Raw genomic sequence first — 144,179 nt, forward strand, 5'->3', positions numbered from 1 at the left:
CAGATTCTTCTTCGTTTTTAGACAAGCTACGAGGTGGCTTGGTGAAAATTCAATTAAATAAATAAATAATACTTTACAAGGCAGCGCTATTGTGCCATCAGGACCGTAGAAAATCATGTCGTAAGTCTGACCAGAATGTCATTCCCTACATCCCTCTTTACCTCTTTTACCCGATATGTGGTAAAGATGCAGATTAGGAACCAACAAGAAATAAATCTGAGAGAATGGTCTTTAAAGGATATAACTTTTATCTGAAATTTAGGTCACATTAAAGGCCTTTCAGGGCTACCGAAACTTTTGGGAAGATATTTAAATTATCAAAGAGAACCATTGGAACCATTTGACGGATCATAAATTTTCTTTCCTCAAAGCTGGTGGCTTAAGCCAACTTTTGGCAAGCGATACCACATTGTTTTTTTAGTTGTTTTTTTTTTTTTGTCAAATTCTGTAGATGGATTTTGGTGAACAATGGAAGTCAGACACATTAGAATATGGATAAAATTAGCCTTTTTATATGCCAGACGCCTTCAAACGGCTTTCAATGGCTCCTCCAAGGAAAAATATGTTCCTTGGTGGCTTCGTATATGCCAGGCGCTTCACAAAACGATCTTTGGATAGTTGTTTTGCTCAAGATGACTGAAAGGCCTGAGAAATATACATCCTGAGTCAGTGTAACCCTTTCTCTATTTTAGGGGACCTAAAATTCACTAATTACCGAGTATAGAGAGACATATTTTGTTAAAACAGAGGGGTATGTTTAATCCCAGGTCTCCAATTGGGTTGGAACTACTAGGGGTTAGCCAGCGGGTTTCATTGAATATATAATAACGAAATGACATGCGGCCCTGAGAACAGACCTAATGTCCACACAAATTTTCAAAACAATCCACTTGGACAATCGCAGAAATAGCTTAAAGGGTGGATAAAGATAAAACTTTTCATTAAGTGTGAGGGGACTTAAAATATCGTATTGGTGGGAAGAAGTGAGGGGGAGTCTAGAAATATTGATTTTGATATTCCCCTAAAGTCTTTCTGCTATTAGCCCTGTTTTACAGTTTATTATCAAGGCGAATTAAAAGGTTTTAATTTAGTTTATTTATAACACATAAATGAACATTAGAAATGACACTGCGGAGTAAATACAAAAGAAAAAATTAACAACATCAATACGAAAATAAACAAAAAACAACAAAGATACAATTTAACCGATAGCATGATGAATAAAGCAAGCTAGGGGGTCGGTGACAGAAACAACAATACAAGTATTCGTAATCGTATTAGAAGCCACAGTGACCAGTCTCGCGCAAGCATCAATAACACCATAACGGGATACAATATTTCTGTTTCTGAAACGGCCGGGTAAATACATTAGATATTTACAGTATCTAAAGTAACCCCTTCTAAGTCTCCGTAAATCTTTTTTCCCCAGCAGGTGATGGAATCCCAGATTGGAAATTTACTCCTGAAGAGTCAAACTATTATAAAACCAAACTAGACCCTTACGGTTATAACGCCCCCTATTTGGAGATATCTTACCATACGACACACGAATATTTTTAATGGATTAGTAACCAACTCGGAGCAAGTTTCAGAAATAGACGGGCAAAACGATACACGAAGCCACTTATTATTTTCCAAACAAGGTCATGAAATCGAACTATCTTTTAGTGGAGATACAGAAGTTCTACTATTAAAGCACATAAACTCACACTTTCCCATATTAACAGATAGGCCAATATCACTAAGTAGAGAAGACAGCTTACGGAAATTCAGAGCCAACCCTCGACGAGAAAAACTATCTAAAAGGACATCGTCGGCATATGTAACATAAATTAAACCGATATCACGAAAAAGCATAATAGGAGATAGATGTTTTAAACAAGTAGCGAGGACACATTTAAATATATAAGGAGATAAAACACCACCCTGTCTAACGCCTTTCCTAACAGCTACCGAATTAGAAATATGAGACATCCAGTTAATACACACATAAAAATCATCATACCAATATCGCAATATAGAAATAACTGAATAATTAACTCCAGAACAGAGGGAATACAATGTCTGGGCGTGAACAACACTGTCAAAGGCCCCGGAAATGTCTACTGTGCAGCAATACAATGAATGCTTTTGAGCCAAAGCTTCTTTTAACAACCGGCAGAGCACATGATGTGCTTGGGGGCAGCCAACTCCTCTCCTAAATCCTAATTGAAAAGACAAAAATCGCACTTAGAAATTATTTCAGGCAAAAGAATGTACTCAAAAATCTTAATCATAAAACAAGATAAAATAATCGGTCTGTAATTCGAGCGTGAATCTGGATCTTTACATTGTTTAAGTATAGGAGTGACACTACCGGAAAGAAAACTATCAGAGAACCAGAGATTGAGCTATACAAATCTGAAATAATAACTGCGGGTGTTTCAACAATAATGGGCAATCACAAACAAAATTTCTAAAACATAGGCCATCACAATCAGTAGAATCTGATCTTTTTACTTCCTTCAGCGTGCGATACAAATTACTCATACTTATCGCGAGAACTCAATGTTGACAGAGACACTGACAGGACAATACTAAGTAGATTAGAAAAACGTTTCTGAACATACTGGTTGAATCCAGAAAATATGTCAATATAATTGTGCACAAAATTCATAAAGTTTAATTTAGACTGAGCTGGGGGAGTACACTTACTGCTATGATAACTATTCTACTCGTCATTTTACTATTTGGAGCGTCCCACACGTTGAGCCTTGCATTACGTAAACAGGATTTGTATTCTCTCGTCGTTTTTGACTGTAAACACAACCCGGGACGAAGGTCGATCGCACGCGTTCCACAGTCACAAACAAAACTTCGCGCGGTTCTTCACTCTTTTTCACTTTCAGATGTATATTCCACAGGGGCTTGCAAGACCCAGAACGCACGTGCTCAAACGGAACTGCAGCTTTTGGGCCAACTTTAAACATCCTACAATCTGATAAGAATACGAATTTAGGCCTTCCTTAGAATCTGGGCTATTAATCGAAGTCTGGAGCAAGTGAAACGGGACTTTAATAGTTGAGAGTGGAGTGCATATAGTAGTAACATACATCTCAACGTTTATCTGATTCCAATTGGGCTTTTGATACCATTTTGAATGGGGACCCTTAAAGTGGGCTTGAACATCAGGAGGCTCAATTAGGCACGAAATAGGGAGATGTTCATCATTGATTTTATCTTCATCAACAGACACCTCGGATTTAATTAGATCGTACGAGCCTCAATTATGAATGTAAGTATAAGCCAGGTTCTTAGCAGCGACATGATAGACACTTGGCAGAGACTCTAGCAGGAGTTCAGAGCGATCAGATGAGGTCAATATGTTAGTATTCATATTCCCGGCTAGGATCCAATCAACATTTTTATCTGCAGATTTTGTGAATGAGATTTTAGTTTATGGGAAGCTTTAGCAAAAGCAGTAAATGACTGAGTATTTCGAAGATTGCATGGGAGATACACATTTACAAAAGCCATGTTGTTACACTGGATTGCTAGAATATTAGCATCAAAATAAATTTGCATAGGCTGATATCTCGATCGAATGAAGATGGCGGTACCACCGGAAGGGAGACCGCGGGTCTTTTTTGCTTCTCGAATAAATATATAAAGGGCAGCAGACCGTCTTACACTGGTCGTATTAACTTTAGAAAAATGATGCTCCTGTACGAATACAACATCAAAATTTAGCAGCTCGTCAATTAGCAGATCCTTATCTTTAGTACCATTAATGTTCAGAGGAACAAAACTTAAGGCTGAAGGAGAAGTCATCACAATGTCTCGGCAAGCGCATTTCTCAATACCGGGCATTTAAACTAAAAGAAACATGCTTTCCTCCGCAATTGGAGCACTTAGGAGCTGAGCAAGGGTTCTCTGTGGGGTTTTCGTGAGCCCCAGAACAGCGGGAACATTTTCGTAAATCAGGAGAACGTGGTTATCTAGCAGTCGGGTGATCTACCCCTTGGCACCGGAAACAGTGACGCGGTAATTCTTGATAGGCTTCAACACGAAAAAGAGCATATCCAAGTCAGAGACCATGGTTAATTGCATTTTCAGTGCTAGCTGATCCAAAAACTCCATACGAAAACAATTTGAGTGTCCTATTTTTAAAGCATGAGCTAATCCCAGTACACTGTCCATTTGAGATGATTCTGTTACATTTTCAGGGATACCCCAAACAATACCAAGTGTTTTTTTGTCAAGGACCTTGGTTTGAACATTAGGTAGGCTCTTAGAGGCTGAGGCGGCAAGGGATACGGCTGACTGCCTATCTCGAATAACTACGATCCATTTTTTATTCTGAACGTCAGGTTTTAGACTAAGAATCCCTTCACGACCTTCAAGCGTATCCAATTTATTTTTTCACAAACCAGGATCACTTAAATCGGTAGGAACGTTTTTCACAATTACTGCATACATAGGTTTATTTTTAACTAAAGGAGGAGTGGTGGAGGGGAGAGGCGGCTGGGTTTGAAGCTTTTCTGACAAAGTGCATAATTCATTAAAACAGGTGTTTGCCTTACTACTAAGCACGGAATATGCTGAAGCAGGAATTATCGGGATTTCAATCGCGTTCCTTATTACAAAATCTGGCACATCTATATCTTCAGAGTTGCATCTTTCAAACGCTGCAATAATATCGGCAATACCATTTGGCTGGGCATTGATGCCAACTCGCTAGGGCGGAACTTCCCTCGGAAACACTTTCTGGAGGAAAAGCTTTCTCGCATCCAATACATCAGTAGCCGAAAAAGGATCTAAAGCATTTCCTTTGATCGAATCGTGGGAAATCCGTTGTTCGATATTTTCTTTATGAAATTCAACACTGGATTATAAAAAAGTAATCCGTTGTTCGATATTTTCTGAATGAAATTCAACACTGGATTATAAAGAAGTTTATCTTTCGCCCAAATTCCAAGATCAGTCATTTTCACTTACAATAGTGTTTTTGAATAGGGCCTTCCCAATCCAAAGAATGGTAAACGCTTTGGAAATTAAGCAAAAGTGCCAGTAACCACTTTAATTCATTCAATAATTTTTCTGGTGGTTTCCATGCGAGAGAAGTAAGGGAAGCGTTGAAGGCTGTCTACCTTGTCCCCGCACTTTAAGGGGCAAGCCCAGCGGGTACCACGGCTCTTGCTAACAACTCTCCACCCCTCTTCTGCTTACTTTTCTTGCCCCGCCTCAATTGCAGCGTAAATTGACTCTAATATCGGATGTCCTATTTATTTATAGTAGCACTGCGTGATGGCTATTCTCCAATATTATCACTGGAATAATTTGAGTTCAAACCACTTTTACAAAATATAAATAAATGTCCAGGAACTAGTTCAGTAGGTTTTGAAAGACTTGTCACGCAATTATCCCCGGTGACTGAATTAATTTAACATCCTACCAAGTTTCAAGTTCATAAAATCCAGAAAAGGTGTTATCACTTTAAAGACTAAATCAAGACTCTCATCTATGTGTTCATATTTGTAAAATAATTTATCTACAAAATCTCAGGAACCAATATGATGATCAAAATGTAATTGTCAGAGCGTTCAGACGTTTTGAGAGGGTCTAATTTCAATTCTAAGGGGGGGGGGGAATTATAAATTATATACTAATAAAAAAATTAGAAAAATATTTGATTCCATGCTAAAACTCGATTCCTTTGGATGGACATACTCTAATAAGTACATTAAGATAAGTGTAAAAGAGTCAACAAACAGAGTACCCCCCCCCCCCCCCAGAAAGTTCTTACACTTTAAACAAATTTAAATTACACTCGGTACACTAGTTCTTAACAACTACAGTATTAAAATAAACATGAAATTTTCTCCACCAGATATGATAAAGTAGCATTAATAAAAATGCAAGCAAAAATTAATTTCAAAGATTAAACAAGTCTTTTTAACCGACAAGTAGAGGGTAGCTCCAAGGCTAAAACTAATAAAAACCAAGTCAAATAGCGATTATAGCGTAACCAAAAATAAATTACAGTGAAAAAATAAATGAAACCGAAAACAAACGCAACTTAATAAACACTTTGGCAAAACACATTTTCAAGTGAAAGGAAAATAAATTATTATTAAACCTAAAAGAGAAATAATTAAAATTTATATTCGCAAGAACATTCTAAAAAACGGTTGATGAGGCTGCTTTCTTTAAGTCCCTCAATGCTAGATTGACAATTTCGGTATACTGAAAGCTAAACATTACCGATCACAACATGGATTCCTTCAAAAATGACCGATTAGTGCTCTGAAAACTTGTTTAAAGTGTTAAGTTATTGCTTATTATCGTCCTATTAGTAATAATAACTCAGATTTTCAGATACTTTCCTTAAATTGTAATTGAAAGATTAAAAAGTGAGAAAGTGAGTATACCATAAAAAACGTAAGTAAAAAGCTATTTCTGTTTCCGGGGGGGGGGGGTGATTGTAAAACAGAAATGGTTGATAATTTGAGTAAATGATGGCCAGAAATTCAAAACAGTTCTGGGTTTAAGGGTGGCTCATGCTCGGGATAATTACGAAAGCTCCCTTTACGTTTGTCCCTAAACAAATTCTAGATTATTCGTCCCTAGTACAAAAAAATGTACTAGCCTAGTTTGTGTCTCCTTCTGAACTAAATACTATCATAGGCAGCACAGTAGCGCTGCCTAAGTAGAAATTGATGTTGACACAATGTATTATTTATTATGTGTTATTTTTCCTTTAGACCAGGGTATTTGGTATCAAAGGAGTTGTCGTAGATACTTCGAAAAGGACTCATTCGATTGGAAATTGGAATAGCTTTTTAATAGTCGAAAGTGATTGAAAGGCACCTAACACCCCTTCCACGCCAACCATTTCACCAAACACATCCAATCAAAATTTTAAGATAGCTATTTTGTTCAGCGTAGTTGATTTCCAGATAGAAATTATGTTTTTGAGGAGGACACTCCCCTATAGCCCTCAGGGCAAGGGTTGTAGGCTATACCCTGGGTGCATATAAGATTTTAAAGCATTGTCGTAGGAACTTCAAAAAAGGTTCGTTTGATTGGAAATTCAAAAGGCTAGTGCCCTTTTTAAGAGTCGAAAGTGTTTAGAGGGCAACTAAACCTTCTATCACATCCACCTTTTCCACAAACACATCCAATCAAAATTTTGAGATAGCCATTTTGTTCGAGTAGTTAAAAGTTCTGGAAATTAGGTATTTTAGGATGAAAGCCCCCCTCCCACAAAGCCCTCGGGGCATGGGTTGTAAGTCACGCCCACCATTTCCCCAAACACATCTAGTCAAAATTTTGAGATAGGTATTTTTTCAAAGTAGTTAAAAGGTCCGGAAATTATATCTTTGAGCTAGACACTTCTCCCCAAAGTCTTCAGGGCAAGGGATGAGTTACGCCCTGGGGGCATAATAAAGGTTTTATTGAATACTTTGTCGGAAAAACTTGAAAAAGGGCTCATTCGATTGGAAATTCAAAGAGCTAGTGCTCTTTTCAATATTTGAAAGTAATTGGAAAGCAACTAGCCCCCCCCCCCCTCACGCTGGCCATTCCCCCAAACATTTTTGGGGGCTTCATGTCAAATTTGTTTTTCATACCAGGGCACTTGGTATCGAAATAGTTGTCGTAGAAACTTCGAAAAGGACTCATTCGATTGGTAATTGGAATGGCTAGTGCCCTTTTTAATAGTCGAAAGTGATTAGAAGGCAATTAACACCCCTTCCACGCCCACCATGTCCCAAAACACATCCAATCAAAATGTTGAGATAGCCATTTTATTCTGCGTAGTTGATTTCAAAATAGAAACTATGTTTTTAAGGAAGACATTCCCCCCGCAGCCCTCATGGCAAGGATTGTAAGTTATGCCCTGGGGGCTTATGAAGTTTTTATAGAAAGCTTTGTCGTAGAAACTTCAAAAACGGCTCTTTCGATTGGAAATTCAAAGGGCAAGTTCCCTTTTTAATAGTCGAAAATGATTGGAGGGCAACTAGCCCCAACTAACACCCCTTCTACGCCCATCTTTTCCCCAAACATATTCAATCAAAATTTTGAGATAGCCATTTTGTTGAACGTAGTTGAAAGTTCTAGATTTTAGGTCTTTGAGGACGACAGCCCCCTCACAGCCCTCAGGACAAGGGCTGTAAGTTATGACCTGGGGGCATATAATGTTTTTATACAGAGCGCTGTCGTAGAAACTTCAAAAAGGGATCATTTGATTGGAATTTGAATTGGCTAGTGCCCTTTTTAATAGTCAAAAGTGATCGAAAGGCAACTAACACCCCTACCACGGACACTATTTATCCAGACACATCCAATCAAGATTTAGAGATAGCCATTTTTTTCAAAGTAGTTGAAAGTTCCGGAAATTATATCTTTGAGGATGACACTCCCCCCCCCCCACAGCCCTCAGGGCAAGGGTTGGAAGTTGTGCCCTGGGGGCATATAAGGTTTTTATTGAAAGCTTTGTTGTAGAAACTTGAAAAAGGGCTCATTCAATTGGAAATTCAAAGGGCTATTGCCCTTTATAATATTCATAAGTAATTGGAGGGCAATTAGCCCCCCTCTCCCGCCGACCTTTTCCCAAAACCCATCCCATCAAAATTTTTAGATAGCCATTTTGTTCAACGTAGTTAAAAGTTTTAGAAGTTAGGTCTTTGAGGATGGTAACCTCCTCAGAGCCCTCAGGGTAAGGGTTGGAATTTATGCCCTGGAGCATATAAGGTTTTTTTTTATAGAAAGCGTTGTCGTAGAAACTTCCAAAGGAGTTGCTTCGATTGGAAATTGAAAGGGTCAGTGCCCTTTTTAATAGTCGAAAGTAATTGGAGGGCCAGTAACCCCCCTCTCACGCCCACCCACCATATCCCCAAACATCTCCAATCAAAATTTTGAGATAGCCATTTTGTTCAACTAGTTGAAAGGTCCAGAAATTATGGTTTTCAGGATGACACTCCACCCACAGCCCTCAGGGCAAGGGTTGTAACTGTCGTAGAAACTTCAAAAAGGGCTCATTCAGTTGGAAATTGAAAGGGCTAGTGCCCTTTTTAATAGTCGAAAGTGATTCAGGGCAACTGAACTTGCTCTCATACCCACCATTTCCCCAAACACATCCAGTCAAAATTTTGAGATAACCATTTTGTTCAACATAGTTGAAAGGTCTGGAAATTATGTCTTTGAGGATGACAACCCCCCAAAGCCCTCAGGGCAAGGGTTGTAAGTTATGTCCTGAGGGCATATAAGGTTTTTATAGAAATCGTTGTCGTAGAAACTTCAAAAAGGGCTCATTTGATTGTAAATTGAAAGGGCTAATGCCCTTTTTAATAGTCGGAAGTGACTGGAGGGCAACTAACCCCCATCTCCGGCCCACCATTTCGCCAAGCGCATCCACTCAAAATTTTGAAATAACAGTTTTGTTCAACCTAGTTGAAAAGTCTAGAAATTAGGTCTTTGAGGATGACAGCCCACTCACAGCCCTCAGGGCAAGGGTTGCAATTTATGCCCTGGGGGCATTAAAGGTGTTTATGGAAAGCATTGACGTAGAAACTCATTTGATTGGAAATTGAAAGGGCTAGCGCCCTTTTTAATAGTCGAAAGGGATTGGAAGGCTTGACATTTTTATAATAAAGAGCGATGTGGATACAATGTATTATTTTTTTTTTGTTTAGATCACGGCACTTCGTATCGAAGTAGTTGTCGCAGAAACTTCGAAAATGGCTCTTTCGATTGAAAATAGAAAGGGCTAGTGCCCTTTTTAATAGTTGAAAGTGATTGGAGGGCAACTGCTTCCCCTCCCATGCCCATCCTCCCCTTTGTCCATTATGTTTAAAAACTAAATGTTGCCTTAAGATTATACAAAAATGCACTGTATTAATGCTAATTCCCAATAAGGCATCTCAGCAGTATCCCCCCCCCCTTTTTTTGACATTCAGTAAAATTTTTGCCGGAGGTGATAATTTCGGCAGAAATTTTGCAAAATCGGCCGAAATTTAGCAAAATTCTAGATTTCTGCAGAAAATTCGGCATAAATCAGGTAGCCATTCGGTAAAATTTACGAAGATCCCCCCCCAATAAAACGAGCGTCAGGGTGCCCCTGCTTAGGGGTTCTGGAAATTAGGTCTTTGAGGATAATAACTCCCTCAGAGCCCTCAGGGCAAGGGTTCTAAGTTATGCCCTGGGGGCATATAAGGTTTTTATAGATAGTGATGTTTTAGAAACTTCAAAAAGGGCTTATTAGATTGGAAATTAGAAGGGCTTGTACCATTTTTAATAGTCAAAAGTGATTAGAGGATAACTAATACCTCTCACACCCACCATTTCCCCAAACTCATCCAATCAAAATTTTCAGATAGCCAGTTTGTTCCAAGTAGTTAGAAAGTCCGGAAATTATGTTTTTGAGGATGACATTCCCCCATCAGCCCTCAGGGCAAAGGTTGGAAGTTATACCCTGGGGGCATATAAGGTCTTTTTTATAGAAATTGTTGTCGTAGAAACTTCAAAAAGAGCTAATGCGATTGAAAATTGAAAGGGCTAGTGCCCTTTTTAATAGTTGGAAGTGATTGGAGGGCAACTAACCCCCTTCTCACGCCCACCACTTCCCCAAACACATCCAGTTGAGACGTTCAACGTAGTTGAGAGTTCTGCAAATTAGGTCTTTGAGGATGACAACACTCAAGGCAAGGGTTGTAAGCTATGCCCTGCGAGCATTTAAGGTTCTTATAGAAAGTGTTGTCGTAGAAACTTCAAAAGGGCTCATTCAATTGGAAATTGAAAGGGCTAGTGCCTATTTTAATGGTTGAAAGTGATTGGTGAGCAACTAAAGTCCCTCTCCGCCCACCATTTCCCCAAATACATAAAATCAAAATTCTGGGATAGCCATTTTGTTCAACATTGTTGAAAGTTCTGGGAATTAGGTCTTTGAGGATGATAACCCTCTCGCAGCCCTCAGGGTGAGGGTTGTAATTTATGCCCGTGGGGCATACAGGGTGTTTATAGAAAGCGTTGACGTAGAAACTCAAAAAGGGCTCATTCGATTGGAAATTGAAAGGGCTAGTGCCCTTTTTAATTGTCGAAAGCGATTGGAATGCTTGACATTTTTATAGTAAAGAGCGATGTGGGTACAATGTATTTATTTTATTTTTTAGACCAGTTCATGTCGTATCGAAGGAGTTGTCGTAGAAACTTCGAAAATGACCTATATTCGATTGAAAATAGAAAGGGCTAGTGCCCTTTTTAATGGTTGAAAGTTATTAAAGGGCTACTAATTCCCCTCCCACATCCACCGTCCCATGTGCCCATTATGTTTAAAAACTAAGTGTTGCCTTAAGATTAAATCAAAATGTACTGTGTTAATGATAATTCCCAATAAGGCATCTCAGCAGTATCCCAGGAACGACTGAGGGTATTATGGTCAAACTTTCGGGCCTACTTCTGCTCTTAAAATTTAATCAAATCAAATAGCGTAAGTATATCCAAGCTATCAAAGAAAGTCAACAGATTTTTTTGCAAATGGTATCAAGTTTTCTCTTTCAGGTCAACTAGAGGAGGTATGAAACTAAATTAAACAAACTATTTGTATCAGGTTTTTAAAAGGGTGTATGCTGTTAAAAATTGCTGAAAAACTTTCTCCGGCATACTAATAGCAGGCCAAACTATGTAGTCTTAAAAAAATTAAAAAGATTTAAACTATTATTTTCTTTTTCTCTGAAAAGACATGTCAATATAAAACGAACAGAAATTTATTAGAAAAAACTTTTTCCACAAAATAATTTTTTCAAAGAAAAGTAAAGAACTCCATTAAACCAAAAACGAGCAAAAGTAAAATCAAACAATCTACCAATCGTGAAACTACAACAAATCAGCATTGATAAATAAATGAAACCCAAAACGAACAGAAATTACAATGAATAACCGAGTCAAACTCAAAACGAGCAGAAATTAATATGAGTAGGGCTCAAAACCCCTATGCCTTCCCAAGGCCAGAACATAATTTGCACTTTTCTGCAAAAATTATAAATGAATGTGCATATTAGGTTTAATATACATATACTGATATTTACTACTACTACTACTACTACTACTACTACTACTACTACTACTACTAACAGCAACAACTCACCGCAGTACCAAGCCGCCTGAGGCCAACACAGCTACGCACGCTCCTCCTCCATCCCAATCTATTTAAAGCCTCCCTTTTTACACCCGCCCACGAAGTTCCCATTTCCTTTAAATCTTTTTTTATAACGTCCTCCAACCCCAGACGGGGACAACCTGCTCTCCGTTTAGCCCTAGACGGTTGGCCGAAAAGAATAATCTTCGGCAGTCTGTCATCCTTCATCCGCACAACGTGCCCTAGCCACCTCAACCTTTCATTATAGCCCTAGAGAGCGGTATTGAACCACATTTTTCGTATAGCCATTTGTTTGAAATACGGTCAGTCAGCCGGGTACCCAGAACAATCCTTAAGCAATTTCTCTGGAAAACATCTAGCAAAACTTCATCCGCTTTTTGGAGCGTCCATGCTTCAGAGCCATATTGATCACTGTCATCACTGTATCTTCCAGTATTCTAATATTGTTTTTCAGACATATCTTCCTATTCGTTCAAACATTTTTCAACTCTAAAAAAAAATTCTTACCTTTGGCTAGTCGACTTTTAAAATATTCACTGTTTCCACTATTTTTACTAATAATACTACCAAGGTAAGTGAAGCTGCCTACCTGATTAATCTTTTCATTATCCAACGTCACCTTTTCATCTTCACTTATTCCTAGCCTTAGTGACTTAGTCTTCCTAACATTAATTTTCAAACCAATTCTAGCACCCTGAACTCGCAAAATCTCTAAAACTTCATTCATTTTGCTCACACTTTCATCTAGGATGCTTAAATCATCAGCATAATCCAAGTCCAGGAGACTTTTTCCTCCCCATTTGATTCCGTGGTCCTTTCCTATGCTCCTTAAAACAAAGTCCGTCAAAATAATCCATATAAAGGGAGAGAACACAACCCTGCTTAACTCCTGATTTAATACAAAACCAGCTGCTAACCTCATTTCCTACCTTAACCGCAGCGGTGTTATTCTCGTAAATAGCACTAATCACTTTAATGTATTTTTCTGGTATACCATACAAGGATAAAACCTTTAACAAAGCTCTTCTATCAACATAATCGAACGCTTGCTCATAATCTATGAAACTGAGGACCAAAGGTGTTTGAAAACTCAGACAATAAAAGAAGAATACTGATATTTATTAATCAAAATGTTAATATTATTTGATTTATTTAAGTTTTATAAGTAAAAACATTCATATTTTTTTCAGTAAAGTGCAAATTATGTTCTGGCCTTGGGAAGGCATAAGGGTTTTGAGCCCTATTCATGTTAATTTCTGCTCGTTTTGAGTTTGACTCGGTTAATTTTGTTCGTTTCGGGTTTCGTTCATTTATGGATGCTGCTTTGTGGTAGTTTCAAGCTTGATAGACTATTTTATTTTAATAAGAGGGGTAAAGGGGTAAAGGCTTAGACCCGTTCCATTGCACATACCCTCTGAATTATCTAAATTACACGTTAGAATAATCGTCGTTACTATTTACTCTTAGTCACATGGTGGGAAACAAGAATTTCCGATCGAATTAAGAAATTGTGACAAGAATTCAATTCTTCCTTCCTGTTTTTATTCCAAACAGATATATAACTCTTAGAGTATTTGCATTTTCATTCTGCTATTATTTGTATTCTCTTTACATACCCTCTTGCTGCGCTAAAATAACATACTCTCTTTTGACAAACCTTGAAGCCCATGGTATGTTTTGATCACAGTTTATATAATTAGCAGTATGATCTTTCCCTATCTCACCCATTATAAAAACCCGGACCGAGGTGCGAGTGCTCCAGAGAACGTATAAACATGAGCGGTATTAGATCTTTTCACGGGTAGACAAAGAATAATCACCTACGGAACAAGTACTGACAAAACCACTTGGCCGGCTCACCAATAAGTGGACAATAAGTGCACAAATAAGTGGGAGGAGCTTTTTGTTCGCACCGAGAATGAAGAGCCAGAAATCATCTGCGGTAAACTTACTGGATAATTATATAAACTGTGGCTTTGATTTACCTGAGCGCATCCTGAAAACTTTTAATCAATATACTTAGCACATTCTTGAGATATTGCAGGTACGCCTTTAGACAGCATGGATTTCAACTAAAAACTCTTCGCCATCATGCCTTCATGAAATAATTTTTCCTAGTAAATTGGTTTTTACTGGGTTCGGAATTATGCCAGCAAGTCAAGTCTGTAGCGCCATTACTTAAAAACGAATGCACTAGAGAAGAAAAAATGCACTGGATATGGTGTTTACTACATCTAGTTCACCATATTTAGTGACTTCTGGCAACAATCGTTGCTAGTAAGCAACTCGAACTCTGATCTTCCTGTTCAGGAGGAGGGTCCCATTGGCATTGTAGTGTAGTAATTACTAGTAAAAGATGTATTATTATGTTTGATTTTCTTATGCTCACTCAAAAAGGACACCAGTTGTGGTAATTTCCTTACAACAGATTTTTAGACTTTACCTAAGCTCTCACATTGTTGACTGTGGCTGAAGGGAAAGTAACCGTTATTGTGTTGGCCCTGTGCAAGAATTGTACGCAGGTGAGAAGTTTAAAATCTGATTAAAAATTCAGGCCATGAAAACATTTCAGTCAAAGTTTAGAACCAAGGGAACCTTAACTGAAAACAAATCTGCTTGCATTGATTCTTAATGCCCTAATTTTTTTTCTGCCGTTCAGGAATTAAACTCTCACTCTGCTGAAAAAAAAACGAAAAAAGGGTCAGGGAAAAGAAAAATTAAACAAAAAATTGATTAACTTTTTTCTAGAAAATTACTTCAGGAAAAATTGACATTTAGGACAAATCTTTTGACTAATTACATTTTGATTTGACTGTTTGACAGGGAAAAGTGAAGATTGTATTGCATATTCTGTATTTCTCTTTACGAGGCTGCAGCTTGAACAGAACGAACTAATGGATTTTCTTTTTTGTAAAAATTAAATATACTCCTGTTTTTTTCCAAGGGTTAAAAAAAACTATGGTTATTACTTTTACAATTACATACAATTTGTACAATTACTTGTACACGATGAAACTACTGCTGTAACCCTTGGGTTACAAGTGGAGTGCTATTTCCTGTGTCACACACAGGAAATAGCCTTCCAATTTTTGTTAGCTGGACATGGCAAAGAACGAACCCCATTTATAACCGACATCCTCACATAGTTTTACTTTTAATATCATTTACGGTTGTAAGCTACGATCATGACGTCATTCGTAATCTTGTATATGAACTTTCAGTTTTTTTGTAAAAAATATCGTTTGTATTTTAAATATTGCGTTTTGTTAATTAGAAAAGCGACTAGATGTAGCAACTTGATTTAAAATGAGTGCTTAAACAGCAGAAAAAAGCAAGAAAAAGGACACATTGGTGTTACCCATGCAAAAATTAATTAAATATACTCCTGTTTTTTTCCAAGGGTTAAAAAAAACTAGGGTTATTACTTGTACAATTACATACAATTTGTACAATTACTTGTACACGATGAAACTACTGCTGTAACCCTTGGGTTACAAGTGGAGTGCTATTTCCTGTGTCACACACAGGAAACAGCCTTCCAATTTTTGTTAGCTGGACATGGCAAAGAACGAACCCCATTTATAACCGACATCCTCACATAGTTTTACTTTTAATATCATTTACGGTTGTAAGCTACGATCATGACGTCATTCGTCATCTTGTATATGAACTTTCAGTTTTTTTGTAAAAAATATCGTTTGTATTTTAAATATTGCGTTTTGTTAATTAGAAAAGCGACTAGATGTAGCAACTTGATTTAAAATGAGTGCTTAAACAGCAGAAAAAAGCAAGAAAAAGGACACATTGGTGTTACCCATGCAAAAAAATAAGTTTCCAGGAGACTGTAAGCTTCCCATGTAAGGTTTTTGGACTTGGCGATTCCAATGGTGTATTTTTTTATATTGATCTCACGCTTTATTTTAGTTTCAGGCTATTTTTAAAAATGCTCATAAATTTGTTCTAAAAAAATTATCATTAACACTAATTGATATAATGGTTACCATTTCCGCAAAAGCAATATATTTCTTCTCACTTGCCGGATTTTTTTTTTTATGCGTCTTAAGCGGTTCTTTCCTAACTAGGTTGCAGCTACAGCTGCATTCTTACCTTTTGTAGAAAGAAGAAAAGGCCTGATTAAACTAGCACCCGAAAGCCTGAATATCGAAGAAGAAACAGAAGAATAGGTCAACTTTTGGGAATATAAAGTGACATATGAGTTTCTATGTTAAAACTGTTAATTTTAGCAGCAGGAATTATCCAGTATGTGCTTTCTTTTTGTTGTAAAGGTTTTGAACATTCCTGAAATAATCGTTTTATTTTGTTTTGTATGGGCCATAACCATTGCTTTTTGTGGAGTCACCTTTCAGTTTTACAACTGGTAACAGTGTCTCCAAACTATTTCTTTTCAGCCAAAAATTATGACACCGGGCAAGAACCTGTCTAAACATCTGGTGAAAAGGGGAAAAATAAATTAAAAACTAGCTTCATATGACTTTTATCTCTCATCAGTCACTCAAATTAGAATTGGGCAGGATACTTCTACACTGTTATAATGTGCCCTAAAAAATCAGTGATACTGCTAAAAAATCAAAATTTATATAGACAGCGCAATAATAGTAAAGAGTGAATTAGGCAAATTTCAAAAAAAGAATAAAACTGGAGCCGTTGTCAAGAAAAAATACTTACATACACACATCTCTTTACATCTCTTTAAACACAGTTACTCGTTTAAAGGGAGTAGAGAGTAGATGTATTATTTATTTAATCTTTTCTTCAAAGTTACATCTTATGGTAACAATTGTCCTAGTAGCTTCGGAAGCACATTCAATTGAAAATTAAAAGTCATATTGCCATTTTTAAGAGTCAAAAGCAATTACCGGGGAAGTAGCCCCAATCATGCTGCTTATAACTCCAAGTGCATCCAATAAAAACTTAAAGATAACTACTTTGTTCAATATATTTTAAAGGTTCAATAACTGTGTCTCTATGGATGGCAAGCCACCTCCCCCACTGCCGTTGGGGCAAGAACTGTAAGTTACGTTATTCGCCCCTTTTTTACGCATCGAATTTTTTGCTCGGAAAGGAGGGTATGTTTGACCCCCTAGTGTCTAAAACGGCTAAAGGTATTAAGGAGAAATTTTCAGAGCATTTCGAGGGGAGTGTGGTTATTCAAAATCACTGCAAATCAGGAAGAGCGTATCTGAGGAACGGCTTAAGTGGGCGAAACTGCAATATGTAATAGGGTGGATGGTCAACTGTCCAAAAATGCAATGTGTGTAAGCAACGACTATTACTACTTCTACTACTACTACTAGTAGTATTACTACTACTAACTCTATTGGTACTACTACAACTACTTCTTATGAAAAGGGCTAACTGCGACTACTAAAAGGGTTAAGGGTATTAAGGTAAAAATTTTAGAGAATTTTGAGAGGGAAGTTGAACCAAATCAAAACAAAATATGGGCATAGAGGTTGTCAAAAAAAGTGTAAGAGCCATATTTTAAGAACGGCTTAGAATGATAAACTGAAGTCTTGCCTTAGGAGCAGTTTAGAGTGAAATTGAAGCTGCTAGGACATGATTAGGGGAGTTTCAACTAACCAAAATCCAATAGTAAGTAAGTAAGTGAGTTTATTTGTAACCCGCAATATAGAATAAATGTGGAGTAAAAAAAAAAAGAAAAAAAATATAATTCACAAGGAAATAAGAAGAAAACACACAACATAAATAACATAACAATATCCACTGAATCACTGATCTGTAAAAAAAATAAGTGGGAGGATCACTGGCACATATCTTCTTTGAATTATTGGTCCGCAGATTCTTAGCGATTTTGTCGAGCAGCACTAGAGGGTCGATAAGTAAAAATGAGAAATAATCTTGTGATTTCTGTACCATCTTGTTAAATATAGCAAGAATCTACAATATTTAAAATAGCCTCTCCTTAGCTGAAGACGGTCTTTTTTCGGCAATTAATTAAAAAAACTCTTTCCACAAAATCAGTTTTTCAAAAAAAAGTAAAGAACTCCATTAAACCAAAAATGAACAAAAATTGAATCAAATTATCTACCAAGCATATAGCTACCGCAAATCAATATCAATAAATAAATGAAACCCAAAACAAACAGAAATTAAAACAAATAACAAAGTCAAACTCAAAACGAGCAGAAATTAATATGAGCAGGGTTCTAAACCCCATGCTTTCTAAAAGCCAGAATATAACTTGTACTTTACTGAAAAAAATTCAACTGAATCTACTAAAACAAAATGCGCATTGTCAGTTTAATATACATATGCTGATTTTTATTCCTTAAAATATTAATTATTTTTTGATTTCCTAAAGTTATACAAGTGAAAACATTTAAAAGAATTTTTTTAGTAAAGTACAAATGATATTCTGGCTTTTAGAAAGAATGGAGTTTAGAACCCTACTCATATTAATTTCTTCTCGTTTTGAGTATCCTGAAACGTTGGCAAGCACCTGGGAAAGAAGATAGGGAAGAAATGTTCTTACGGTTACATGGCATATAGACATTGATGAAGACCATATTACCTTACTCTATTGCCAGTAAATTATGGTCAGAAGAAATAAGCTCAGGCTTCTGAGTGAGGTAAACTGAAGGTGCATGGTTCCTAGAGGGTCGACCACGGGTTTTTTTAGCTTCACGTACAAACTAGTTATGGGTGGGTGACCGTTTAAGAGTATCTGTATTGGCTTTAGTTAGAAAATGTTCCTGTAGGAAAACTATATTATAATTAAGAAGCTCATCTATAAGAAGATCTTTGTCTTTGGTTCAGTTAATATTAAGAGCTTTTTTTTAACACTGGTCACTGGGCATCTGAGACTATAGGAGACAGGATTTCCCCCGCAGTTGGTGCAATTCAGGCTTTCAGCGCAAGGATTATCACGTGTGCTACAGTGTCCAGCGGCTCACCCTGAACACTTTTGATTAGTCGATGGGAGTGGGCATTTGACGACAATATGGTTCGGTGACTGACAACGGTAACATCTAGGAGGCAATTTCTGGAAAAGTATAATTTTAAAAAACTTGTATCCCAAACACAACCCATCATTTGTAGCTTTATTTAAGAGAGTATCATCAAGAAATTCAAAGTAGGAGGATCTGGAACTTTCCAATTTTAGTTGCATCAACAAGACCGGAAATCTTACTAACAAGCTCTGGTTTTTGCACAAGCAGGGATGTTACCTACAATACCAAACACTTTTTGATTAAATACATGAGTAGACACATTAAGCTGACTAGTTGCAGCAACGGCGGGAGAGACAGCTGAGGTATTATCTTGGGTATGAACTGCCCATCTTTTCTTGACAGGATCAGATCTCACACTTACGATACCATCATAACCATCCAGGGTATCAAGGGTCTCTTTGCGCTCAATAGAATCTCTTAGGTCAGTAGGTGGGTTTTTTAGAACAACTGCATAGGACAGTTTCGAAGAGACAGAACACTAGCATTAACGACGGAGGACGTCCAACTTTTCCAGGCTGAAGAGTTCTCGCAAACTCTGACAAAGAACGTAACTCCGACAAACAGGAGTTTACACGGCAACTCAAAGCACAAAAATCATCGACAGAAATTAGTGGTACTTCAATAGGGTGGCGGATAACAATATCTGTATAATACTTCTACAGCTACTACTACTGCTAGTACTACTATTACGAATTTTACTACTACTAGTACTGCTTCTAAGGCTAAAAATATTAATGTGAAAACGTAAGGGAATATTAAGAGAAAGATTGAAATGAATAAAAGTACACTATGTGTATAAAGGCTTCAACATAAGCTGCTTAAATCTCGACAACAACATTTCAAGCGAAATGTAAAAGAAGGTCTTCCAAAAGGCGCAAGCGTTTCTCGAAGATACTAACCCCTAACTGCTAGAGCTAGAGCTAGAAGAAAGCGAAGGAAAATTTATAAAATATCTAGAAAAATTCGCTATATTTATGGGATCTGAACCTACCCCAAACAAATATTCAGTTTGCAGATGCTATAGTCCTATGGTCTACCTGAAACAATTTTGAACTGGCCCAATCCAAGTTAGAAAAAAGTCGCCTTACGCCTGGAAATGTTTCTCCAACAATTCATGCCTACCCACTGCCCCATCAAAATCAGCTATAGTACAGTTTCATAATAAAAGAAATCCTCAATCTGCCCTACTAACCCTAAATGGTGTTGTCATCATAGGGAGCGCGCTAACACTGCCTAAGTAAAGAACGATGTGGGCACAATGTGTTTTTTTTCTCCACTCGGGCACTTCGTATCGAAGGAGTTGTCGTAGTAGAAACTTTGAAAAGGGCTCATTCGATTAGAAATTGGAGTAGCTAGTGCCCTTTTTAATAGTCAAAAGTCATTAGAGGCCAACTAACCGCCTCCCCCCCACGCCCATTATTCCCCCAAACACATCCAATCAAAATTTGGAGATATCAATTTGGTTCAGCGTTCTTGATTTTCAGATAGAAAATATGTTTTTGAGGAGGACACTCCCCCACAACTCTCGGGGCAAGGGTTTTAAGTTATGCCCTGGGGGCATGTAAGGTTTTTATAGAAGGTGTTTTCGTAGAAACTTCAAAAAAGGCTCATTCGATTGGAAATTCAAAGGGCTAGTGCCTCTTTTAATAGTCGAAAATGATTGGAGGGCAACTAGCCCCCCTCCCACGCCCATAATTCCCCCAATCACATCCAATCAAAATTTTGAGATAGCCATTTTGTTCAGCATAGTTGATTTCCAGATAGAAAATATGTTTTTGGGGAGGACACTCAATACCCGGGCACTTTGAATCGAAGAAGTCGTCGTAGAAACTTCGAAAACGGCTCATTCAATTGGAAATTGGAGTGGCTAGTGCCCTTTTTAATTGTTGAATGTGATTGGAGGACAACTAGCCCCCCCCCCCACGCCCATCAATCCCCCCACTACATCCCATCAAAATTTTAAGATAGCCATTTTGTTCAGCGTAGTTAATTTCCAGATAGATAATATCTTTTTGAGAAGGACACTCCCCCACAACCCTCGGGGCAAGGGTTTTATGTTAGGCCCTGGGGGAATATAAGGTTTTTATAGACGGCGTTGTCGTATAAACTTAAAAAGTGGCTCATTCGATTGTAAATTCAAAAGGCTAGTGACCGTTTTAATAGTCGAAAGTGATAGGAGGGCAACTATCTCCCCCCCCCGCGCCCATCATTCCCCCAAACACATCCAATCAAAATTTTGAGATAGCCAGTTTGTTCAGCATAGTTGTTTTCCAGATAGAAAATGTGTTTTTGAGGAGGACGCTCCCCCACAACCCTCCGGGCAAGGGTTTTAAGTTATGCCCTGGGGGCATATAAGGTTTTATAGAAGGCGTTGTCGTAGAAACTTAAAAACAGGCTCATTCGATTGGAAATTCAAAGGGCTTGTGCCCTTTTTAATAGTCGAAAGTGATTGGAGGGCAACTCGCCCCCCCCCTCCCACGCCCCTCAATACTCAGAATAAATCCCATCGCAAGTTTGAGGTATCCATTTTGTTCAGCGTAGCTGATTTCCATATAGAAAATATGTTTTTGAGGAGGACACTCCCCCATACCCCTCAGGGCAAGGGTTTTAAGTTATGCCCAGGGGGCATTTAATGTTTTTATGGAAGGCGTTGTCGTAAAAACTTCAAAAAAGCTCATTCGATTGGAAATTCAACGGGCTAGTGCCCTTTTTAATAGTCGAAAGCAATTGGAGGGCAACTAGCCCACGCCCATTATTCCTCCAAACACATCCAATCAAAATTTTGAGATAGCCACTTTGTTTAGCCTAATCGATTTTCAAACAGAAAATATATTTTTGAGAACAACACTCCCCCACAGCCCTAATTGTAAAGTTTTTACGTTATGCCCTGTGAGCATAAAAGGTTTTTATAGAAGGCCTTGCCGTAGAAACTTCAAAACAGGCTAACTCGATTGGAAATTCAAAGGGCCAGTTCCCTTTTTAATAGTCGAAAGTGATTGGAGGGCAACTAGTCCCCCCAACGCCCAACATTCCCCCAAATACATCCAATCAAAATTTTGAGATAGCCATTTTGTTCAGCGTAGTTGATTTCCAGATAGAAAATAAGTTTTTCAGGAGGATGCTCCCCCACCACCCTCAGGGCAAGGGTTTTAAGTTACGCCCTGGGGGCATCTAAGGTTTTTATAGAAGGCGTTGTCGTAGAAACTTCAAAACAGGCTCATTCGATTGGAAATTCAAAGGGCTAGTGCCCTTCTTAATAGTCTAAAGTAATTCTAGGGGAACTAGCCCCTCCCCCAAGCCCATCATTCTCCCAAACACATCCAATTAAAATTTTGAGATAGCCATTTTGTTCAGCGTAGTTGATTTCCAAATAGAAAATACGTTTTTGAGGAGGACACTCCCCAACAACCCTCAGGGCAAGGGTTTTGGGTTATATCCTGGGGTATTCAAGGTTTCTATACAAGGCGTTGTCATAGAAACTTCAAAAGGGGCTCATTTGATTGGAAATTCAAAGGGATAGTGCCCTTTTTAATAGTTGAAAGTGATTGTAGGGCACCTGGCCCCCCCCCCCCCCCAAGTCCATCATTCACCTAAACACATCCAATCAAAATTTAGAGATAGCCATTTTGTTCAGCGTGGTTGATTTCCAGAAAGAAAATATGTTTTTGAGGAGGAAACTCCCCCACAACCCTCAGGGCAAGGGTTTTAAGTTATGCCCAGGGGGCATATAATGTTTTTGTAGAAGGTTTTGTCGTAGAAACTTCAAAAAAAGCTCATTCGATCGGAAATTCAACGGGCGAGTGCGCTTTTTAATAGTCGAAAGTAATTGGAGGGCAACTAGCCCCCCCCACGCCCATCATTCCCCCAAACACATCCAATAAAATTTTTTAGATAGCCATTTTGTTCAGCGTAGTTGATTTACAGATAGAAAATATGTTTCTGAGGAGGATACTCCGCCACAGCCCTCAGGGCAAGGGTTTTAAGTTATGCCCTGGGGGCATATAAGTTTTTTATAGAAGATGTTGTTGTAGAAACTTCAGAAAAGGGCTCATTAGATTTGAAATTCAAAGGGCTAGTGCCCTTTTTAATAGTCGAAAAAGATTAGTAATATTTTTTGTTGTTGTTGTTGTTTAGACCTGGGCACTTCGTATCGAAGGAGTTGTCGTGGGAACTTTGAAAGGGACTCATTCAATTGAAAATAGAAAGGGCTGATGCCCTTTTTAATAGTCGAAAGTGACTGGAGGGCTACTAATCCCCTTTCCACTCCCACCCTCCCGTTTGCCCATTATGTTTAAAAACTAAATGTTGCCTCAAGATTAAATCAAAATGCACTGCTATAATGCTAATTCCCAATACGGCATCTCAGCAGTATCCCAAAAACGGCTGAGGGTATTATGTTCAAACTTTCAAGGATACTTCTGCTCTTAAAATTTAACCAAATCCATATGGTGGAAGTGTATCCAAGCTATTAGAGAAAGTAAACAGATTTCGTAGCGAATAGTACCAAGCTTTCCCTTTCAGGTCAACTAGAGGAGTTATGAAACTAAGTTAAACAGAACTATTTGTGCCGAGATTTCTGAAATGGTATATTTTGCTAAAATTGCTGAAAATTTTTCTCCAGCATACAAATAGCAGGCCAAACTATAAAGTATTAAAAAACGAAAAGATTTGAAGTGTTATTTTCTTTTTCCATGAAAAGACTATGTCAATATAAAACGAACAGAAATTAATTTAAAAAATTTTTTCCACAAAATAAGTTTTTCAAAGAAAAGTAAAGAACTCCATTAAACAAAATATGAGCAAAAATAAAATATAATAATCTGCCAAGCTCAAAACTACCACAAATCAGCATCGATAAATAAATGAAACCCAAAACGAACAGAAATTAAAATAAATAACCGAGTCAAACTCAAAACGAGCAGAAATTAACATAAGTTGGGTGCAAAACCCTTATGCCTTCCCAAGGCCAGAACAAAATTTGCACTTTACTACCCAGACAATGATACCTCCACTACTCTTGTACTATTGAACCAACTACTTAAACAAGGTATTTCCACAAAATTCCAATACATCCCAAGTTATATGGGTATTAAAGGAAACCACAAGGCAGATGAAATAGCTAAATCTGCCCTTCAGTTTGAAACAATATCCGGAAGACCTATCCCAATAAGAGATATAAACCATTGGCGCCTAAAAATTTATCTAGCAAACTTGCACTTTAGACTACCCAGACAGTGATAACTCCACCATTCTTGTACTATTAAACCAACTACTTAAACAAGGTATATCCACAAATACCAATACATCCCAATTCATATGGGTATTAAAGGAAACCTCAAGGCAGATGAAATAGCTAAATCTGCCCTTCAGTTTGAAACAATATCCGGAAGACCTATCCCAATAAGAGATATAAACCATTGGCGCCTAAAAATTTATCTAGCAAACCAACGCCCACCAAACCTTTCTCCATTTACTTCCCGGAAAGACTCAAAAATGTACCACAGAGTACGATCAAATTCTACTGGCCTTAACTGCCAAACTTATCACTATCGAAACACAACCACTTCAACAGTAATGAGCCCTCTTTGCCGCAAATGCCAAACCCATCAACCACGTTCTTTTTGGTTGCCCTGTGGCAACTCTTAACCATAAAAAACAATGGCTAACTTTATCTGCTATATTCAAGCGCCTTAAGCTAACCCCTAATATTGACCAACTAACACAAAGGAGACACTCTTCAATCGATGATGCCGAATTGTTCAAAGCTGTCTTTAACTGCCTAAATATAGGTGGTTTCATCAATGATGTATAAATTCTATTATCCAATAATAATAGTCTAATTTTTATATTTGAAATCCCAGGATACCCCTGGCATAATCAGACAATACGAAAAAGGTTAAACTTATTTATCCGAAGCCTATAACTGAAGAAGAAGGAGAAATTTGGAAAATTTTGTTAGGCCATTTACCAAAACTTCAGATTATAGGTAAAAAATGAGGCCGATATAATAAAATTTCCCACTCAATTCTCTTTTTAAAATAAAAATCACTTAAATTCTGGTTGCAACCCAGTCATCACCTTCTAATACCTGGATATGCCTCTAAAAGTTTGCTGATTTTATTGTTGTTGTTTTGGTTTTCAAGGTATGAACCAAATTTAGGTAATGTTTATATTAACAGATTATTCAGATAGCCAAGAAAAAAAACTTACCTGTTTTATCTGAATTGCATCCTGAATCCAAATTTAGCATTCATTTGTATTGGAAATGAACTTTATCCCCATAGGCTATAGGCCTAGCCTACATAAATTCAGGGAATATATTTGCACATTAGGGGGGGGGGTAAATTTCAAACTTACCTCTATAGTCCAAATTGCATCCTGAAGCCAAATTTAACATTTTTTTGTGTTGGAAATGAACTTTACCCCCTAACCCTAATGTGCAAATATGGGATAGCTTACTCTGAATTGGTAGCCTATACATAGAGGTGTGGGTAACCTTCATTTCCAATGCAAATGAATGTTAAATTTGGATTCAGGATGCAATTCTGAAGGTAAAATTCTTGATGAGCTACTTTTTGATATCTTTGAAAGGGGTTATGTTAGGAAAATGAGATGTTCAGGGATAGATCTACAGAATAAAGCATGTCTCAGGAGGGTATTTTGAAGTATATAACTCCACTCCTTCTCTCTTTAGAGGACCCTGACCTTTGATAACATTTAAAAACCTTTGTGTTATAAAAGTGGAACCTTGCAAAATAGGCTAGATCTTCTGCTTAAATGAAGGATACTTGCATGTTATAGTGACCACACCAGAGAAGTGAAGTTAGGTTGATCCTAATGAAACTAGGTTGCCAGCTATTGCTGCAACCCAGATCATATATGGTTACAACCTACAATTATGATGTCATTCATCAATTTTGTACTTGAGAATGCAGTTTTTTGCACAAATATTGGTTTTATTTAAATTTTTTTGGTTAATTACAAAGGCACTAGATGTGGCAATTTCCTTTAAAGTGAGCCATTTAACAACTCTACAATGTTCCATTGACCAGCTATCTTGGGAGAAAAAGAAAGAAAGAAAAAAAGTTGCCATTGATGCAAAATATTATCATAATGAGCCATTTCCTTATTTTTCAATTCAATACATTTTCGTTGTTGTTCAAGCCAAAAGACTGTAAGTTTCCTTTATAGGGGGTTTTAGACAAGGCAGTTCTAAAGGTGTACTTTGTAGCTCAATCTGACTCTGTTTTTAGAAGTTATTGGCTGTTTTATTTCTTATCGTCTCTTACTAGGTTGTTAGCTAATGCTGCAATCCAGATATACCAAAATATTATGAAAATATAATATTTTAATAACTAAGTTATTGAAAACCTTACAGGGAATTATGGAAAGCCACCCAGAACACATTAAATTAAATACTTAACTTATCCACCTCTATATATTAAATATTTAATTCAAATATACCTGCAAAGTAGTTTATTTTGTGCTGCCTAAGCTGATTATCTCCAAGTGGACACAGAAAACCAGTTTCATCATATATCCAGAACAAAGTGTGGTCACTATAACACACAAGTACCAAATGAAGTACAAGATTTTCTATTTTCAGTTTCACAACTTTGCTGAATCTATGAGGTTTCAAAGATCTGCAATTACATTTCCTAAATATGAAAAAAAAACCCATTAATGTGGCTTAAAATTTTACTCAAATAAGAAGAATTGTTTTTTCAATGCTAAAACCAGAGAAAAAGAATTTGAAAACTGAAAAGTAAGGCATAATGTTGTTTTGTCAAAATTCCAAAAGGTTGTTTTAGTCCCTGGATTCCTAAAAGTTTCATTCACCAAACTTGACTACTATCCACAATAGCAAGAAGCCCTTAAACTAGAATGTCACCCTATATTTTTCAGTAATACATCTCCATTCTTTAAGATTATTTTAGAGAAATACTAATCAAATTTTTAGGGAATAAATTGTTGTTCTGGCTAATTAAAAAACAAAAACTTTGCAAAGTGTTGTAAATTGACTTGTCCATCAGGGATGAGGAGGTTAAATGAAACTACACTTTTATTATTAATAAAGTTAGTATGGTTATTTCAATGAGGGGAGAGAAGTGTACCTTAAACCTATGCTGCTTGCAGCAGCATCTGTGAAGAGAGAGAAACAACAGAGTTTGTTTTTCATAGTTTTCTCCCAAGACATTCACCTGAGATGGAATATGTTGCAGAAGCTGCACTTATTGTTTGTTAAGAATTAATAGAAGTTTTTCACAGCCTGAAAGCAATTATTTTTGCATTTGCTATTTATATATAGTTTCATAATTATTAGTGTCCTAAATTGAAAAGTTAACTCCATTTTAATGCTGCATGTGTTCAAACAAGACCTAAAGTTAGTCTCAAATAGCCCAACTTGAAATATTAATTAAACAGAGGATTTTTATACTGGTTTTTAGGTATATATATGCAGTCTGGGTTCACTCATGCTTGCTAAATCTGCACAGTCTGCCAGTTTGCATCTTTCTATTTAACCTCTCTTTATTTGTTTTCTCTTTATTTGTTATGTGTTTTGTATTTATATTTGCTTTGTTATATTTTCATTGTTTGATTATTGGTCTAAGTTATTTGATTTATTTGGAACATTAAAGTGTCCATTAAAAAACCATGAAAAGACCACCAAGTCTGCCTGTTGGTCCTGAGTTGGAAGATCTAGCTAGTTACTGGCAAATCCTGTTTTTGCAAGTAATTAGCTTTTAATTTGAAAACATAGTTTGATACCATGATTCCTCCAAAAAATAGGGCCCAAAAAGGGAAAAAGTTTACTTTCTGATAAGCTCAAAAGTTGTATCCTTAGTTCTTGGTCCAGGAGGATCCCAATACACACAAGGAAATAAAAAAAGATGTTGATTCTTGTCAAAAGGGCCAAGAAACTTCTTTTCATTGCTCATTGTTCACAGATAGGTTTTATTATTATTATTATTTATTGAAAACCTGTCTTCATACAAAAAGAAGATGACAGAGCAATATAAAAAAAAAAGAACTATGCAACTATGACAATTTAACTAGTGTAGAAAAAGTTGGTTCCAAGCATGTTTTGAAATCTTTTGGTTGTGTTTTGCTCTAAGCTTAGCAACAGCTTTAATAGGATCTGGTATATGAAGACTATTGGTGAGCTTTGAACTGTGTGTCCAAATTGGATATCTCAGTAGCTATTTTACCAAATGGAAGAAATTAGAGAAGACTTTTAATCTATCTGTGTGTATAGAATCTTCCAGAATAGTAGAATGTAAAGGATGTGGGGGAGAGCAACAGTGTTGTACAGCATTGCAAGGTGGTGGCAATTGAAACAAAGCTTAGCAGAGACTGTGGAAGCATATGAAGCTGATTTGCAGTATCTGATGTGTTGTATTTCTAATGGGAATGCCATGAGGAACAATTTGGGCAGACAGGTGGACCTTTGAATTTCTAAATACAGTTTCATCAGGAAGATGGCCTTTCTAGTTAAAAAGGACTTCATTGGACTTTTCAGCATTGAATTCAAGACCAGATTTTAAGTATTCTATTTGCAGTTTTTCTGAGGTTTCAGAAATTTTGTCCAAAGGTCTGCTGAGATTAAAAATTTCATGAGCATAAGTGATTAAGGGGACATGGAAGCTGGAAAGAATGCAAGATACCTGCCACTAGTCTTGAGCTTCAAGGACATAATTAATGAAATAACAAGGTGAGGCAAGAAAGCATAGTTTATAGAAAAGGTCTAGACAAAATCTGGGGTGCTTAGTTTCAAAGATATTCATGTGCTTATGGGTCAAAATTAAGTAAATTACCCATTGTTCACAGGTAGGTCTTTTATTAGAAACAATGCCAGGCATGCTTATAAAGAAGAACTTAAGAATTAGAGCAGTAAATTTCAATTACTGTTTACAAACCCAAATTTTTGCAGTAGAAATATTACTTATGACAAAAAAAAATAAATAAAAGGTTTAGTATCAAAATGAAATAAAGTGCATAAAGATATAGAAACCTTTTCTAAAGAAATATCCCTTGTAAAGAAAACCTCAATTTATCTGATTCACCTAAACAGTTTTTGAACTTCAAACCCCTATGGGATTCAAATCTATTCACATCTAAGTAGGAAGGTAAATCAAAAGACACTATCTGTTTCCAGGGTATCAAAATAGCATATATGTAGCATCTTTGGAATTGCAGGGATCGAGTTGAAACTTTCAGAGAGTTTGAAGGGGGAGGGGGCATTTCAATTTTATAAGTACATTTCAATTTTGACTTGAGGGAGGGGGAAGAGAGGAGATGTTTTGGTTCTGAAAAAAACTAAGCTTATTTGCTCTATAAGCCTATTTTAGACTTTGAATTGGTTTATGATGAAGCAGCAATGTGAACCAAAGAAAATGTGTAATACAAGGCTATGAAAATAGCATATTTGCAATATCTTGAAAACAGCTCAGGGGATGAGTTTTTAAACTTTTTGGGAGTTCTGGGGAGGGGGGGAATCAAAACTTAAATTTGGATTTTGGGAAGGAGCTCAAGGGTGATGCAAAGTTTTTATCTTCAACCATCTTAGTTATGTTCTACTCTAGGTTTTAAAAAATAATTCCGGCTATTTATGTGGGATTTTGAGCCATTGAAGAATTCAAAACATGTTTATGCATCCTTTAGACCTAATACATCAGGATTCAGCAAAGGTTTGAGGTTCCAAAAACTTTCCTTGGGCCTCATTATTGCTGTTACTCTATTTTTAAAAGTTTCACCATTGTAAAACAAAATTAGCTAATGTTCATATTGCCAGTGCTCTTTGTTGGAGGAAGAGGTGGAGATAGATACATTAAAATACTTTCCTGGGACATGCTTTGTGATCTTGCTCAATTTTTCAAAGTTTTGCTCTCCTAACTCAACTGCTCCCCAAGATATCAGAGAGCCATTATATGGTTGATCTATATTTGTTTTATTGGTGGTTTTGTAGTCATTGCACTTATGGTTGTTTAGGTTTCATTGCTTCATCTGTAGCATTCTCTTCTTGTTTGCCATCTTAGCAAAAGTAGTTTGTGCTTGTTTTAACTTTTCAATCCTGTCTTAGTGTTTGTTATTTTTTATATCTGGGGGGGGGGTATTCCCTAGAAATCCTACATTAAGGCTAGATGTACTAGATGTAGCAACTTGATTTAAAATGAGTGCTTAAACAGCAAAAAAAAGCAAGAAAAAGGGCACATTGGTGTTACCCATGCAAAAATTAATTAAATATACTCCTGTTTTTTTCCAAGGGTTAAAAAAAACTAGGGTTATTACTTGTACAATTACATACAATTTGTACAATTACTTGTACACGATGAAACTACTGCTGTAACCCTTGGGTTACAAGTGGAGTGCTATTTCCTGTGTCACACACAGGAAACAGCCTTCCAATTTTTGTTAGCTGGACATGGCAAAGAACGAACCCCATTTATAACCGACATCCTCACATAGTTTTACTTTTAATATCATTTACGGTTGTAAGCTACGATCATGACGTCATTCGTCATATTGTATATTAACTTTCAGTTTTTTTGTAAAAAATATCGTTTGTATTTTAAATATTGCGTTTTGTTAATTAGAAAAGCGACTAGATGTAGCAACTTGATTTAAAATGAGTGCTTAAACAGCAGAAAAAAGCAAGAAAAAGGACACATTGGTGTTACCCATGCAAAAAAATAAGTTTCCAGGAGACTGTAAGCTTCCCATGTAAGGTTTTTGGACTTGGCGATTCCAATGGTGTATTTTTTTATATTGATCTCACGCTTTATTTTAGTTTCAGGCTATTTTTAAAAATGCTCATAAATTTGTTCTAAAAAAATTATCATTAACACTAATTGATATAATGGTTACCATTTCCGCAAAAGCAATATATTTCTTCTCACTTGCCGGATTTTTTTTTTTTATGCGTCTTAAGCGGTTCTTTCCTAACTAGGTTGCAGCTACAGCTGCATTCTTACCTTTTGTAGAAAGAAGAAAAGGCCTGATTAAACTAGCACCCGAAAGCCTGAATATCGAAGAAGAAACAGAAGAATAGGTCAACTTTTGGGAATATAAAGTGACATATGAGTTTCTATGTTAAAACTGTGAATTTTAGCAGCAGGAATTATCCAGTATGTGCTTTCTTTTTGTTGTAAAGGTTTTGAACATTCCTGAAATAATCGTTTTATTTTGTTTTGTATGGGCCATAACCATTGCTTTTTGTGGAGTCACCTTTCAGTTTTACAACTGGTAACAGTGTCTCCAAACTATTTCTTTTCAGCCAAAAATTATGACACCGGGCAAGAACCTGTCTAAACATCTGGTGAAAAGGGGAAAAATAAATTAAAAACTAGCTTCATATGACTTTTATCTCTCATCAGTCACTCAAATTAGAATTGGGCAGGATACTTCTACACTGTTATAATGTGCCCTAAAAAATCAGTGATACTGCTAAAAAATCAAAATTTATATAGACAGCGCAATAATACGCTAAGTAAAGAGTGAATTAGGCAAATTTCAAAAAAAGAATAAAACTGGAGCCGTTGTCAAGAAAAAATACTTACATACACACATCTCTTTACATCTCTTTAAACACAGTTACTCGTTTAAAGAGAGTAGAGAGTAGATGTATTATTTATTTAATCTTTTCTTCAAAGTTACATCTTATGGTAACAATTGTCCTAGTAGCTTCGGAAGCACATTCAATTGAAAATTAAAAGTCATATTGCCATTTTTAAGAGTCAAAAGCAATTACCGGGGAAGTAGCCCCAATCATGCTGCTTATAACTCCAAGTGCATCCAATAAAAACTTAAAGATAACTACTTTGTTCAATATATTTTAAAGGTTCAATAACTGTGTCTCTATGGATGGCAAGCCACCTCCCCCACTGCCGTTGGGGCAAGAACTGTAAGTTACGTTATTCGCCCCTTTTTACGCATCGAATTTTTTGCTCGGAAAGGAGGGTATGTTTGACCCCCTAGTGTCTAAAACGGCTAAAGGTATTAAGGAGAAATTTTCAGAGCATTTCGAGGGGAGTGTGGTTATTCAAAATCACTGCAAATCAGGAAGAGCGTATCTGAGGAATGGCTTAAGTGGGCGAAACTGCAATATGTAATAGGGTGGATGGTCAACTGTCCAAAAATGCAATGTGTGTAAGCAACGACTATTACTACTTCTACTACTACTACTAGTAGTATTACTACTACTAACTCTATTGGTACTACTACAACTACTTCTTATGAAAAGGGCTAACTGCGACTACTAAAAGGGTTAAGGGTATTAAGGTAAAAATTTTAGAGAATTTTGAGAGGGAAGTTGAACCAAATCAAAACAAAATATGGGCATAGAGGTTGTCAAAAAAAGTGTAAGAGCCATATCTTAAGAACGGCTTAGAATGATAAACTGAAGTCTTGCCTTAGGAGCAGTTTAGAGTGAAATTGAAGCTGCTAGGACATGATTAGGGGAGTTTCAACTAACCAAAAGCCAATAGTAAGTAAGTAAGTGAGTTTATTTGTAACCCGCAATATAGAATAAATGTGGAGTAAAAAAAAAAAGAAAAAAAATATAATTCACAAGGAAATAAGAAGAAAACACACAACATAAATAACATAACAATATCCACTGAATCACTGATCTGTAAAAAAATAAGTGGGAGGATCACTGGCACATATCTTCTTTGAATTATTGGTCCGCAGATTCTTAGCGATTTTGTCGAGCAGCACTAGAGGGTCGATAAGTAAAAATGAGAAATAATCTTGTGATTTCTGTACCATCTTGTTAAATATAGCAAGAATCTACAATATTTAAAATAGCCTCTCCTTAGCTGAAGACGGTCTTTTTTCGGCAATTAATTAAAAAAACTCTTTCCACAAAATCAGTTTTTCAAAAAAAAGTAAAGAACTCCATTAAACCAAAAATGAACAAAAATTGAATCAAATTATCTACCAAGCATATAGCTACCGCAAATCAATATCAATAAATAAATGAAACCCAAAACAAACAGAAATTAAAATAAATAACAGAGTCAAACTCAAAACGAGCAGAAATTAATATGAGTAGGGTTCTAAACACCATGCTTTCTAAAAGCCAGAATATAACTTGTACTTTACTGAAAAAAATTCAACTGAATCTACTAAAACAAAATGCGCATTGTCAGTTTAATATACATATGCTGATTTTTATTCCTTAAAATATTAATTATTTTTTGATTTCCTAAAGTTATACAAGTGAAAACATTTAAAAGAATTTTTTTAGTAAAGTACAAATGATATTCTGGCTTTTAGAAAGAATGGAGTTTAGAACCCTACTCATATTAATTTCTTCTCGTTTTGAGTATCCTGAAACGTTGGCAAGCACCTGGGAAAGAAGATAGGGAAGAAATGTTCTTACGGTTACATGGCATATAGACATTGATGAAGACCATATTACCTTACTCTATTGCCAGTAAATTATGGTCAGAAGAAATAAGCTCAGGCTTCTGAGTGAGGCAAACTGAAGTTGCATGGTTCCTAGAGGGTCGACCACGGTTTTTTTTAGCTTCACGTACAAACTAGTTATGGGTGGGTGACCGTTTAAGAGTATCTGTATTGGCTTTAGTTAGAAAATGTTCCTGTAGGAAAACTATATTATAATTAAGAAGCTCATCTATAAGAAGATCTTTGTCTTTGGTTCCGTTAATATTAAGAGCTTTTTTTAACACTGGTCACTGGGCATCTGAGACTATAGGAGACAGGATTTCCCCCGCAGTTGGTGCAATTCAGGCTTTCAGCGCAAGGATTATCACGTGTGCTACAGTGTCCAGCGGCTCACCCTGAACACTTTTGATTAGTCGATGGGAGTGGGCATTTGACGACAATATTGTTCGGTGACTGACAACGGTAACATCTAGGAGGTAATTTCTGGAAAAGTATAATTTTAAAAAACTTGTATCCCAAACACAACCCATCATTTGTAGCTTTATTTAAGAGAGTATCATCAAGAAATTCAAAGTAGGAGGATCTGGAACTTTCCAATTTTAGTTGCATCAACAAGACCGGAAATCTTACTAACAAGCTCTGGTTTTTGCACAAGCAGGGATGTCACCTACAATACCAAACACTTTTTGATTAAATACATGAGTAGACACATTAAGCTGACTAGTTGCAGCAACGGCGGGAGAGACAGCTGAGGTATTATCTTGGGTATGAACTGCCCATCTTTTCTTGACAGGATCAGATCTCACACTTACGATACCATCATAACCATCCAGGGTATCAAGGGTCTCTTTGCGCTCAATAGAATCTCTTAGGTCAGTAGGTGGGTTTTTTAGAACAACTGCATAGGACAGTTTCGAAGAGACAGAACACTAGCATTAACGACGGAGGACGTCCAACTTTTCCAGGCTGAAGAGTTCTCGCAAACTCTGACAAAGAACGTAACTCCGACAAACAGGAGTTTACACGGCAACTCAAAGCACAAAAATCATCGACAGAAATTAGTGGTACTTCAATAGGGTGGCGGATAACAATATCTGTATAATACTTCTACAGCTACTACTACTGCTAGTACTACTATTACGAATTTTACTACTACTAGTACTGCTTCTAAGGCTAAAAATATTAATGTGAAAACGTAAGGGAATATTAAGAGAAAGATTGAAATGAATAAAAGTACACTATGTGTATAAAGGCTTCAACATAAGCTGCTTAAATCTCGACAACAACATTTCAAGCGAAATGTAAAAGAAGGTCTTCCAAAAGGCGCAAGCGTTTCTCGAAGATACTAACCCCTAACTGCTAGAGCTAGAGCTAGAAGAAAGCGAAGGAAAATTTATAAAATATCTAGAAAAATTCGCTATATTTATGGGATCTGAACCTACCCCAAACAAATATTCAGTTTGCAGATGCTATAGTCCTATGGTCTACCTGAAACAATTTTGAACTGGCCCAATCCAAGTTAGAAAAAAGTCGCCTTACGCCTGGAAATGTTTCTCCAACAATTCATGCCTACCCACTGCCCCATCAAAATCAGCTATAGTACAGTTTCATAATAAAAGAAATCCTCAATCTGCCCTACTAACCCTAAATGGTGTTGTCATCATAGGCAGCGCGCTAACACTGCCTAAGTAAAGAACGATGTGGGCACAATGTGTTTTTTTTTCTCCACCCCGGCACTTCGTATCGAAGGAGTTGTCGTAGTAGAAACTTTGAAAAGGGCTCATTCGATTAGAAATTGAAGTGGCTAGTGTCCTTTTTAATAGTCGAAAGTGATTGGAGGGCAACTAGCCCCCCCCCCTCACGCCCATCATTCTCCCAAACACATCCAATCAAAATTTTGAGATAGCCATTTTGTTCAGCGTAGTTGATTTCCAGATATAAAATATCCTTTTGAGGAGAACACTCCCCCACAACTCTCGGGGCAAGGGTTTTAAGTTATGCCCTGGGGGCATGTAAGGTTTTTATAGAAGGTGTTTTCGTAGAAACTTCAAAAAAGGCTCATTCGATTGGAAATTCAAAGGGCTAGTGCCTCTTTTAATAGTCGAAAATGATTGGAGGGCAACTAGCCCCCCTCCCACGCCCATAATTCCCCCAATCACATCCAATCAAAATTTTGAGATAGCCATTTTGTTCAGCATAGTTGATTTCCAGATAGAAAATATGTTTTTGGGGAGGACACTCAATACCCGGGCACTTCGTATCAAACGAGTTGTCGTAGAAACTTCAAAAAGAACTTGCCCGTTTGGATATTGGAGTAGCTTGCGCCAGTCTTAATAAACGGAAGGGACGGGGGGTCTACTAGCCCCCCCCCACGCCCATCATTCCCCCAAACACATCCCATAACAATTTGTTTATAGCCATGTCGATCATCGTAGTCGTCTTTCAGATAGAAAATATGTTTTTGAGGAGGACACTCCCCCACAACCCTCGGGGCAAGGGTTTTAATTGCTACCCGGGGGTCACATAAGGTTTTTATAGACGGTGTTGTAGTAGAAACTTCAAAAATGGCTCATTCGAATGGAAATTCAAACGGCTAGTGCCCGTTTTAATAGTCGAAAGTGATTGGAGGGCAATTATCCCCCCCCCCGCGCCCATCATTCCCCCAAACACATCCAATCAAAATTTTGAGATAGCCAGTTTGTTCAGCATAGTTGTTTTCCAGATAGAAAATGTGTTTTTGAGGAGGACACTCCCCCACAATTCTCGGGACAAGGGTTTTAAGTTTATGCCTGGGGACATATAAGGTTTTTATAGAAGACGTTGTCGTATAAACTTCCAAACGAAGCTTATTTGATTGGAAATACGAAGGGCTAGAATTCTTTTTACTAATTGAAAGTGATTGAAGGGCAACTCGCCCCCCCTCCCACGCCACTCATTCCTCAAAATAAATCCCATCGCAAGTTTGAGATAGCCCTTTTGTTCAGCGTAGTTGATTTCCAGAAAGAAAATATGTTTTTGAGGAGGACACTCCCCCATAGCCCTCAGGGCAAGGGTTTTAAGTTATGCCCAGGGGGCATTTAATGTTTTTATGGAAGGCGTTGTCGTAAAAACTTCAAAAAAGCTCATTCGATTGGAAATTCAGCGGGCTAGTGCCCTTTTTAATAGTCGAAAGCGATTGGAGGGCAACTAGCCCACGCCCATTATTCCTCCAAACACATCCAATCAAAATTTTGAGATAGCCATTTTGTTCAGCGTAATTGATTTCCAAATAGAAAATATGTTTTTGAGGAGGAAACTCCCCCACTACCGTCAGTGCTAGGGTTATAAGTTTTGACCTGGTTGCAAATAAGGTTTTTATAGAAGGCGTTGTCGTAGAAACTTCAAAACAGGCTAACTCGATTGGAAATTCAAGGGGCCAGTACCCTTTTTAATAGTCGAAAGTGATTGGAGGGCAACTAGTCCCCCCAACGCCCAACGTTCCCCCAAATACATCCAATCAAAATTGTGAGATAGCCATTTTGTTCAGCGTAGTTGATTTCCAGATAGAAAATAAGTTTTTCAGGAGGATGCTCCCCCACCACCCTCAGGGCAAGGGTTTTAAGTTACGCCCTGGGGGCATGTTAGGTTTTTATAGAAGGCGTTGTCGTAGAAATTTCAAAAAAGGCACATTCGATTGGAAATTCAAAGGGCTAGTTTCATTCTTAATAGTCAAAAGTGATTGGAGGGGAACTAGCCCCTCCCCCCACGCCCACCATTCTCCCAAACACATCCAATCAAAATTTTGAGATAGCCATTTTGTTCAGCGTAGTTGATTTTCAGATAGAAAATACGTTTTTGAGGAGGACATTCCCCAACAACCCTCAGGGCAAGGGTTTTGGGTTATATCCTGGGGTATTCAAGGTTTCTATACAAGGCGTTGTCATAGAAACTTCAAAAGGGGCTCATTTGATTGGAAATTCAAAGGGCTAGTGCCCTTTTTAATAGTTGAAAGTGATTGGAGGGCAACTAGCCCCCCCCAAGTCCATCATTCACCCAAACACATCCAATCAAAATTTTGAGATAGCCATTTTGTTCAGCGTGGTTGATTTCCAGAAAGAAAATATGTTTTTGAGGAGGAAACTCCCCCACAACCCTCAGGGCAAGTGTTTTAAGTTATGCCCAGGGGGCATATAATGTTTTTGTAGAAGGTTTTGTCGTAGAAACTTCAAAAAAAGCTCATTCGATCGGAAATTCAACGGGCGAGTGCGCTTTTTAATAGTCGAAAGTAATTGGAGGGCAACTAGCCCCCCCACGCCCATCATTCCCCCAAACACATCCAATAAAAACTTTTGAGATAGCCATTTTGTTCAGCGTAGTTGATTTACATACAGAAAATATGTTTTTGAGGAGGATAATCTGCCACAGCCCTCACGGCAAGAGTTTTAAGTTATGCCCTGGGGGAATATAAGTTTTTTATAGAAGACGTTGTTGTAGAAACTTCAGAAAAGGGCTCATTAGATTTGAAATTCAAAGGGCTAGTGCCCTTTTTAATAGTCGAAAAAGATTAGTAATATTTTTTGTTGTTGTTGTTGTTTAGACCTGGGCACTTCGTATCGAAGGAGTTGTCGTGGGAACTTTGAAAGGGACTCATTCAATTGAAAATAGAAAGGGCTGATGCCCTTTTTAATAGTCGAAAGTGACTGGAGGGCAACTAATCCCATTTCCACTCCCACCCACCCGTTTGCCCATTGTGTTTAAAAACTAAATGTTGTCTTAAGATAAAATCAAAATGCACTGCGATAATGCTAATTCCCAATAAGGCATCTCAGCAGTATCCCAAAAACGACTGAGGGTATTATGTTCAAACTTTTAAGGATACTTCTGCTCTTAAAATTTAACCAAATCAATATGGTGTAAGTGTATCAAAGCTATCAAAGAAAGTAAACAGATTTTTTTGCGAATGGTATCAAGTTTTCCATTTCAGGTCAACTAGAGGAGGTATGAAACTAAGTTAAACAGAACTATTTGTGCCGAGATTTCTGAAATGATGTATTTTGCTAAAATTGCTGAAAAAGTTTCTCCAGCATACAAATAGCAGGCCAAACTATAAAGTCTTAAAAAACGAAAAGATTTAAGGTGTTATTTTCTTTTTCCCTGAAAAGACAATGTCAATATAAAACGAACAGATATTAATTAAAAAAACTTTTTCTACAAAATAAGTTTTTCAAAGAAAAGTAAAGAACTCCATTAAACATAAAATGAGCAAAAATAAAATATAATAATCTGCCAAGCTCAAAACTACCACAAATCAGCATCGATAAATAAATGAAACCCAAAACGAACAGAAATTAAAATAAATAACCGAGTCAAACTCAAAACGAGCAGAAATTAACATAAGTTGGGTGCAAAACCCTTATGCCTTCCCAAGGCCAGAACAAAATTTGCACTTTACTGAAAAAAATATAAATGTTTTAACTTTTATAACTTTAATAAATCAAATAATTTTAACATTTTAATTACTAAATATCAGTATATGTATATTAAACTGACAATGCACATTCATTTGTATTTTTTCAGTAAAGTGCAAATTTTGTTCTTGCCTTGGGAAGGCATAAGGGTTTTGCGCCCAACTTACGTTAATTTCTGCTCGTTTTGAGTTTAACTCGGTTATTTATTTTAATTTCTGTTCTTTTTGGGTTTCATTTATTTATTGATACTGATTTGTGGTAGTTTCGAGCTTGGTAGATTATTATATTTTATTTTTTCTCATTTTTTGTTTAATGGAGTTCTTTACTTTTCTTTGAAAAACTTATTTTGTTGAAAAAGTTTTTTTAATTAATCTAAGAGCAACAATACATCAAATATCTTAGTCTCACTCTAGACCAAAAACTAACTTTCAGGCTCCACATTGAAAATGTGAGAATAAAATACCTCAGAAAAATACGCATCTTTTAAAGGCTACTCATTACACCTTGGGGTTGCCATGAAAAAACTGTAATAAATTTTTTTAAGACTTATATCAGATCTCACATTGATTATGGACTAATTTTCTATGGCTCTTGCTCAAAAACCCTACTATGCAGTCTGGAGACTGTCCAGAATACCATGATCCGTGCTATACTTGGCCTCAGGAATCACACCAAAACCAACTTCCTCCTCAGCGAATGTGGTCTCACCTCTATTGCTTTGCGCAGAGGCAGCCTACTTGCCCGCTACTTTACAAAAATTGAAGGTAACAGTTCCCATAGATTACATGACTGGCTAAGAAACCCTGGTGCTTTTAGGAGCCTTGCACGGGAACTTGCAAACACCCAAATGACCTTTTCCATACCTTCATCTTCTTTATTTCAAATATACCCCCGGATACCATCCTGGGCTAACCACTACCCAGAAGTGAACCTTTTGTTTGCGCCAGCTATTAAGGCAAATCTTTCCCTTGCCTATCTAAAATCATTATTCCACGAATTTGAGTCTCAGATATATAACCACCACCTCCCAATTTTTGTGGATGGCTCAAAAACCCAATTTTTGTGGATGCCTCAATATCACCATAGCATTTAGACTACCCAGACAATGATACCTCCACTACTCTTGTACTATTGAACCAACTACTTAAACAAGGTATTTCCACAAAATTCCAATACATCCCAAGTTATATGGGTATTAAAGGAAACCACAAGGCAGATGAAATAGCTAAATCTGCCCTTCAGTTTGAAACAATATCCGGAAGACCTATCCCAATAAGAGATATAAACCATTGGCGCCTAAAAATTTATCTAGCAAACCAACACCCACCAAACCTTTCTCCATTTACTTCCCGGAAAGACTCAAAAATGTACCACAGAGTACGATCAAATTCTACTGGCCTTAACTGCCAAACTTATCACTATCGAAACACAACCACTTCAACAGTAATGAGCCCTCTTTGCCGCAAATGCCAAACCCATCAACCACGTTCTTTTTGGTTGCCCTGTGGCAACTCTTAACCATAAAAAACAATGGCTAACTTTATCTGCTATATTCAAGCGCCTTAAGCTAACCCCTAATATTGACCAATTAACACAAAGGAGACACTCTCCAATCGATGATGCCGAACTGTTCAAAGCTGTCTTTAACTGCCTAAATATAGGTGGTTTCATCAATGATGTATAAATTCTATTATCCAATAATAATAGTCTAATTTTTATATTTGAAATCCCAGGATACCCCTGGCATAATCAGACAATACGAAAAAGGTTAAACTTATTTATCCGAAGCCTATAACTGAAGAAGAAGGAGAAATTTGGAAAATTTTGTTAGGCATTTACCAAAACTTCAGATTATAGGTAAAAAATGAGGCCGATATAATAAAATTTCCCACTCAATTCTCTTTTTAAAATAAAAATCACTTAAATTCTGGTTGCAACCCAGTCATCACCTTCTAATACCTGGATATGCCTCTAAAAGTTTGCTGATTTTATTGTTGTTGTTTTGGTTTTCAAGGTATGAACCAAATTTAGGTAATGTTTATATTAACAGATTATTCAGATAGCCAAGAAAAAAAACTTACCTGTTTTATCTGAATTGCATCCTGAATCCAAATTTAGCATTCATTTGTATTGGAAATGAACTTTATCCCCATAGGCTATAGGCCTAGCCTACATAAATTCAGGGAATATATTTGCACATTAGGGGGGAGGGGGGGTAAATTTCAAAATTACCTCTATAGTCCAAATTGCATCCTGAATCCAAATTTAACATTTTTTTGTGTTGGAAATGAACTTTACCCCCTAACCCTAATGTGCAAATATGGGATAGCTTACTCTGAATTGGTAGCATATACATAGAGGTGTGGGTAACCTTCATTTCCAATGCAAATGAATGTTAAATTTGGATTCAGGATGCAATTCTGAAGGTAAAATTCTTGATGAGCTACTTTTTGATATCTTTGAAAGGGGTTATGTTAGGAAAATGAGATGTTCAGGGATAGATCTACAGAATAAAGCATGTCTCAGGAGGGTATTTTGAAGTATATAACTCCACTCCTTCTCTCTTTAGAGGACCCTGACCTTTGATAGGCCTAACATTTAAAAACCTTTGTGTTATAAAAGTGGAACCTTGCAAAATAGGCTAGATCTTCTGCTTAAATGAAGGATACTTGCATGTTATAGTGACCACACCAGAGAAGTGAAGTTAGGTTGATCCTAATGAAACTAGGTTGCCAGCTATTGCTGCAACCCAGATCATATATGGTTACAACCTACAATTATGATGTCATTCATCAATTTTGTACTTGAGAATGCAGTTTTTTGCACAAATATTGGTTTTATTAAAATTTTTTTGGTTAATTACAAAGGCACTAGATGTGGCAATTTCCTTTAAAGTGAGCCATTTAACAACTCTACAATGTTCCATTGACCAGCTATCTTGGGAGAAAAAGAAAGAAAGAAAAAAAGTTGCCATTGATGCAAAATATTATCATAATGAGCCATTTCCTTATTTTTCAATTCAATACATTTTCGTTGTTGTTCAAGCCAAAAGACTGTAAGTTTCCTTTATAGGGGGTTTTAGACAAGGCAGTTCTAAAGGTGTACTTTGTAGCTCAATCTGACTCTGTTTTTAGAAGTTATTGGCTGTTTTATTTCTTATCGTCTCTTACTAGGTTGTTAGCTAATGCTGCAATCCAGATATACCAAAATATTATGAAAATATAATATTTTAATAACTAAGTTATTGAAAACCTTACAGGGAATTATGGAAAGCCACCCAGAACACATTAAATTAAATACTTAACTTATCCACCTCTATATATTAAATATTTAATTAAAATATACCTGCAAAGTAGTTTATTTTGTGCTGCCTAAGCTGATTATCTCCAAGTGGACACAGAAAACCAGTTTCATCATATATCCAGAACAAAGTGTGGTCACTATAACACACAAGTACCAAATGAAGTACAAGATTTTCTATTTTCAGTTTCACAACTTTGCTGAATCTATGAGGTTTCAAAGATCTGCAATTACATTTCCTAAATATGAAAAAAAATCCATTAATGTGGCTTAAAATTTTACTCAAATAAGAAGAATTGTTTTTTCAATGCTAAAACCAGAGAAAAAGAATTTGAAAACTGAAAAGTAAGGCATAATGTTGTTTTGTCAAAATTCCAAAAGGTTGTTTTAGTCCCTGGATTCCTAAAAGTTTCATTCACCAAACTTGACTACTATCCACAATAGCAAGAAGCCCTTAAACTAGAATGTCACCCTATATTTTTCAGTAATACATCTCCATTCTTTAAGATTATTTTAGAGAAATACTAATCAAATTTTTAGGGAATAAATTGTTGTTCTGGCTAATTAAAAAACAAAACATCGCAAAGTGTTGTAAATTGACTTGTCCATCAGGGATGAGGAGGTTAAATGAAACTACACTTTTATTATTAATAAAGTTAGTATGGTTATTTCAATGAGGGGAGAGAAGTGTACCTTAAACCTATGCTGCTTGCAGCAGCATCTGTGAAGAGAGAGAAACAACAGAGTTTGTTTTTCATAGTTTTCTCCCAAGACATTCACCTGAGATGGAATATGTTGCAGAAGCTGCACTTATTGTTTGTTAAGAATTAATAGAAGTTTTTCACAGCCTGAAAGCAATTATTTTTGCATTTGCTATTTATATATAGTTTCATAATTATTAGTGTCCTAAATTGAAAAGTTAACTCCATTTTAATGCTGCATGTGTTCAAACAAGACCTAAAGTTAGTCTCAAATAGCCCAACTTGAAATAATAATTAAACAGAGGATTTTTATACTGGTTTTTAGGTATATATATGCAGTCTGGGTTCACTCATGCTTGCTAAATCTGCACAGTCTGCCAGTTTGCATCTTTCTATTTAACCTCTCTTTATTTGTTTTCTCTTTATTTGTTATGTGTTTTGTATTTATATTTGCTTTGTTATATATTCATTGTTTGATTATTGGTCTAAGTTATTTGATTTATTTGGAACATTAAAGTGTCCATTAAAAAACCATGAAAAGACCACCAAGTCTGCCTGTTGGTCCTGAGTTGGAAGATCTAGCTAGTTACTGGCAAATCCTGTTTTTGCAAGTAATTAGCTTTTAATTTGAAAACATAGTTTGATTCCATGATTCCTCCAAAAAATAGGGCCCAAAAAGGGAAAAAGTTTACTTTCTGATAAGCTCAAAAGTTGTATCCTTAGTTCTTGGTCCAGGAGGATCCCAATACACACAAGGAAATAAAAAAAGATGTTGATTCTTGTCAAAAGGGCCAAGAAACTTCTTTTCATTGCTCATTGTTCACAGATAGGTTTTATTATTATTATTATTTATTGAAAACCTGTCTTCATACAAAAAGAAGATGACAGAGCAATATAAAAAAAAAAGAACTATGCAACTATGACAGTTTAACTAGTGTAGAAAAAGTTGGTTCCAAGCATGTTTTGAAATCTTTTGGTTGTGTTTTGTTCTAAGCTTAGCAACAGCTTTAATAGGATCTGGTATATGAAGACAAAATCTGGGGTGCTTAGTTTCAAAGATATTCATGTGCTTATGGGTCAAAATTAAGTAAATTACCCATTGTTCACAGGTAGGTCTTTTATTAGAAACAATGCCAGGCATGCTTATAAAGAAGAACTTAAGAATTAGAGCAGTAAATTTCAATTACTGTTTACAAACCCAAATTTTTGCAGTAGAAATATTACTTATGACAAAAAAAAATAAATAAAAGGTTTAGTATCAAAATGAAATAAAGTGCATAAAGATATAGAAACCTTTTCTAAAGAAATATCCCTTGTAAAGAAAACCTCAATTTATCTGATTCACCTAAACAGTTTTTGAACTTCAAACCCCTATGGGATTCAAATCTATTCACATCTAAGTAGGAAGGTAAATCAAAAGACACTATCTGTTTCCAGGGTATCAAAATAGCATATATGTAGCATCTTTGGAATTGCAGGGATCGAGTTGAAACTTTCAGAGAGTTTGAAGGGGGAGGGGGCATTTCAATTTTATAAGTACATTTCAATTTTGACTTGAGGGAGGGGAAGAGAGGAGATGTTTTGGTTCTGAAAAAAACTAAGCTTATTTGCTCTATAAGCCTATTTTAGACTTTGAATTGGTTTATGATGAAGCAGCAATGTGAACCAAAGAAAATGTGTAATACAAGGCTATGAAAATAGCATATTTGCAATATCTTGAAAACAGCTCAGGGGATGAGTTTTTAAACTTTTTGGGAGTTCTGGGGAGGGGGGGGAATCAAAACTTAAATTTGGATTTTGGGAAGGAGCTCAAGGGTGATGCAAAGTTTTTATCTTCAACCATCTTAGTTATTTTCTACTCTAGGTTTTAAAAAATAATTCCGGCTATTTATGTGGGATTTTGAGCCATTGAAGAATTCAAAACATGTTTATGCATCCTTTAGACCTAATACATCAGGATTCAGCAAAGGTTTGAGGTTCCAAAAACTTTCCTTGGGCCTCATTATTGCTGTTACTCTATTTTTAAAAGTTTCACCATTGTAAAACAAAATTAGCTAATGTTCATATTGCCAGTGCTCTTTGTTGGAGGAAGAGGTGGAGATAGATACATTAAAATACTTTCCTGGGACATGCTTTGTGATCTTGCTCAATTTTTCAAAGTTTTGCTCTCCTAACTCAACTGCTCCCCAAGATATCAGAGAGCCATTATATGGTTGATCTATATTTGTTTTATTGGTGGTTTTGTAGTCATTGCACTTATGGTTGTTTAGGTTTCATTGCTTCATCTGTAGCATTCTCTTCTTGTTTGCCATCTTAGCAAAAGTAGTTTGTGCTTGTTTTAACTTTTCAATCCTGTCTTAGTGTTTGTTATTTTTTATATCTGGGGGGGGTATTCCCTAGAAATCCTACATTAAGGCTTCTGCTCTTCCAGATATGTTTGACTTAGTTCTTTGTTAATGAGTATGCTTGAAAATATATAGGTATTCCCTGGAAATTCAACTTCAAGGCTTCTGCTTTACTAGAGAAATGGGCATTTTACCCTGCAGTATATAAACTAGCTTATTTCTCTGGTTATGTAACACATTCATCAGCTACTCAATTACAGCTTGGTCGATTTTAGTAGCAAATAACTTGCACTTTAGCTGAGCATCATATTCCTTGTAAAAGTCATAAAAGTATATTAATCGAAATTCTGGAGCATATTTGTTACAAGAATTGCAATGATGGCAATAAATGCAGGCACTGTGGCATGTCATTGATATTTGGAGAGATACCATTTTCAGCCCACATAGTAATGGTGATTATATGGTAGGTAATTACAGAATTTAGCTTATACACAATTTTCTTATTATTTTGTAATGGACAGAGAACCGTTCTCTACTTAGTGATTTCAACTGTTCTCACCATCAGCATGGAGGACTTGCCCTGTATATTAGAACTGATTTGAATGTGAAGGTTAGGGATGATTTGTCTGTTAATAAAGAGATGGTTTTTGAGTGTTTTGTTACGGAGGTTGATAAGAATGGTGACCCATTTTTTATTGCTGTTTGTTACCGCCCCCTTCAGCTAGTGTAGATTGTTTTTTAGAATTATTAGAGCAACAAATGGACCTTCTAGCTCGTAAGAACATGCCGTGTTTTGTGTGTGGAGATTTTAACATTGATTTGAAATTTTTAGCATCTAATTTAAAAGCCCAGAATTTTTTGAATTTAATGTTAGGTTATGGGATGCATCCTGCTGTAAATAATATTTGTACTAGAGTGACGGATTTATCTTCATCTCTAATTGATAATGTATTTTTGAATGTTCCCCATGATTCGTCGAGTGTTGTGTTAAATGATGTTTCGGATCACTTTGGTTTGGCTATATTAGTTCCGGGTATATTTAAGAATATTAATATTAATTGTGATGCTCGCCCTAAGCCTAAGAAATTAATAGTTGATTCAAATACTATTTCAAGATTTAAGCTTAGGATAGAACAGTTAGACTTTAAATTTTTACAAGAAGAATTAGATTTAAATTTGAGCTTTGGTATGGTAAGATTAAGGATACGTTTTTGGAATGTTGTGAAGTGTCAGGAATACAGAAGAGAAGGGTGTCTCCGAATAAACCTTGGATTACAAAGAGTTTGTTACAGTCAGTTAATAGAAGACGTTTTTTATATAAGTTGTCAACAAGGAGCAATGATCCTCATGATAAAGTAATATATAGAGTTTATAATAGTAGGTTAAATGCTGCACTCCGACTGGCTAAGGTAGAATATTATAAGGTTAAATTTAAAAAAGTTGAGGGTAACCCGTGTAAGACTTGGAAATTGATTAAGTCGGTGACTTGCCCTGGTAGCGTCTTGATCCGTCCAGATAATATGGGAATGAATAATAATGTTGCAGATGAGATGTGTAATCACTTCGCTACTATTGGGCAGCGTGTGTCATCATCGGTGCCAGTATTTGATCAAGATGGAGATTTTCGTCAGTTCCTACCTGAAGATTGTGATGTGTCTGCGTACCTTAAATCTGTATCTATTGATGAATTATTTGATGTTATAAATAATATGAAAAATTGGTGCATCAGGAGGCGATTTTATTTCGTTGAAGGTTTTGAAGTCGATATTACCTGTTATATCTAGTCATTTTTTAGGACTGATAAATAATTGTTTAAAAGCTGGAATATTTCCTGATTGTCTAAAGTGCGCGAATGTTATCCCGATATTTAAAGGAGGGGATAAGAATTGTTTTAGTGATTATAGACCGATTTCTTTACTGCCATTTATTTCTAGAGTGTTTGAAAAGTTGATTCATAGTAGGATGGTAAGTTTTTTCGTGAAAAGACAATTTTTTAGTTCTAGTCAGTTTGGGTTTAGGAGTCATCATTCTACAGAGCATGGAGTTTTGTTTTTAACAACTTGTATTAATGATGCTTTAGACAAGGGTCTGAAGATAGCTTCGATATTTTTGGATATTACTAAAGCATTTGACTCTGTTGATCATGATATACTAGTTCAAAAGCTATATAGTAGTGGTATACGTGGTGATTTTTTAAATGTGATAGTTAGTTTTCTTAGCGGAAGGACTCAGTGTGTCGTGATGGATGGAGTTGCATCTAAAATTGAATATATTTCGATTGGAGTACCCCAGGGTTCCGTTTTGGGCCCTTTGTTGTTTTTGGTTTATATTAATGACCTTTGTAGAGCTTCAAGTAATGTGTCTTGTTCTTTAGACCTTGATACTTACGGTACTAAAGGAATTCTACCATGTTTTGCTGATGATGCCCATTTCACTGTAGCTGCTAGAACTGAAAATGAGTTGATGACTATATTGAAACAAGATATTTCTTCGATTGAAAAGTGGATGCGAGTAAATAAATTGAAACTGAATCATAATAAGTCGAATTTTTTGATTTATGGTAGAATTACTGGACATTATCCATGGATTAATAATATAGAAGTAGGGCACCATACTATTGTAAGATCTACTAGTACTAGATACCTTGGTGTTATAATTGATGAAAGCCTTAGTTTTAAAGACCATATTGCATCTGTTAGCAGCAAAATGTCTCGTAATATTGGTATTATGCGTAAACTTAGGTATCTTTTTCCGTGTGAAATTCTGAGAATGTTGTATTTTTCTATGGTTCACCCATATCTCATTTACTGTTGTATGGTTTGGTCGAAAACATTCGTAACTCACCTCCATCCGCTCTGCGTAACACAGAATATGGCAATTAGAGTTCTTTATGGTAATCAAATTGACCTATCTGTATCGGTGAGGCATCTTTACCGCGAGTATAAAATACTACCGTTGGCAGGAATATGTGTATTCTATAATGCTCTGTTTATGTTTAAATATTTAGCTTCTGAGTTACCATCATGTTTTTCAGGAATGTTTAGTCTTGCGTCTACTACTCACGATCATTTGACACGATCTTCTCAGATGGTGCGAAGACCAGCTATGGTCACGTCTAGGTCTAGGTTTTCAATTCGCCATGTTGTTCCGTTAGTTTGGGAGAGTTTGCCTGAGGATTTGAGGAATGTTGGGGGTTTGCAGGATTTTCGTAAGTCGCTAAAGAACCATTGTTTTGATGTGTATATTTTGAATGGATTATTCCACGCCACTTAAGTTTTGTTTTTGAGGAGGGTTTAGTTGCAGCTGAATATGATTATAATTATTATAATTTTGTTGGGTGTTGTTTGGTGGTTCGTTGGTTTTCGTGTCCGGTAAGTTGAGCTCTAATTATGTTTGGGTTATTGATTTTTTTTTTTTTTTTTTTTTTTATTTTTTTTTTTTTTTTTTTTTTTTTATTTTTTTGTTTCTTTGTGTTTTTTTTTTTTTTTGTGGTTTTATACCGCACAAGCATTGCTTCAGGGAATCGATGATGTATATTTTTTTTTTTTTTTAAATAAACCCATTGTTACTTAAAAAAAAAAAAATGATGGTGCCACTATACAATAACATTGTCAGATTGGTTCTGAAAATTGGCATGGATGGCTTTATTCAGCTGTGCAGCATTATTTTTTTTACTGAATTAATTTTCATGCTTTGGATTTGAAAACCTTGGATGATGCAGAAGTCAAATCTTAACTTAGCCAGTTCCATTTGGTGACCTTGGTGGTATGGGAAGATACAGAGCTTGTTGTTTGTTTGCTGAAGGTATCTCTTAATTACCGTCATGTTATTGTATTTTTGCCAGAAAACCTGTGTTTGAGTTTCACAGCTTGTAATCTGGTTCATTAAAACTTGTTACTTAGACTATTAGTGTATTGGTGGGTCTGTTTTGGGTGATTTCTGTCTGCTGGACGTTAATTTTATAGAAACGAGTAGTATAACATGTTCCAAAGAGGTTCATAGCAAGTTCCAAGGCCCAAAGAGGTTAAAGTTTGTGTTTGGGTTTCAAACTATATGTACAGTATAGTTTGCTCATGGAACTTCAACACTGTTGTTCAGCAGGATTTCAAGACCTTTGCTGGTATTACAGTAGAAAGAGAGATTCTTGTTGAGGTTTGAATTTTGCATGTGGTATACTTTTGATACATGTGGCTATGACCAAAGTTACAACACACTCTGATATATTGAAGGACACAAGCTACTTTTTTCTTTATGTCTGTATTTGATTAAGGTTGGATTAGATGCTTTTGGTACCACACCAATGAATAGCTTTTAGTTATTTGTGTATAAAATTGTTGTTGTTGTTGTTCTTTTTTGTTGTTTTTTCTGCTGCAAAATTTTTGGTACAATGCCTAGGACAGCTCCTTGAGGGAATCACTCAAGATTTGACTAGGAATTGAAAAGGCTCTTTCTCAACTAGGTGATGAAAAACCAAACTGCGTTCTGCCATGGAAAAAAATCCATCTGGTAGTTGACTGGTCCTTGGTTAATGGGTGTTCCTCTGAATTTAGAATGCAAGTATAAGAAATTATGCGGGATTTCGTCCATTTCAAAAAGATTTATTGTTACCTGCATTTGTGTTTTGTATCCTTTGCTGTATTTTGTAGACATCACATTTATTTATTTGTCTGTTTGTCTAAGCTCAAAGAAATAAGGAGGAAAAACAGTATAGGAAAGCAGGGGCAACATCACCTCTTTGGACATCTCAGTTTTATGGTAATATTTGATGGTAACACTTTATATTGTGACTTCTGAAATGTTTAAGAAAGCCAGTTTTTTGTTCATTAAATCCTTTGATATCTACCGTTAGGGAAAATCAATGGAAGAGGTCAATACTCACAATCACATACTCTATCTGGGCACAATTTAATATAAGTGTTTTATATATATGTTTTTCAGTAAAATCATGTTGTGGTTTAAAAAAAAAATTAGTTTTGGTGGACTTTTTGCAAAGTACAAACTCAATTTTGCCACTGAGATTTCCAAAATGTTTTGTCACATGCTGAAGGTGGCCAGACAGTAGTTTGCTGCCCTACACCAGTTTTCAGAACTAATTCAAGCACTTAGCAACTTAACTACAAAATCTAGTAATTGGAGTTAGTTAAGAGCCATACCTAAGTCAAAATACCTAAAGTAGCTTTTATATGCTTCAATTGAAATAAGCACATCCTCAATTAAAAAAAAGAAACCTTTTTTTTAATTCCAAGAAAAAGGAATGTTATGTACTGTGTGACGTTTTGTGCTGCAACAGGAATAATGTTTTTTTATAAGTAGTGACTGTTTAGACCAATATTGTGGAGTTTTTTGTTGTATTTTTTTAGAGAGAAAAATACTAATACTATTCAAGGGAAGGAGACCTAAACCACAAAATATCTTGTGTCTGTAGTAGCTTTCATGTGCTTTAAACATTTTCTATTTTCTACTGTTATTGGCTTGAAGAATTGGCTTATGGTTTACTTAAATTTTACAGGGTAGTACATTACCATGTCTTCAAAAGTTGATGTTTCAAACTTGGATTTGTATGACATATTAGGAATATCTTTGGATGCTGATGAAGGGGAAATTAAGAAGGCCTACAGAAAGAAAGCTCTTAAATGCCATCCTGATAAAAACCCAGGTAATGCAGCTGCAATTGAACAGTTTCACATCCTGTCAAAAGCATTAGAAATTCTACTTGATTATTCTGCTAGAAAAGCCTATGATAAGGTGCTAAGAGCTAAAAACCAATCAAAAGCAAGAATCAAGCAACTAGATGCAAAGAGACAGAAATTAAAAGAAGATTTAGAAAGGAGAGAAAGACAGGCTGAAGAAGATAAAAAAGTTGTAAAGCTAACTGCAGAGCAAGAAGCTGAAAGGCTTAGAAGGGAAATTGATAGATTACGCAAAGAAGGCTCAAGGCAACTTGAAGAAGAACAAGCACATTTAAGACAAGAAATCTTAAAAGAAAAACAGAAAGAAAGCCAAAAACCCAAATTGCTACGAAGTTGTAGAGTAAAGGCTAAGTGGAAAGGTGAGAGTTATAATGAAGGAAAATTGTTGCAAATTTTCTCTAAATATGGTGATATTAATGACATTGTTATAATTTCAGGGAAGAAAAATAGATTCAGTGCTTTAATAGAGTTTGTTGACTGTGAATCTGCAAATACAGCAGCAGAACTAGAACAAGGTTTGGTGCATTGTCCTTTAACAGTAGAAATTTTGCCCATAGAGGAAAGTAACACAGAAAAGGAAGAGAAAATTGAAAATTTAATGGAAGCTGAACCAAAGAAAGTTGACTTGACTGATTATGAAGAACAGTTATTTTTAAAGATGAGTCAATTTCAACAGAAAAAACATGCACAATTGGATGAAACTTAAATATTTTGGTTTGAAAATGACAAGTACTTTAGAAACAGTTGATCTCAAACCTTAATTTCAACTATAAAACCATAATTTTGATGACTCATACTTTTAATTTCAACACCTCTTATTCACAAGTGTATTGAAAGGAGTTTTCAATTGGATTTTATAAATAAAATTTAATTAAACTTTTAATTAAGATGGTTAGTTTTATATTTTCCTATTTTTTTTTAATTTTTTTTTAAGAAAGCTAAGCTGTGTTTTTAGTACATATGTTTATTTAATACTTAATAGGCCTGGGATTTAATCATTTGAGGGCAGGCATTTGGTAATAATACTTTAGAATTGGAGTTTTTCCTGCCTGTACAAAAAGGGACCCCCCGCCCCACCTCACTTGAGATTGGCTTGAATGATATTATATGGAAAGATCTGGAAATTATCCTGGTAATGTCCTTTCCAGTATTTTTAGACAGTTCTCTTTTAGAGAGAGTTCTGATACCCCTGCTCCCTGCCAAAAAAAGAGAGAAAAATACTTTGCATAGCTGGGCCCACATCTATGGGTTCTGATAAGCATGAACAAAATCAAGCAACCAGGAAAGTAAAATGGTAACTTTGTCAATGAAAAAATTAAAAATATCACGTGAGTTAGCAAGTATCATTTTAAGTATGGAGCAAAGACTGTGGGGGGTCCATACTGGGTAGAATCTACTCTATTCTGTTTCATATACAATTTTTTCCACCTAATTTGTGGTGCTACAAGTTCAATAAGAAAGTAATTTTTCTTTCAAAAAAATAAAATTATATTTCTCATTATTAGAAAGGTTTATATCGTATGGAATTTTTCAGTTACACTTTAATTTGATTGTATTTAAAAGTTGAGTAACAATCTTTCTTTTTACACTAGACTAATATACACCTAAGTCTCACAGCAAAATTTTATTGTAAATCAGAGGGTATTTATAGGGTTGGGGGGTGGGGGATAGATTTAGATTAATACTGAATCTTAGGGTGATGTCCCACATCTTCTGTGTGCAGACACATGCAAGGCTCTCTTACAAAGGATTGTACCCCCCCCTCCCTTGTAAATTGCCTAGTTGCGCTCTGGGGCCTGTAAGATATTTTGCCTTTGAATTATGGTGATTGTAACAAGTGTGTAATTGAAAAATATATCCATTAGTCATTTCTAACTATGTTTGAAAAATAACCTACCTAAAAACGACATGATTCTATGGCAAATAAAAGTACAAATGGGTAAGATGCAAGGTTTTTTTTTTCAATCTCTAATTAGGGAAAAAGGAAAGAAGTTTGAATATACAAACACTTTGTTACAAAGCTATGTACAATCAATGTTACTTCTCTAAAAATATATTTATCAAAAATTTGGTTTAGCCTATGCTTCCTCTTCCCTTTTTTTAAAAGACACTGTTCCTGTCTTAAATTTTATCAACAGCGTCTCTAAGTCCAATGAGTATCATTATGGTAAGTAATTTACTTCCTACTGAAATCAATCTGTTACCTCTGTATTTACCAAATTCATTCTTATCACCTTTCTTATAAAGGGGTTTATTCAAAGTTTTCTTCAAATTGCTAAGTACTTTCCCTTTTTCAAATATCTTCAGTAGTTTTTCTATAATAATTAAGTAGCCTATTTTAACAACTCATTTTCACACTATCAAGACCTGAAGTCTTATTATTCTTTGATTTTTTTTGGTACTGTCTTTTACCTCCTCACAAAATAAATCTCCCTTTGCTTCCAAATTATTGAAAATGTTTTCATTTTTCTATATCATTTCCAACAACTTTGTCATGGTTAAATATATTCTCAAAATCTTTTCCCCATCCCTCTAATGCTTTTCTTGTCCTTTATTGATTCCCTGCTCTTATTGGGGTAAGTCCAGAATTACTACTTCCTCTCAATGTTTTTTTCGCAGGCCAATACAGTTTGTTACTGTTATTCTGTCTGGCTTTATCTTCCGGATCCTTGGCAATTTTATCCATGACACAAATTTCACACCTCTAATTCATAGCTAGATGCCTTCTCTGATTCCCTTATTTTCGCATAATCTACCATTCAGAAACTTAGTACAAACTCCTCCCTTCTAACAATCTCAATGTGGTTTTTGCTAATATTACTAGCTGCATATATAACTTTCCTATCTAAGACATTTTTGCTATTCCAACCATGTTCCTTTTCTATACACAAACCATTTACCTAAGATTTTTTCACCCATCTTCTAAATTGTTGAATGCCTAACCATCCAGATTCGTATTGAAGTGTTCTTGGATCTATAATACCTCCTACTTCCTTAGGAAACTCACCTTAGGTTTATCCCGAAGGCCTAGATAATCAAAAATTACACACTTTCAAGAAGAAAGCTCATAAGTTTGGTAATTTTTCACTAATTTAGTGATTTTTTTCTCAAGATTCTAATGCTTTTGACCTGGTGGCAACCAGGTGATCAGTACATTTGGTAAAAAATTGTAAAAAAATTTCAGATAGCCTATGTTTTGTTTTGATTCAAATGTAGATTTGTTTCTTCAATATATCCTTGCATGTAGTCTTTCGTTTTCTGAATTGTTTTCTTGTAGGTTTTAGTTAGATTTTCATTCTTTTTCCTCCATTGCTACGGGTCTCCAGATGAAAAACTGGTATGTTCGAGCTTTTGTATTATAGTTAGGTCATCCATTTTGTTCATAAATTGCAGCGTGGGCGTAAAAAAAAAAAAAAAAAAAAAAAAAAAAAAAAAACAGCATGCACAAGAATTGTTTTACGAAAATCCTCCTATTTTCGTTACAGTTTGTACTAAGAGTAAATATTTGTCAAACGGTATTTGATTTCCATGAATATTGGTAATTAAGATGTTGATCTAACTAGCTAGAGAAGGAGGCTACATTCTTCAAAATTGCTTTTGGTCGTCACCAAACTTTATATCCAAAGAATTTGAGATTCTTGAATACATGTCGATTATTGCAGTGCCAAACTCCAAAAACAAAAGATGGGGCATCAGTCTAGTACTCCCACTCTCCATAAGAAAACACTACAAACTTCTAGAAACCACTTTAAACATTTTGAAATACTTATTTATTTTATTCCAAGATGTAAGCTATTAAAACCTACCACCCAGCCCCCCCCCCCTAATCAACAAACATAGCCTGAATTATTTACACTCAGTGAATTTTCACAAGCATGACTTTTTTCTTCTTATTAATTTAACAAATGTTAAACAAGCGATGGGAATAAAAAAGTTGCTCTATTGGAAATTCATTGAGTACATACAATTTGGGGCTATATATTTTTCTATTAGGGGGGACGGCTGGGTGGTAGATCTTAGTGGTTCACGTTTAGGAATAATACAATTGATTATTTTAGAATGTTTTAAAGTAGTTTCCAGAATTTTATAGTGTTTCTTCATGGAGCATAGGAGCACTAAGCTGATACCCAAGGCCGTACCCAGAGGGGGGTTTGACTCCCCCCCCCCCGAAATATTAGTTTGACTGGTAAAAACGTACCGAAAATGGATATCAACAAATTTTGTATGCATTTTTTTAGTTTTTTTTGTGTAACCCCTCCCCCCCCGACAAAAAATCTGAGTAAAACCCCCTCCGAAAAAAATCGTGGGTACAGCCTTGCTGATACCAAACATGGCAAGTAGCCGGCATATTTAGCAAATGATGTTAGATTTTCAGCAAAATTAAAATCACCATGACTGCTCAGTCCATTACCACCAGCATAACTCATTTCACAAACAACGCAGTCACCAAACTCCTACCTTCCCAGTGGAAATACGGTCCAGCAAATTGCCAGACATCATTGACAGTAGTTCAGATAATGATGATCTTAAAGATCCAGTGGAAACGACAAAAATCAAAAGTATAATGCGTACCCCTTTTATAATAGTACCCTTTCATGTTTTACAAATTTGTTGGGCCCTTTGTACTTTTTATATTAATTTAGTATTGTGCAATCAAAGCTAAATCTTAAACGCGGTTTTCATATACAAGTTTACCGTATTCCATTAACTTGTATAAGATGAACTTGTGAGCTAAATTGTCCTACAACTTTTATGTTTTTTTTCTTGTGTTCTTTAAGAGAAAATAACTTTTACTTGCTTTGCATCTTAGTTTAGCATGCAAAGATCATGTTTCCCGTTTTCGTTTTCGAAGATCTTTTATAATGCTGAAAATAGAAAGGGTCAACATCTTTAAACCACGGGTTTCTGAAAATGAATTTTGAATCAAAAGGACCATTTCACTCTCAGGTCACTTATTCTGTCTAGGACTATTCTTACGACGGGGACAGTACTCCTTGTGTAACCCCTTCTACTACGAGTACTGCTAATATTTTTCTCTATTAATAAAGTACTATTATAAAAATTATGAGCCAAAAGCCTAAAAAGAAAACATGGGGCATCAGTTTAGCACTCCCACTCTCCATAAGGAAACATTATTTCACTTAATAAAACACTGCAAAATTCAATTAAAAAAGAAAAACTGATTGTAAAAACCAATTTATCCACGAAATATAAATAGCAAACTTAAAGCAAAGTTAGCTTTTATATAATGTCAAATTTAAAACGAACAAAAATCATTAGGAATGAAGAAATGGAGTATAAATGAGCCCAAATGAGCATAAACCATGAGAGCAGTCAATTTAAACTTAAAACTAATAGGAATTTCCACAACATAAATTTATAATGGCATCACCATGACATTATCCTTAAAAGGCTAGAGTATCATTTTTCTTTGAGTTTATTTTTTGTTTTGCGATTGCTTGCTGTAAAAAAAAGAAAATCAGAATACTGCCCAAGCTTCCAAGAAACATTATTTTCTATCAGTATATTTATAACTGTCTATCTGTTTATACTAGCCTAATATATAAATGAATTTTATAATGTTTTTCTTCCTTTGAAATGTGGAGAAAATAAATGTCTGACCAGAACCTACAAATTAAGCTATTTATTTAATCTTAGTAAATCGTTAATGACACTCCAGGCATTTAAGGGCTGGGCACACATAGCTGATTTCGGGAACTGATTTCCAAATCAGCGCCGATTAAAAAAAAATTGGCGTCGATTTAAGCTTGAAAAATTTTCTAGTTTTCGGCGCCGATTTACAAAATCAGTGCCAATTTTCAACGTGATCATCACAAAAAAGGGATACAAATAAATAGTCAGCCAGAGGTGTCTGTGGTAAAAAACCCTGTTACTGAGCTGAGAACTAAGCTGAGATCAATCATGCAACTACTAATAAACCCCAGTTGACTATTTGTGTCCGTGATTCTTTGTTTTGAAAATCTCGCGCAATAAATTTTCTTACCGCTATTGTTTGTCCACTGATGCTGAAATCGGTTCCCGAAATCAGCTGCGTGTGCCGAGCCCTTTAGGGGTTAAAAAGATTGGCAAAACTGCGCTTATTCTTGGTAATTTATGTTAGTTTAAAATTTGACTTCATTGTTTATTGTGATTTTGTTCCTTTTAGGTTCCATTTCTACATGCATAATAATTTCATATCGTTTCAATCTAGACATCCAGAATAAGCTCATTTTTCAACTTTATAAATTATAGATTTGTTGAAACACTGTGTTTTTTTTAATTAAATTTTTATATAAACAAACAAACAAAAAACATATGTACACTACTCATTATTTAAAGCAGCATATCAACTAAGGTTAGCAATCAAATAAACGGAAGAGCAGTAATTACACTGCTATTGCATCCAGAGTCCTTTTCCCCAAAGGTATAGTCAGGAAGAGACTACCTCTCTAGAATTCAAAACTTGTTAAATACTGTCATGTACTTGTTAAAACCTGCTAAAATATGAAAAGATTCTTCAAAATGAAGATAAGAAGAGGTTGCTCTTCATTGTTATTGCTTGCCAAAGATAAAAACTATTTGCGGCTATTAGGACAAATTAATATAAATTAAAAGTCATCTTCTGAGAATTTTCCAGATTTTGGTCGTGTACTAGGCGGGCCTTTCTTAATTTGTCGCTCTAGTTCGGAAGCCATGTCGCTTGTTTCATCCGAAGAAAGTTCGTTTTCATCAATCGATAAATCTGAATCAACATCAAGAGAATCCGAGTCATTTATTCCTTCTCCTGTCATATTGCCAATAGCACGTGGTACTTTGGAGTTTCGCCCTAGTTGAAAATGAAATATTTATTTCCAAGAATTGTAACAAATATCAATCAAACCAGTTACCAGTAACACGCAACCATCCTGCTAACTAGTGCTAGTAGTACTTGATATCGATCGTCGTACATTTTACAAGGTATTTAAATGAAAATATCAAAATTGAAAACAGCAATTGAAGTTTTACCTTTCAAACAGTTCGTGATAACGAACTGTAAGTAAGAAACGACTAGGCTAAATCGTAACCGAAACCTAAAAAACAGAATTTGGATACCAATAGATACATCAAAAGACTCGGATTTTTATGGTGATTTTAGATATATAAGTTTCATCAAGCTTAGTCTTACCCATCAAAAGTTAAGAGCCTGTGAAAATTTGCCTTATTTTTGAAAAAAGGGGGAAACACCCCCTAAAGTCAAAGAATCTTAATGAAAATCACACCATCGGATTCAGCGTACCAGAGAACCCTGTTGTAGAGGTTTCAGGCTCCTATCTGCACAAATGTGGAATTTTTTATTTTTTTTTGCCAGAAGAAAGATCACGGATTCCTGTTTATTTGTTTGTTTTTTCCCCAGGGGTGATTGTATCGACCCAGTGGTCCTAGAAATTCGCGACAGGGCTCATTCGAACGGAAATCAAAAGTTATAGTGCCCTTTTTAAGTGACCAAAAATTGGAGGGCAACTAGGCCCCCTCCCACGCTCAATTTTTTCCCAAAGTCATCAGATTAAAATTTTGAGATGAAGTATTTTGTTCAACATAGTCAAATTATCTAATAACTATGTCTTTGAGGACGACATAGTCCCCCACAGTCCTCGGGGGAGGGGCTGAAAGTAATGAACTTTGCCAATTGTTTAGATATAGTATTGGTAAGCATACAGACGTTTTCGGGGGATTTTTTTCTGGTGGGGGGGGTCAGGGGGATTGGGTTACGTGGGAGTAGTCCCCGAAGCCGCGCCACGCTGACATGACGGTGGCGAATGTGTGATTAAGTATCGGCGGCGGCGCGCCACGGTGCGCCGATTTTTCCGATTAAAAATAATAATAAAAATTCAACTTCACCAAGCACGTTCAACCTCGATTTTTGTAAGGATTTTTAAATGGTTGGCTAAAAACATACAAGAACAATATGACAAAACAGGAATTTTCTGGGCCGTGCAGAAAGTGTTTATGTTCACCGTCGATCAGACCAAGTAGAATTCTCATTTTTAGCCACTAGACCCAGGGAAACTTATGTTGTGTTTATGTTTAATATCGCATTGTTCCTATAAAATCCTTTGTTTTGTCATTTTCTTCTTGGTAATGTTTTGGGCTAATGTGTGTATAACTTTCAAAGTTTGAAGTTCAAACATCTCCTGTTCATCAAATACATACGAAAATGAAGTGAAAAAAAACAAATAACGTCATCGAAAAAACATTGTATACAATTCAGATACCATGGCTTAACAACAATTTTAAATCAGCGGTCACATCACTACAGTTACAATTGATGTAACAAAAGTGAGTTTGTTCACTCTGCCTGGAGCCATTGATCTTTTTGCAGTCACTATCAGTCCTGTCGTGCTAAAAAGCCGTTTAGCTGGGGCACTTGTGGCCGGTACAGCCAGAACTTTACGAGCGTAAACTGCCACTCGCGTGATCGGATACTAGTATCGGACATTGGGGTCCCACAGACTGTCGCACATGGGCTTCTTCTTTGTATCTGCTGAAATAAGTTGTTTTTATATGGGGGAACATACTTGCACCTTTACCAGAGGGCTCCTGTGCCCTATACAACAGGAGGAGCTAAACTGCACCTTTACCCTCTTTTCTTATCAACACGGAATAACCCTATAAAATTCTTTTCTGAAAGAAGTGGTCAAGTTATGACGTTTCAAGTCAAAGTTTAAGGCTACTTCAACTTCAGTGTGCTCTGCTAAGTGTGCAAAAAAAAAAAAAATTAATTCCTTTTTATAGATATATTTCTATACTAGCTCTAGATAATCAACCAAGCGGGAAACTACCACAAATCAGCATCGATAAATAAATGAAGCCCAAAACGAACAGAAATTACAATAAATAACCGAGTCAAACTCACAGAAATTAACATAAGAAATTAACGAGCAGAAATTAACACAAGTTGGGCTCAAAACCCCTATGGCTTCCCAAGGCCAGAACAACATTTGCACTTTACTAAAAAAAATATAAATGTTTTTACTTATATAGCTTTAATAAATCAAATAATATTAACATTTTAATTACAAAATATCAGTATATGTTTATTAAACTGACAATGAACATTCATTTGTATTTTTTTCCAGTAAAGTGCAAATTATGTTTTGGCCTTGGGAAGGCATAGGGATTTTGAGCCGAACTTATCTTAATTTCTGCTCGTTTTGAGTTTGACTCGGTCATTTATTGTAATTCCTCTTCGTTTTCGGTTTCATTTATTTATCGATGCTGATTTGTGGTAGTTTCCCGCTTGGTAGATTATTTGATTTTAATTTTGCTAATTTTTTTGTTTAATGGAGTTCTTTACTTTCCTTTGAAAAACTTATTTTGTGTGTATCTTTGAAAAACTTATATTGTTTTTCTTTGAAAAACAGTTTTTTTTTTATTAATTTCTGTTCGTTTTATATTGACATATTCTTTTCAGGGAAAAAAAAAATAATACTTTAAATCTTTTATTTGTTTTATTAATTTATTTTTTGTCGTGCGATTTTTATTATTTAAAAAAATTTTCATCAGTTTTCAACAGCATACAAACTATTAAAAATCTCGAAACATAGTAGTGCTTAGTTTAATTTCATACCTCCTCTAGTTGATCTGAAATAAAAAAGTTTATAACATTTGCAAAAAAATTTGTTTACTTTCTTTGATAGCTTGGATACACTTACGCTATTTTGATTTGGTCAAAAATTGGAGGGTGGGCGTGGGAGGGGGATTAGTTTCCCTTCAATCACTTTCGACTATTAAAAAGGACATCAGCCCTTTCTATTTTCAATCGAATGAGCCCTTTTCGAAGTTTCTACGACAACTCCTTCGATACGAAGTGTCCTGGTCTAAACAACAACAACAACGAAAAAATTATACATTATACCCACATCGATCTCTACTATAAAAATGTCAAGCCTTCCAATCACTTTTGATTATTAAAAAGGGCACTAGGCTTTTCGATTTCCAATCGAATGATCCCTTTTTGAGTTTTTACGACAACTCTTTCTCTAAACACCGTATATGCCCCCAGGGCATAAATTAAAACCCTTATCCTAAGGGCAGTGAGGGTGGTTGTCATCCTCTAAGACATAATTTCTAGAACTTTCAACTACGTTAAACAAAATGGCTATCTCAAATTTTTGATTGGATGTGTTTCGGAAAATGGTGGGCGTGGAAGGGGTGTTAGTTGCCTTCCAATCATTTACAAGCCACTCCAATCTCTAATTGAATGAGCCCTTTCGAAGTTTCTACAACAACTTCTTCGATATGAAGTGCCCTGGTCTAAAAGAAAAATTAATAAATAATACATTGTGCCAACATCGTTCTTATATACCCCTAGGGTATAACTTAAAACCCTTGTCCTACGGGTCGTGGGGGAATAACCTCCACAAAAAACATATTTTCTATTTAGAAATCAGTTACTCTGAGCAAAATGGCTGTCTTAAAATTTTGATTGGATGTGTTTGGGGAAATGGTGGGCGTAGAAGGGGTGTTAGCTGCCTTCTAATCACTTTCGACTATTAAAAGGGGCACTAGCTTTTCCAATTTCCAATCGAATGAGCCCTTTTCGAAGTTTTTACGACAGCTCCTTCGATACGAATTGCCCTGGTATGAAAAAAAAACAAAAAAATACTACATTGTGCCAACATTGTTATCTACTTAGGCAGCGCGATTGCGCTGCTTATGATAACATCCTGAATTGCCTAATGCTCTTTTACCTACCTCTTTTCATCCGAAAAATCAGAAAGAAAAATGAACTGGATTTTAAAGTAGAAGGTAGAATTTTTGTTTCAAGAAAAATTTCTTCTCCTTCCTACGAATCGATATAGATGGCGAGCAGTATTTATCTTTGAGAAACCAATTCGCCTGGATGACGGTTGAAGCCTGGTTGTCGATACCGATAACCAAAAAAGAGATAAAAAATAAAACGGCGGCGTATTAGTGACGCCGCCGCCGACAGACTCAGCGGCGGCGTCAGCGCGCTGATGCAAGCTCAGCGGCGCGTCACCGTTTTGTTTTCGGCGGCAAGCCACCGACTTTTCGGCGCGGCTTCGGGGTCTACGTGGGAGGATCTTTCCATGGAAGAAATTTCCATGAAGGAAATTCGATCTTTAGCGTAAAGATCGAGGTATTGACGAGGGGGTGAACCCCCTCATATTACTTATATGAGCAAGTTCGACCCCTCGTCAATACCTCGTTTTCTACGCTAAATTTCGAATTTTGTTAAATAATGGCCGATATAAGCAATAATTTGTTTATGTTATTTTCCGGCCAATCTTAGCATTTAATTTTTCTTTCAGTCATTTGAGAATTGCTCAACTGGTGACTTTCATTTTCATAAAAATAGTTTCGACCTCTTTGCCCGTTTTGTTGCTATGCCTTACAAAATTCTTTACGCAAATATCGCTAATTTGTTACGTGGGAAAATCTTACAATGGAGAAAGTTTTCATGAGGGAAGGGAATTTTCCACAATGGGGGAGCTGTATTTCCCAACATTATTTATAAAACGATCAGAAATTAAATAAAAACAATTTTATTTTCAACTGAAAGTAAAAAGCAACATTAAAACTTAAAACGAACAGAAAATATTACGTATATGAGATGGGTTGCCTCTCCTCAATAGCTCACAGTTTCTTTTTTAACTTTTAAAAAAGGTTATTATTCTAATTAAACAGCCTTTTTAACTCAGAAGACATTCTTAAACAACTGGAACAAAAATCAAACTTAGGTTATTATAAGAGTTAAAAAAAAAATAATAATGTGCAAATTTTGTTTTAATTATGCATGTATGGTGAGCCAAATTCAAAAACCTGCATAAATTCAAAGACTTTCAGAAATTAAATGAAAAATCAAGTTTTTTTAACTGAAAGTAAGGAGCAACATTAAAACATAAAACGAACAGAAATTATTCCATATATGAAAGGGGCTGTCCCCTCCTCAATGCCCCGCTCTTTACGCTAAAGTTTGTTTTTATTGTTTTATAAAGTAGAATTGTGAGAAAGAGTCAAACTTTAGCGTCCTCTCCTCAACGCCCCACCCTTTACGCTAAAGTTTTTATTGTTTTATAAAGTAGAATTGTGAGAAAGAGTCAAACTTTAGCTTAAGGAGCGGGGAGTTGAGGAGGGGACAGCCCCTTTCATATACGGAATAATTTCTGTTCGTTTTATGTTTTAATGTCACTTCTTACTTTCAGTTAAAAAAAACTTGTTTTTTCATTTAATTAGCCTAAGAGATAATATAGACAACTGCTGGTGTACTTCAATAAACGACTCCTAGGGCCATTTATTAAAAAAAAGTTATCTTTTGCTGTCTTAAAGAAGAGAGAAAAGAATCAGATGTCACCAACCAATGCAACACGTTCTGTTTCCTTTATTTTTTGTCTAAATGCAGGTATACCCCTGTCTACACTCCCTGCTGCTACTAAGTCTAAGGGTATTAAGGTGAAAGTTTCAAAGGAAGTTGATCTAAATCAAAACACACTACGTGCATAGAAGGTGTCAGAATGGTGTGTCAGCAATATCTTGGGAACGGCTTAGAGTATTAAGTTGAAACTTTCAGGGCATGATCTAGGGTGATTAGTTGACCAAACAGGAATAAGTCATACTACTACTGCTACTACTGTTACTACTGCTACCACTACTACTAATACTAATGCTGCTACTACTGCTACTATTACTACTAATTCTACAGCTACTACTTCTATTGTGACACCTAATAAGCTTAAGGGTATTAAGGTGAATATTTCAGGGAGAATTGAGGGACAAGCTTACCTAAATCAAAACTCATTATGTGAATGCATGTTGTCAAAAGCAAATACCGGCAATGTCTCAGGAACTGCTTAGAGGATTATGTTGGGGGGGGGGCTGTGTTGAACTAACTAAAAGGCACTAAGTGCATACTAGTACTAATACTGCTACTATAATTACTGCTACTACTGAGGTTAATGGTATTAAAATGAAACTTTCAAGGAAAGTTTAGGGGGTGTCTGAACTAAATCGTAACACACTATGTATATACATGTTGCCAAAAAGGTGTATAGACAATATCTTAGGAACGGCTTTGAGTATTAAGTTGAAATTTTTAGGACATGTTGAGGGGATGTTGGACTAACCAAAAGGCACTATGTACATGCTACTAATACTACTTCCAATTCTAGTCTGCCACTACTACTAAGGGTAAGGGCATTAAGATGAAATATTCTGAGAATGATGAGGGGGGTGTTGAACTAGATCGAAACATACTGTGTGCAAGCAGGTTATCAAAAAGGAGTGTTAGCAATATTTTAGGAACAACATAGAGCATTAATTTAAAACTTTCAGGGCATGTTGAGGGGGATTTTGAACTAACCAAAGGGCATTATGAATTAACTAAAAGGCACTATGTGGATACTGCTGCCACTACTACTATTGTTAATGCCAGTACTACAAAATCTATTACTACTAATACCACTACTACGAAAACTACTACTACTGAGGCTAAGGATATTAAGGGGAAACTTTCAGGAAATGTAATGTTTAGGCGATGTTGAACTAAATCGAAACACACTATATGCATGCAGGTCGTCAAAAGGGCATACCAGCAATATATCAATAGCGCCTTAGGGTATTAAGTTGAAACTTTCAGGGTATGTTAAAGGCAATGGTTTTAAAGTTTGAGCCGTTCAGAAAAGAATACTGACCCTTTTATGGCCCAATTTTCAGACAAAGACATTCAGATATGAGTTTAAAGTCGATCAGAAAAAAATTTCTGACATTAATTTTCGGAAGTCCAAGCTCCCAGCCTTTTTTTTGTACATGAGGGTTCTCTGGACCCAAGAGCTCGTGGGTTTAACTTTCAAGCCGTTCAGCAGAAAATAAATAAGCCCTTTTTTAGCAAACTAATTCTAGTAGTTGGAGAGGAGACCCAACCAAAATTTTTTTACATTATGGTCCTCTTGGCCAAAGGCAAGTTCCAATATGGCCATAAAAAAGTCTATTGATCCTTTTAGGGCTGTTTGTAGGGCGTGGTTTTATGAGGAACCAGTATTTTTTTTTCCTTTGTATTTAGCTTCCCTTAGCCCAAGAACTCTTGGATATAAGTTCCGGAGTGATCAGATATAAGTTCTTTGGCCAACTTGTGAGTCCCGTTCTAGAGAACCCGTGGCCCAAGAAATTTTTGGTACGTTCTTAGTCAAAGAACTAATAGCTGTAATTTGTGAACTGATCAAGAATAAAAAGTTCTTTGGTCAATTTCTGGCCCCCATAATACCCTTCCCCTCATAACCAAATATGTGTTCCCAGGGGTAGCAAAATAGGGCACGTGAGAGGGACTGGTTGACCTCCAATTACTTTTGACCCTTGACAAGGCCGTATTCAGGAGAAGGGGATTAAGGGGTTTTAATCCCCCCCCCCAGAAACGTTTGTTCTACTCGTAAAAACGCAATAAAATGAATATAAAACAATATTTTACACGTTTTTTAAAGTTTATTTTAGTAACTGCCTCCCTCCTGAAAAATTCTTTTGTAACTCTCCCCCCCCCCGAAAAAAATCCTGGATACGTCAATGACCCTTGAAAAGGAAACTAGAACTTTCATTTTCCAGTCAAATGATCCCCCTACCAAGTTTGTTCTCCTAGATCAACCCTTACACACAAAGTTATAGGAAGGGGAAGCATTAAATGAACATGGAGGTGAGAGGAGGAGGGAAGCCAAAATTCTTGTCGTCACAAAATATTCAGAAGATGGTTTCGAATATTAGCAAAATTTAGTGGAAAATAAGAGTAAATTTTCGTCTTTTCATGACGCCAGGCCAGACTCTACCTGTGCGGCGAGGAAGCCTGGGGGCGAGGAAAGGAAACCCCCAAAATCTTGTCCCCAATTCGTTTACAAGAAAGAGTGGTTACATCCTAACCAAACTTGGTCAAAAGCCACAGTGAATTTCCTACTTTTACACTTGAGAGGCAGAGGGGGGGGGGGTCACACATAATTAAGCATATTTTAAGGGAAGGCGGCAGGGGTTCCTAATTTATTACCATAAGATCATCGACGTGAAGAGGTTGCCAGGTCTCTATCAGATTTGTTAGAAAGCAAGAGCTAGTTCCCTAGTGATTTCTTCCGTAGGTTTATATTTATCTCTGTGTGTGTTGTGTGAAAGGACCTTAATTCTTGTCATTAAGATATCTATCAAAAGTGTCAGCTAAATTTAATAGAAAAATAGCATAAACGCGTTTTAGGCAAATCAATGTGCTAAGATCTGAGATCTTTTGACAGAAAACGATTTTAGTGAAAATGTGAGGATTCTGATGTCACTTCTTAAGCCGTCGTTTTCTTTATCGAATATCTTTCTGCATTCTACTTTGATCAGTATTCTAAGGAATTAGATGAGATTATCATCAAAGTTTTCTCACCAGTGTTCTGTTTGGCTGAAATATTGGATTTTTGGCTAAAATCAGCGAGCTACCAGATGGTAACATTTTGACAAAGCAACAAACTATAATCTGAGCAGAAAGAAGTCTAATCTAACAAATGATAATCTAATATAATGATAATCGGATCATCTAGCAAATTATAATCTAACATAATGATAATCTGATCATCTAACAAGTGATAATCTAACATAATGATAATCTGATCATCTAACAAATGATAATCTAACAAATTACAATCTAACATAATGATAATCTGATCATCTAACAAGTGATAATCTAACATAATGATAATCTGATCATCTAACAAATGATAATCTAACATAATGATAAGCTCATCATCTAACAAATGATAATCTAACATAATGATAATCTGATCATCTAACAAATGATAATCTAACATAATGGTAATCTGATCATATAACAAATGATAATCTAACATAATGGTAATCTGATAATCTAACAATAATCTAACAAATGAAATGACATCATTCTTATGCAATCCTAAAAAGGGCTTATCCCAGATTTGCCTCTGAATTACTCGGACTATCTGTCTTAGCTTTTTTCAACAATTAGCTATGTCTTGATGCGTACTGCAAAATACTTGAATTAAAATCAAGTATTCTGCATTAGGCATCAAAACATGGCTAATCGTAGAAAAAGCCAAGACAGATAGTCTGAGTAATTGAGAAGCAAATATGGGATAAGCCCTTTTTAGGATTAATTAAAAAAAAACTTTCCGAAAAGTAAAGCCAAATTAAGCTTAAGCTCAGCAGATACAAATACCTTTTAAAATTCAAACTCAAAACGACCAGAAACTACTATTAAAGAATAAATGAAACACAAAACGAACAGAAATTAGAAAAACAATCATAGCAAAAACATACAACAAGTAATAATATAAATGAATAAATAGATCTTAAAGCGAGTAATGCTTAGGTTGAATATGAAAATCAAGCTTAAGACGAAAAAAATGTTTTCCTATTGAAGTACAAATGAAACTTAAAACGAACAGAAATTAAATAAACAATCAATGCAAACAAACATACAATAGATATTAATGTAAATTAATAAATGAATCTTAAAACGATTGACACTTAAATTTAAAATATAAATCAAGCTTAAAACGAACAAAAATCATTAAAAACAAGAGTTTGGGCATGACCTCCTTCTCTTACTGTAAAAGTCTAAAACCTTCTGCGTAAAAAAAATAATCAAATATTCATCAAAGTATCAAAACTGATATCAACGTGACAATATCAAAGTGAAAAAATGGGTTTGTGTCTACCTCGGAGTTTTTATTATCTGATGTTCAAACTATTTTTAACGAAATTGCTATCTCAAAATTTTCATTGGATGGGTTTGGGGAAAAAGGGCATGGGGGGACTAGATTCAGCTTCGGTATCTTTTGACTCTTCAAAAGTGAACTAGAACTTTCTATTTTCAATCAAATGAGGGTTCTCTGAAGTTTATTAGAGTATCCCTTCAGTAAGAACTATATATATTCCCAGAGTATAACTTACAACGCCTTTCCCTGGGCCCTGGGGGTTGTGTTGACCCTGGAGTTTTAATATCTGATGGTTGAACTATTTTTAAGAAAATAGTCACCTAAAATTTTTATCGGATGGTTTTATCCATCCGATAAACTCAAAGGCGTGGAGGACGGGATGGGTCAGTTGCCCTCCGGTATTCTTTCTCTCTGAGAAAATGAACTACAAGTCTTAATTTTCATTCAAATGAACCCTTTCTTAAGTTTATACGAGCATACTTGCCATAAGAACCATTTATGCCCCCAGAGCAATACTTACAACGCCTGCCCCAACCCTGGGGGGGGGGTGTCGACAAAGGATTTTTTCTCATCTGATCTTTGAACTATTTTTAACAAATGGCCATACGTAAAGGAGTTTTTGTTATATGATCTTTGAACTATTTTTAACAAATTTGCAACCTCAAATTTTTTATCAGATGTATTTGGGGAAAAGGGCTTCGGGGGGCCAGTTGACCTCTGATCACTTTTGACTCTTAAAAAGGTAACTAGAACTCTGGATTTCTAATCGAATGAGCCCCTTTTGAAGTTTATACGACGACCCCTTCTATATGAAGTGCCTCTGGGAAAAAAATAAATGGAGTGTAAAGGGAGGCTAGCTGCCCTCGCATCTCTTTTGAATATTAAAAAGTGAGCTCAAACTTTCAATCTCCAATCAAATGAGCCCTCTATGAAGTTTATACGAGCATCCCTTTCATACGAACAATATATAGCCCAGGGCAAAACTTGCAACGCCTGCCCCCGGGTCCTGGGGGGTTGTGTCGACACCTGAGTTTTTGTTATCTGACTTTTGAGTAATTTTTAACTTAATGGCTATCTCAAAATTTTTATCGGACGCATTTGGGGAAAAAGGGCATGGGGGGACTAGTTGCCCTCCGATCTCTTTTGACTCTCCAAAAGTGAACTATAACTTTCAATTTCCAATTAAATGAACCCTCTTTGAAGTTAATATGAGCATCCCTTCCATAGGACCCATATTTGCCCCCAGGGAATAGCTTACAACACCTCTCCCGGGCCCTGGGGGGTTGTGTCGACATCGGAAATGTTGTCATATGATCTTTGAACTATTTTTAACAAAATAGCTATCTTAAAATTTTTATTGGATGCATCTGGAAAAAAAGGGTTTGGGGGGAGGAAGCTAGTTACCCTCCGATATCTTTCGACGCTTAAAAAGTGAACTAGAACTTTCAATTTGGAATCAAATAAGCCCTCTCTGAAATTTATACGAGTATTCTTTCCATAAGAAGCATATATGCCCCCAGGGGCATAACTTATAACCCTTGCCCCTGAAGACTGAGCGGTGTGTGTCCAGCTCAAACATATAATTTCCAGAACTTTCAACTACGTTGAACAAAATGGCTATATCCAAATTTTAATGGGATGTGTTTGGGGAAATGGTGGGCGTGGAAGGGGTGTCAGTTGCCTTAGAATCACTTTCGACCATTAAAAAGGGAACTAGCCATTTAAATTTCCAATCGAATGAGCCCTTTCTGAAGTTTCTACGACAACGTTGTCTATACAAAGCCTTATGTGCCCCCAGTGCATAACTTACAACCCTTGCCCTGAGGGTTGTGGGGGAGTTGTAATCCTCAAAGACCTAATTTCCAGAACTTAAAACTATGTTTAATAAAATGGCTATCTCAAAATTTTTATTGAATGTGTTTGGGGAAAAGGTGGACGAGAGAGGGGGGTTACTTGCCCTCCAATCACTTTCGAATATTAAAAAGGCCACTAACCTTTTGAATTTCCAATCGAATGAGCCTTTCTTGAAGTTTCTACGACAACGCCTTCTATAAAAACCTTGCATAACTAAAATATGCCCCCATAGCTAAAAATAATATGCCCCAAGGGCATAACTTAAAACCCTAGCTCTGAAGGTTGTGGGGGAGTGCCCTCCTCAAAAACATATTTTCTATCTGGAAATCAACTACGCTGAACAAAATGGCTATCTCAAAATTTTGATTGGATGTGTTGGGGGGAATGATGGGCGGGGGGGCTAGTTGCCCTCCAATCACTTTCGACTATTAAAAAGGGCACTAGAACTCTCGATTTCCAATCGATTGAGCCCCCTTTGAAGTTCCTACTACGACCCTTTTCATATGAAGTGCCTCTGGGAAAAAAAAATAAGTAAATAATAACAAAACAATGGAGCCGTACGGCCTTTACTATAGGCAACTCTATAGCGTTGCCTCTGATTGTACAAAATGATGTCACTTCATTCGTTGATAAGTCTATCTATAGATAGACAAGTCTATCTATCATCCATCCATGAGTCATTCCTTGGGCAGAACTAAGGTAGATAGTCATAGAATTAAGGGATGAAAGATTGGATTGTAAGCACTTTGATGAAGTAAAAAAAAAAACAAAAAAACAAATTGGAGATAAGGAACCGATCTTGTATATTTGCTGAGGAAATAGAAAAGACCTATATAACGCTGCAGGATAGATTTGAACTGACTTCAGACCCCTTGACCAACAGCTGATGTAAGAAAAATCCATTTTCATTTGTTTCTTACCATTAGGGAATTTTAGACTTTCCAAATTTTCATCTCTTTCAGCTTTTTCTTCACTGTCAAATTTATCAGCTAATTCCAAATATTCTTGCTCGTTAAATCTGTCGGCTAGACGCCTGGCGATATTCTGAAATATAGTAAAAAATATAAATACATGAGCATCTTATTTAAGGAAACTTATAAAAAAAAATATACAATAAACTTATAAGACTTATACAAACTAATAATGGCTATTTTCAAGTAAATTGTGATCAGTCTTTATGTTATCATGGCTTAAGTTGGGATAGATTTCCATCGATTTTGTTTATAGATATGTATATTTTTTTTTCCTTTTGGTCAATCCGAATAAATCTTATTAGCTCTAAAGAATCGTTTCTAAACCATGTTTCTGTTGTGACCCCCCCCCCCCCCAACAGCTTTTAAACAACAGAGTCAATCACTGTACCCACCTCTTAACTTTTCTTTTTTATTTGCTTGTCAAATTAATTATATTATCAGTTAAGTTAAAATACCTTACTGATTGATACATGCTTATAAATTTTTCCAAGTTTTTTTTTACAGTTTCATGCATATATTTAACGCGTTTACACCCCCCCTCCCCCCCCCGTAGTGTAATTTTGTTAAAATCCGGGGGGGGGCAAAGTTGGAGGCAATTTTCGCAAATGAAATTAAAATGACTGTGAAAACTGAAAAATGATCAATATATTACCATAAAGGCAAAGATATACTAAAGGAAACTGACCTGTTTCTCTGGATACTTGAATTATGCAGGCTTATCTTAGTTTTGACATTTTTTTTTGCAGAAACTGAATTTCAGCTGAGGGGTCAAACTGAGATCTGGGGGGGGGGAACTTGGGTCCGCAGGGGGCAGTTGCTCCCCTTGCCTCATAGCTAATTACGCCCATGCCCCACCATCCACATGTCACTTCCTGACTGAGAAGCCATGCAACGGAGATCATAAGAATCGATATAGATTGTCATATCTGATGCTGCATTCTTTACCTGTATTTAAATTTGATTTGAATCGATTAATCGGTAAATAGAAGATTTTTTTCACCTAAGCTTAAATTTTCTTACTTTTACCTATTGTTTATGGGACCACAACCCCCTTGAAGGTTAAAATTCTGAGGCTAAAAAAACCTGTTCCACATGCTTGATTCTCACTTTAATAATTAGTAAATGAAAATTGTCTAGATAGACTCGTTCTCATGTCTTTCCTGAAGGTAAACAAACGCTACTTACCAGTCTCTCATTCATAGTTTCCTTTTCATTTCTTTCTCTTTCTTCCATTTGGGTTTTGAAAAATGACAGAGAACGAAATTTGCTTACATATTGCTCTTGACACTCACGTAATTCAGCTTCAATGCGTTCAAGATCATCCATATAGGCGGGACGAATTTTTCTCACAGCCTGTGACAATAAATAGTATGAAAACCAAATATCGTTCAAATTAAAACTAAACCAGAGGCAAAACCTTAAAATATATTTACTTGATATATCCTCCCATGAAATATTTTTTATTATGGTTTTAATGTATAACAGCTATTAAAAGATCTTTTGAGAGGCAGTCCCCCCCCCCAAAGTAGTATTTTGCCTCTGCCACAGAGCCACATATTTTAGAAATCGAACAAAGACGGAAAATTCCTTATATCACTACAGGGTGTAAACAAGTCACTAGAGTTTAGCCAATTCGTACATGAAATAAATTTCAGGGTATTGCACGGATCACATTTTAGTCATACTTGTGAATAAAATCAAAGTTGCAGACGACCGCAACTCCATTTATGCATCTCGTTCCTAATGTTTTGAGTTGAAGATTGCTTTACTTTTATGCGTAAAATCGATGATTGACCAATAAGAGTAAAGACGGAAGGGCAAGGAGAGAAAGAGGAGCGAAAGACCGAAAAATTTCTTTTACGTTATTTCGGCTATTTTTTTCCTTTTTGACTCACGATTCATTATTTTCACCCTTGAAGACACAGACTATCCCCGTCGATGCTTTTGATAATATTGCTGAGGACAGTTTTACCTAGAATATACATTTTTAAGATCGTGGTAATTATTTGCAGTGTCAGGCCAATAAAATGTCCGAGAAGTCCAGTTATTATTTGGTGTTATTTTTTTAAAAGTAAGACCTAGGTACTAACATGCGCATTGGATTCTTGCCAAAGTGCTTGTAGGCGCCGAAAATCAAGGCTGTGAGATTCATTTGTGTGCTTTGGATCCTTCTAAAAACTTCTACAGAGCTGCGCATGCCCAGCTATGCTTCTCTGCATTAACTCTTAAGGGCTGGACACACGTAGCTGATTTCGGGAACTGATTTCCAAATCAGCACCGATTTTAAAAGAAATCGGCGTCGATTTGAGCTTGAAAAATTTTCTAGTTTTCGGCACCGATTTACAAAATCAGCGCTGATTTTCATCATGATCATCACAAAAAAAAACAGAGATACAAATAAATAGTCAGCCAGAGGTATCTGTGGTGAAAGACCTCACTACTGAGCTGAGAACTAAGCTGAGATCAATCAAGCTACTATTAATAAACTCCAGTTGACTATTTCTGTCCATGATTTTTTGTTTTGAAAATTTTGCGCAATAAATTTTTTTTCCATAAATTTTTCTTACCGCTATCGTTTATCCACTGATGCTGAAATCGGTTCCCAAAATCAGCTACGTGTGCCAAGCCCTTTAGAGCTAATTCATCTGCCGTAAACGTTTTGCAATTTTGGCGTGGCAATTCTTACGTTAAACTGAAGGCTTTATTGTTACGTTTAAACCTGGATCTAGCTTTGTTTGGACTATTGCTGTTAATTCTGGTGCGAGTCAAGGCGATGTCCTAACACCCCGTCTGGTTAACGCCTGCAGTTATTTTACAGTCCCCCAGATGGAGCCGACTCATTTTTTGTGGTTTTACTGACACATCATATTTGTTGTTGTTGTTGTTTGGGGTTTGACACGTTTGACCAATAGATTATATGCGTTTGTATCACTCAGTTGTTCTGTGCCTTCTGTAAACACTAGCTTGCTTGGGCGTCACTTTGGTCAATATTCACTGAACCTGATCATGTATCACTTATCTTGCTATTGGTGGGGGATAATTCACCTGCAGCAACTGCCTGCATTGCAAAATAGGAATCAAAATAATGCAACTGTGCTTAGTCATACAGCAATTAAAATACCTATACAACACAATTATAATATATAATACATTTTTACATTATAACCTATTACATACCTCCATATATAGAAAATTAAAGATAAAATATAAAAAGATAGATGAGGATAATAAAACAAATAAAATAGAAAAAGGATAACTCTAAAATAAGAAATTATGGGAGGGGTATCAAGGCCATCAAGATTAAAAAATAAAGAACATCTACCATTTATCTTGCTTAAATTATGGGTTAATCCCCATCATCACCTGCCAACAATTAGGAACAGGAACCATAATGATGCAAATACCTTATCAAACAGCAAAATACAAAATTTATACAAGTCAATTATAATAAATAATACATTTAACCTGGCGCCTAGATCAAATTCTAGTAAAAAAAGGCAATTCTAAAAAAGAAAACGTGCGGGAAAAAAATTAAATAACAAAATGAATTTAGGGAACCAAACAAGTAGTCTTAACCAATTTACTTAATGAGTTTGTGCTTAGTCAACTATGCCAAACCCAAGGGAAAACAATAGATAGAAAGCTAGTCAATTGTCTGAGAAGGAGCCAACCTAGGTCTGGCTCTAGGTTGTATTGTAGCACCTTCTGGGGTAGGTACAGACTCCTTTCCTTTACATTTCCTCTCTGCCTTGCCAGGGCTGCTATTATCTGCTGACATTGTGGGAAGGGATGAAGCTTCTCTACTTAGGTTTTCAACTGTCTTCTTTAGGCTACTTATTTTGTTATCAACTGACTTAATTAGGCTATTTAGGTCAGGGCTGCTGGTATCTGCTGACATTGAGGGAAGGAGTGAACCTTCTCTATTTAGGTTTTCCACTGACTGATTTAGGCTACAGACTGCATTTTGAAAGGGTCTCGGTGCTAACTTAGAAACCAGTTCACAAATAGATGTAATAGCATGAGTTAGAACAGAGATGTGCTTTGCAACACTTTCAAACATGGCCATGTACCTCTTGTTAAGTTCCTCAGCTGGATGTTGATTAGGAGTCAGTGGAGGGAAATAGTCTGAGTGTACTATGGGGATGTGTTCTGTATGTTTAGGAAGTCCTTTCTTCAAGACCTCAGCAGCAGTCCTCATGGGGACATTATTGATGAAAGAGTAGCTTGCAATTAATTTCTTCTCTATGAATACTGAGCATTCCTTGACATTAGCATCATGATTACCATTGCAGTTAGGGCACTTGAGTACCTGATCTTCCTTTACTGTTTTAGATTGGGGGCATTCATCAAGGGTGTGTTGTCCACTACAAAGTAGACATCTTCTGCCTCTGTGGCAACTTGAGGCCATGTTGCCAAAACCTTGGCAATTGAAACACTGAATTGCCCGGGGGATAAACTGCTTAACTGTATACCTTGCCCCCCAAACAGAGATTTTCAGAGGGAACTGAACATCCCGATTAAAGGTGCAAACCAAAGGGATAATTGATGGGCTTGGATTTTTAAAGGCCATTGTCACTTGTTGTATTCTTTCATCAACTTGGACCTCCTTGACAAAATCATCCAGATGGGTGACCTCCTCACATGGGATAGATACTATGCCTCTTCTGTTTCTGATTAAAGCAGGGTTAGAGCTAGGACTAAGTACAAACTTAACTCTGCATCCATTTACTGCTATATCTGAAATAGAAAGCATTGCAGTAGCCATTGAGCGGTTCACAGCTATTACAACAATGGTGCCATCTGGTCCAAGTCTTTCGAACATTGAACCATAATGGCCCATGCACTCATGATTTCGGAGATGTTGAAACAGAGTTTTAGCAATTCTAAAGCACAATGTCAAAAGTCTAGGCCTACTGCTCTCATTCGGACCTTCAATACCTAAAGCCAAAATCCTTACACTAGAGTTATTGGGGTCAGAGTTGACAGGACTACTAACCATCTTGCCAGTCACCACAAATAGAACCCCAGAGGGCTAAAACAATTTAAACAACAAACTAAATCACAAAAAGGAAATAAATTATCAAACAAATAAAACAAACCGGCTACAAGCAGAGGGGGGCCCTCAGTCAATAATAAGTTAAGCAAGCAATATAAGTCAAAAGCAGGCACAGCACTAAACTTCTAAGCAGGGTATAAAAAGGTTTGATAAGCACTTTCATGCAATTGGTAGTTGCAATATGCAGGAATCTGAGAGAGTTTGCAGCAAGCACATTAACAGTCAAAGCAAGCCAAAGGCCAAAAAAAACACAACAAAGCGAGTGTACAGTCGTCAGGGACCTCAAAGGGCAGAGCCCCTTGTATTTTAATCAACAAACCGTGGCACAGAGCTATCCCTACTAGGGAAATAGCAATTATGAATTTATTTGGATCATTTCAATTTCAATTCGTCTTTTCTTCTTCACATCATATTTAGCGTATGCCGGTGGCCTGCGCTATTGATTGGATGAATGAAATCTTGCAAAATTTTTACAACTTGCTTCTAAGCTTTATCAAACAGTTCGTGGTAACAAACTGTAAGTAAGGAGCGACCCGGCTCAATAGTAACCGAAACTCTAAAATACGAAATTTTGATACCAACAGATACATCAAAAGAATCAGATTTTTATGCTGATTTCAAATATATAAGTTCCGTCAAGTTTAGTCTTATCTATCGAAAGTTATGAGCCTCAGAAAATTTGCCTTATTTTCGAAAAAAGGGGGGAAACAACCCTTAAAAATCATAAAACATTAACGAAAATAACACCGTAAGGTTCAGCGTATCAGAGAAACCTACTGTAGAGGTTTAAAGCTCTTATCTGAAAAAATGTGAAATTTTGTATTTTTAGCCAGAAGAAAGATCACGGATGTGTGTTTTTTTGTTTTTTTTTTCTTTTCTCCATTGGTGATAGTATCGACCCAGTGGTCCTAGAATATAATGAGAGGGCTCATTCGAATGGAAATTAAAAGTTCTAGTGCCCTTTTTCAGTGGCCAAAAAAATTAAGTGCAATTAGGCCCTCTCCCACGCTCATTTTTCCCCAAAGTCTCCCGATCGAAATTTTGAGATGACCATTTGGTTCAGCATGGTCGAAAAATATAATAACTATGTCTTTGAGGATGACTTAATCCCCCACAGTCCCAGGGGAAGGGCTGAAAGTTATGAGCTTTGCCCAATTTTTACATATGGTAAACATTGTTAAACGAAGTTTACAGACGTTTTCAGGGGGGATTTCTTCTGGTAGTGGGGGGGAGTCGGGGGTTACGTGGGAGGATCTTTCCATGGAGGAAGTTTTCAAGGGGGGAGGGACATTTCTATGAAGGGGGCGCCGGATTTCCCAGCATTATTTAAAAAAAATTTCAGAAATTAAATAAAAAAAAACAACAATTGTTTAAACTAAAAGTAAGGAGCAACATCAAAACTTAAAACAAACATAAATTATTACGTATATGATTGGGTTCGCCCCCTAGTCAATGCCTCGCTCTTTACGCTAAAGTTTTTTTAGTACTTTCTTAAGAGCTATCTATTCTAATTAACGGCCTTTGTGGCTAAGGGGTCATTTTTAAAGAATTGGAACAAAATTCGAACTTTAGCCTATATTTATTACTAATAAAAACGGTCGTAAATAAAATTAAACAACTTTCGAGAAAGCCATTTAACCAAAAAAAGTAAAATTAACTTGCAAATTTCGTATTAATTATTCATGTATGGTGAGCCAAAGTCAAAACCTGTATTGAATCAAAAACGTTCAAAAATTAAATTAAAAAATAAAACAAGTTTTTTTTACTGAAAGTAAGAAGCGACACTAAAACTTAAAACGAACAGAAATTATTCCTTATACGAAAGGGGTTGTTCCATCCTCAACGTCTCGCTCTTTACGCTAAAGTTTGACTCTTTCTCATAACTTAAAACGAACAGAAATTATTCCTAATATTTTTAAACAATACAAAATTTTAGCGTAAAGAGCGAGACGTTAAGGAGAGGACAGCCCCTTTCATATACGGAATAATTTCTGTTCGCTTTAAGTTTTAATGTCGCTCCTTACTTTTAGTTAAAAAAAAACTTGTTTTTTTATATTTAATCTTCATATAGGACTCAATCTTAACACAAAAACTTGCAAGTATCTCATTTTCAATTGTAAGTGCAGCTTTAGTCCCTTACCGTGTCATTCTTTTTCCGTTTGTTTGATTACTTTTTTTCAAGTGGTTAGGAGTATATATTTTTACCTTTATTACTATTTCTTCGAGCTCAGGTACTGAAGGATATTGCAGGAAAACATCAAATAGAATAAGCAAAAATAGTTTCTTATCGTGGTCATTATAGCAGAAGATACTGGCAATGTTGTACGCAGCCTTCAAAGACCCTTTTACTCATTTTAGGTCTAGTCTTTACAAAGTGATTAGACCAGATCCGTGAGTTCTAAGAAAGTCCGTAGAGTTATTTTTGATAATGTAAGTTTTTGCTATGTCTTCCAATTTGGTCTAAAAAGAGAAGAATTATGTCACGGTATTGTGCTACTAACATTACAATTTCGCCTAAACAGCAGAGTGAAAGGCTTATCCAAAATATGGTCCATAATCTTAGGCTTTTCATCCGCTGAAATGCCTTTTTAGTGCTTAGTTTTGTTGTTAAAAACTTAAAGTCTTATTTCTGTAGCATTTTCTCTTTGTACTCCGCTTGTTCTTTCGATTAAGTAGATAAGAAACATATTATTATTACTAATTTAGCATTTATATCCTTTTCTTTTTACTGAAAAATGGTATGTATATGCCAATGCAGTAATAGTCTGTTTCAGTTCCTTAGACCAGTAAAGCTGTGCCAATAAAGTTTCTTGGGTATGTCCAAAGGGTATGGGTATGGGTAACTTACAAGAGTGGGAACTGGTGCTAGCGTCGACAAAAAAGCCCTCAACGCCATTTAGCGTTTTGCGACCCTAGCCATTAATTTCAGTGTAATTATAAGAACACTTAATAGGACTGTTCTTTTATTCATCTTTGTACTAAGATCTTACATGTTTTGACAAAGAACGCTTAAAAGTGGAATCTTAGCACTAAAATTTTACATCATTTAGCGTTCTTTTGCAAACGTCTTTCATCATTCTGCTCTGATAAGTGGTCTAAGAACAATGATGAGTATATTATCAAAGTTCTCTCACCATTATTCTATATGGTAGAAATATGGCGTTCTTTGCATTTTTTGCTAACATCAGTGAGCTGTAAGATCTTAGAACAAAGATGAGTTAAAAGAACGGAAATCTTTGCACAAAGGTGTGAGATCTTATATGTAAGATCTTAGTGCAAAAGAACGGCCCTAATTTTATTTGTGTTGCTGGTAAAATTAGTATGGTAATTGCCAAACACTAGATGGCGTTGATGGTTTTCCCCCGACACTAGCTCCAGTTTCCACTCTTAAAAGTTAACCATACTCTTTGGGTATGTTACCCTTAAGTGTTACTACTCCTTGAGGATGCAGGTCGCGCAATCAATCAATTCGAGCCACTTAATCAATTGGTTAAACCAATAAATAAATTTTGTCAGGCAACCCTGCGGGGAGGCTGTAAAATGTATTTGAAGCAGCAAACAAATCGGCTTCTTAGGCAACCAAAGATGGAGGTTTCCTCCAACTGGTGATAAGAGTAAACTATAGGTGATATAGAGGATGATGAATTATACGAGTACTTCAACAAGACTAGACGTGCGACGGGTTTTTGACCACGGTAATGATTTCAGATTTAACATATTCATCTTTATTGTTGAAAAAAAGAAAAAGGAGTCCCAAAAAATGATTTTTCATCCAAATTTTGTTAAGAGGTTTGGTGCCGTCGCAGCAATACTAACTTAATTCAAAAGCAAGGAAAGAATATATTTTAAACTTTCTACATAGGATTTGGAATGATTTGATCAAGATGAGTTACATTCCCTCAGGTTACATCGCAATATAAAGATATAGCAGTAAGTTTACCGCAGATAATTTCTGGCTCTTCATTCTCGGTGCGAACAAACAACTCCTCCCACTTCTTCATGCATTAGCGCGTACAAACAGCCCCTCTCATTTGATCTGCCATCAGCGGTCCAATTACCCTGGAACACGTATTTTGGCAGAAACTTTCTCAAAATGCCTTTGAAACCAACTTGAGACTTTGAAACCTACTTTTAATTCCTAAGAAAACATCTAATAATAACATTGCACAACTAATTACCGATTTTCATATATGCATTGGACTAAATTAATTTAAAATTAGGTTCTTCAAAATTTAGTGTTCCAACGTTTAAGCCAAGTTTTGCGTTCAAGGGAAATCTGACTTGTCTACCCGTGAAAAGATCTAATGTCGTTTATTGTCGTTTATACGTTCTCTGGAGCACTCGGACCTCGGTCTGGGTTTTTATAATGGGTGAGATATGGAAAGATCATACTGCCTATAATTTATATACTGTGGGTTCCATATTTGGCTATCGAATTATTGACAGAAAAACGGCGATAAATGACGAAGGCCCAGGAAAAACGATCAGCGAACACTAATTTGCCTAGCTCCATGAAAAATCATCTATTTCACGTAATTTGACACCTGAAACATAAAAAATTACCGCTAATCGCTGCTGGATTCTTTGAAGCTCTGACGTTTTTCTTTCAATAGATGCATCCAAGATTTTTTCCGTTTCTGATACGTTACTACACTCATTCTCTACAGTTTCCATTTCTTCCTTTGCCGTTTCTATTTCAGTTTTGATTAAGTTCTCTACCAATTGTACATTCAAGGGTCGGTTAAGGGCTTTTAAACATTCTTCCTTAAAAATTGAGAGAAAAAATAAATGTCAATTCAGTCACAAGCGAGAGGATCTTCATAAAAGTCTCCCCGACATTCACAGGTGGGGGGATAGAAATATCATTTAAAGTAAGTTTAAATGACCAAAAAAACTTTATGCTTAAAAGATGAAAAAAAAAAACAGCTGAGATAAGCTGCAGTGTAAGAACACAGGTGTGCAAATTTTTTCAGCTTAACCTAAAAATTTATATTCCCTAATTTTTCTTGTGCCATTTTACCTCCCGGGTACAACTGGTAAAAATGAAATCTCAATTTCTAAATAGAATCTAAAAACACAGGATATATTCACTCCTCCCTCCAAATCCCAGCATTTTTACGGTTTTTCGCGTTATTTTGTGTATTTTTCATATCGTTATTTTAGCAGGAAAAAGGTGAATCGTTTGGAGTTGGCTTGAAAACCAATTGATCTTAGTAACCAAATTTCATTGTCTGGTATCACAGTGCCATGAGATGATCTTCTGAGACATTAATTTTTTAACCTTGATCAACATTTTCCCTTAGAACACCATAGTGGTATAGTTGCTGGCAAGATTGCTAGAGGTTTTGACATGGTACCAAAATTTATCGGTGTTTTCTAAACCGAGTTATGCTTCTTATATGCAGTCTCATGTAATCTTGACTGAGTTGACAACAGTATATTCTTAAGCTAAAATACTTATAACAGATAAAGTAAAACAGACACATGAATTATAATAGAAAAAATGAAATACGGAAATGAAGGAAAACTAGAAAATTTAAACTATACCACAAAAGCTATTCAGAATGCCCGACAGAAGAAGAAAAACAAATGTGAGTACATACCAGAATTTTAATAATTAATTGAGTAAGGGCATTAATTAGAATATTTATTATATACTTCTTATTAGTTTTACAAGAAGTCACCACACTCAGTGAAGTAGAAAGATGTGCACGGCACTGAATCAATTTTTATACTATCACGCGGTATAAGCAAATATAGCGCTAAAAGAGAAATGAAGACAACATGTCAGTTTAAGAAAGAACTATAAGGTATTTCTTGGAAAGAATAGTTTTTCAGCAAGCTCTTTCAATCAAAATTTGAACCCTGGATAAATATTTGCTATCCTATTACTGAATTGGGGCAATTCAAGGAAGTTTAAGGAGGAGAAAAAAATGTATTTTTCAATATCTAGGGGGGCAAATGTGCTGTTTTATCATTCTTATTCAATGAAGATACCAAAAATTGGCATATTTCGATGGAAATACCCCCCAAAAAGGTATGTTTCAAAATATAAGAGACACATTGGGGGGCACAGGCCCTTCGTACAGTTCTCCGTCACTGTTATTATTTACGTTGATAGAACTGATTGCTGAATGTTTCCTCACGCTTTTTATGATAAGAAACGGTGCGTTTTATTTAAATCTTGTGGACGCATGGTCGAGTACTAACAATAAACTACCCCTCCCCCACCAGAATCAAGGTATTTCTAGAAATAGCCGAAATTCCATCGGTATATTATTTTTGGCATTTTATAGATTCCGTGCATCTTTATTTATTACCACTCACCCCTTCCATAAAATTAATAGACGGAATCGATGATATACACTATCATTATCATCAGGAGGTAAAGCCCGTAGGATATAGGAAGAGTAGGAAAAAAACAAAATAAATATAAGACAAACAAACAAATATGAGATATAAAATATAAAAGAAAACAAAACAAACATAAGACAAATAAACACAAATTAACCTGCAGATCCCTTTCACTATCGAGAAGAGTGAAAATGTCGACGCTCTTGTCAGTAATGTCCGTTATTAAGGAGCGCATCTCAGCTGCACTGTCGAAGTGAAAATTGGCATGTTCCTCCTGTAGCGTTGAAATATCTATAGACTTCAAAAGATATCTTGTAACCTTTGAAAGTTCCTGTACAGCAGAAATATCAGCCTTGAAAACTTCAACTGGGTCAATTTTTTCATTAGTTTGTTCACTCTGAAAGACAGAATTTGCGTTGAAAGAAAGCAGCTCTGAAAGAAAGTATTAGTTTTTGTTTATTTTATGTTAGTATTACGTATTTTTATTGAAAGTTGATGATACTCACTTGTCTCACATGTCTTGATACTCACATGTCTTCATTTTACTTTTTATGGAGAGAGTACTTGCCCCCCCCCCTCGTCTAGATTGCGAGAAAAAACTTTTGTTGTACTTATATTGAAAAATATTCTATTCTGGTTTTTTCGTTGACAAAATAAAAAAAAATGCCCCCATCTAAAATTCAAAACTTAAGCCCCCCCCCCTAATATGCGTCAATTCACATCATTGGATAAAACTGAAAGGAAAATCTTGAATCCTCAAAGTAAAAAAAACAAAAACTCAAAGGAGAGCGTGCGCAACTTCTTGCGTTAATTGTTGTATATTAGTTAAAATTGTAACTGGAATATTGACACCTTAATCATTTAGGCGTCACGTCACACTTCAATTATCGGTTAACACCTTAATTATTTCACGTCATCTGAAAAAGTAATAAATGAAAAATAAATTGAAAAGATTGTATGACCTCTTCTTAGAACCACAATCCTCAACGATTTATGAACTTGATGACTAGGTTACTCTGTGATTTTTATAATTTAATGATGTTTATCATTATTCTTTTTGGTATGAAGGCTTTTACAAATTAGGGTTAAATCTAAACATGTACTTTTCTTTGCTACATAATATATTTATGAGTAATTGGTAAATAGTTGCTAAATACTGATAAAAACCACATTGTTTTTCCATCCTACAAAATATAAAAAGCTGACAGTGATGAATTTTCTGAAGACAGTGATTAAAATACACCTAAGCAACTATTTTGGCTCTATGAAAAATAACTGACTTCAGCGAAATATGATGCAAACACTAAAACAAAGAAACGCGAAGACGGCGTCATGAAGAGTGGTTTAGCTTGTGTGGTTTTAGATGTGTTTCAAAAATGTTCAATGGAGAGTATAGGAATTTTTCTATTGTCTGTTACTTCTACAGTGCCACTAATGAATAGATCCCACGGCATTAATAAAGTCTCCGCAAAGTTAATAATCTGTTTTCCTGAAAAGACTTTGTTGACTCTATTGCAGTTAGAAAAAGGATTAAACTTTATTTAACTTTTTCAAGAAAATAAACAAAGTTTAGCCAATAGCAGAAGACCTTTGAAGAGATTTCAAATAAACGAAATATTTATAGAATGTTAATAAATGTCTATACCAAACAGCTCGTGGTAAGGAGCTCTAAATAGGGAGAGGCTCGGCTAAATAGTAACCGAAACTCTTAAAAACCGCACTTTAATGTCAATAGATACATCAAAGAATTTAGTTTTTATTCTGATTCCAAATATATAAAGTTCGTTAGGCATTTAATATTACCCATCAAAAGCCACAAGCCTGAGAAAATTCAAAAAGGGGGGAAAATACCACAAAATGTCTTATCGATCTTAGTGAAAATAATACCATCAGACCTAACATTTGAAAGAACTACCAGAAGAAAGATCACGGATGCGTGTTTATTTGTCTGTGTTTTTTTTTTTTTTGTTTTTTTTTTGTGTTTGCCCCAGGGACGTTGAGACATGAATAATGGGGATCGCCCTGTTGTTTCTGTAACAGCTGTTGCTTTTCCAGTATCGAGCCAGTGGTCTTAGAAGATCGAGAGAGGGCTCTTTTGATCGGAAATAAATGTTCTACGGTCCTTTTTAAGTGACCCAAATGGTTGGTGGTTGACTGGCCCACCTCCCACGCCACTTTTCCCAAAGACATCTGATCAACATTCTGAGATAGCCACTTGATTCAGCATACTTGAAAGGTCCAATAGCTATGCCTTTGGGAATGAGATGACCTCTCATAGTCCGCGGAAAAAGGGCTGTAAGTTACGCAATTTACCCGATGCTCACATTTAGTGTTTGGTATTGGGAAATATTTGGGGGTATTTCATGTGCAGGGGAGGTATTTTTCAAAAGGAGAACTTTCCATGGGGAGGAGAATTTCCCCGGAAAATTTTTCAGGGGAAATTTTACACCGGAGGGGAGGGAAGAGATTTCCTGGCATGATTGTAAAACAGTCAGAAATTTAATATAAAAAAAAACAAGTTTTTTTTTCAAGTGAAAGTAAGGTGCAACATTAAAACTTAGAACAAGAAGTAATTATTTCGCATATGAGTGGACCTACCCCTTTCTCAACCCTCGTTCTTTATGCTAAAGTTTGGCTTTTTGTCGCAATTCTTTAAGAAAGACTGCTCAAACACAAGGGTAGTTGAATTTGGATGAGATGCATTTTAAAGAACTTCAAGACTTTGGCATAACAGTGAGGGTTCAGGAAGGGACAGCTCCTTTTATATACGAGATGATTTCTCTTCATTTTAAGCTTTAATGTTGCTCTATACTTTCAGTTGAAAAAAAACTGTTTTTTTTTGTTTTGTTTTTTTACTTAATATATAATGGCTTCTACTCGTTTAAATCTTTTGCTTGGTAAAAGTAAGGATTAGACTAAATAGTCTTTATACTATAAGACTAGCTTATTAAAAGGAAAAAAGATTAAGTGGACGGTAAGTTTTCTCATCTCTATGTCTAATTAATTCAAACTATTTGCTACAAAAAATTGCTGTAAAGTCCAAAAAGTGAAATTACTCTTTGAGCGGGACAAACTTTTTGGTATGAAACTGCACACAAACCTTATTAATTTTAAAAACGCGTAAGAATCTAGTAAAGCCCTAAAGCATAAAGTCCTGCGTAAGAATCTAGCTCACTCAAAAACCCTTCTTCGACACAACAATAATGAAATAAAAACCAATGTAAGTAAAATGTGAATGCAGCCTTAGCTTCATTACCTCATGAAGATTCTTCAATCATAGCTTAGCTTTCATGGGTAATGAAGCTAAGGCTCTGTCCAAATTATTTATTTTTTTGTGGTTTCTACGTTACTTTATCAAATATTTTTAGTGAGTTAGATTTTTATCATTTCGGGTTTGTTTTAGTATTTGTGCTGCATTTCACTGAAGACGGCTATTAGTTACATAGCCGAAACAATCGTTAAGGTTATATTTTAATTAGTGTCTTTAGAATATTCCCCTCCAAATTCTTATATTTTGAATAAATGCTAAGGAACAAATAAAAAAAAATCCTATACTTCTCTGGAGATTAAAATATGGTTTTCATTTTATTTTTGCTACGTACTGTATACAAGAAATTTACACTATATCTTTCTATCACATATAGTTATATGCATAATATTACAATTTTTGCCGCTGAATTTTGGAAAATTTTCAACTTTAAATTTTGTCTAAACCTTTAAAGGTATGAACTTTATGAGAGCTTGTTGTGTTTTTTGATAATTTTCTTTTCAGTTAGCACGGCCTAGTCCCTTGAAGATTTACGTTACCGGTCATATTTTAATGCTATAAGGAGCCCAAAGGTGCAATGAGAATTTGCCATGTCATCCATTTTTCACCTAGTGTTACTCTGAAAATTTTACTGGCTTGATCTGAGGAGTCATCTGTAGACATTGCAACTCCTTTGATCTATCCTTTGATTGTTATTTCTTGAACTGTACCAACGAAATAACAAATGAAAAACGGGCACCGTTACAGATTTTTATTTACATCTAGTTTCCGACGAAAGAGAAGACCAGTTATAAAAGAAGAGTCACTAAAATCTTAATAATATAAGACCCAGCGTGGCACAGTATTTATAAGGGCAGATTCAGGGATAACACCAAAACCACATCGTACTCATCAGAATACATTGGAGAAATGAACTGCCTGTTGACGAATGTATCAAGAATGTTAGGTCGTGTCTTCATTATGGCTTTTCCAGCCACAATCGCCCGTGCTTTTTTACTTTTTCAGAAAGCCCAAGTCACCATTGGTATTTTTTAAGGCTCGAAAAGGCAAATCAGGCGAATTTGAAATGACCTTTTTCATAAAAGTTTTGTTTTTGATGAACAAAACGCTGTTTTTACTCGGGCGGCGTCGCCTGAAAAAGCCATAATGAAGACATGGTTTTAGTTTACATCCTAGGTACCTTCCCTGTAATTTCACCCCTTTTCGGTGAATAATAGAGAACTAACATACCAAAAATCTGCAAGCAGTTCCAAAAAGCTCAATTTTTTCTGTTTCCTGTATGTTTTCTATATCCTTGTATGTGTTCTTCATGATGAAGTTAAATTTGTCATCTCTAGGAAACTGTGATGCAAGCCATAGCAAAACATCCTGAGTAAGAGGATGGTTAAAGTTGGAATAACTCTCATTTGATAAATTGCGCTGATAACCCAATTTCTTCAAATCTTGCAGAAAATCTGGAAGGTTTAGAATTGCAATGTCAGAAAAGGCTCTCAAAGGTAAAAAAAGAAGTGCGAGCATAATAGTTATCTAAAAAAAGGGGTAAGTCGGGTCTTATATGCTAGATTTAATTTGAAATTTACGTCGTTATTGCTTAATACGCTGGTAAAGACTGCTGCTTAGGGGCCCCAAGCTTGAAAGGTCCCCCCAAAAATTTTAAATAAGACTATTTATTAATGAATTATATTTTTTTAAAGCAGTAGAGTCAATTTTTGCTTTCGGAGGAGGAGAAAGACTATAGTCCTCTTCATAGGTGTTTGCTAATTCCATAAATAAATTGTATGTGCGTGGATCTGATATTACAACACTATTTCCTGTTTCATAATGCAGTAATAAAATGCGAAAGGATCTTTTCGGGTAAAAGGAAGCCAGGAAAATACATAAAAAACACCATTTATGTGAAATATTATAACTTGTTGAAACACCTTGGAACTTGAGATTATACTGCTAACCCGAGCGGAATTGTTCAGGCTACATAGACAGCCTATCCACTTGTCGATGAGAATAGACTACCAATTTATCGGTGCTAAGAAAGCATGTAGTAAAAGGGCTGGAGGCAATGTGCTTAGTCACTAAACTTCATTGCGGTTCAGGTTTGATGTGATGAGAAGGGGCATTCTGTGCGCTAAAACAGCCCATATCGAATACACTTGCATAGTAAGCATTTTATTATATATATATATATATATATATATATATATATATATATATATATATATATATATATATATATATATATATATATATATATATATATATATATATATATATATATATATATATATATATATATTGGGGTTTACTTGTTTTTGTTTCTTTCCCTAAAAATCCCTAATCTCATCCCTGAAATTTCAATAAACTGTTCCCCAGCCATTTGTTACCAAATGAACTGCAACTGAGTTGCTACCAAATGATGAAATTTTAATGAAAAAAAGTCTCTGCAAGTGCTATTAAACATTTCCATTAATCCTATCTTCTTATATATTTATTTGTGTTCTAAACTAAATTAAAATTAAGTTGGTAAAATTGCTGCATTTACCGACTGAGAACAAGGTTTGGGCTGGTTCATATATCAGCAATTGTTATGTCAGTATGTTCATTTTTTCCATTCAATTAATTTTCTTATTGATTTTATCCTTCTCGTCTGTTGACTGTAAATAATTAGCCGGTAAAATCCCGACATTTCACGCCATGGTTTTGCCAAGTCACTGAAGATATAGGGTGGATGTTCGCTTCTCCTGATAATTGACACCTCTGCATGTAATTATAAATAAGTATGTACCTAAGCACATGCACTTAAATATCACCATAAAACTGCCTACGACGCTCAGCAAGTAGTATTAGTAGCTGTAGTTGACTTTGGTAAGTAGGTTGAACCGATAAAGCAAGAATGACAGAGTAATTTCAAAGGTCAAAACGATTACAAGAAAATTTAAGTCGCTTATGGCAGACAGGGGCGGCCCTAGACGTTTTTTGGGGGTAAACGGACTATTCTCTCCCCCCCCCCCTGGTAGACCAAAAATGTAACCAAATGTAATTATATGCCCTTAAAGTAAGGTGTGCAGGTTTTTTTTAGTAAAAAGAGTAGCAGTAAAAATAAATAAACTTTTATTTTGTAGTATAATTCTAACTTAAATATTAAAATGGAATGTGTCAATAAACAACAAGGTGATTTATTAAAAATAGAGAATTAAAATATGATTTACAGTTTATCGGTTGAACATACTACTTATAAAACAATTCAACGTACAACTTTTAATAATGAAAAACAAATTTTTATAGCTTTAATGTTGGAAAACTCATTGAGCAGTCTGTCCTTATTGTATTCACTTAGCACGTCATTTTCAATAGCCATGGATGCAAGCCTACTTATTCGATCTTGACTCAACCTAGATTTTAAGTAAGTTTTTATTAACTTTAACTAGGAGAAACTCCTTTCACCACTGGCAACTGATACTGGAACGCTTTTATTGCACTAACAATTCTTAGTGCAATAAAAACGTTTGGGAATGTGTCCATATAACCATGTTGTGTTACATACGACAAAGCATGAGCTGGAGGACTCTTAGAGGGCAGCATTTCTGCTAAAATTTGTATCTCCTCCAAACTACTCGTCGCCATTCACATCACAGCCTTCTCCTTCACTCAAAACCATGTGTAGATGTTTACAAGCTTTCTTCAATTCTTCTTTATCTGCGAAATTCTGCAAGCTTTGAATGTCGTAGAGAAATTTAAAACTTCCACTATGGTCTTAGCTCAAATCTCTCCTTTAGTGAGGATATTACGATGTCTAGCTAGCACGACAAAGAAGAAATTCACCTTAAATGAATGTTCTCCAGAATTTGCAGTTTCATCTTCCCCCTCGCAAGAAAATTGTTTTTTTATTTTCCTTCGGCGGACTGTGGTTTCTTTTTCAAACTCAGGAACAATACCAATTTTGTTTTTTGCAAGTTCATTGGCATTGGTGATCGCGTTGTTTACTCTTTCATCAGATCTCCTCTTGGTTAGAAATAATTGCGCAGTTATTATCAGATCTATTGAACCTTGCAAAGCATTCGTGACATTTTGCAACGATTTACTCACCATATTTGTTTTAAGTAGGATCTCGTGTCATATTTCTAAACACCAAAGAAACATGAGGCTTTGTGGTTTCTTAGCAAGCCCCAAGGCGGTGTTTTTACTAAATGCATCGAGTTTCTGGTCTTGTGAAGCTTCATATGAGGTATCATATACTTCTTCAATATGGTACCTCAAGGCAGCAAAGCCTCAATTCTAATCTTCCACTGTGTGTTACAGAGTGGCTTTAATGTAAGATTTGAAACATTATTAAGTAAAATATTCTATCTGTGTGTAGAACTTAAAAAAAATGAAGATTTCTTGAATTGTGATGAAACAGTCTACTGCAGCATTGCTAGAGAGAGCAGCATCGTTAATTACAAGGTTCAGTGAGTGGTTTCCACATGGTACGTAAAACGCACGAAGATTTAAATCACAGATCCTCTTCTGGACTCCAACATGCTTTCCTTTCATTGCGGAGCCATTATCATATCCTTGGCCTCTCAGGTTATTTAAAGGAATGCCTCGTGTTTGCAATTCTTTTAGTAATACTTCTATGAGGCCTTCACCAGAAGAATTGGCAATATGAACAAAGCCTAAAAAATGTTCTCTAATGAACACATCCATCTCCGCTGCAATCTTGACGAACCTTACCACCAGTGTCTTTTACCCTGTGTAGCTGACATCAGGAGTGCAGTCTAATATTATAGAATAACATTTTGTATGCTGCAGCTGCTGTAATATTTTGTGGTTTTAGATCTCACCATACATAAATGAAAATGCATTTGCCTTCCATTTATCTTACGCACTCCATCACATTCCCTCAAACTAAAATGCTTCTTTTCAAAAGCAAAAGCGGTTTAAGTCGCTTCTAAACTCATCATTTTTAACATTGGCATATTTTTTGACACATCGTAAACTGCGTACAGTATATTTCGTTCAGAAAGGAAATAATCTGCACAATGTGTCTATTTATCATTGTCTAAACGCGTATATAAAGGTATGAGACATATTTAACTGTTAGATTAATCGTCAAAACCCATTTAAGTTGATAAATATTAAATGGAATTATAGGTTAGAGATTTGTTTGGGTAGAGGCGGATTTTGTGACGTCACACTACCGCAGCGTATTCCCTCGCACTTCCAGAGAAACCATAACTAAACAGTTACACTGTGGTCTCTTTGCACTCCCGTAATTATTTTATATTTAACGAGTCTTCATCAAACCATATAGTAAGGTACTCTTTGCAATATTATTGAATATTTTATAACATATCTTGTGTGAATGAATTATTTTCTTCCAGTCCAATTACAATAAAAACCAGATTTACAAGAAGATTTATCTGCATTAGTCTTCCCCTTTCCACTTGAGTGTAATGTGGTCACCGATCAATTTTGTGTCTGGGATATAATATCTATTAATTTTGTGTGAGCTTTTGCGATTTACAACGGGGTTCAAACCAGAACCAATACACGATAAGAGGGACTTAATGTAAATTCAGTCCTCGGCATTATCCAAGTGCTTCATTCGATTTATCATTACAGTTTCTTGCCCTACGTGAACACGACTCTCCTTGAGAAATTTGAAATTAGTGCCATAAAATCCTTGGCAACTGACGTGCGTTGCAACAAGAGGGATTGTCCAAGTTGAGGCAATTTCATGCCTAAAAAATCATAATTCTTTAAGTGATATAAATCGATCTGGGAGCCCCTGCAATTATCTTATAGTTTTTCGTCTTGATTACGTCACATGGCATCCAGCGGCAGTCTCTCCCTCCGACACAGAGTGCGCCTCTGACACCCTTTGCTACAGAGGATACCCTTTGCCCAAGGCGCCACCTATCACTTGACGCCCTACGCGACTTCTTACCCCAAGAGCCGCCCCTGATGGCAGACATGGTAGAAGGAAAGTGTATACATCAAACAAGAAACTAGTTTAAGGATTACTAAACTCCTGGTTGTTTGAAACTTCCCAGAGTCATGTATAATGACACATACACGTCAACTGGAAAATAGATATATTTACCATGCGAATTCTGCAAGTTACTTTTTGGTTCTACAGACATTGTTGTAGTTGTATCAACATTCCAGGAAAAAAAACGAATAAACAAAGACGTTGCTATGCAACGTCTTTGCTACGCATCTGTTTTAAGGATTTGATTTTTTACTCGAAGTATTTGCGATAAGGCAAACTAAAGGCAAAAACTATGATGACGAAAAACGTGCTTACTGTTCCCAGAATTATCAGCAGTCTTCAATGTTCTTTTTCTACAAGATCGAATGTTTCAAATCAGAAAACTCATTTTGGATTTGATGAAGTATCAGAGGAAGAGAAAGCTTCTAAAGGTTTGACCTTACTGGTTATTCGTTGAAAGAACGAAAAATTCGTTCTTTCTGCTGGTTTGCAATAGGGTAAGACACCCAGTAGTCGGCCACCTGCCTATTCTCGGACAGAATGTAACTAACAGGGAACCTACCTCTAGACACCTGCCTATTACACTAGACACCTGCCTTCTAAAAACTTTCTAAGCACATTAGCCTAGAGGTAGGTTCCCTGTTAGTTACATTCTGTCCAAGAATAGGCAGGTGGCTGACTACTGGGTGTCTTACCCTACTTTTAATGTTTATCTTGGTACCATTCTAGATTAGGAACTCCTCAGAAGCTAACATCTTAATTGGAGAGAAGTAGCAGGCCTACCATTAGATTCCTTATTTTATGTTCTTTTCAAGTAGGCCTGGCTTATGGCATTTGTGTTTTGGTAAATTTTTAGGTGGCACAATACTTTAGCTAGAATGATAGTGAAAATGTCATTTGATGCCTTTTTTTATGCTCTTTCAGAATACAATAATTGCTTCTGTTGCGAATTACATCTTGAGCCTTTAGAGGGGCCCCAAAGGTATTTCATTTCTGTAACCACACAAAGAAGCTATCAACACTAGTTAACTTATTGAAAAGTTGTTAAAAACATGCAACTAGTTTATAATTAAGTTGTTCAAGAGTAATATTTTCCAAAAATACTTATTTATAACAATTCAAACCTCATTTATAAGGCAACTCAATTCAAACCATTTTCCTGCCATTTCAAGTTTTTCAAATGCTGTTGACCAAAATAGTACTGAATTTTGTAATTCAAACCTTTGCCATCAACAATTCATGGTATATCTTTGCACATTCGGGGGGGGGGGGTGTAAACAAGTTCAAGGTAAATTTGCAGTAGACAATATAATTCAGCTAGGATGAAAATGAAAATATCCTTTGATGCTTTTTTTTATGCTCTTTAATAATTCATATAAAATACCTTTGGGGACCTCTTTAAGGGTTCAAGATGCAACTTGCAACAGAAGCAATTATTGAATTATGAAATAGCATATAAAAGGCATCAAATGATGTTTTCACTTCCATTCTAGCTACAGTATTGGGTAAAGTTCTATGAAATCATATTATTGAGTTAGGAATAAAGTGAATACACTATTTGATGCCTTTTTTTATGCTGATTATAAATATAATAAGCATTTCTATCTGAAATGAACTTCAGCCCCCCCCCCCCTATATAGGCTATACCTAACCTAACCCTGAATTGGCATATATAGGGGGAGGACTGAAATTCATTTCCAATATAAATGATTATTATATTTGTAATCAGCATAAAAAAAGGCATTGAATGGTGTATTCACTTTTGTCCTAACTCAATAATATGATTTTGTAGAACTTTACCCAGTATTGTGCCACCTGCAAATTTACCTGCATTTCTGATAATGCACTCAGCCACCTGCAATGGTCACATATAGCCCTAGGATTTGTACAAAACTTAAAGAAAACAAAGAAATTCTCACTTTATAGTATACAGGATGTTTATGTTAATATGATAATGCTGAGTACATTCAAGCATGCTTTATCTGACTTACCTGCTTAATATTAACTTCCCTGGATATAATTTTGTCAACTGAAATACTATAGGCAAATGGGCCTAGGCCAATAAAAACATCAAGCACATGTACTCCACCAGTTGAACATCCACAGGGGGTGCTAAAGGGGGATATAGCCCCCCCCCTCAAGAAAAAATCTGCTGAAAAGCTTAAAATTTTTCTTTTAAATATCAGTTCTTCTAAGGAATTAAAAAAAATTCTGTTGGTTGGCCCAGGGACCCTTGGTCAGCCCTCTCCATAACTATTTTTGAGTATGCCACTGTATTATTCTGCAGACATAGCTTGTTTAGAAGTGCCTGATGGTGTTCTGTATTTCACAATTACTATCCTTTTTGTTCTCTACATATAATTCCACATTTTTTTTGTTTTTGAAAAGATTGAATGTTGTTTATATATGATGGCACTTATTCTCACTTGTCTTGCATTTTCCAGGGTTAGCAGGTGTAACTTATCCATTGACTAATTAAGACTATTTCAGGTAGTAGTCCCACTGACCTCTCACACCATTTACATCTTGTAAAACACTAAGGATAAGTAATCAGGCTTGTTGGATAAGTAATCCTGGAATGTTCAAAAACACTTCATGTATCCTTCCATTATTATCCAAATTTCAAATAATACTCTTTTCAACAATTCAATTGAAATTGCTTAGTCAAAACTTGATTTTGTCAAGCCAAGGCTAGAGCAAGGCTACTCATTACACAACACACCACAAAATGAAAAACAATGAAAAATGTATTATTACAACTATATATTACACTGTCAGGGGAGGGGTGTACTGTCAGAAAAATAAATACAATATTTGAAAAGAGCATAAAATAAGAAATCTCATGGTACTAGTTTTATTTTATTAAGATGTTACTTCTGAGCAGCCTTTGATCAACAATAGTACAGTGGCCTTATTTCTTATCAACAACCATTTACAGTATGGTTAAATTCTAGTCAAGGGGCTTCTTGTTATCTAAGAAAGTAGTAAGGTAGGTGGATAAAACTTTCAGGAATGAATCCAGGGCCTAAAATATACCTCAGGAATGTGTTTTCAAGCTACTATATCTACCCTTTCTGCGTTTCTAGAGCTTAAATGCTGCATTGATGACAGTAATTAATGACTATACTAGCCTACCAAATAAGGTAGCTTGAAATCCTATATGAGATTTTCATGTAGTATTAGAAAATAGTTAAGTGGTAAAGGTATAGTATAGCAAAGGCAGAAATCACATAAGAAATAGAAGGAAAAGATTAATGAAGGCAAACAATCCCAGCATTATTTCCAATTGTTGGTCCTAATTCAAGAACCAGAGGTCATCAGCTGAAACTTATAAAGCCATTCTACCCTATCAAGAGTCCACAACTCCATGCTCAATTCTTTTCCTCAAGAATTGTCAGCACCTGGAATAATCTATCTGAAGATACAGCTACTTTGGAATCTGTTGACATTTTCAAAGGAAGGCTGGATGCTGAGGGGTCCTTGAGGTAGTATAAACTCAACTGGGAAACTTATAATCCAACTGCATCTGGTCATTAAACTTCATTTCAAACAACTTCAAACACAAACTCTGGAGCTCCACAAGGAAGAATCCTTAGATTGCTGCAAGCTGCAAATTAAAGTAACACTAGAGAGTTCTGGCTCTTCTGAATTAACCATGTTAATAAAAGTACTATGATTAGATTCCTTCTTTTATGCTTTTTTTTCAATATAATAGTCATTACTCTGACAATATACCAAGTCCTGATAGTCCTAGATATAGCCCTAGGGTATATACAAAACTAAAAGAAAACAATGAAATTCTTACTTTATAATATGCAGCATGTTTCTCTTAATAGCACCATCATGTTTTCTTCCCTTGTTATCTAGATTTTCTAATGATGAAAAAAAAAATCTGTTTTATTCAGATATTCCATTAAAATTACTTAGACAAATTGTTTTTCTCAGATTAAGAACACAGCAAACCTGTTTTAACAAAGAAGACATTACAGACCATGAGATAATAAACACCAAAGAAATATGTTATTTAAGACTATATGTGGGACCATCAGGGAGGAGGGTGCACTGTTAGCCTGACAACTTAAGGAACACCCTGGAAGTACCAGAGCATGCATTTGATGTTTAATCATTCTCATCATCATGTATGGAGCAATTCACAGATCAAGATGGAACTTTATTAGCTCCAAAGTGTAAATTAAGGTAAGGTAGATGGTACTACTTTTTTTTACTAATATGTTTCCTTCAGAAGAGCTGTAACTCCCCAGTGTCACCAAGGAAAATACTATTAGATTCTCTATTTAGTACTATTTCTAAATATAATAGTCATGGCCTATCATAATTGTATCTCAGTTGTTGAGTCCAGATGTAACCCTAGGCTATATACAAATGTGTTGATTTTATTAATTTTTCTTTCAAACAGGCTTTATTTGGCATTATGAACCAACTGCATATAAGAAATAAACACAAAATTTAATGGCAAACCAACAGAATCAACCCCTGGACTTTTTTATGGTCTAGGGCTATATCTGGCCTGATTAGAAGGAGGGACAAGATGCAGCTGGGTATGACTTGTCTGTGACCTCTTCTGAAGAACACATTATAATACCAACATTTTTACTTCATAATATGCAGAAATTTACTTATATGGATTTTCTTTGCTATTTCCACTTTAATTAATGGTTTGTCCTCTACATTTTTGTTTATTTTCAATGTTTTGGTATATTTCTTAAGTATATTGTTGTTGTTTGTTGTTTGGGGTTTGACACATTTGCCAATAGGTCATATGCGTTTGTATCACTCAATTGTTCTGTGCCTCCTGTAATCACTAGCTTGCTTGGGTGTCACTTTGGTCAATATTCACTGAACCTGACCATGTATTACTTATCTTGCTATTGGTTGGGAGTAATTCACCTGCAGCAACTGCCTGCATTGAAAAACAGAAATCAAAATAATGCAACTATGCTTTGTCATACAGCAATTAAAATACCTATACAACACAATTTAATAAATAATATATTTTTACATTATAACCTATTACATACCTCCATATATAGAAATTTAATCAGATAAAATATGAAAAGATAGATAATGATAATGAAACAAATAAAATTGAAAAAGGATAACTCTAAAATAAAAAACTATGAGAGGGGCATCATGGCCATCAAGATTAAAATAATATGGAGCCATCTACCATTTATCTGGCTTATTTTAGGGGTTAATCCCCATCAGCACCTGCCATCAATTATAAACAGGAACCAAAATGATGCAAATACCTTATCAAACATCAAATACAAATTTTATAGAAATCAATTATAATAAATAGGACATTTAACCTGTAACCTGTCACCTAGATCAAATTTTAAACAAATAAGGGCAATTCTAAAAAAAGGAAACATGAGGAAAAAAAAATGAATTTAGGGAATGAACCAAACCAGTAGTCTTAACCAAATTACTTAATAAGTTTGTGCTTAGTCAACCATGCCAAGCCCAAGGCAAAACAATGGAGAGATAACTAGTGAATTGTCTGAGAAGGGGCCAACCTAGGTCTGGCCCGAGGTTGTATTGTAGCACCTTCTGGGCTAGGTACAGACTCCTTTCCTTTACGTTTCCTTTCTGCTTTGCCAGGACTGCTAGTACCTGCTGACACTGTGGGAAGGAATGAACCTTCTATATTTAGGTTTTCAACTGCCTTATTTAGGCTCCTTATTAGGTTTTCAACTGACTTATTTAGGCTATTTAGGTCAGGGCTGCTGGTATCTGCTGACATTGTGGGAAGGAATGAACCTCTCTTATTTAAGTTTTCCACTGGATTTTTTAGACTACAGATTGCATTTTGAAAATATTTTAGTGCCAACCTAGAAAAAACTTCACAAATTGATAAAATAGCCTGAGCTAGATCAGACATATCCTTTGTAATACCTTTAAACATGCCTATAGACCTAAATTCGAGGTTCTCAATTGGATGTTGATTAAAAGTAAGTGGAGGGAAAAATTATTTGTGTACTAAGGGGTTGTGATCTTTTCCTTTAGGAAATCCATTCTTCAAAACTTCTACAGCAGTCCCCATGGGTATATTGTTGGTGAAAGAGTAACTTACAATTAATTTCTTCTCTATGAATACTGGACACTCCTTGGCATTATCAGCATGGTTACCATTGGAGTTAGGGCACTTGAGTACCTGTTCTTCCTTTATTGTTTTAGATTGGGGGTATTCATCAAGGGTGTGTTGTCCACTACAAAGTAGACATCTTCCGCCTCTGAGGCAATTTGAGGCCATCTGGCCAAAACCTTGGCAATTGAAACACTGAATTGCCCAGGGGATAAACTGCTTAACTGTGTACTCTGCACCCCAAACAGAGATTTTCAGAGGGAACTAAACATCCTGATTAAAGGTGCAAACCAAAGGGATAATTGATGGGCTTGGATTTTTAAAGGCCAATGTCACTTGTTGTATTCTTTCATTAACTTGGACCTCCTTGACAAAATCATTCAGATGGGTGACCTCCTCAGATGGGATAAATACAATGCCTTTTCTGTTTCTGATTAGAGCAGGGTTAGAGCTTGGACTAAGCACAAACTTTACTTTACATCCATTTACTGCTATGTCTGAGATAGAAAGTATAGCAACAGCTACTGACTAGTTCACAGCTATTATGATAATAGAGCCATCTGGTCCAAGTCTTCCTAGCATTGAGCCATAATGGCCCCTGCACTCATGATTTTACAGATGTTGAAACAGTTTTTTTGGCAATAACTGTTCTACAGCCCAATGTCAACAACCTAGGCCTACTGGTCTCATTTGGACCTTCAACACCTAAAGCCAAAATCCTTACACTAGAGTTATTGGGGTCAGAGGTGACAGGACTACTAACCATCCTGTCAGTCATCAAAAATATAACCCCGAAGGGCTAAAACAAGTTAAACTACAAAATTAAATCACAAAAAGGAAATAAATTGTCAAATAAATAGGCTACAAGCAGAGGGGGACCCTCAGTCAATAATAAATTAAGCAAGCAATATAAGTCAAAAGCAGGCACAGCAATAAATTTCAAAGCAGGGTATAAAAAGGTTTGATAAGCACTTTCAAGCAATTGGTAGTTGCAATATGCAGGAATTTGAGAGAGTTTGCAGCAAGCACATTAACAGTCAAAGCAAGCCGAAGGCCAAAAAATGCACAACAAAGTGAGTGTACAGGCGTCAGGGACCCCAAAGGGCAGAGCCCCTTGTGTTTTCATCAACAAACTGTGGCACAGAGCTATCCCTACTAGGGAAATAGCAATTAAGAATATATTTGGATCATTTCAATTTCAATTTGTCTTTCTTCAATTCGTCTCCTCCTCTTTTCTTTTCTTCTTAAGTATACTCACATTTCAAATATTTATGATAATGACTAAAAATAAAGTAAATCAGGGAAAATTGCAATATTTTTTAGGTTTAGGGAGGATATGGATTTCCTTTGCTATTTCCACTTTAATTAATGGTTTGCCGTCTACATTTTTGTTTATTTTCAATATTTTGGTATATTTCTTAAGTATACTTACATTTCAAATATTTATGATATTGAGTGCCATCTATGTATTTCTCAGTTTGACAAACAAAAAATCACAAGTAATTAATTTCAGTTAAAAGAAGAGCTACTGCTCTCCCCTTGCCATTGCTAATTGTGTTCATACAGCCCAACTGAATATATAAAAAATAGAAAGTCTTTTTGATCTTAAGGTACAGTAAAACAAAAACAGACTTATTGTATAAAAATAAAGTAAATCAGGGAAAATTGCAATATTTTTTAGGCTTAGGGAGGGGTAAATGAGTCCTTGTGTATGGTTTTAATTTGTATTCGTTTAATCAAATAGCTTTTGTAGCAAACAAAACTGAATGCTAAAGTTGTGCTATTTTTACAGTCATTTAAGAAAAAAAAATCACTTATTTAATACACTAACAAAATATGGTAAGAAGGAATTTGCAAATCTGTTTGTTCAGCACTTGACGGGTTGTAGTCTGTTCTGATGCCTGGTGAGTTTGGGGGTTGGTGTAGTTGGAGGAAGAATTGAGCAATGTTTCTTGTTTGACATGAGTGATTTCCCGAATCTCATTATCAAATCGTGTCTTCGGGCGAACAAACTGGGCAAGCTCATAACCACAAGGGCATGCTCATAACTCTCATACCTGGGTCCAAGAATTATTTTAGTAGCACGTTTTCAAACATCTTCTGGTTCCTCTGATATGTAGGCAGTGTTATGTGCTTGGGGACCCCAGACAGGACAACAATATTCAAGGATTGGCGTGATGTATGTTGTGTAAGCCAGTAAGAGCTGACGATCTGAGAAACCCAGCCTTCGCATACTCGTTAGACTTTGGATTGAGTAGTGTCCTTTGTGCACGATATTGTCTATGTGCAGTTTAAACGAGCAATCGCTTGTAAAAGTCATGCCTAGTATTGTTGCAGACGAAACAGTTGGAAAGGGAACATCTGGTATTTTAATATTTCGTTTGAGCGGGTTGAAGCGTAGAACTTTCGATTTCTGCTCGTTCAGTTGCAGGCTATTAGATTTACACTGGTTAACGAAGTCCGAAAAAAGTATTGGTTCGAACTGCTGTTTTGCTACTGCGTTTTCTACTATGTATTTGAGAAGTGAAGACAAGTCGTCAACGAACTTGAAACGCTCCTCAAATTCTGCAAGGATTTTATTGATGACTGCAAGGAATAAAAGGGCAGCTAGTTTATATAGCTGCCCTTATATAGGTTATATAGGATATACCGATTGTCCTTGCCCTCGCAGAAAATCTCTCACTAATAGCAGCGAGTTTTTTCCAGCTCCCATCTCTTTTAGATTTGTCAGGGCAATGAGGTGCTCTATAAGGTTGAATGCTTTCCTATAGTCTGCCAAAAGTAAATCGATAAAACTGTTTGGGCTGTCCAGCCACTCAACTATCAAATGGTACATCCGCACTAGGTATATTGCCGTGCTACTGCCTCGTATACAGCCATATTGGTAAGTGTCTATTGACACTTTAATCAAATTTGAACACAGGAAGCTTTTTGAAGGGACAGTGACATTACACGGAGACACAATTTTGATTGAACATAAACAATAGGCAAAATATATGTAAGATATAAGGTGTAATGGGAAAAGGCCCAAAAAATCAGAAATTCTTTACTTTTGTTTTTCTATTTTTACTTTATTTGCACTTTCTTAAAGCCATACTAAAAATGTAATTATAAAATCTGTCTGTCTAAGGAAGGCCATTCACAATTTTGGTGCAGTTTTCCTTACTTTTCTATGATATGTCATTTAGAAAAACACCACAAATCTGACAGGTATCATCCCAGGCCCCATGGGATCTGTGCTCTTTTTTGCTAATTTTTAATATGTACTTTTAATGCCATATTTTCTCTTTTTCACAGTTCTGAAAGTATTCGAAAATGTTGCTGAAAAATATGACCTCATGAATGACTTGATGAGTGGTGGAATCCATAGGATGTGGAAAGACTACTTTATTAGAAAAATGGGGCCAACTAGCAGAACTAAACTCCTTGATGTTGCAGGTGGGACTGGTGATATTAGCTTTCGATTTTTAGATTATCTCAAAGTGCAAAAAAGCCCACCCCAAGAAGTTTATTCTGATTCTATTGATGACAATGATGATATATCATGGGAAGATTCAAATGAACCACATGCTGTAGTTTGTGACATTAATGATAACATGCTTAAAGTTGGTAAGCTATTTATTGTTTATTCCTACTTGGATTAATTTGAGCTTGTTCATAAATTAAAATGATAGGCATGGTTGTAAAAATATGTGGATTGTATTTTGTAAGGCTTGAAGTGGCAAGCAACTTAAAGGAAAAAAATTGTACAAAATCAAGGAATTTATATTTTTTTAAACTGTTGAAAACAAATGGACACTTACATGTGGGAGAAGGACAAGAAAAAACGCTTCTCTACTAATATGTTCTGATATTTTCTTATGTTCTAATATTTGAATATGTTGTATGTTCTACTACTAATATTTGTTTAATGCATCAGTGCTTGATAAAGACTGAAGTCTGAAGTAAGACATTTTGGTAGTTTGAAACAATTCATTGGGGGTGGACTTGGTACTATGACATACTTTCAAATATAATCATCCAAAAGTCAGCACAATCATTAAAAGTATATTTAAGGTTAAGATGAGTTATAATCAACAAAAATAACTATTTTATGTTATGAATTTAACTAGTTTTGAAGACATCGAAATTAAAATGATATTGTGTGGTGTTATCAATAAGAGTGAATGCAGAAAGATGTCAATATTTAAAGGATTTTTGAATAAATGATAAAAAAGAAATATAGGAAAGGAAAAGAATCAAAACAACAATGAAAATGGAGAGCTAATTTATTATAAAATATCGAAAAAGACTCACTAGACAGAACTCTACCAGCCTTAAGGGGCTGTATAATTTACATAAAAAATGTAGTCTAATCCTATGCAAACAAAGCAAAAGACAGGAAAAGATAAAAGAAAACACAAATATGTTTATTAGCAAGGATGAAGCCAATGATTGAAATTAAATTAACTCAAAACAAAGTTCTTTAAATTTCTGTTGAATTGGGCTTATGAATAATGGTTCTATAGGCTCCTGGACAATTGTCTATACTCTGGGACAAAGGAAGTAAGATTTTCTTGGCATTGGTGACTTCCAATATTTACATGGGGAGGGCGGTTTTTTTTAACTTTTAGTAAGTTATACAGAAAACCAAAATATGAGTTGGAACCCTCTTTGAAACTAATGGTGCCCTTATGCAAACAAATATGACTAAGTTGATTATAAATACTATAGTTATTAAATGCAGCTAAGTAAATTGATTACACAATTAACTAGTTTATCAGGTCAAAAGACAACAAACAAAACCATAACTTCATACCTACGAACTCCACAATAGGCATAACAAAGAGTAGCCTATAGTTATCAGCATTCCTGCAAACAGGGAAGGCACCCCTCCCCCAATCAGATTGGCTCAAGCTCCACCCTGGAAAAACTGAATGATAGTGCCATACTAATCTTGCTTTCTTTCAATTTTAACCCCAGGCACTCACACACACAAGGACTGGACCTTTATATACCTGTTATTTTGGAGGCTCAGTATTAAGGTGTATCAAATCTAGTAAAAGGTAACTCAAAATAGGTCCTATGTAGGATCCTCATGTCAAATGGCTAAAATTCAATGCTAAGACAAGTAAACAATTATAACAGCACTTTGGAATGACGAGATTCAAAATAAGTATTTGCATCTAACAGTAAGTTAAATAAGAATACATGTATAAAGATAATCTGCTTTTAATGTAAGCTCAAAGTGTGTAATGTCTATTAAGTTTGAAGTTACTAATGTGAGAATATTTACATAGTTTAAGAAAAGTAAAATCTTCCTAAAAGAAGCTGGGTGATCTTGATGAAAACTGCATGATCAAAGTCAGCATACCATACACCAGAGGATTTAGTCCCTGTATGGAAAATATAAATCTTGGTGTTTTTCCTGAGAGCCACTCTCAGGAAAAACACAAAAAACAAAAAGTTGTTTGCCTCCGTCAAGATGTGATGCATTCGTAAAAACAAACGTGCTTTTACACATTCATTAGCAAATGTCAACTTTTCTTACTTATGTACCCCAAAATTCTTTATTGATCACGATAACTAAGCCCCCTGGAGAGGTCGCTAATTGAAGCTTTGTCCTTTGACAAATTCACCGACAAGAGAGCCTGAAAATCGAGTAATAACCTACCACATCACCTGAAGTTTAGATGATTTCATTTCACAAAACTAAAACTAATGCGCTTGGTTTATTTTGGAAGAATATCCATAATTTCATCTTTGGCATAAGAAAATCTCTGTGAATATTTAGATTCGCAACTTCGTTCAGCCATGTTTTTGCCATAAAATTTTAAACCATTTTCCCAATGTTCTCAAGGTAGAAAAACTCCCTTCAGCTGTGGCAATATTTAGATATCAGGGATGCACCTAAAGTCTTTAATAGTACATGGACATTGGTGAAAAAAATACTGTGACAAGCATCTACTGCACTTTTGGGTAAAGTTACATTTTGTGCCCTGGGTTCCATAGTACCTAAGTTTGGTCCCACACTAATCTGAAATCAGTTATGCAAAACTGCCAAACCTCCAATTCGGCTTTTAAACAGCATAACTTGATTTCAAAGAAATCATGTGTTCAGCTTTATGAAGGTGATTTTTCAGAATTTTTAGATTGTTTGGAAAATCACTTTAAACTGAGGACGTTTTCTAATTCAATTTTTACGCTGAATTTAAGAATGTAATCATATTTTTCCTAGGGATTATGGTTTTCGCATGATTTTTTTCTGAGGTAGTCTGTTAGAATTTAAAAAGTGAATGCAAAAAGTGAATTAGAAAACCTCCTCAGTCTAAACTGATTTCCCAAACAATCTTAGAATTCATACACAAAAGTTCAGTCAGTAAGATTACTCTTTTAATATGGGAAAACTTCTTTTTACGTTTTCAAGGTTGATACGAAAGTCTGATTAGTATCAAATATTTTAGTTATTGCATTCAATAAAAAAAAACTTTTTCAATTTACTTTTGATCTTTTTTAAGCAATATATTGCTTAAACCATTCAAAGATAAATTTGACTGACTCCTTGACCTTTTTAACATCCAAAAAAACTGGCAAAACATCAAAAACTTTCAAGTGACATAAAATTCAGTAAATTAAAAAATATTCAGTAAATTTCCAGTAAATTCCAGTATTTTCCAGTAAATTTTTAATAACTTCAAATTCTGCATAAAAGTGAACTAGAAAGCTACTCAATTTAAACTAATTTCAAAACCATAGGAATATTTTTACAATTCACACACAAAATTCGATCAGCATCATTAATGTTCTGGTAATACAAAAGTTCTTTTTATATTTTCAAAGTTAGTGTTAAAGGTTTAAGTAGAATCAAATATTTTAGTTACTCCAATAATAATAAATTGCAATTAAGTGTGATTTTGGATCGTTTATACGAAACATACAGGCTCATCTATTCATAGATTCTTTTTTCTGACTGTCTGATACTTTTAGCATTCAAAAACTCAAAAACTTGAAAAAATTTGAAGCCACAAGATATTCAGTGCATTAGAGAATATAGGAAATATTTAGATGATGTTATGAAACATAGCCTCTACATCAGAAAAAAAACTCTGTCTTTTATATTCTAACGAAACTAAGACACTAATTGTGACATTTCTCTTTAGAAGAGACATTCGTTGCTGTATACATATCATATTCAAAATAGAGCTTTTAATAGACAGAAAATTTCTTTGTTTACACATAAAATTAAGCAGGAGCTTAAGGCCCTCCCATAAAGATACAGGGCAAACATACAACAATCTCATTAAAAGAGCAGTATTGGATATTGTCAGCATAATAAAGATCAGGGTTTGCATTTTACGAATGCAAACAACTACGAAATATCATTGAAAGTCGAATTTAAAGTAGTTTCTTTCGGTAGGGGAGCGGGGAATTATTTGGAAATTATAATTACATAAAAACTTGGAGTTTTCTTTGAAAGTCAAATTCTAAACCGCGTTTTTTCTTTGAGTTTACCGGTGACAATCGTTCTAAGATTTTTAATTACGTTTGAAAAATAGTGGGGTACTAGCTGGGACACCATAAATATATAAACGTGTCAAATGGATGTTAATTTTGAAGGAAACCAGGGGCGTAGTTCGCTATGGGGCAGAGGTATAATGCCTCTCTCAGATCTTGGTTGGGAAGGGGGAGCTTAGAAGACTTCATACCCAACAAAACTCTGATAAGTCAACGTTTTGCTTGTAGTTTAAGTTTTCAATATATTTTTTTATTGGCTATAGTTTCTGAAAATGTAACTCCTGTTATTTCAGCAGAATTTAAAGCCATGTCATGTTTTTTTTTCCAAGGAAAAATTTGTAGAACTTTCAAACCTTAGAAATTGGTATTGAGCAAAGAACGATTTTGCTTGTGTCTCACTTGAGCAGAACATCTATTTCATTAGTTTTCATTTTTGTACCGCAAAGATTTTTACAGATCATCAAAATTCAGTACCTTCTGGAAGGAGAAGAGGCTAAGAAAAATGCTTCAAAATATCTTCCCTTGAAATAATTAAGGCTCTGGATCCTTATTCAACAGCCTTTTTTGGCCTGTCGGGAACCCCGAAAGTTACGACTATAAACTTATATGTACCGGATGACCTTCGTCATCCGGCTGACTTTATAGATTGACCCCAAAGTTGACTTAATACTAACCAAAAAATAAAAATAGTAAAAAAAAACGTATAGGCCCCTTATACGAAGCCTAACTATGGCCTAACTGCTTCTATAAGACACTGAAATGTAGTTACCTTTTCTCGGCTAGTCTGTCAATCAAGGCGGGTGACAGCACAGCAATTCCCAAAGCGGCAAGATCAGTCAAATGATAATTCCTTTGAACTGAATTTCATTATTTTCGAGCTGGTAGACTAAAATATTTTTTGGGACTGACCTTTCCTGTACTTAAATTAGACAATTCTGGTCTTTTTAATAGAAAGAACAGAGTTCATACTTTCTGATGATATAAGTCTCATCAAAACTGATTATCTCTCTATCAGGCCCAAATTGAAAGAAATTAAATGGTTTTTCTAAGATATCTGGGAAATTTGGTGTCAGCTTTTAGTTTTCTTTCGTTTATTTATATCTATTATCTAAGTTCTACAAGTTATATCAAGGCTGCATTCTAAATAATTTGACCACACAAACTAAAACGTTTAAAATGGACGAGATAGGGCAAATCTTTAATGTACCACATCCCCTTAACATATTTTTACAGTCGAACAATTCTTATAATCGTATATTTTCCATATAATGGCTGGAATTGCATTTTGTCATCACTCTGTGAGAAACCCTAATCCTTTGTATTTATTAAGGGTGTCTTAAGAGTGTCAATATCTTCAATATCATTGACAGCAGTTGGAATGAGCTCATAGAATTTTAAATAAAAAGCAGCAACCAGCCAACTTCAGACATTTCTAAATATGTTTGGTATGCTCAAAAGTAATTGTCTTCATAAAAATGAGTCCTCTGGATATGTGTCCTATAGAAAGCCTTATGAATTATTTCACAAAACTCTTGATGAATTCATGAGGTTTTAGGTTAGGAAGTTTATATGAATATTCTTTTTTCAAGTTGTAGGTAATATTGAAGACCACACTGCCTTTGCATGACGATAAATACGAGTTCGAATAGTGATAAATCCTTTTATAAGACAGTAGAAAAAATAACAATAAAAAAATATACTAGATATTTTTTTGATTGTTTTTTTTCACTGTCTAAGAAAAGAATTTACCCCTATTTGAACTTTTATTTATTTCCAAGTTGAATGGGTGACCACTCTCTTCCAAGCAGTTTAAAAACTGTTCTGTAAAACTTTTCCAACCGGTATCAAAACTTTTAACATTAAGTTTGAGGAAAGTATGTGAAAGAGTTGCAAGTCTGCTTTGGTTACTAATGACAGTGTTTTGTCCCCTCCTTATCATTCCAACGAAAGTTAGAGCCTATTACTGCCTTTGCCAAAGTAAAGAAACATCCTGAACAGTTGAAAAGATTATAATCCGAGATTTCCAGTGAAACCCTTTTCTTTCTAAACTTTAGGCTGTAAATTTATGGTAAAAGAACGTAAGTCTAGGCTCAAACAACTTACAACATACAACAAGTTTTAAGTTTATGGTAAGTTTATAAGTATATACACCTTTTTGTGGTCTTGTCCCGCCCCCTTGACCAAATTTCTGGGTACGTCCCTGATTACACTAGCAATATTTCGAAACAATCATTTATCATTATTTCTTTCAGATATCTCATGTTGCATATAATTCTGTCCATCTGAGTATTATTAATATTTTTAGGCCGCAGAAGAGCCAAACTACTTGGATACTTGAATAACATATCATGGAAACAAGGGGATGCAGAAAATTTGCCTTTTGCTGAAGACTTATTCGATGCCTACTCTATTGCTTTTGGAATACGAAATGTTGTTCATATTGAAAAAGTAGGCATAATTTCTAGTCTAAGTCTTTTTACAATAAAGTAATTGTTGGTTTTGTAGTATACCTATACAAGGAATGGGGCTGGTTTTTCACCCCCTTCTGAAATTGCTTAAAAGCTCTCCTACTCTCTATTTTTTAAAATTGTTTCCTAAAAATACCAATTCTCAGAAAAAAGCTATGATCTCCTCCCCTCCTTAGGATAGAACCTGTATGCGCTCATATTTTGCTGTATATTATTGCATTCAGATATTACTGGCTTTAAGCCCAGGCCAGATAAGAGACCAGTAATGATTATGATGGTTTGAAGGAGGCTCTGTGCTGTATGTGTTTTTTGGCCAACGGTACTCTGAGATATCCCTTAACCGGCCTCTTAGATTACGTAGCAATAACCTTTCCTTTTTAAAAGTATTTTATTCACTTGTCAGAAAGAACCTAATTGGCTCTGCCACTGCTCATATGAGGTTAAAAACTTACTTTTCTGAACACATTGTATCGATATTCATTGGCTGTCTGTTGCTTCTGATCATGTGATTTTTAGTCTTATGTGATTTTAAAGTCAGGTACACTGATTGCTCACGTTTTGAAAAAATTGCCACGTAGTTCAGCGCTACTTTATTTTTATGGATTTTGTTTTCCATTGCCAATGCTTAATAAGATCAATCGTGGCTCTCTGCGTGAGTAACTGCTTACATCAAAATCAATCAACGCCATTTAGCGTTTGGCGAAGCTTGGCATTTTTCAAGCTTTGTAATCATTTTTCTGTCAGGAATTGAGGTCGTACAGTTATTACTATACTAAAGTTTAACAACTGCACAAATTAAATTAACTATTCTTATTATTACCCTGAAAAAATCCAAGTGTCGCCAAACGCTAGGTGGCGTTAATGTTTTTTTTTGACAGACAGTAGCGCCAGTTTTCACTCTAATAATTTATACATAATCTTTGACCCTGCCTCATGCGTTTTGTGGTCTATTGGGCAAAAGTTATGGGAGTGTTCTGATAATAGTTAGGTTAGTGGTATATTATATTATATCTCTGTTTGTTGTTTATGTATATTTTTAAGTTATCGTTTTTCTTTGTTCTGATTTGTATGGTCTTCTAAACGAAATGAAATGCTGTATTTGATATTTCCAAGTCTGAGCTTTTCAATGGACCTGGATGGTCGATAGACTTTTGTTCTAACATTTTAGAGAAAGTGAAAGAGAAATTCAAAGATATTAAAGATTAAGTTTAAGGAAAATTCTATTCAGGATTAGCCGAACCCCATTCCGAAAGATTATATCGATGTCTCTCCTTACAACCACTACGACTGACTGCACAGACTTCAAACTGAGTACCAGATTCGACAAAGCTCTTAGGTTTCTAGATAGAAACTTAGACTGATAATGTTTACTAGCTTTTTCTAAAGTCCTTTTCTCAACTTAAGAACTGAGCATTTCAGTGACTAGTGTTGGGGTTATTTGTTGTTTTTTAGCAATCCTTACTTCATTACACCTGTCTCATCTGGCATCCGTTTCCTACCAAAGATCAGACATAAAATTTAAAACATTTAAAAAAGGGCTTTGAAGTCCTTAACTTTTCGCATATTTGTTCCCCATCGAAATATACATTGTTTTTGAATATTTTCTGTTTATTATCTGTTTTTCCTGCGTATGACATGACAATCAGTAAAAAAAAATAACGGAACAATAGAAATAAGTAGCACCAATGTAGACGAATATTTCACTGGGAGCAAAAATTAAAGGCAATCTGTTATCAGTCATGGCTCAACAGAGAGATACCACAGGTTTATATGGTGTCGGCTCTTTTCCTCAGGCGTGTTGGAAATGCCAGGCCTGCTGGCGTCTTACCACTAGGAACACATCTTCTTAGTAGAAAGACGTCTTACCAGGCGCGTTGGATCCCTTACCCAGGCGAATCTCTTCTTCTAGAAGATACGGTATCTGGTAAATCAACTCGCACACGTAAGTGTAAGATTGACAAAGTGTGGATGCATCGAGAGCTCCTGTTCAACTGGGAGGTAGCTGAATTCTCGGCGAGGAAATAATGAGCGACCGGATAATAAAATCAATCTTATAGAAGCCATTACGGAGGATAACAAGGATGGTAATCCTCAACTCGCTCCAAATTGCAATTCAAGGTAATTTAAGGTAAAATCCAGCTTAACTAGTTTTTCACAGAGTTTGACTTGCTTTTCAATTCTCACTTTTATGATCAGACAATGTCCCAGATCGCCATAGTTAGTTTGCATTGTCTTCTTGTCATTTAGTTTGAATAGGATGAAAAATGCTGGATATACATTTAATTGTGTTAATTATTGTATCTAACGTTTTAGGCCTTGGACGAAGCATATCGTGTTTTAAGACCAGGAGGCAGATTCTTATGTATTGAATTTTCTCATGTCACCAATCCTGCTTTGAAGTGGGTGTATGACAACTATTCTTTTCAAGTGATACCACCTGTAGGACAAGTTGTTGCTGGTGACTGGAAGTCCTATCAATATCTTGTCGAAAGTATACGGCAATTTCCTAATCAAGTAAGTAGCTTCTTGTGAGCCTTTACCTCATTGATATGAAAAAAAACTGCTCTGCCCAATAGATCACGGGAAGAAGTAAAATTCTCCTATCTGGATATTCAAGTTTTAGTACTACTACTACGAACAACTTACTGCGCCACCAAGCCGCCTGAGGCCAAAAGCTACGAACGCTCATCCTGTTTCCAAATCTATTCAAACCCTCCCTCTTTACACTCCCAAGAGATTTCAACTTCCATTAAATCCTTCCTTCTAATCTCCTCCTTCCTCCCGCCTTATTTGGGGAAAACCTGCTTTTTGTTTGGCCCTGCTGGTTGGCCAAAAAGGACGATCTTCGGTAATCTATCATCCTTTATCCTTAGAACGAATCCCAGCACTCTCAACTTATCTATCATTATAGCCCTAGAAAGCGGGATAGAACCACTATTTTTTTCGTGAAGCTTTCTGTTTGAAATGCGGTCAGTCAAACGGGTACCCAAAACAATCTGAAGACAATTCCTCTGGAGAACAGCTAACAAATCCTCCTCCGTCTTTTGGAGCGCCCACGTATCAGAACCATACAGGACAAGTGACATCATTGTTGCTACTAATATTCTAATCTTGGTTCGCAGACTTATCTTCCTATTCTTTCAAACTTTTTTCAACTTTGAGAAAACATCAGAAAAAAGAAACATAACTAGCTTTTTTTTACCAAGAAATATATTCCTATGAACCTACTGAAAATACTGCCCGAAATGAACACTAATCTAGCCTACTTATTTGGCTCACAATGCATTTTGGATGACAAATCTCTCCGACAATAGAACATGGCAGACGACTTTTGGGAAGAGGCCGTGGTTTCAAGAGGGAAGATTTTGACCCTAAATGGGTCACGTCAGTGGCTATAATCTTGGAACCTACCAATGGACTTAGTGTCAGTTTTGAGAATCTAAGGCTATTTGTGACCATTTTGCATATAGGAAAGATGGAAGACATTTTTTTGGGGGAGGGGGGGGGGGGTTTCTGAACAAGGTTGGCTCCTGATATTTTTTTCAAGTGGACATTCGAATCTAATTTCCGTACAAGTGTATTTTCACGTAAAATACACGATTATTCGTAAAAAATAAACACTGTTACGTGTGTCATATGCCACTCTCAAGGCATGAAGTTGATCCTGAATGCGTCAGTGTTTGTTTAATTACTATTATTACTACTAACAATTCACTGCAGCACGAAACCACCTGAGGCCATCACAACTGCTCACTGACCTCCAAACTTATTTTAAAGCTTCACTCTTCATCCCCTCTAATGTATTTTCAGTTCTCTTTGAGTTTTTTATTATTACCTCTTCCTTGGAGACGACCCGCTGTTTGTTTGGACTAAGATCATTGGCTAAAAAGCACAATTTGTTGCAACCTGTTACCTACCCATCATCAGTCTTTGTCATCGTAACTATTCTTTCCTAATGATCCTAGGAATCGAACCACATTCCTTTCACTCTGTGATACAAGGTCAGTAAACTAAGACCATCGTCAGGCAAATCTTTTGGAAAACATTTGACAAATCTTCCTCAGTCTTTCAAAGCACCCAGGTTCAGGACCACTCTTGACCACTGTGACGACTGAGGCTTCCAATTTCACAATATTACTTTATAGGCTTGTGTTCCTATTCTTCCAAACTTCCGAATGCTGGTATTGGAATCAAATGACCAATAAAAAACGCACTCTATGTTGATTACAACTGCGTCTCTGTCGACAACTTCTTAACATTCTTTAACTAAACTTACTCCAGTTAAACTTCTGCAATAAAATTCATGCCAAATTCTAATGTCAGGCCTCATATAATTATACATATTTGTCTACTGTATGCATGCCTGCTCACCTGGGAGGGGATTCCCCCCCCCCCCCCTAAACCTTTATCCAAAGGACCCGAGGAAAATTGGAGATACCTAGACCCATTTTTTCTTTGTGTGTGTGTGTATGTGGGGGGGGGGGGCTTGTGCTTTGACTAACTTCAAGGGAAATATGGCTGTGTTTTTAGAACGTATAGCCTGGATAGATTTAAACCAAATCTTTGGGTGTTAGTTTTTTTTTGCTGATATAATCGTTGACAAGGTTAGATTTATGACAACCTTTTTTTTATTATTATTATAAAATTTCCTTTTGAAAGATATCTAGCTTTTTCAGAATAAATCTATTTACAGTAGATATCAAATTAGGCCTATATACAGGGGGCCAGTACTTGTGTTCTCATTTGGGGGCTATGGGACTCGAGATCGTGTATTCGAACGCCCAAGATTTTGACGATGGTAAATTAATTGGTGTTATATTCAATTAGCTGCGGTTATTGAATTTTGTTTTGTAAGAAAATACGGAACCTAGTAACCTTCACCTGTTTAGGGTCCTCAATGGATCCATAAAACTTGCTGCTGAAATCAATTTAGAAATGTACATTTGGGAATATGCAGGAAAGACTGGAAAAAACAGTGAATAAATCCGCCCTGGTACATCCCCCCCCCAATTTTTTTGGGTGGACATAGGCTTTCTTTGAATAAATTTTGTAGGGGTCATTGTCTCCCCACTATTATAGTCCAAACATATTCCCATGCTCAGTGTGTCATCTTCTAGTAAAATTATACTGTAATATAAAAAGGTCTGGTTAGTTCGTCATAATAAAGTAGTCCAAATAACATTATAAAATTGATTTAAAATATACATAACTATGAAATAATAGTAAAAATTTTCTGGTAATTTTAGTACAAAACCAGTTTAGCAAAGTGCCAAATTTTGCCAAATTGACAAAATTAGAATACAATTGTATCACGATAAAGTAAATAGAGTAGTACTATTAACATGCAACGTGTGCTGAAGATACACAATTGAATGGAATTTGTAAGTAAATGTTTTGTTTTTTTTTGTTACAGGAAGATTTCAAATACATGATAGAAAATGCCGGTTTTAGATGTGTGACATATGAAAACTTGACATTTGGAGTAACTGCAATTCATTCTGGTTTCAAGATTTAGTATTAAGTTTCCTTTTGTTAATATATTCATTTTTTGTAGCCTTTTTGCGTTATCGAATTTATTTATTTCCCTCAAAATCAAGGAGTATAAAAAATAACTAAATAAAGTTGCAAAAACGCTCAAAACAAAATTATAAGCTTCAAAATTATCAGAATATCACCTAATAAAATTAAAAAAAAAAGTATTTCAAACACAGAGGAGCTTTGCGACCACTAGTTAGCAATTCGTGTTTTTCATTGTATAAATAAGGTAAGCAATCACTGCTTCTTTGATTTTTTTTTCTTTTCATAATAGAAAACAAGCTCGTTACTCTGCCAGGTACTCGAAGGATTTAGTAGAAATGTTTAAAATTTCAGAGAAATGCAATGCAAGTAGGATTCATTCTCAGAAACATACATTTGGTTCACTTTGATGCGTTTTCACGCAAAAATGGCCGCGGCCGTTTTTGCGTGATCCGTCAAATTTTATCCTTTTTTTGCAGCAGGTTCAGTTCGACAGCTATGTTGAAATATTTCTTCTGAGCCGTTGAAAAAGCATTTATTATTTTTAGCTGAAACCTTAATAGAACCATTAAATACAAATAACTGAGAAACTACTCATATTTTTTCAAAAGTTGCCTTTAATAAACATGTTCTTGTCCTTTTAATCCTCAACGCATGGGGGAAATGACCATACAGACTAGCTTTTTGAATATTGTCTTGCAAGGAAAGGAGAGACAATAAGGAGAAAAATAATAAAGGAAAGAATTATGGGGAAAAGAGAGGCAATTAGAACGCTAAGAGGAGCCGGATATGACAATAAACTCTTCTAATAATATTATACATGAATTAAGACAAGGTGGGATTTTACGACACGCAGTATCAAACCTGTATATGTTCAGTTAGCAGGCGCGACTCTTTCCTCAGCGCTATCATAAGGTGACTTTAAGCATGATTCTTCAAAAATATTGTCGTTTCTTTATTTTTGAACAAAGAATTTTAGTTGACGTAGTCACTTTTTAGCATATTCTAAAGCAGATTTGAGGATTTGTTTGTATCGATGGAAATCCATTCATTTACATCAATGGGAATCCAAAATCCATCGTATATATTCCAGCATACGTTGAATTGCTAAAATTGAACGCTAAGGAATAATAAGAACGCTAAGAGGCAATAAGAATGCTAAATGTCGGGTAAGACTAGACTCTTCCAATAATTTTATACATGAATTAGGACAATGTGGGATTTCCTTTGCGTAATTTGTTACCCTTGTTGCTCTATTCAAGGCTAGGCTCATCCTAAATCTAAGCATTGAAATTAAAATCAAAAGTTGAAGACAAAATGGTAAATTGCTAAAATTGGCAAAATAATTGGCAAGTGTAGCACTAACAGAAATATAAGCATTTACCCGTTTTGAGAACTATTTTAGTTTCATGCATATTCTGATGAAGAAAAATTTAAGTCTAAAATTGATCAGAAAAAAATTCTTCTTAAATTGGAACTTATAAAACATATTTTGTAGAATGAGCGTACCAGTTTATTAAATTCAGGAAGAGCAACATTCAAAGCTGTAACATCAATTCACGACAATAGAGAGAGGGGCAGATTGTATTTCTAAAGCCTAGGATGCAAACTTTGTTTCTTTTTTTTTTGAAAATACAAATAAAGATATGTTTCATTGAAAATTCTAAATCCTCCTCTCCTCAATTGACACTCTAGTTTAAGTATTGTTGAAACATACTTCTTTATCGCCAATTTGGTGTATATAAAACTGAAAAAAAAAACAAATAAATAATTCTTGACATACCCGAATAAATTTTGCAAAATAAATTTCTTAAAAAGTAATTTTTCGATCAACATTCTATAAAATTCCACAAGCTAGAAAAAAATTATTCACAAATTTTCAAACGCCATACTTTCCTTATGACACGAAGGATCGAACCTGTGCATTGTCAATTGGCAAACGGGGCTCTTTCCTCGTTTCCTCATCGCTATCGTAAGGTGACTTTAAGCATGATTCTTCTGAAATATTGTTGTCTCTTCATTTTCGACCAGAGTTTTGGTTGACGTAGTCACTTCAGCATATTCTAAAGCAGATTTGAGGATTTATTTACATCAATGGAAATCCATTCATTTACATCGATGGAAATTGGAAATGGTAAATTTTTACCAAATCATATTATTGAGTTTCAAATAAAGTGAATATACCATTCGATGCCTTTTTTTTATGCTGATTACGAATCGGCTAATAATATGACGATCACGAGCTACCCCAGATTGCAAAGCTTTTTTCAAAGTAAATTGCTATGTACTTGTCTTCAGAATGACAATCAGGGCAGTAGTATCGCGACTCTGCTTTCAACGGGAAGTCCTCCCAGGATTACTACGGGAGGCCTATCTCTTTTCCATAGGATTCTTACGGGAGCCTGGTTTCTAGGACAGGCCTCTGACATCACGCAACACACCCAAGTGCCTTAAAGGTTAGACAAATAGAGCTACTAACCCCTCAAGCCATCACACCTATGCAATGCGGTCACGACACACCCCTCTGGACTCCAAAAACGTCACAAGTAGGAACCCTTCTTGCTATACGAAGCGTACAAGATTCAGCCAATCAGAGACCTACAATCCCTCTACGTACAAGACCACGCCTCTTTCTAGACCAATCATAGATGTTTATAAGCCTATTGAATACTGGGGGAAGGGTGACGCAACATGTCCACTGAATACGAGCATGACAATGTTATTGATCCACTAACGGTACGAACTATTGTTTCTAAGAAATTCTAGCTTAGATTTACTTAATAGGCTATGATGAAAATCAAGTTAGACAATTCTATTTTTAAATATGGCTTCTCTGGAAACATTTCTATAACTACATTATACATCTCGCTTAATGTAACAGTTCATTTTAAGCTATTGAACAATAAGCACTATGGAAAATCTTGACAATATTGTTAACTAATTATATGCCGTAAGTTTATTTTATAAATAATCAATTGAGATGTTTCGGTACTGGTGCATTATACGGAGACTTCTTAAAAAGTCAAGTTCGCTTAATGCCAATGCAATAAAATATAATAGTATAGAAACAAATTTGGGGTATATATATTTGCACATTGAGGGGGGGGGAGTTGCGTAAAGCATAGCATATATTAAATGTAACCCAGGTAGCATTTTTTCTTTGAACATATTAATTTATTTGGACTTGTTCGCAGTGAAATGTCGCTCGATGCAAATTTTATGCCTATTTGCTGAGGGTGGGTGTTAACAAACTTGTATTGGCTAATTTAAAGCCAAGATGCTGGGACTGTGTTATCAAGTCTATATATATCTAAATACCACCTATTTCTGGAGCTAATAACATTTCGAAAGTTATGCTATGGGTTTGTAGCCTACGTAACTATCTAAATTTGACAATTTACCCCCTCTCCCACCCTATAATTCCCGGTTTTTTCACTGGCCCTGGATTTTAGAAACACAATTTCTATTATATCTGCAAGATTTTTCAAACATTAAAGAAGCTACAAGGCTTTTTTTGTATTATTCTGTTGTAAAGGCTTTTCTGAAGGAAAACACGGTACTTATGCATTATATCTGACACACGAAAAAAGTCAAGTTTGGTTAATGCTAATGGAATAAAATAGGATGAAAATATAGTAGTTTAGAAAAAAAATTTGGGCTGTATATTTGCACATTGGGGGTGGAAGGTAAAGTATAGCATATATTAAATACATAACCTAACCTAGGTGCCTTTTTTTCATTAAACCCCCATCCCCGAAAACTAAAATATTTCCACTAAGCGTTGTTTAAAGTCGTTTGAGAACACAAAAATGCTCTGTTTACTATGGTAAAAAACCCAACCGTTAACGATTAATTCTGCATGTATTTAAATTCTAATTATTTCTAGAGCTTATAACATTTTGAAGGTTATATGATGGGTCTGTACCCTACCTAGCTATCTAAATTTGACAATTTATCCCCTCCCCCACCCCATAATTCCGGGTTTTTCACTGGCTATGGTTTTTTAGAAACATGATTGTTTGGTTTTTCACTACGATTTTTACTTTACATGAAAAACTATAATTTAATGTCTTCTTAATGAAAATTTTAATCAATGTCCCCCACCTAACAAGAGGGCTAGGGTCAATGATGCTACTCCCGTGCAGCGGTTGGAGATGGCTCGTTCTTCCATGTCCCCAAAACCCCAAAAAAGAAATTTTGCCCCATCTATGCTCCACACACTAGACGGTGGAGTCACCGGGCTTTCAAGACCTACTGTTATTCATTACATTGCCTCTTCTACGCCCTCTATACAAGGTGAGAATGACATCACCCACAATGCAAGGCCCTCTGTCACCTTTATGCAAGACGGTGAAGTCACCGGGGCTTCAAGACCTACAGTTATTGCCTATGCAAGTGAAGTTGATGACCCTTTTAGGCCCTCGATGCAAGGCCATGATGTGCCCCCTACAGCCTTTCACATGCAAGCTGCGGATCTTAATGTGATTTTTGAAATTTATTGTTATTTCCGATTATGATTTTTTCTCCCAAATGGAAATATGTCGCTTTCCTTTTGACACTAATACTCAGACTGATTTAATCACCATGGTAAACAGGTTGTAATTATTAAATCCTGTCAAGTGCATGCATCCGACCTGCTAAATCTTATAAATTAGGATAACAGCTTAGCACTGGCTTCCATAGAAAAGATACTTTTTTATTCCCGTTGAATTTTCTATCTAGTAAATCCTATGAATTGCAAGAGGAGTGGGGGCAGATTTTGATTATGATAAATAGTTTCATACGATATTTGTTTTCCATTTTGAGTACATTAAGATGAAATAGAAAGTCATTTTCATTATAGACAGCGCAAGCACTACTTTTATTATTCTTTTTACTAGATAATTCGCTAAGAAAACTATGAGCATTAAAATGCTAAATAGTGCTGCTATTAAGTATGTTACATGTTATGATTTTCACTATTTTATTGTGTGTGTGTGTATGTGTGTGAGCGGTGCATACGCTGCTTTTATTATTATTCTGTCTACTAGATAATTCACTGAGATAGTAGTTTCAGTATTGATATTGGTATAGAAATAAGTACCCAATTTCAGTTTTTGAAATAGACGTGAGTACAAAGCTTAAAAATTAGCCAAATGGTACTCTGTTCACACAGATAGTGGTATTGCTTCTGCTACAACAATTAAGTGTGTATTTTTTTTAAGCACATGTTTTAAACAATTAGAAAATAAAGTCACTAAACTCAATTCTCGACTTTTTTAAAAAAAATAGGGTGTTTTATGCACGTTGAAATTAAATGGTTGTTTCTTTATAGGCTACAACGGTTCCGTACGCACTACCCTCCCCCAATCTGAAGAAGCAAGTCACGAACTATGTTTTCGCATTGAAGCGCCAATGGAGTTTCGTGATATTCAGGTACGGAAATGCTATGAAGGTAGTGATAATTTAAATGATACTTTTATCAATGACACAGAATGGGCATACAGTTTATTGAATAATTATTTCAGTGTTGATAATAATATACTTGAACAAGGCAGTGCAGTTACTTCAGAGGGTGATTTACCGTGGTCAAGCCCGAATGCAATGTAAATTTAGATTTTTTTTTCCAGAGAGTTAAATGAGAACCCTCCCCCCACTGATTTAATGGACATCGTACCAGTTTAACCAAATATAATTGAAGAAAAAAATAATTTTGCGCGGGCAGATTCTCACAGCCCAGATACACTCGAGGGTGTGTTGACTGAATTGGGAGATTTTACTCCACACCAGCCCTATTGTTGAACAAAGTGAGGGAGGGGGTTTCGGTGGTGATGATGATATACAAGGGGGAGGGGTTAATGATACACAATTCTCGTCGCTACCTGAATTTCAGCAAACAAATTCGATTCTGAATACAATAGACGTTTTCACTGCAAAATTTGGCGATCCATTTAATACACTTATGGGAGGAAATTTTGTAACTGACCCCATTTATATTATTCTTGAATATGTAGAGAAAATTCGTGCACTTTTAGAAAACCGGATTCAGCTGTGAGGGCGTCGGGACAGTATCAAAGCCTTAATTGTTTAAAAAATATTTTATCTAAATGAGAGTCATGGAGAGGTCTATGACCATTATGTGCACACCGAAATGTTGGTGGTGTATCCTCATTTGGAAAATTACGTGACTCTTTTTGCAATGGGTCGACAATACTTTCACTCATCTCGAAAATTATAATGAGAACGGTAGTGGTTCCGTAGTTTTATTTATGGAAAATTTAAGTGTAAATATATGTAAATTTAAAAAAGATTTTATTTTAAGAGGGGTGCTGGAGGGCCCAGGGAAATAGTTTTAAAATATAATCCCGATTTAGAAGGATGTCAGGGCGTTCAACGAATCTGTCTCGAAACAGGCCAAAAATATTTCATGTATGCTTTCCTCATATCAGCTTTCCAATTTCTAGCATGTGTAGCTACAGAGAAAAATTTTGACTACTGGCAATGCATGGAATGGAGGGATCTGATTTTCCCCCCAATAGATTTCACTTGTTTAGCGGAAAAATTTCCTGTAACAGTCAGGGCGGTAATATTTTTAAAGAGCCAACGCGCATCTAAATATCGGTGTTACAGTGCTCTAATAAGAAACGGAATTTCAAGAGGGTATACGTCCTCATAAAAACGGTGTAATATTCCCAGTAAGAGCCCCGTCGATTGAATTGGTGAATTACTCGAATTGTTTGTTGTACACGCCGCCCAGCGAACCCAATTTAATTGACCATTTCAGTCATATTACAGATATTAGTAGATTTTGAGGGGAGGGTAAAACAAAAGGGGCACGATACTACTGCCCAATGTGTCTGTCTAGATTTCATAGCGATTAAAATAACAAAATCATATGAACCATTGTAAAAGACACGGATATCAATCGGTGGAAACAGTTTCGGGTGACCGTTCAATTTAACGCTTTAAAAATTTTCAGAATACTCTAATGCAAAGAAATAAAATAAGTTTAGAATGTGAGGCCAAGCTAGTGGATGTTGACGGCCCCAATTTGTTAAATCATATCAAAAAACATAAACCCATAACAGTTTTCAAGGCCCAGACACAACGAGACTGCTCTAACACTATGCAATTGTTAGAAATAGTCGAAACATTGGCCGAGAATGATTTCATGATCAAAGCATTATTTAAATTAATTGTCACTGCAAATAGGGCTATTCCCGTTTCAAAAATACCCACTATCCGATGATATTATCAGCAGAGGATCGCCTGGCCATTAAAAATAAGAAAATATGCTGCGTTTGTAAGGGGAATTTGAAGAGGGAATTTAGGGGAAAGGGACTAGGGGGAAAAAGACTAGGGGGGGGGGGAAGTCCGCGATCACGATCACTTGTGGCAGGAAATAACTTCAGGGGGTAGTAATTTTTGAGGGCTAGTACACCAATCGTGCATTTTTATTGTAAGCCTGAAGTTTTTTTTATACCGGTTTTCATTCGCAGTTAAAATGACGATTCGAAGTTTGTTTTACCATCTTTGGCTCACATACATAGGGAGGGAGGAGGAGCAGATAGCCCATGAGTAAACAACGCATTTACCTACAGTATTATCCCCGAATCTACTAAGAATCTAGTGCTTTTAGAGTTGAAATGGCAGGCAGTGGATAATGGGCATACATGCTGGAATAAAATCCGTTTTTTAGATTCTTATAGATTTTTTTCCCCAAGGCTCTGAGTCAACTGATTCAAGTGCAGAAAAGTAACAATTTTTAAAGTTTCCCTCTGCTTAAACAGTGCTTTCCAGACAGTGAAATCTATGACTTAACTGACTTGTAAAGACATATATGCATATGACTGTTACTGCTCTGGCGCACGGTTAAGTGAGGAGAAACTCCCTCCCATTAAAGCATTCTATAATTCACTTACCGATAGTGAATGCACTGTCTAGGACTACGAATTTTCTAAGAGGATATGGGCTAAGGGTGGTTGTAAAAATGGTTGGGATTATTGAAGAATTTACTTGGCCAGTGACGTGTTTACTCTTTGAGACATTGTCTGCAAAAACACAGAACACATTTATTCAGAATTCGAGCTAGGCATTGGCTATTATTTTTCAACACCACACCTCGTCATGGACTTAATTCTAAAAATTAGTAGGGAGGAAATAGGTTTGATCACCGATTTGGATCAACACCTTTTTTGTAGAAAGATCTATGAGGGGGGGGTATGTTTTTCATGGAGATCGCGTCCTAACAACGGATCCAACTGGGCAGAACTCTGCTGATGGTGTAAAGTCCAATGGTGTTTTTCTTGACATGAACTCATTGTACCCCTCGGCGATGTCTCATTACTGTTTACCATGTGGCAATTACAAATGGCTTGAAAATCCTTGTGACATCCCCGACATTCACACTGTCGCGGAAAATGGTCCACAAGGATGGTTTTTTGACATTGACGGACACATACCATTGGAACTTCATGACACTGTAAAAGATTTGTTTTTCTGTGCGTCAATATACCTTTGACCAAGGAGTCATTGAGCCCATACAATCGGTCTTTGGTCGAGGATACACATTTGTCAGTAAACGCTCACGGGCAAGAAGTCAAGTTCAAAAAGAAATGTATAAACTTATTTTAAATCAAGCCTTTCGAAAAATGTGTGAAAGCGTTCGAAGCAGATCACGTTGTGACGTCGTAATATGTCCAACAAAATGTGCACAAATTATTACCAATCCCATCTATAAAAAATTCACGAACATAGAGACGAATATGGTTCTGCTACACAGAAAAAAGAGAAATGTTGTTCTGAAAAAGAGTATTGCGGGGGGTAGCTCAGTACTTGTAATTTCCAAGAAACTTATATTGTTCTTTTACAATGTGTGCAAGGTACAATGGCCAAGGGAGGGGGAGGTTCAAGTTTACTATGGGGACACAGATTATCTGTTGTTAAAGGTTAAAACCGGGGATCTATTAAATTATTTGGAAAATGGGGTTCACATTGGTCCACGGATGGATTTCACGAATTGGAATGAGAGCATCTACCCCGAGTTGGTGAAACGCCAGGCCCCCAATCAACTATTAATGTTGAAGTCGGAGACGGGGAGTGATTTAATATCCAACGGGGTATTCCCCGGTCCCAATGTTTACTGTGTGGAAACACACGGCAAGGATGTAAAACAGGCATGCAAAGGGGTGCCTACACACTTTGTAAAAAATAGTTTCGACATGAGTGTCTACAGAAACTGTGTAGAAAGCTCTCTAGTGCCAAGAGCAAAAGCGCAGGCAATTCTGTCTACAGCATAGGAACTATACTGTTAGAGTGGAGAAAAATGCCATGTCATGCATATCCGACAAGGTCTGTGTGCTCGAGAATGGTGTAAGAATACTCCCCCACGGCCATTATCGGATTTCAGATCGAGTTGAATGTGTAGACTATCGAAACCTACTTGGTCTGGATAAGTTAACTTAAATTAAAAAAAAAGTACTTGGTGGGTGGGGGTAACAACAATTCCTCAATTAAAATCATCCTCATCATTTTCGTCATTTTGCAGCCGCTGCTATTGTATACAGAGTTTGTTTTTCCACTTTCCGCCTCCACGTGGCCCCGGGGGGGGGGGGGGGTCTCGCCCGCAGCCGGCCTTCGGCCCCGGTCCGGCCTTTGGCCCCGGGAGGCCCTTGGGGGGGGGGGAGAATTCTCATCTTTTAAATCTTGTAAATAGTGTTTTCTATTCTATTTTTCTATTCTTAGTCTACAAATATGTTCAACTGTTGCTATTGCTGTTCGTGCTGTATTTTAAGTTCTGTTTTTGTTGTCAATAAATGAAAAAATATTGTTCTTGTTGCTATTGTTGTACAAAATGCATACAAAAAGTGTTGTCAATAAATGAAAAATATTGCTATTGTTCTTGCTGTATTTTAAGTTTTTTTTGTCAATAAATGAAAAATATTGTTCTGCTGCTATTGTTGTTGTTGTACAAAAACTGTTGTTAATAAATGAAAAATATTGCTATTGTTCTCGCTGAATTTTAAGTTTTTTTTGTCAATAAATGAAAAATATTGTTCTGTTATTATTGCTATTTTCTTGTCGTACAAAAAGTGTTGATGTTAATAAAAGAAAAAAATATGTTTTTGTTGTTGTTGCTATTGAATAACGTACTAGATAGATCTAAGGGAAAATTATTATTATTATTATTTATTCATTGGACACGTATGATTTACAGTCAGTTGTAGTCCAACTGTTGTCAACAGCAGTATGTATCAATTTAAGGCACCATTCAGATTGTTTCTGTATGGCCCGTCATTGTCGTGTATAGCAACACTTTTAGCTAAAATAATTAAAAATTGTAATAAAATGTTTTTGGAAAAACGAAAGAAAATTTACTATTGCTATAGTATTTGGCAGGAGTATTTCATAGTATTTGACTATGATCAAATAAAAGCTATTGCCACTGCCACGTCCATGCCAATATAATTGATACGAGGACTTGACGTTTTCAATGGTATTTGAACCAAATTCATGGCTGATTATTGATGATCTGGCTGAATCGATTGAACAGTTCTCACAGGAAATGCTACAACTGTTTACTGTTCGCTCTCATCATGAACACATTTCCATAACCCTAGTTCTACACAATCTGTTTCATCAGAGCAAGTGTATGAGAACCCTTGCTTTGAACTGCACTATCTATAAAATCTACCGAGTTGTCCGTGATTCAAGTTCTCTAATAACTCTCAATAAACAAATATATCTCGGTGCTCTCAAATTTCTACTTCCAGCGTACAGTCAGGCGACAAATAAGCCCTACTGGTACGTTTTATTTGATCATAATCAGAACACACCCGAGGATCTATCTGTAATGGCAGATATTTTCGACAAAGAAATTACTATATATCTTCCAGTGAAGAGTAAAAAGAACAATTAGTCGCCATCATGACACTGAAGAAACTACACGAAAATGGACACTTATTTTCTTTTCTAGGCACTTCAAAACCTCCACTCAGGAAGGCTATACTCGAACATGGTGTTGACAATGAATTTATTAATCTAATATCTGAACTTTGTTTAAATTTAACTGAGGGCAATGTACACTTGCCAGAAGGTGTTATACAACAGACAAAGCAACATCGTTCCGTTGTACGTGCCTTGGCTTGCAAAGACAAAGGAAAAAATTTTAAAAGAAAACGTTTCCTTCAAGTGGGTGGTAGATTTTTTACACTTTTACTGCCAATAATCGTAGGACTTGTAAACAGTTTTTTCTAGATGGCTAAACCCTATAAATTGACTCAAATAGAACTTGTCCTCTCACCCGTGGAACACTTTGAAGACAATCTAAGCAAATTCAGTAATGATGAAAATATTGCCGATGATAAAAAGCTAGTTTTACTTCAAGATGCACTGCGTCGTGTGGGCAAACATAGACCTTATCGTGAGAGACCCGCCGCCACTATCACAGAACCCCCTAAACATGAAACATATCAAGATTCTGCAGCAGCACAATCAAAGGAGAAAGAATTGAATTCCATAGTGACATCAATTGGAAACCTATTGCCAATGACCTATCGAGAACAGAGTAAAAGAGTTAACATATCTCATGTTGGAAGGTGGTGGTAATGATCAAGTTCAAGTCGATAGCACTGGGAAACGAATTATAATTCAGGGAAAAGTTATAATCTACTTGATTTGATTTGCGATATGATGACGATATGACGATATGAGGACTTTTATCATTTACAATAATCTATACACCTTTCTAAATGCATCAAACTTCCCCAAAAGTCTTATTGGCAATAAGAAAATTCTAAAGAAATTAAGAGAACATAGTAGAGGTGCCAGCCCTCTAACAACGTAAACAACAACAACACCATTTCAAAAAGAAGAAGAAGGAGATGATTTTATAGCAATCTTGGAAAATACTAGCACTCCTAGTAGCAACAGGAATAATTTTATAACACCAACGATGATGACGGCTAGAAAAAAAGCAAAGAGGAATTGATATCAATTCATCGCCACAATCACCACACTGCGGTGTACAAAAGGGTATTGGGTATTAATCTACGTTTTTGCGTACAAAATGGATGAAGTTTTAAAACATGTCTATGAAAAGATTGGTGAATTGGGAAGTCTAAGTTCCCCGACAATGCTTTCTAAAGTTGCCTCTGACATAGGTGGTAGCATATTACAAAATGCAAAACAGTATCTAGAAAATGAACCGAATTACACTCTGCATCAGAATCGCAGGCTTCGTCGGGGAACAATATCGACAAACTAAGGCCTTTTTCCCTCTGCATATAATGCAAACTGATCTTTTAACTCTAGGTGAGATTCAACGACGTCACAATACACCCTACAAATATATTCTAGTGGCAATCAGTGTCTTTGGTCGCTATGCATTTGCCATTCCATTGCGATCAAAGAGAGGTGTTGAAGTTGCTGAGGCTTTAGAAAGTAATCTTGAACATGATTGCTATAGAAAAATTCAATCGGATCGCGGTAGCGAATTTGTTACTCCTCGTGTGGAAAAGGTTCTATTGAAATACAATACAAAGCTATGTCACAGTCCGATAAAGGCTGCACTGGCTGAACGATTGATAAGAACGAGTCGTCTATTAATTTCGAGATATTGCACGCTGAAAAATACTGCTGCTTTTATTCATGATTTAGATAAAATCATGCAAATATACAACCAATGACCACATAGATTCCTGTCTGGTGTTAGCCCTCAGGAAGATCATTGCCGTGAAAATACATTTGATGCCTTTCTAAAGCAATATTCCAGTGAAAAAACAACAACAACAAAAATTGTGAAGAAACAATTCAATGTTGGTGATACTGTTCGAATTAGTAGAATCACCAATATTTTTGAAAAGGGGAATTATTTATGGAGCACTGAACTTTTTAAAGTGTCGAAAATCCTAGACACCACACCCACGACATATCGGCTGTGAGACACCAAAGATGATGAGATCCTCGGCGGTTTTTATGAATATGAACTACAAAAAGTTAGAAACAGCAGTGAAATTTACGATATCCTGAGAAAAGATCGTGTGTATGAGATAAAAGTTATACCATTCGATTTGTCACTCTTTGCCGAGTATGAATGGGTTGAAGCACTTAAATCTAGTGAATATACTTATGACACATTGAAACATAAATAATATGGTACTATTACGGATTTGTGTGCAAAAATCAATAGAAAGATCTCATATCGTAGGAATGATTCATTCTATTTTAATTATTCAATGGAACACGATAGGATTTACACTACCTCAACTGTTAACACAGAAATTATTCATCTCAATGATAATCTGAGAGATGTTCTTGGCTTTAAACAGAATATAAATCAGTGGTAAGAATTCTGCAACTGTTAACGGGATGGATCATGCTATTTTTGCTGATCATCGACCTGGTTTTGCCTCGGACACTTGTATATTTCTCTATCAATCATTTGTTGAAACATCCAGAGTTGGTATTAGCAATGTTCCCCTCCTACAAGTTCCTGAATGAAAAACCAATCATGATCATATTCATACTTATAATATAAAGCTTCTTTACTATATCCCCGTAAACACTTCCTATTTGGAACTCTGCCAGTTAACACTAAGAACTGAATTAGGTGATCCCCTAGCAATATCAAAAGGTTTGGCTGTGATTATATGCAATTTTCGACCCATCGTTGTCGGGGTTCAAAAAAAAGAAGATGTCTAATAGAAAAGAGGTATTCATTTGTCCTGATTTTGACTACTATGTTAATACTCTTGGCCCAAGACAACTAGGCAATGAAATTGACTATTATAGAGTTCACTCATCAATGTCTGGCTATGAATTTGGCCGTTGGTCTGCTAAGCTCTTTTACCCTGCACAACCCCTGGCTAAAAAAATATATTGTACCGGCTACGAAGGATTTTGCATCCTCTGCACTGTACAATAGGAGCTTTGGCAAGGATTAAAAAAAAGTGCTTCGGACAATCTTAGGTTCAGTAAGTGAACCCTTGGCGAGCAATTGAAATCTCGACAAAATGGAAGAGGCTTGAAAAGGTCGAGAAACAGTGCACCACTCATTAGTTTCTACTCAGGTCAGAAACGAAAGACATCCCTGTCAAAGAAAAGAAGGAAAAAGACGATACATAGAGTAAACAGAAGAAGAATCCCCAGGAAGAGATTGTTAGATCGAAACTAGATTTCTTTTCATAGACTGAACAATGGCATATCTACTGCATAAGGATTCCCAGCCTTCAATCCCTTCATGTTTAAATCTATTCAATGCAAAAAATATTGATGTGAGTGTAAAACATGGATACTATGAACATTTTTATCCACAACAACCCCTCTCCGATAATATCCACTTTCAAATTTGTTCCAATGAAGACTACTTTATGGAGATGTCTTCAACATTTATAGATTTACAAATGAAAGTCCGGAAATGTGACAAAGGAATGCAAGTTCGTGCTGATGGAATATCTTACAAAAATTATATATTACATAATTTATATCGTCAAATCAGTGTCTACATAAACGGCACTTTGGTGAGCACAAGCAACAATCTCTCGAATTATACAAGCTATATGCAGTTCTTGTTGATGGCACCAAGTCATAGAAGGAATGGAGAGGCATCTCAAATGGTTATAAATATATTACTGATACTAATAGTGCAGATGCGTTTAAAAATGCTACAACTAGTAAATTATATCTAGTTGGAAAAATATGTCATGAAACATTTAATATACTCCAATGGCTACCACCAAATATTAAGGTGGATATAAAATTGATGCTCGCTCAATCCAACGCTGATCTACAACAGAGACCTCTTGCCATATATATTATGGCCCCCTCTTTCACTTTAACAGAACTGAATGTAGGAGGCAGTAGGTTATAGGCCGTACTGGGACGGCAGTGGAAAAACTACGCATTAATGAAACTAAAGCTTAATAGCTTGCTCCTCAAACGGCCACTAATCAACATCATATTGCCGCAGGCTCACGAACCTTCACCGACTCATCCTTTATCAATGGTGAAAATCCGTCAAAATTAGCAGTGGCATTTGTATTGCATTAGCATTGGCAAAAGTGCTGGTGCAATAGGATCGTGGGCTGGCTGCCCACATAAATTTGAGATGTTTGGGCTTTCATCTCTTGTGTGCAAAGTACATTGAATCCCACTTTACAATCTATCTTTTTATAAATATTATAGGACATTGTATGAATTGACAATGCAAACCCTAGATCATAATTTCACAACTATTTGAAAATGGTATAATTGAAGAAATGTTGACTAAAACAGATGTTGTCATTATATTAGACCTGTCTGGCATCCAGGGTATGTGTATAATACGAACGGGTAGTGTGCGTTTAGAGTGTACATTTGCTGACCCATTACATGAGGGTATTGCACTAATCTCGCTAAATCAATCTAAAACCTATTGGGAAATCATTCCGGAAGGCAGTGTTCTACTAGATCTCGCACCATGAACACCAGTCAAATAATCTATGTATTTAATATGGACCCCTACATGTCCAAATACAGATACTATTGTCTACCCTCGGACTGCCTCTAAAAAATTCAAGGTGCAAACAATATTCTAATCATTGTTAATAGCAGTCCGTCGACTGTGAATACCGGCCATTGGTTGTGCATCTTTCAAACAATGAAGACGATTGAATTTTTTGATCCTCTCGGCCTACCCTATACATTCTACACTCCACATATCAGCAGCTATATTGAAAGCAGTGGGAAAACTATTATTCAAAATCAGAAGACATTGCGAGATCTAACGACTAAAAGCTGTGGTCTTCATGTGCTAATATATTTTATGTTCAGATGTCGCGGCTATATTTACAAGCAGTTTCTCAACATTTACGTAGACAATCCACGTCTGAACGACTTTATGGTGGAAAATATCCTCTCAGACCTGTATAATATTGATTTTAGTGCCCTACGAGTAAAGTGATTTAAAAATGTGTGCAAATTTTCTTATTAATAAAGAAAGGGTATGTATATACAACAATATCTTTCTTCCACAATGAGTATTTCTTCTTCTTCGGTACGTGGATAACCGTTGTTAGGAGATAAAGCCGAAGGATTATGTGAATTAAGAGCGAGTTGATCTTGATTGCCAGCAAAGTTAGGGTCACATTTTCAAACTACTACATAATCTCACTCTTATCATATCTCTATTTGTAGTCAATGATACTATTTGTATTCATATTATGAAATTCACGTGTTTCAATCTGTCTATTTGAAGCAATATCACATAGAGTGTTCTCAAATGGTGAATCACATTCGGTAACTGCCAAATAAAATCACTAGGTTTATAGTCATAATAGGCCGTGTCGTCACAACGATGAAGTAGAAACCAAATTGTCTTGTTACCCGAACAGTTGAATCATAGACCTGATTCTTCCTCCCAAAATAATTTAAAACCACGACGATACCAATCTCTTAGAAATAAACTAAAATCACGTTTTGGGTTCTTTCTAATCATGCCAGGGTAAGTATTCTCCCACTGATCACATTTGTCATAGTGGCAATTGGAGCATAGTTGCCCTCTAGGGTGAGAGTTGCAACCTTTAGTTTGTACTGCATATCCTCTATGCAATTTACACGGATTGCATAATCTGCACTTTTTATTATAGTCATCAATAATTGTACAATTCTCACATGATGCCCAACTGCCAAGAGTGTACATGCGAAGTGAACGTGTATAGAACATTTTTTGGTTTCCGATGTCAACTCTCTCACAGCTAAAAAGAAACTGATCCATGTTCGATAAATTCAGAGAGGGATGGGATAGGAGTAACTCTGTGATGTCAAATAACCTCTTTCAAAGGGGGAACCATCTACATAGAATCTATGGCAATGTTTTCAAAAATATATCCACGATATTATTCTACTTTGTTTCAATTAATATATCAATAAATTGAATAAAAGCATTTGAGTCACGCCATAAAAGCTTCATACAATAGTCCAATGGGGTTAGAATCATTCCCCATTATATTGTCAAGTGTTCCCTGTGAGAATATCTTCCGTTGATGGGATAACTCGAGAAAATCATCATCCAAAATCAGATGTTTTTCCATAATCACAAGATTCGACCTAATTCTCTCTTTCTAAAATTTATTCATTTTTAAATCCTAACACTCTCACTGCTGACTTTAGACTAACCACGATTCGTTCTACTTTAAGAACATTTGATAACCAAAAAAAATTCTAACTAATAGAAAGGGAACATTTTCGATTTCGAAACAATTTTATTGTGCGTGATCATACAACAATAATATATTACACATATACAATTATCGATCTAACTTATTGTTCTCTATATACTTCACTATTGCATTTAAAGCACTTTAAGTCTATTCACATGTGCTATATCAACTTTTACAGCGAAGCATATTTGATCCTCCATTTTAAATTTGCTCAAAGATAACACATATCTTGCATATACTTCATCTCATTCAAGACGAAGCCGTGATCCTCTTCTGATTTCTACCGCAATATTTGGTGCTCTTGTATCATTGCTGCTGCTACCAACTCCACTATCAACTTCTAATAGTGTAAACATTCCACTCATTATTGCAAATATGAATAAATAAACGAGTTAAGTCAGGCTGTTCTCACTCCTTGAATTCTATTCTCACACTAATAACAACTTTAGCAAAAATCCTTCCTTATATTCACTGCGATCTTGTTCCGTTATTGGATCAATAATATTGTCATGCTCGTTGGAGTGCGCATGTGCATTTTTCCGTCAGTATTCTAAGTCCCTGATTGGCTTAGAAAGAGGATGTGTCTTGTATATCTCGTATTTGTAGCCCTCTGATTGGCTGAATCTCTTACGTTTCGTATAGCAAGAAGGGTTCCTACTGTCACACGACTTAGCCCGTTTCAAAAGCTCAAGTCTAATATGCTTGACGCTATTTTATGTAACCCTGCCACAGGAACCCGTGGGGGAATCCACGCTTGTAACGTAACGACAGCTCACACCTTACGTATTGATTGCGCATCACTGTCACATAAAACTTTTTTTTGACATCTCATTTTTCTCCCGAAACGCTCAACACATTTTTTCTTTCTGTCCTTAGTTCTTTTTTTTATAGTTCTTAACCCCGCCAGGACCCGAAAGGTCCATTTTCTTCCAAGGGAAACGCGCTCTAAGCAACACGACTTCCTAGCTTTTTTAAAAGCTAGGAAAAATATTTGGCTTAAAGAGCGAGGTATTGACGAGGGGCCACCATCACCCCCACACGCTCCCAATAACTCACACACGCTTCAAGCTTGATTGTTGCCCCCGCTCTCAGTTTAAAAAGGTATTTTATATTAAATTCTAGTCGTTTTGAAATAATGCTGGGATATCCGGCTCCCCCCATAAAAAATTCTCTTCCCCCAAGAAAATTCCTCCATGGAAAGATCTCCCCACGTAATCCCCCTCGCCCAAAAAAAGAAAAAAATAATATGTATACGTCCCCAAAACTAATATTATACGTAAAAATGAGTAAAGGTCAAGGCTTCAGCCCCTCCCCGGGGGCCATGGGGGGTAATTCATCCCAAAAGACACAGTCACTAGACTCCTCGACTACACCGAACAAAATGACCATCTCAGTATTTTTATCGGACAATCTTGGGACAAAAGGGGCGTGGGAGAGAGACCAGCCCATTTAAAAAAGGCACCAGAACTTCCAACCAAATGATCCCCCTCCTGATCTTCTAGGATCTCTGGTTGGGTATGATCACTCCTGGAAAAACAAAAAAAATGAACAAGCATTTTTGTATAGGCTATAGGAGCTTACAACCTCTACAGTAGGATTCTCTGATATGCTGAATATGATGGTGTGATTTTCATTAATATCACTTGATGCTTTGGGGTTTTTCGATGAAACTAAATTTGATGAGCTTTATATATTTTAAATAAGCATCAAAATTAGATTCTTTTGATGTATCTATTGCTTTCAAGACTATTTCTTAGTTTCGGTTACTATTGAGCCTTATCGCCCCTTACTTACAGTTCGTACAACTTACTGTTTGGCACAAAGAACCCACTTCTCTCTTTACTTAGAAGAACTATTGCACCGTCTACGAGAGGTATCCGTATGTCAAACAGCCAGATTCTAAGTAAAGAATTTCATTTATCATTTTTCTGGAAACCCGTATATTTAGTGATAAGAAGCGTATTAGATCTTTTTTCTTTTAGTACGTGAAGTATATATTGGGCGTGCCATCTTGAACACCTAGTATACTACTAGAATATCGGCTAATATAATCTGCAAGGCCGTATCCAGGGGGGTAGGGGGCTTGAACCCCTCCCCCGAAATGTTTGTCCTACTCGTAATAAACGTAACAAAAATGAATATAAACAAATTTTTGATGCGTTTTAAAAGTTTTTTTTTACCGCCTCCCCTCCTAAAAAACGCTTTTGTACCCCCCCCCCACCCCCAAAAAAAAAATCCTGGAAAAGGCCCTGAAAATTTGTCTTGCCCTTTCGTTGTTATGAAATAAGAGTGCCGATTCGCTTCCTCACTCGATCATAAGCATAGCCTTTATCATGCTATTAGCCAGTGCCTTTGAAGTTTGAATGTATTTCTAGAATAAAGAATGCAATGTACAAGATTGTCAACCGAAGTTTTTAAATTTTAATTTTATACAGTAATATTCACCCTGTTTGATGATTTAATAAATAAGGTGATATCGAAAAATAGAACGACATACGTTCGTTATTTATTCTTAAAATTGACTATCCCATTAGAATTAGTACTATCAAGATAATAGGTTTGCGACAGGAGAGACAGGCACGTACACAAAGAAAGGTTCATCAAGGGCAGGTTTGAAAGGGAAGGCCTTTGCGCCCCATTCTCAATCTCAGGATATTTGTGATTTTATCTGTAATTTCTTATGTCTCCGATAAAATTCCCCTTTTAGACAATTTTTCGACATTTTCCCATCCCCTCCCTAAGAAAATTCTACATATGTGCCTTCTCACACCTACGGTCTTCCCCAAAATGTGCAGCAATCCCAAATATTCCAAGAATTTACCTGTTTTTAAGGGTTTTGACGATCACGAGCTCCCCCAAATTGCAAAGCTTTTTTCAAAATAAATTGCTATGTACTTGTCATTAGAATGACAATCAGGGCAGTAGTATCGCCACTGTACTTTCAACGAGAAGCCCTCCAAGGATTACTACGGGAGGCCTATCCCTTTTCCATAGGATTCCTACGGGAGCCCTGTTTCTAGGCAAGATTTCTAGGACATGCCTCTGACGTCACGCCACACACCCCGGTGCTTTAAAGGGTTGGATAAGTAGAGCTACCAACCCCTCAAGCCATCACATCTATGGAATGCGGTCACGACACACCCCTCTGGACTTCAAAGATGTCACACGACTTAGCCCGTTTCAAACGCTCAAGTCTAATATGCTTGACGCAATTTTATGCAACCCTGCCACAGGAACCCATGTGGGAATCCCCGCTTATAACGTAACGACAGCTCACACCTTACGTAATGATTGCGCATCACTATCAAATAAGTATGCTTTACTCGTGCTAAACAATACTTGTTAAAAACACAGACTTTGTAAATAAAGATTTTATTATTTCAAACAAAATTACAAACAATATTAAAAATACAGAAAACAGCAGTTAAATAACACGACAGACAAGGATAAAGGGTGAAAAGGGCTTTTTGTAATATATGCAAAATATTCATATATTATAGAAAGGTATGGCTCCTATCATCTAGCAATTCAAGAGGGTAAGATTGATATTTGATGCGATTTTTAGGCATTATTGAGGTTTTAATAAAAATATACATTTTTTGAGTACTTGTTAGATTTTAACTCCCTCCATGAAAAAAAAATCCTTAATGCCTCCACCTTAACTTTTAAGCTGTAGTTCACCCCACAATGACATTAATTGACTGCCCTCCACGCCCTGACAACACATCATCACCTCCATGACGATTCTTCGAAACATTTCTTGTTAAAAATTATGCGTCAATCGGGTGATTCAAGTTTTAGCAAACCAAACTTAACATAATAACCTTTAAAACACCCCACGCCGCCATGGCATTATACGAAACCCCTCTCCGTCATTCACATGGCACCAACCCTCAACCCCTAAGAAATTTTCAACCCTTTCGCTCCGAAAATAAGCTTCTGGAATCTAAATTAAACAATGTTTTCTACTTGAACTGTGGGAACTCGATATTGTATTGCTAGAACGTGTAACTCCAATGCAATTCCAGTCACAGAGTATTTAAAAACACTTCTTGAACGAGCCTACTCCTTATTTTCATTGGTTTTATAAAAAAACGGCGATTTGATTACACCCAGTGACACTCGTCTTCATTATTTATGCATATTTCTAACGCTTGAATACCAGTAGTATCCCATCTCTGCTTTCAACGGGAGCTCTATTCCTTTTCTATAGGATTCCTACGGGAGCCCTATTTCTAGGCAATATTCCCACGGGAGCCCTCTGACGTTACGGTACACACCCCTGTGTATTTCTACTGCAGCCCTCTGACGTCACGGCACAGGTAGGAAAATACCACAGGATTTCTATGACAAGCACTCTGACGTCACGACACACTTGGTTCCAGCTTGCAAGATTCCCATGACAGTCCTGGCAAGATTTCCGCCCTTGCAAGATTCCCGTGAAAGCTCTGGCAAGATTTCTGCGCTGGCAAGATTCCAAGCACACTCCTGTTTCTAGCTGGCATGATTCCGAACGCATGCACTATTTCTAGGTGAAATTCCAAGGTGTTTCAATTACTTGGGATGTGATCGGGATAATACGCAAGTTCAATTAACAAGGGGAGCTCTTAATCCCTCGTACCTGCACAACACGGTCAGCTGTTCTATTAAAGGGAACACACTTGGCAAGACTCCATGACACCCCTCTGGGCTCCATTGATGTCACAGGACTTAGCCCGTTTCGAACAGCCAGTTGTATTATGGTTGACGTAATTTTATGTAACACTGCCACAGGAACTTATGGGGGAATTCCCGCCTATAACTTAACGACAGCTCACACCTTATGTAATGATTATGCAACACTGTCACGTAATAATTTTTTTTGACATTAAATTTTTTGGCCCGAAAAATACAATGCTTTTTTTCTTTCGTTCTTTGTCCTTAGTTCTTGCCCCGCCAGGACTCGAAAGATCAATTTTCTTCCAAGGGGAACGCGCTCTAACCAAGAGGACTAAACTGCTATTCCCAGTATTTTATCCTATTTTGAATATTCTAAAATTAACCTAATGCGTGACACCTAAGATTCCCCATTTTTGGCAAACACTAGAATGACCTGTTACTCTCAAAATTTGACACGCTCCTTGAGACATTTGTTCTAAAGATCATAGGCAGCGCGCTAGCGCTGCCTAAGTAAAGAACGATGTGGATACAATGTGTTTTTTTTTTCTCCATACCCTGCACAACGTATCGAAGGAATTGTGGTAGAAACTTCGAAGAGGGCTCGTTCGATTGGAAATTGGAGTGGCTAGTGCCCTTTTTAATAGTAGTAAAGCATTCGAGGGTAACTAGCCCCCCCCCATCAGTACCCCAAGCACATCCAATCAAAATGGTGAGATAGGTATTTTTTTCAGCGTAGTTGATTTCCAGATAGAAAATATGTTTTTGAGGAGGACACTCCCCCAATACCCTCAGGGCAAAGGTTTTTAGTTATGCCGTGGGGGCATATAAGGTTTTTATAGAAGGCGTTGTAGTAGAAACTTCAAAACAGGCTCATTCAGTCTTCATTTAGTCTTCAGAGTGGAAACACTTTTTTGCATTCACTCACTTTGGACTTGAATTAATTAAGAACTTTGAACATGAATTAATTCAGCGACCCTAGCTAACTCATCTTTAATCAGCGATAATATTTGATAATATATCAAAACCCATTCCGGTTCAAAAAATGGCAAAGAGAGTATGCCAAGAATGCAGATTAAGAGTTACTATTAACTCTATTCAGTGCAGTAGCTGTGACTTTTACTTCCATGAACATTGCTCCGGTATAGAACGTTTTAAGTGGCCAAAACATTGGCTTTGCCTGGATTGTACTACAAAAGATGATACTAATAACAAGGTAGTACCTTTTGATGACTCTTTGCGTTGTTCCACCCAGACCCCGTCTACCCTTAAGACACCTCCACGTCACCCATCGGGAAGTGACCTAGTCAACATTTTGAAGGAAGTGAGGTCATCACCCTTTTCGTCTCTCAAATCAATTCCTTGCCAAACCAGTTTCATGCCCCAGGACAGTTCCCCCTCAACCACGTCCGATGTGTCCTGCCAAACCAATTTCGTTTCAAAAACAACTGATTTTAGTTGCCAAACCACTGACCAAGCTACAGTGTCCAAGACCTGTGCTTCCTGCCAGTCCAACTTGTTAAACAACGTTCCTACTGCACCTAAAACAAGAAACATCCTCCCTCCAATGCAGCGGTTATTATCATTGATGAGTGAAATTGAAAATATTATTATAGAAATGTCCACCCTAACCACTTCAAAAAGTGTTAGTTGGTAACCCTCAGTCTTTTCCAATCCAGGAAAAGGAGAAATCCCCAATTTCTGTTAAAACCAATATTAAAACAAGACTTATTGGTGCTAATGTGGCACCTGATAACGTCATCAAAAATCAAAATGTAACAGAAGACAAGGTCAACGACAAAATTATAGATACGAATCCAGTGATTTCCGGTTCAACTAAGAAAAATACAAGTTTGTGTGTTTAAAGGATTAAACTGTCTTGGTTTTAATCCCCTCTCAGGCAAAATTGTTCAAGGTCAAGTTCATTCTGAAATTGACCTTAATTATACATTTAAAACCAGGTTTGAGTTCAATACTAGTGATGAACTATCCAGGAAGCAATTTAAGGCTAATAAAGGTATATGCAAATATGCCTGGAGAGGGGTTTGCAAGAAGGAAGAGTTTTAGAAGTGGGCTTTGCTTCGGCGAATGCAGTCAAATCCACTTGAAATATGGATAAAAATATTTTAAAAAGCCCTTAAATAGTGCAGAAAAATTTTAAATCCACGGTCATCATCCCCTCCAATTCCTTCTCTCATCAGTTTGGACCTGTCAAAAAACGATTTACATCAAACCTTCCCACCATTACATCAAAGGTCAGTGAGATACTGCAAGCAGTTCAGCTCAACGAAAACAAATTCTCCACTCTCCAACAGTGCCAAGAAAAATCTGTCAAAAAACGAGAGTCACCGAGCCTGTCAAGTAACACACCAGTGTCTATTGAAGCACCAGCACCAGCTCATTCCGGGGAATTTAAGACCCCCACCGTATTCTATCACAACAAAGAAGACCCTACTTCCATCCATTCGTTCCCAGGTACTTTGGGTTATGGAAGCATCGAATTACGTGACTCTAGTGTAAACCAGTGTTTTAGTTCTAACTTATGTCCCCCCAAAATCCCAACTTAATAATATCCCCATAATTTGTCCGCTGTCCTCTTTTTCTCTCAAGCCCGGTCCAGCCAAAGTTTTACCACGCCCCTTTAATTTGATTGTGTTTTGCTGCTTCTATTATTCTCCAAATCAAGACGCTGCACAATGACAGCGATTCTACCAACAACTGCATAGTAGTGCTGACTTTGTCCTATGCAAATTCCCGAACGCCGGTATTTTCTTAGTAGGTGATGCTAATGATCTAAAGTTAAATTCCCTTTGTAGTTCCCTAAACTTAAAACAAATAGTAAAAATACCAACAACAAAAGGAAATTCAACCCTTGATTTGATTTGCACCAATATGCAGGCTTTCTATGCCCCTCCTGTCCCCTTGCCCCCGTTAGGAGGAAATTACCATTTTTGTTTATTAACGCTTTAATGTTTATTAATAGCTTTAATCATACTTTTTCTGTTACTGAGTTCTCTTATCGCCCAATTTCCAAGGATATCCTTTACACATTTGGATATTGGATTATCAATGAAAACTGGCTGGCTCTCAAAGGAAAAAATGACATTAGTTTTTAAGTCTCTAAATTCCATAATCTGATCCAAACAAAATGCATAAATTCCTTCCCTATGAACAAAGTAAAAGCTGTTCTAATGACAAACCATACATTACTAGCAAATTGAAAAAACTAATTATAATCAAATAGATTATAATGAAGAGTTTTGAACTACCCAAAGTGAAATCACTAGGTAAGCATATAAAAAACGAAAAACGCAATTTTGATCCATCGTACTATATATGCAACTTCTTTGACTTAGTTTATGAAAAGCCAAAAGAATAGTACAGTAGACTTGGGGAAAAGTTCTGTGCAACACAAAATTATCTAGACTTCCATTTCCAAGAAGACCCTTCAGTTACAGCCAATGATCTGAACAGGTTTCTTTCTTCAATAGTTCAGAGCCTCCCTCCCCTTTCTTTTGACAGTTCTTATGATTTATGCTCTCTCAATTTTCCCGTTATTTCACCCTCGGATGTGGAAGCAAAAATTAAGAACATTAAAAAGTGTAGTACGTGTCCATTAGACATCCCGATTGTACTAATTAAAGCCTTTGCCGACAATTTCTCAGAGCCTTTGTCCTTACTTTTTAAGGAAATTACCTCTGCTGGTAAATTTCTAAATTGTTGGAAATTAGGTTTTATTACTCCCGTAAAAAAGATAGGTAACAATCAAGATTTTGATGGTGTCCGTCCCATTACTCTTGCTCCAGTTTTTTTGAAGTTATATGAAAGCTTTTTAGCTCAGTGGTTGAAAGTAAAAATAATCCCAAATGTTGATCAAAGACAATTCGGAAACCTACGCTCTATATCTACTACCCACTATCTTGTTCACCTTATGGACACAATATGTAACACACTCGAAAAACTCAATACCTGGCTCAATGTTATCGCTGTTGACTTGCAAAAAGCTTTTGATTTAATCAACCACAATATACTATTAGAAAAGCTATCTAATGACTTTCAAGTTGACCCTTATTTAATTAGAATAATTGCGTCTTTCCTCTCTAACAGAACGCAAGTCGTGAAATACCTGAATGTATATTCTGATCCCCTCCCAATTTAGAATGGTGGGCCCCAAGGAAACCTCTTAGGTCCATTTTTATTTCTTACAATGATAAACAACCTTGGTGTTATTTCCCAGATAGCTGGAAATTCGTTGATGATCTAACTGTCTTTGAGAAATCTTCCAAAAATTCAAAAAGCAACCCAATGGGCATCTTGGAATCGATATCAGCCGAAGCTCTTACTGATGATATGAAAGTCAACCCTTTAAAGTTAACTGTTCTTACTATTAATTTCCTTAAAACTCCCCCTTCTTTCTCCTGTCCAATCCCCCCTGAAATGTCTGTCACCACTATGAAACTACTGGGCGTTACCACCTCAAGCGGCTTAAATGAGATTGCCATATTAATGGCACCTTAAAGCGTGCAAATGCCGCATTTTCCCTCCTTAAACTCCTTAAAAAATTTTAATGCCCTAAATCACACTGTTTGAGGATATTCCTGTCATTTGTACGCCCAACCCTTGAGTACGCCTGTCCTGTTTGGCATCCGGGCATTTCCATTGAATTGTTAGATAGAATAGTGGCAGTACAAAAAAGTTTTCTAATAATCATCTTCAATTAGGGTAAAGTAACTTATATGTCCCTTTTTAAGATAGTTAATTTCGTTATTTTTAATGAAAAGAGAACGCAAAATAATTTGCATTTCGCAAACAATGCCCTTCTTAACCGTCGAACAACTCCCCTTTTACCTGGTCAATAGTCACCCCTTAGACCCCGCCTCCCGCGTTCTGTGTCAACAAAAATCCCCCTTCTCGCCCCAATAAGAGTTTGCACTAAAATATATAGAAGAGCTTTTATCCCTTACATAGTTGACATTTTCAACCACTGAATCTCCGCTGCCTCCCCCTCCCCCCTCATTCACTCTTTACCTCATAGTAATTAAGTTTAATGCCATTTTGCAAATTTGGAGGTTTTATATTTATGTTTGTTAGTCACCAACTAACTAATGTTTTTGTTTTAATTTTACTTTATCCCCTTGTTAATTTTACGAGTTTTTTTTTTTTTTTTTGGCATTTTGCTGACTTGACATTGGCCTTTTAATTTAATGTGTTCATTTTGTTTTTAGTTTTTAATGTTTTTACGTATTTGACATTGACCCTTTTATAATTTTCTGTTGTTGTTTAATTGTTTGTTTTTATTGTTCTTTTTTCGCTTTATTTGACGCTCAAGTGCGAATTCGGCCCTTTCGGGCTTGTGATAGCCGTTTTCAGCAATAAATCTTATCTTATCTTATTGGAAATTCAAAGGACTAGTGCCCTTTTTAATAGTCGAAAGTGATTGGAGGGCACCTAGCCCCCTCCCCCACCCCCCGCCACGACCATCATTCCCCCAAACACATCCAATGAAAATTTTGAGAAAGCCATTTTGTTCAGCGTAGTTGATTTCCATACAGAAAATGTTTTTGAGGAGGACACTCCCCCACAACCCTCAGGGCAAGGGTTTTGAGTTATGCCCTGGGTGCATATAAGGTTTTTATAGAAGGCGTTGTCTTAGAAAGCTCAAAACAGGCTCATTTGATACGAAATTCAAAGGACTAGTGCTATTTTTTATAGTTGAAAGTGGTTGGAAGGCAAGTAGCCCCCCCATGCCACTCACTTCCCCAAACACATCCAATCAAAATGTTGAGATGGCCATTTTGTTCAGCGTAGTTGATTTCAAGATAGTAAATATGTTTTTGAGGAGGAAACTCCCCCAAAACCCTCAGGACACGGTTTTAAGTTATGCTCTGGGTGCATATAAGGTTTTTATAGAAAGCGTTGTCGTAGAAAATTGAAAACAGGCTCATTTGATTGGATATTCAAAGGGCTAGCGCCCTTTTTAATAGTCGAAAGGGATTGGTGGGCAACTAGCCCCCCCTCACGCCCATAATTCCCCCAAACTCATCCAAACAAAATTTGGAGATAGCCATTTTGTTAAACGTAGTTGATTTCCATATAGGAAATATGCTTTAGAGGAGGACATTCCCCCACAGCACTCAGGTCAAGGGTTTAAGTTATGCTTTGGGGGCATATAAGGTTTTTATAGAAGCTATTGACGTAGAAACATCAAGAAAAGCTAATTCGATTGGAAATTCAAAGGGCTAGTGGCCTTTTTAGTAGTCGAAAATGATTGGAGGACAACTAGCCCCCCCCCTCCACCCACGCCCATCATTCCCCCAAACACATCCAATAAAAATTTTGAGCTATTTTCTTCAGCGTAGTTGATTTCCCGACAGAAAATATGTTTTTGAGGAGGACACTCCCCACAACCCTCAGGGCAAGGGTTATAAGTTATGCCCTGGGGGCATATAAGGTTTTTATTGAAATCTTTGTCGTAGAAACTTGAAAAAAGGCTTATTCGATTTGAAATTCAAAGGGCTAGTACCTTTTTTAAAAGTCGAAAGTGATTAGTGATATTTTTTGTTGTTGTTGTTTAGACCAGGGCACTTCGTATCGAAGAAGTTGTCGTGGGAACTTCGAAAAGGGCTCATTCGATTGAAAATAGAAAGGGCTGGTGCCTTTTTTTATAGTCGAAAGTGATTGGAGGGCAATTAATCCCCCTTCCACTCCCACCCTCCCACGCCCACCATCCCATTTGCCCATTATGTTTAAAAAACTAAATTTTGTCTTAAGAATAAATCAAAATGCTCTGTGTTAATGCTAATTCCCAGTAAGGCATCTCAGCAGTATCCCAAGAACGACTGTGGGTATTATATTCAAACTTTCGGGGCTACTTCTGCTCTTAAAATTCAACCAAATCAAAATAGTGTAAGTGTACCCAAGCTATCAAAGAAAGTAAACAGATTTTTTTGCAAATGGTATCAAGTTTTCCATTTCAGGTCAACTAGAGGAGGTACGAAAGTACATTAAACAGTACCATACTATTTGTGTCCAGATTTTTTAAAGGGTGTATGTTGTTAAAAATTGCTGAATATTTTTCTCCCGCATACAAATAGCAGGCCAAACTATAAAGTCTTTAAAAACGAAATGATTTAAAGTATTATTTTATTTTTCCCTCAAAAGACTGTGTCAATACAAAACGAACAGAAATTAATTAAAAGATATTTTTTCCCCAATATTATTTTTCAAAGAAAACTAAAGAACTCTATTAAACAAAATGAACAAAAATAAAATCAAATAATCTACCAAGCGGGAAACTACCACAAATCAGCATCGATAAATAAGTGAAACCCAAAACGAACAGAAATTACAATAAATAACCGAGTCAAACTCAAAACGAGCAGAAATTAACACAAGTTGGGCGCAAAACCTCTATGCCCTCCCAAGGCCAGAACAAAATTTGCACTTTACTGAAAGAATGTAAATGTTTTTACTTTTATAACTTTAATAAATAAAATAATATTAACATTTCGATTACTAAATATCAGTATATGTATATGAAACTGACAATGCACATTCATTTGTATTTTTTCAGTAAAGTGCAAATTTTGTTCTGGCCTTGGGAAGGCATAGGGGTTTATATAACCGAGGTGTAGGGGTTTAAATAACCGAGTCAAACTCAAAACGATCAGAAATTAACACAAGTTGGGCGCGAGACCCCTGTGCATTCTCAAGACCAGAACAAAATTTGCAATTTACCGAAAAAATGTAAGTGTTTTTACTTTTATAACTTGAATAAATTAAAGGAAATAAACATTTTGATTAGAATATATCAGTATATGTATATTAAACTGACAAAGCACATTCATTTGTATTTTTTTCAGTAAAGAGCAAATTTTGTTCTGGCCTTGGGATGGCATAGGGGTTTTGCGCTCAAATTATGTTAATTTCTGCTCGTTTTGAGTTTTTCTCGGTTATTTATTGTAATTTCTGTTCGTTTTGGGTTTCAATTATTTATCGATGCAGATTTGTGGTAGTTTCACGCTTGGTAGATTATTTGATTTTATTTTTGCTCATTTTTTGTTGAATTGAGTTCTTTACTTTTCTTTGAAAAACTTATTTTGTGGAAAAGTTTTTTTTAATTAATATTAGTAAAGGGAAATGCATGCCTTACTTGTTCTAGACATTACATCTTAAAAACACAAGACATTGTAAATAAAAGGTTTAATTATTTCAAACAAATTGACAAAGAATATTAAAAGCATAGAAAAAGGCAGTTAAAAAACACGACAAAATTAAAGGCTGAAAAAGGTTGATTCACCCATTTTCAAATCAATGACACATTTTAGAAACGAACGTACCTCATACGACATCCGCACCTCTGAAACAGGAGATTCAATATCCGTAAAGATTAATGGTAGTCCTAAAACATTTATCTTTCAGCTTTTCGCCATTCCTTTAGCTAGAATGCTACTTTTATGCCACAATTCGCTTGATAACCCCTGCACTGAAGAGACGGAGTCTTTTTTGGCTAAAATAAATGTTTATGTTAACAGTTTATTTTATACGATTAGCAGTAAATTTTAAAAACGAAGGCACCTCATACGGCATTTTTGCCTCTGAAACAGGAGATTCATTATCTGTATTGATTCACTGTAATTCTAATATGTTTAACTTTTAAACTTTCGGTATTCCTTTGGCTGGAATGCTAGTTTTACGCTTGAAAACCCATGTACTGAAGAGACACAGTCTTTTTTGTCTAAAATAGATGTCTATGTTATCAGTTGGTTTTATAGGAGTAGCAGCACCTTTTAGAAACGAACGTGCCTCATACGGCATCCCCACCTCTGAAACAGGAGATTCAATATCTGTATAGATTTATCGTGATTCTAAAACATTTAACTTTTAGCTTTTCGGCATTCCTTTGACTAGAATGCTAATTTTATGCCACAATTCGCTTGAAAACCCTGTACTGAAGAGACACAGTCTTTTTTGGCTAAAATAAATGTCTATGTTATCAGTTTATTTTAGAGGATTAGCTGTACCTTTTAGAAAGGAACCTGCATCATATAGCATTCCCACCTCTGAAACAGGGGATTCAATACCTGTATTCAGTGTCCCGCAGCAGTGAAAAAAAAAGAAAAAGAAAAAAAACAGGGCACATCAGTGCGACCCATGTAAAACAGAGGTTTGCCTTTTTATTCAAGCCTGGGGACTGTAGGTTTTCTGTCTAGGCTTTTCAGCAATGTCGATTCCACTGGTGTAATTTTGTTTCGATTCAACGCCGTTTTTGGAGGTTTCAGGCTGTTTTTCGAAAGTCATTAATTTTTTTTTTCGATATCACTGTTCCAAAATCAGAGGCAGCGCTATAGCGTTTCCTATATTAAAGGCCATGCGGCTATAGTGTTTTTTTTCCACAGGCACTTCATATGAAAGGGGTCGTTCCATTAACTTCGGAGGGGACTCATTCGATTGGAAATCTAGAGTTCTAGTGCCCTTTTTAAGAGTCAAAAAAGATTTGAGGGCAACTAGCCCCCTCTCAAGCCCTTTTTTCCCAAATACATCCGATAAAAATTTTGAGATAGC

The 144,179-nt window shown here is 36.0% G+C and overlaps 3 protein-coding genes across 8 annotated transcripts; 2 read left to right on the forward strand and 1 right to left on the reverse strand.

Moving 5' to 3' along the window:
- Positions 1 to 24,991: 24,991 nt before the first annotated feature.
- On the forward strand, positions 24,992 to 51,909 carry LOC148954490 (dnaJ homolog subfamily C member 17). 5 transcript variants are annotated; one of them, XM_089087114.1, is made up of 2 exons: positions 24,992 to 25,114; positions 50,840 to 51,909. In XM_089087114.1, the coding sequence occupies exon 2, from the start codon at positions 50,854 to 50,856 to the stop codon at positions 51,724 to 51,726; it is 873 nt and encodes a 290-aa protein (XP_088943240.1). In that variant the 5' UTR covers positions 24,992 to 25,114; positions 50,840 to 50,853; the 3' UTR covers positions 51,727 to 51,909. The 5 variants fall into 5 exon arrangements, with proteins under 5 accessions (XP_088943240.1, XP_088943241.1, XP_088943239.1 ...); XM_089087115.1 differs by lacking the exon at positions 24,992 to 25,114 and adding an exon at positions 40,817 to 40,841; XM_089087113.1 differs by lacking the exon at positions 24,992 to 25,114 and adding an exon at positions 40,848 to 41,015.
- A 5,377-nt stretch (positions 51,910 to 57,286) lies between these two features.
- Positions 57,287 to 91,385, reverse strand: LOC148954491 (intraflagellar transport protein 38-like). Of its 2 annotated transcripts, XM_089087118.1 has the most exons (7): positions 91,309 to 91,385; positions 86,460 to 86,683; positions 82,119 to 82,358; positions 80,171 to 80,371; positions 71,737 to 71,904; positions 70,498 to 70,621; positions 57,287 to 57,846 (listed from the first exon to the last, which is right to left on the reverse strand). In XM_089087118.1, the coding sequence occupies exons 1-7, from the start codon at positions 91,346 to 91,348 to the stop codon at positions 57,629 to 57,631; spliced, it is 1,215 nt and encodes a 404-aa protein (XP_088943244.1). In that variant the 5' UTR covers positions 91,349 to 91,385; the 3' UTR covers positions 57,287 to 57,628. The 2 variants fall into 2 exon arrangements, with proteins under 2 accessions (XP_088943244.1, XP_088943245.1); XM_089087119.1 differs by lacking the exon at positions 80,171 to 80,371.
- An 86-nt stretch (positions 91,386 to 91,471) lies between these two features.
- On the forward strand, positions 91,472 to 112,834 carry LOC148954492 (2-methoxy-6-polyprenyl-1,4-benzoquinol methylase, mitochondrial-like). The gene is made up of 5 exons (XM_089087120.1): positions 91,472 to 91,628; positions 100,601 to 100,912; positions 107,103 to 107,245; positions 109,579 to 109,779; positions 112,679 to 112,834. Exons 1-5 carry the CDS (start codon positions 91,490 to 91,492, stop codon positions 112,778 to 112,780), a joined length of 897 nt encoding a protein of 298 aa, XP_088943246.1. The 5' UTR covers positions 91,472 to 91,489; the 3' UTR covers positions 112,781 to 112,834.
- Positions 112,835 to 144,179: the final 31,345 nt, after the last annotated feature.

This window comes from Artemia sp. Qi Xiang Cuo, chromosome 3 (genome assembly GCF_049724085.1).
Source record: "Artemia sp. Qi Xiang Cuo chromosome 3, ASM4972408v1, whole genome shotgun sequence".
NCBI lineage: Eukaryota > Metazoa > Arthropoda > Branchiopoda > Anostraca > Artemiidae > Artemia > Artemia sp. Qi Xiang Cuo.

What these genes read in the sequence shown, in the direction of transcription:
- LOC148954490 (XM_089087114.1), top strand. Translation starts at nt 50,854, where the DNA reads ATGTCTTCAAAAGTTGATGTTTCAAACTTGGATTTGTATGACATATTA.
- LOC148954491 (XM_089087118.1), bottom strand. Translation starts at nt 91,348, where the DNA reads ATGTCTGTAGAACCAAAAAGTAACTTGCAGAATTCGCATG. An exon ending in GAACTGCTTGCAGATTTTTG is followed by an intron (nt 82,359 to 86,459) that starts GTATGTTAGTTC and finishes TCTGTCTTTCAG; the next exon opens with AGTGAACAAACTAATGAAAA. An exon ending in ATAGTGAAAGGGATCTGCAG is followed by an intron (nt 80,372 to 82,118) that starts GTTAATTTGTGT and finishes TCAATTTTTAAG; the next exon opens with GAAGAATGTTTAAAAGCCCT.
- LOC148954492 (XM_089087120.1), top strand. Translation starts at nt 91,490, where the DNA reads ATGATGACGAAAAACGTGCTTACTGTTCCCAGAATTATCAGCAGTCTT. An exon ending in GGAAGAGAAAGCTTCTAAAG is followed by an intron (nt 91,629 to 100,600) that starts GTTTGACCTTAC and finishes TCTTTTTCACAG; the next exon opens with TTCTGAAAGTATTCGAAAAT. An exon ending in TGATAACATGCTTAAAGTTG is followed by an intron (nt 100,913 to 107,102) that starts GTAAGCTATTTA and finishes TAATATTTTTAG; the next exon opens with GCCGCAGAAGAGCCAAACTA.